The sequence below is a fragment of the Erigeron canadensis genome, chromosome 6 (genome assembly GCF_010389155.1).
Source record: "Erigeron canadensis isolate Cc75 chromosome 6, C_canadensis_v1, whole genome shotgun sequence".
Taxonomy (NCBI): domain Eukaryota; kingdom Viridiplantae; phylum Streptophyta; class Magnoliopsida; order Asterales; family Asteraceae; genus Erigeron; species Erigeron canadensis.
In genome coordinates, this window is record NC_057766.1 from 28,766,855 (window position 1) to 28,908,420 (window position 141,566).

General features: G+C 33.2%; 19 protein-coding genes, 1 long non-coding RNA gene, 2 other non-coding genes and 1 pseudogene across 25 annotated transcripts; 18 read left to right on the top strand and 5 right to left on the bottom strand.

The window, feature by feature from the left end:
• The first annotated feature begins 11,804 nt into the window (after window positions 1–11,804).
• LOC122605342 lies at window positions 11,805–17,733 on the top strand. The gene is made up of 6 exons (XM_043778268.1): window positions 11,805–11,927; window positions 12,024–12,237; window positions 13,810–14,319; window positions 14,526–14,654; window positions 15,899–16,890; window positions 16,997–17,733. Exons 2-6 carry the CDS (start codon window positions 12,024–12,026, stop codon window positions 17,627–17,629), a joined length of 2,478 nt encoding a protein of 825 aa, XP_043634203.1. The 5' UTR covers window positions 11,805–11,927; the 3' UTR covers window positions 17,630–17,733.
• An 18,927-nt stretch (window positions 17,734–36,660) lies between these two features.
• On the top strand, window positions 36,661–39,620 carry LOC122604634. Its single transcript, XM_043777508.1, has 5 exons — window positions 36,661–36,715; window positions 36,939–37,442; window positions 37,627–37,758; window positions 37,866–38,761; window positions 38,871–39,620. Exons 1-5 carry the CDS (start codon window positions 36,661–36,663, stop codon window positions 39,507–39,509), a joined length of 2,226 nt encoding a protein of 741 aa, XP_043633443.1. The 3' UTR covers window positions 39,510–39,620.
• Window positions 39,621–41,381: 1,761 nt separating this feature from the next.
• On the top strand, window positions 41,382–46,753 carry LOC122603964. Of its 2 annotated transcripts, none has more exons than XM_043776833.1 (6): window positions 41,382–41,542; window positions 41,686–41,911; window positions 43,683–44,192; window positions 44,395–44,523; window positions 45,005–45,912; window positions 46,011–46,753. In XM_043776833.1, the coding sequence occupies exons 2-6, from the start codon at window positions 41,686–41,688 to the stop codon at window positions 46,641–46,643; spliced, it is 2,406 nt and encodes an 801-aa protein (XP_043632768.1). In that variant the 5' UTR covers window positions 41,382–41,542; the 3' UTR covers window positions 46,644–46,753. The 2 variants fall into 2 exon arrangements, with proteins under 2 accessions (XP_043632768.1, XP_043632769.1); XM_043776834.1 differs by having other exon boundaries at window positions 41,698–41,911.
• An 8,883-nt stretch (window positions 46,754–55,636) lies between these two features.
• Window positions 55,637–56,089, top strand: LOC122604635. The gene has a single exon (XM_043777509.1). The coding sequence runs from the start codon at window positions 55,637–55,639 to the stop codon at window positions 56,087–56,089; it is 453 nt and encodes a 150-aa protein (XP_043633444.1).
• Window positions 56,090–56,622: 533 nt separating this feature from the next.
• On the bottom strand, window positions 56,623–60,781 carry LOC122604636. Its single transcript, XM_043777510.1, has 3 exons — window positions 60,721–60,781; window positions 60,234–60,538; window positions 56,623–57,210 (listed from the first exon to the last, which is right to left on the bottom strand). Exons 1-3 carry the CDS (start codon window positions 60,779–60,781, stop codon window positions 56,623–56,625), a joined length of 954 nt encoding a protein of 317 aa, XP_043633445.1.
• Window positions 60,782–66,916: 6,135 nt separating this feature from the next.
• On the top strand, window positions 66,917–70,234 carry LOC122605539 (IST1-like protein). Its single transcript, XM_043778496.1, has 7 exons — window positions 66,917–67,076; window positions 67,383–67,515; window positions 68,339–68,442; window positions 68,537–68,708; window positions 68,830–68,970; window positions 69,079–69,170; window positions 69,363–70,234. Exons 1-7 carry the CDS (start codon window positions 66,988–66,990, stop codon window positions 69,973–69,975), a joined length of 1,344 nt encoding a protein of 447 aa, XP_043634431.1. The 5' UTR covers window positions 66,917–66,987; the 3' UTR covers window positions 69,976–70,234.
• Window positions 70,235–72,277: 2,043 nt separating this feature from the next.
• On the top strand, window positions 72,278–78,452 carry LOC122603272 (ribonuclease E/G-like protein, chloroplastic). 3 transcript variants are annotated; one of them, XR_006324439.1, is made up of 15 exons: window positions 72,278–72,359; window positions 72,732–72,861; window positions 73,006–73,180; window positions 73,267–74,462; window positions 74,565–74,882; window positions 74,947–74,988; window positions 75,083–75,207; window positions 75,547–75,694; window positions 76,059–76,131; window positions 76,278–76,390; window positions 76,684–76,803; window positions 76,912–77,064; window positions 77,389–77,593; window positions 78,158–78,283; window positions 78,405–78,452. XR_006324439.1 is itself a non-coding variant. In XM_043775940.1 (14 exons), exons 2-13 carry the CDS (start codon window positions 72,811–72,813, stop codon window positions 77,581–77,583), a joined length of 2,709 nt encoding a protein of 902 aa, XP_043631875.1. In that variant the 5' UTR covers window positions 72,278–72,359; window positions 72,732–72,810; the 3' UTR covers window positions 77,584–77,593; window positions 78,158–78,452. The 3 variants fall into 3 exon arrangements, 2 of the variants coding, with proteins under 2 accessions (XP_043631875.1, XP_043631874.1); XM_043775940.1 differs by having other exon boundaries at window positions 78,158–78,452; XM_043775939.1 differs by lacking the exons at window positions 78,158–78,283; window positions 78,405–78,452 and having other exon boundaries at window positions 77,389–78,021.
• Window positions 78,453–79,358: 906 nt separating this feature from the next.
• On the top strand, window positions 79,359–82,581 carry LOC122604637 (cation/H(+) antiporter 1-like). The gene is made up of 4 exons (XM_043777512.1): window positions 79,359–79,523; window positions 79,767–80,765; window positions 80,854–81,770; window positions 82,326–82,581. The coding sequence occupies exons 1-4, from the start codon at window positions 79,359–79,361 to the stop codon at window positions 82,579–82,581; spliced, it is 2,337 nt and encodes a 778-aa protein (XP_043633447.1).
• Window positions 82,582–83,829: 1,248 nt separating this feature from the next.
• LOC122606292 (GDSL esterase/lipase At2g23540-like) lies at window positions 83,830–86,308 on the top strand. The gene is made up of 5 exons (XM_043779252.1): window positions 83,830–83,962; window positions 84,422–84,570; window positions 85,032–85,253; window positions 85,524–85,764; window positions 86,085–86,308. Exons 1-5 carry the CDS (start codon window positions 83,830–83,832, stop codon window positions 86,306–86,308), a joined length of 969 nt encoding a protein of 322 aa, XP_043635187.1.
• A 98-nt stretch (window positions 86,309–86,406) lies between these two features.
• Window positions 86,407–88,838, bottom strand: LOC122606291 (UPF0548 protein At2g17695). The gene is made up of 4 exons (XM_043779251.1): window positions 88,611–88,838; window positions 88,298–88,477; window positions 87,324–87,522; window positions 86,407–86,653 (listed from the first exon to the last, which is right to left on the bottom strand). Exons 1-4 carry the CDS (start codon window positions 88,667–88,669, stop codon window positions 86,471–86,473), a joined length of 621 nt encoding a protein of 206 aa, XP_043635186.1. The 5' UTR covers window positions 88,670–88,838; the 3' UTR covers window positions 86,407–86,470.
• Window positions 88,839–91,435: 2,597 nt separating this feature from the next.
• On the bottom strand, window positions 91,436–92,903 carry LOC122603616 (protein GDAP2 homolog). The gene is made up of 3 exons (XM_043776367.1): window positions 92,630–92,903; window positions 92,181–92,442; window positions 91,436–91,892 (listed from the first exon to the last, which is right to left on the bottom strand). The coding sequence occupies exons 1-3, from the start codon at window positions 92,760–92,762 to the stop codon at window positions 91,673–91,675; spliced, it is 615 nt and encodes a 204-aa protein (XP_043632302.1). The 5' UTR covers window positions 92,763–92,903; the 3' UTR covers window positions 91,436–91,672.
• A 7,941-nt stretch (window positions 92,904–100,844) lies between these two features.
• On the top strand, window positions 100,845–101,003 carry LOC122606349. The gene has a single exon (XR_006324866.1). It is a non-coding gene; the product is annotated as a U4 spliceosomal RNA (small nuclear RNA).
• A 6,128-nt stretch (window positions 101,004–107,131) lies between these two features.
• On the top strand, window positions 107,132–107,286 carry LOC122606347. Its single transcript, XR_006324864.1, has one exon. It is a non-coding gene; the product is annotated as a U4 spliceosomal RNA (small nuclear RNA).
• Window positions 107,287–107,593: 307 nt separating this feature from the next.
• On the bottom strand, window positions 107,594–112,882 carry LOC122603424 (thiol-disulfide oxidoreductase LTO1). The gene is made up of 7 exons (XM_043776121.1): window positions 112,672–112,882; window positions 112,250–112,556; window positions 110,402–110,658; window positions 109,715–109,827; window positions 109,367–109,514; window positions 108,471–108,608; window positions 107,594–108,050 (listed from the first exon to the last, which is right to left on the bottom strand). The coding sequence occupies exons 1-7, from the start codon at window positions 112,756–112,758 to the stop codon at window positions 107,922–107,924; spliced, it is 1,179 nt and encodes a 392-aa protein (XP_043632056.1). The 5' UTR covers window positions 112,759–112,882; the 3' UTR covers window positions 107,594–107,921.
• A 1,722-nt stretch (window positions 112,883–114,604) lies between these two features.
• LOC122603244 (serine/arginine-rich splicing factor SR45a) lies at window positions 114,605–117,954 on the top strand. The gene is made up of 7 exons (XM_043775902.1): window positions 114,605–114,694; window positions 114,787–114,806; window positions 115,353–115,487; window positions 115,584–115,686; window positions 116,298–116,447; window positions 117,030–117,099; window positions 117,495–117,954. Exons 1-7 carry the CDS (start codon window positions 114,692–114,694, stop codon window positions 117,776–117,778), a joined length of 765 nt encoding a protein of 254 aa, XP_043631837.1. The 5' UTR covers window positions 114,605–114,691; the 3' UTR covers window positions 117,779–117,954.
• A 1,087-nt stretch (window positions 117,955–119,041) lies between these two features.
• On the top strand, window positions 119,042–120,220 carry LOC122606261 (pentatricopeptide repeat-containing protein At3g46790, chloroplastic-like). The gene has a single exon (XM_043779223.1). The coding sequence runs from the start codon at window positions 119,070–119,072 to the stop codon at window positions 120,009–120,011; it is 942 nt and encodes a 313-aa protein (XP_043635158.1). The 5' UTR covers window positions 119,042–119,069; the 3' UTR covers window positions 120,012–120,220.
• Window positions 120,221–120,777: 557 nt separating this feature from the next.
• Window positions 120,778–125,616, bottom strand: LOC122603792 (phospholipase D delta). Its single transcript, XM_043776601.1, has 11 exons — window positions 125,333–125,616; window positions 124,623–125,250; window positions 124,407–124,523; window positions 124,124–124,318; window positions 123,657–123,965; window positions 123,028–123,096; window positions 122,785–122,929; window positions 122,465–122,613; window positions 122,146–122,298; window positions 121,816–122,016; window positions 120,778–121,375 (listed from the first exon to the last, which is right to left on the bottom strand). Exons 1-11 carry the CDS (start codon window positions 125,614–125,616, stop codon window positions 121,079–121,081), a joined length of 2,547 nt encoding a protein of 848 aa, XP_043632536.1. The 3' UTR covers window positions 120,778–121,078.
• LOC122603793 lies at window positions 123,090–124,594 on the top strand. The gene is made up of 5 exons (XR_006324498.1): window positions 123,090–123,121; window positions 123,622–123,782; window positions 123,860–123,925; window positions 124,058–124,191; window positions 124,422–124,594. It is a non-coding gene; the product is annotated as an uncharacterized LOC122603793 (long non-coding RNA).
• A 1,454-nt stretch (window positions 125,617–127,070) lies between the features above and the next one.
• Window positions 127,071–127,672, top strand: LOC122605748 (uncharacterized protein At4g08330, chloroplastic). The gene has a single exon (XM_043778704.1). The coding sequence runs from the start codon at window positions 127,226–127,228 to the stop codon at window positions 127,604–127,606; it is 381 nt and encodes a 126-aa protein (XP_043634639.1). The 5' UTR covers window positions 127,071–127,225; the 3' UTR covers window positions 127,607–127,672.
• Window positions 127,673–127,918: 246 nt separating this feature from the next.
• Window positions 127,919–130,253, top strand: LOC122605613 (probable prolyl 4-hydroxylase 10). The gene is made up of 7 exons (XM_043778574.1): window positions 127,919–128,191; window positions 128,304–128,379; window positions 128,584–128,681; window positions 128,800–128,897; window positions 128,990–129,119; window positions 129,200–129,387; window positions 129,552–130,253. Exons 1-7 carry the CDS (start codon window positions 127,968–127,970, stop codon window positions 129,623–129,625), a joined length of 888 nt encoding a protein of 295 aa, XP_043634509.1. The 5' UTR covers window positions 127,919–127,967; the 3' UTR covers window positions 129,626–130,253.
• A 114-nt stretch (window positions 130,254–130,367) lies between these two features.
• Window positions 130,368–133,165, top strand: LOC122605677 (probable prolyl 4-hydroxylase 10). The gene is made up of 7 exons (XM_043778630.1): window positions 130,368–131,198; window positions 131,459–131,559; window positions 131,874–131,971; window positions 132,231–132,360; window positions 132,432–132,619; window positions 132,750–132,844; window positions 132,959–133,165. The coding sequence occupies exons 2-6, from the start codon at window positions 131,504–131,506 to the stop codon at window positions 132,821–132,823; spliced, it is 546 nt and encodes a 181-aa protein (XP_043634565.1). The 5' UTR covers window positions 130,368–131,198; window positions 131,459–131,503; the 3' UTR covers window positions 132,824–132,844; window positions 132,959–133,165.
• Window positions 133,166–134,238: 1,073 nt separating this feature from the next.
• On the top strand, window positions 134,239–135,859 carry LOC122604638 (annotated as a pseudogene).
• A 1,134-nt stretch (window positions 135,860–136,993) lies between these two features.
• On the top strand, window positions 136,994–139,195 carry LOC122604639 (probable prolyl 4-hydroxylase 10). The gene is made up of 8 exons (XM_043777513.1): window positions 136,994–137,118; window positions 137,210–137,294; window positions 137,524–137,624; window positions 137,748–137,845; window positions 138,228–138,357; window positions 138,448–138,638; window positions 138,796–138,886; window positions 139,020–139,195. The coding sequence occupies exons 1-7, from the start codon at window positions 136,994–136,996 to the stop codon at window positions 138,870–138,872; spliced, it is 807 nt and encodes a 268-aa protein (XP_043633448.1). The 3' UTR covers window positions 138,873–138,886; window positions 139,020–139,195.
• Window positions 139,196–141,566: the final 2,371 nt, after the last annotated feature.

The following is a 141,566-nucleotide window of genomic DNA, read 5'->3' on the forward strand; positions in this document are numbered from 1 at the left end:
AAATCCCCTCGTTGATTGAGGATGAGGACAGGTATGTGGATGAAATTCTATTCCCAGATGGGGATGGGAAACTGTAATTCACCAATCCGCATATCCGAACCTGAAAACATTATATATGACATTAGATTCACTTTAAGTTTTTTTTTATCTCTACTACTTTATAAATTATTTACTCTTTTTTTCTCAAAAAAGAACTTGATGTACCTATTTTGCCCCTCTTTTATCCATTAGTTTGAATATCATCACCTAATATACTTATAATACCCTTAAATCTCAACCACTCATTTTCCTCTCTCTTTACAAATCTCAAGCACTCATTTTTCCTCTCTCCTGCATTAATCATTTTATTGCTCTAATTCATTCAAAATCTTTTATCTCAAAAATCGTACATCGATAAATCATAAAAATTATATGTGTGTTCTTAAAATTTCATGATATATCATTAGAGATGTCGTTCGATATACTTTCGACGAATTTTTAAATCCGAGGACGGAGCCCGTACGGTTAAGGCATTTGGCCATCACATTCTATGACCCATCACCCCCATCATCTCACCGCCGCAAAGCGCGGGTACTTTCACTCGTATATATTAGAATCATTTTTAAGTTTAGAACTTTTGTTTAATACTTTTTGTGTTATACTTTATTAATTATTTACCTAACATATATATTACTTTATACATTAAAAGAAAATGTCCGAAATATACATACTCCTACTTGTCTTCTACTACCATAAGTTTATGTTTGTCTAAAAAAGAAATCCCCGATACCCTACGGGAATCCTCAATACCCGATGAGGACGGATATGGAGATGTAATTTAATTCCCTGACGGGGATGGGGATGGGGACCGGGACGGGGATGGGGATTACAAATGGAAACCGGGTATCGGGATGGAGATTGAGATCCCCAACAATACCCGCCTCATTGTCATTCCTAGATCAGGAGGGAGTGGTGGTGAGAGTCATGCCCGCTCTTACCCTCACCATTAGTGGCAGATCTTGAGAGAAGTTATGTTGAGAGTCGTAAGTCACAGGAACCAAAAATAATACTAAGAAAATACGGATAAAATAACATTAAAAAAAACGGAAAAGGTCACAGCTCCTGCGGATCCTAATAAGATCCGTCCATACTCACCACTCACCAATTATATTTTGTCACCTCAATTATGCATTTATGCCCTCATACCCTTATTTCATTTTTTTAAGGAGTGTGGTAATTAAAGTTGAGCAAGCCGACTAGCCGAGGGACATAAGACGGTAAAATTATCGTTGGAATATGATGAAGAGCAAGGGTAGTCACTGGCTTGTAAACCGTGCGTGGCCTTCAAACTTTGATCCAGCCGCGGCGGGTGGCAGCAGTGTAGCTGTGTGGCTATGCCAAACCGCACCCAAACTATGCCACACACCTTCCTTCCAAATTAGTAGTAGAAAATATTTAATATCTAGAACTAAAATAAATTTGCATATAAAATTCACAGCAACATGATCACATATTACATTAAAAAAACCTATAATAACTTTACGATTTCTTCCATATTCACAGTTGCAAAATGCCAAATGACACGTTACCAATTCTGTTAGCTTCATATTAGCATATATATTTTAGTAGCATAATTAATAGGTGATCATTATAACTGCATGCATAAGACGACGACCATTAGTTGGCATAATGACATACAATACATAGTCAACCTGAATATATAACCATGGTGGCACGTTAAGACCACATTTCTTCAAGGCATTTTAATAAGGGTAAGTGAATATAAGTATATACGGGTTAGTTATTCTAAAACAAATATTAAAGTAAAATAAATAAGACAAGATCTTGATCTTTGTATCATGATATAATTGATGCATGGAGATTCACATATATATTGATGCACGATGATTTTCATGATGCACAGTGATTTCTGATGAATGAAAATTTATTGTTTTACATGTTTATTTTAATACCTGTCTTATTTTACCTAAAACCGAACTATATAAGGTTGTGTCATATCAAAGCTTAGTTATGAAACCTCTTACATATCATTTTTTTAAACTATAAAAATCATGAGATCATCATGTAATTTATATATTCAACAACAAATATTAAAGAGTTCGTGAGTATTTCATACTTAAGCTTATGGGACAACCTTATATTCACTTTTTCCTTTTAATAATCATAATGATTATTTTAATAATAATTTAATATAAATGAGATAATAGTTTACCTCTTTTCGATAACATTAATATTACAACAAATAAAGAATTTACTTAACAAATTTAAATCAATGGAGATAACTTGTTAACATTTTTTTCTTTTTTATTCCTAATGTGGTCGTCCATGTAGGCAACCACACCTTCTCGGATGAGATGTTTAGACTATGAGGAGCAGGGCTTTCTCTTAAAGCCCTTCACGGGGGCATCTCATGTCATATAACATATTAGTCATCATGAGGCATTTCCTCTTATTTTCTTAGAGCAAAGCTTTAAAAATATAAGCCCCCCTTATTTTATCATTTTATATTTGACTTATTCTTTTTTAAAGTTTGATATGTGGTAGTGGCAGGTGGGGTCCACAAATGTAACACCCTAATTATTTTAAGGTAAAAGAAATTAACCCCTTTTTATAGTTTTGACATTTAATTAATTTCCTAGTATTTTGTTTTTAGTTATGGGGTTAATTTAGTTGGAACTTTAGCAGATAGCGGGTAAAATACCCACAAAAAGGTGGGATGGGTCGTGGCATCCCCTGAAAGTGTCAGCCATCCATATGACTTATGAGTCATATTCCACTTCTCTTCATCTCTACTTCTTCATGCAATTTCACCCCTTTCCCTCAAAATCAAAAGCTTAATTCTCTCTAATTCAAAAAAGGAAATCATCGTACTAAACATCACCATCATATAATCTTCATTCAAGAAATTGAAAAGCTAGGGTTGTGGGTTTTGAGTGGTGGTGGCCGAAAATTTCGAAGAAGATGGGGAAAGGAGGATTTTCAATTTAAGTCTTGAATTAGCTCATTGAGTCTTGAGGTATTGAATTCCCTTAAATTAGTTTTTTTTTTATCTTTTTTGGAAAATTAGGGTTCATGGATGAACCAATTTGGGGGTTTTTGCTAGAAATTGAATTATGGTTAGTTTTCTCAAATTCCTTAGTTAACCTAGTTGTCATTGAGTTATATGATGCATTTGATTATGAAATTTATAAGGTTATGTGATAATTTGAGTTTTGAGAAAATATGAGTTTTTGCTAGTTAATGAAATATGGATGAAAATGGTAGGTTGAACTACCTAATGCTAATCTTAAGGTTGGAAGTAACTCAATGACAAATGGATTGGGTTTTGGGTTTAGAAAAGGCTAGTGATTGAGTATAACTAGGTTGAGCTAGTCATAGTTGTGAATGTAAGCTTATGCATTTTACGATATGATCATAGGTTGAAGATTCTTGTGCTTGTTCATTTAGCGTTATTATCTTTGTTGCGGAGGAGGTGAGTATATTTGCATACCCTTATGTTTACGTTGGGTCAATTACCATGAGATGTGAATGTTCCAAGCATGGTAATTGATTTGGCAAGAAGCCCATGTGGGGCATTGTTTATGAGGCCTAAGAACCTCCGGGGCCTAAGAATCCCGATAGTTGATGTGATATGAGGCCTAAGAACCTCCGGGGCCTAAAAATCCCGATAGATATGATTGTTATGATTGTTTAGCTTATATGGATCCATATATGTATTGTTTGTGTGCAAGGTGAATATGTAAATGTGACATGACGATGCCATAGGTTACATGTGAAAGTCCTTGTACTATGCCCTCCTTCGTATTCGTAAATGTATGCAAGTATATTCACTAAGCCTTTGCTTATATTTTAGTTGTTTACACTCTTATAGGTAGTTCCGGAAGAAGGAACTAGTGTTGTTGATTTGAAGAAAATTGAATTAGAGCTTGAAGTAACCCTTGGAAGTTCTTGAAGGTATTTAGGTCATCCTTGGATGGATGACAATCTTTTGGTGTAGATACCTAGTTGTCCCTCTCCTTTGGCTCATGGTTCATTTTGTTTTGGAGTCATGTTTCGGTAACATTTCTGTAAATGTCCAAGTTGTAAAGTCTTTGAAAAATGGTATTGTTGTTTATGGGCGAAAATGTTGCCAAAACGGGTAAATGACCCGTTTGGGTTGTTCTTGGATTTGTGAAACAAGTTATGTTGTATTTATGTTTGTAATGCGTCTACTTTGCTGTTGGAAACCTTTGAAAAGTGTTTTGAGAAGTTCGCTTTGAAATTTGAAGTTTGTAAGTTGGATCAAGTGTTAAAATGAGTTTTAGGGTTGTTGTCAGGTGGTCCACTGCGGCGCAGTGGGGTGACTTTGCCCATTGCGGCGCAGTGGAATCCCACGGAAACAATGTTGGTTCTTCCCACTGTGGCGCAGTGGGAGATGTAACGAACCCACTGCGGCGCAGTGGGACATATTCCAGTTCTGGCCGAGGATATCCACTGCGGCGCAGTGGGACTCCTCGACCCACTGCGACGCAGTGGGGTGTATAAAAAAAAAAACTTCTTATGTTTTCGGTTTTTCGAGTCTGGTCCTTTCAACAAAGAGTAGAGTAGAAAGAGGCATCCATTTCTTCACGCCATCTCTCATTTCTCTCTCCAGAACGCCCATTGGGACAATCTACGGGGCCTTCCGAGGCTTCCCTGGGCGTTTTCAAGCAAAAAAAGTGAAAAGGAGCGCCTTGCTCCATATAACCTTAGACAACTTGCAACTCATGTAGGCCCCATGTAGTTATTTACTATAATTAATATTTGTCCTATAAGGCTATAATTAAAAAAAAAAGTTGGGTATATTAATATTAATATATATACTATAAGACAGTTGAACTAATGACTAATTAACCAATTCCACCGTTCGATTTCATCAAATTAACTTGTGATGATGTCATCATTTAGATAAACTACAAATTAAAAATCCTAATAATCATTATCCAAATATATTGTTGTATTAATATTTATATTAATTTGTAGAAAAAGTCTCATTAGTTTAAACTTTTTTGTTTTCCATCAATAATTTACACTTTTTAACCCTGAATACTTCATTTGTATTTATTTTTAGTCATCAACTTGAGAAATTTAAAATCATTTAATTAAATAAAAAAAAAATTTAACATATGAAATATTTTCTACAAAAAATAATTTGAAAACCTAATGACTTATTAACAAATATTAGAAGTGTCCTAATTGTTATCAAAGAATATAAAAACAATCCTAATTGTTATCATACTATCATAGAACAAGCGATTGAAAATAAACATATGCGTGTTATGAACGTGCATCATGATTAAATACATATGTACTTGAATGTCAAGTACAAGATCACAAATATATTTATATTTTAATTCTTAGTTATTTTTCCTAATAATATCACATTATGAGTACATCTGTTTCAAAATATTCTATAATGGAGATATCATTATATATAGCATGTGCCTTGTGGAATGACTACGGTAAACAATTCCATCAATATGTCTAGGCTAATAATGACAGTGAGGAACCTATGATTATTGTACTACAACTTACAAAATATAACACTTAAAACCGTGTTTTTTTAAAAATTATAAACTTTTATGACTTAAATGTATGAAAATCTAATATTGTAAATCCCGTGTCCAGTGTTGGACACGGGTCTAAAATCTAGTATATATCCTAAAAGCACTTTTTGAACCTAAATTTTTTTTCAAATTATTCTAGAGTGTTTTTTTTTTCTCTTTTAGATTTTTATTTACTTATTAAATAAATGGAAAATGATTAATCAACCTACCTCATATGCCTAAAAATCAACCTAAAACCTTAAAAATTTGACATGTGGACTCCACTAATTCTCTTTCTTAATCTTACCCCTGATTTTTTCACATGTCATCATCTTACTATTAGACATATCTTTAGGCACACCAATTAAGTTGATTTATCATTATCCTAAATAAATAATTATATTCAAAATTCTATTATAAATCTTATTCTATCGAAACATATATTAAAAAAAGTTGGGTATATATATTAAAAGCTCTTTTTGAACCTAATTTTTTTTTCAAGTTATTCTAGAGTTTTTTTTTTCTCTTTTAGATTTTTACTATTTTTTATTTACTTATTAAATAAATAATTATATTCAAAATTCTATTATAAATCTTATTCTATCGAAACATATCTTATAAAACTTGACCAAAATCAATATACAATAATTAAACTATTTAATGAAACCCGGGTTTTTAAATTTAAATTAGTTCTAATCGTAACATTTTTCGTTAATATCGAGAAAAAAATTTGGATCAATAAAAAAAAAACTTGAAAAATTCAAAATTTTAATAAAAAAAAGGTTTAATGTGAATGTTGATGACTATTCATTTATTATTATTATTATTATTATTATTATTATTATTATTATTATTAATATTATTATTATTATTATATATATATATATATATATATATTAAGAATTATTTATATGGAGATAGAGAAAAGGATGAAAGTTTGAAATATTTAAAGAAGGTAAACATTGAATTTAGGGTAAAAAAGAAATAAGAAAATAAAAATACAAAAAATTATGATGTCATATTTTTTTAAAAATTGTGCTAGCAAAAGATGAGGACTTGTCATTTCATTCTTTTTCTAAAAATAGCTTTTGAAAATAATTTTGTTTTGTTAATATAAGAGATTGTATTAACAAACCGAAGCAAATCCTGTACAAACTTCTTAAAGCAATTCAAAGTTTGAATTTAAAAAAAAAAAAGAAAAAACTAACGAAATATGAAGTCTATTAAAATGTACACTAGTAAAATGTTTGTTAATGCGATACTAATTAAAGTTCTATAGGGGAGAAATCTAGATAAGTAAATTTATTGAACTCTCAAACCCAGCTTAGAGTACAAACTAAGCAAGGTAAACCAAACAAATCCAGCAACCCAATCAAGATCTTATGCAGTAATTACATTACCTAACATGAAACACCGCCAAGATTAAAGCATGTAGTACCACTGAACTCAATTTGGATCGATGAATTGATACATAACCAAAGTATTAAATTCTATTAAATTAATACTTTTAGCAAATGCAGCTAAACAAACAATCACACATATAAATATTTCATTCCAATTTTATCAAGAAATATTAATTATTTATTAAAGCAATTCCTCTATTTATTTGTATTTTTCATTATATTTTAATGGTTGAGCATCAACTTTACATATTGGAGGTCTCGAGTTTGAGACATAGAAAAAACATTTAAAGTAGTTTCACAAATAAGTCTTCTAGTGAAACATGTTTGAGTCATGCACAGAGGGCAAGGTTATATCTCAATTGATGTCATGTCTTTGGACGGTTTAGTTGAGAGTTTCTCCTCCTATTAGGTATTGAGAGTGAGGAGGCTCTCTAGCGCGGACCCATTTAAAACAATCAAAGATAGATCCTCTGTAGCAAACAAATTGATTGTACACCAAACCGAGATTAGGTTTATAAGAGGGGATGACGGGTGTTTTTGGTTGTTTGTTGGCGATTCCCCGAAGGTAGAGTTTTGATCTCTTTACGCCAATCAATTATGGTTTGATTGTTAGCTGATTGAGATCATGTTATTGTGTTTTAGATCTGTTCAACCATGTTTAGCACGCTCATGAAAGGATATTATCATATCCGATATTCAAGGATGGTTTTGCCTAATCATCGTAGGTTATGGAAGCTTCAGGACAGAGAGTCACTGTTCCGCAGCACATTGTTGATATTGTTGTAGGGTGTTGGAGCATCTCTTAGAGAGAAGAGGACGTTCATATCTGTGTGTATGTGTGTGGTTTTTTTTTTTTTTTTTTTTTTTTTGAGAGGAGGAGAATGAATATTTAGGTTTAGACTCATTCATATACATGGGGATGGAAATCTTAGAAAATAAATTTAGGATTTAAGGAATATTCTTAATAATATGTGAAGTCTGAATATTTAATATGGTCAGATGTGATAAAAACATTTTGGTTGATATGGTTTGTAGCCCTTCGTATGAAATTTTTGTAAAATGTTATCTTAGTACTTTTGGTTGATATGGTTGACCGGTCAATAACTAGATAACTTACAAAAAGTCTCTTTTAAGAGAAAAACAAAGTTACGTCTTTTAATTAAAAAATATAAAGAATAGAACCTTGATTAAAAAATGGTTAAAATTTCGGTGTCTGTTTTGTGCTATTTACCTAACATTTATGCAGCTGAATAGTTTTTTACATCCGTAATTCTTTGGAAATTTTTATATCCGTAAATTACTAATTAGTTCAATAGTTGGCCTTAGTTGGGCTTAGCTGGGTTTTTCAATGTTAAAAATGTTCTTGTCACATCATATTCTTATAAATCTTTAAAATCTTTCCACATCCTTAAAATCATTTATTTATTTTTATCTTGAATCATACAAATATCTTTACATATTCTTATATCTATATACAAACAAAAAATAGTATTGAAGATAGCCTAAAGGCATGTATTTAGAACTTCTCCAATGATGGGTTTATAAAAGCTTTTTTTGTAAAAAATGTTGTAAGAATGTGATAGTACAGAAAATTGTTATTTTATTTATTTTTAAGGTTTAAAAGTTTGTTAACATTGCGTGAAAAGCTTCTTTTTTTTTTTTGTCAATCTCTTACATACTCTTACATATTTTTTAATTAATTTTTTTTTTCAAAAATGACCGTTGTGGATATTTTTAAGTAAGGATATATAAAAAAATCTTTAGTTTTAAACAATTTTTATTGAAAAAAAATCGCACTTTAAAGATAGTCTTATGGTTACTTGCACAATGCTACTCCATGATAACAGTACAGCCGTACAGGGCAGTGTAGGCAATTATTTTCTCTTTAATTTTAGTAGATTGTAAAAACGTTTTTATTTCAAGAGTATAATTGCAATTTTAAATATATATACAAAGTATAAAACTAATTAGTAATTAACATTCTAAATCTGTCCTATATAACTAAATTATATTACGGAGTATGTTATATCGGTTTCTGAGAGAAATAATTTGTAAAAGAAATATGCAAATCAGTAGACAAGCACAAGTTGCATTATCTCGCAGACACTTGAAAAGAAAATAAAAGGCCAGCCCATAATATTTGTGATCTGTCAGCTAGCTGTAAAAAACGTGCAGACCAGAACCATTGATATTTATTGTTTATTGTAGAGATCCAACCATACGATTACGACCGAACTTTAATTTCTTTAAAAAAAATGCCAACGCCCGTCACTAAATAAAACACATGCAAGAAAGCAATAGGCTTATGTATTCCAGCCCATATTGTTAGACGAAACTTATACATGGTACTAGAGATGAGGATAAAAATACGAAGTCTGGATCTCGTTATATTTATTTTAATGTCATGTACTCGTACATGTTAAATAACAAAAGATACTTATGTACGTTGTAATTTTGTAATATTTTTGTATAAATTATAATTCGTTGATTTGACATTGTTCACTAGTACTATTTTTATAGCTAAACGTTATCTTTATAGTTATTTTAATATATACAATGTGCTAAATAATAAATAATAATTGTGGATACTTTTATACGTTGTTATTTTATTTTGATTGTTATGTTAATGTCAGTTTATGATCATGGTAAGTAAATGATACACAAGTAAATGATTGATCATTAAAAATAAACTATTATTAGATGTTATAATAGAGTTATAACAAAGATTTATTGTTGATTGTTTATTTGCAGGGTAAACTATTATCCACACAATATAATTTATTGTTAAAAAAATTGAACATGAAATAATTAGCCCCAGAGATTAATTTTTTTAGTTAATTGTTCAACTTTCCTTTTCTGTTTCCAGTAGTAGCCAATGATATATAGCCTAGCTGGTCATAAGCATTCCCGGTTTATCTAAAGTCTTGAGTTCGATCTTTAAGAATGACAAATCTTAAGGTTATTTCTCTCTGAATACTTGTAATGGCTTATAATCAATATCTCACTGTCTAGAGTACGTGCAAGACTTCACTATTATACCGTCATGAGGTTTCCTTAATTCCGTATAACGACTGTTCAGGAAAATAAGTTTGCAATAGTGATATAATTCTTTAACATAGGAATTCAGGTGTTATTGAGAAAAATTCAACTCTAACAGATGACGTACACATGCTTACACATATGAATGCACTCAATAATATGCATGTAATCGCTTTCCTGACCAATTAAGTAATCATTAGAAAACGCTATCAATTAGTTGGCATGCCTACATTGTCAACGCACATAACTAATAAGGAATTCATACAAAGTACACGTTCTCATCTAACTAAAGTCAATGTATTAAGGTGGAGGATTGAGCTAGATAGGTTGTTGCTTATTCTCTTGGCTCTTGCAAAACGGAATGTTCAACTAAATCATTAACATGTTGTTTATGTGACGAGGCTGATGAAATTAAGTAATTAATTAACCATATGGAGTCATGGAGATATCCCTTCGGTGTCGTCTTCTAAGCACGAACTGTCCTAGTGGTGATCATGGCTGCTTGTTGGGACATATGGCGAGCTAGGAATAGATTCATACTTGAAAACAAGACACCCTAGCTTATTGGGGAAACTAATAGAAGAGAAAAAAAAAACCATCTTTTGTAGTTATGTTAAAAACCGATCTAAGTCTAGTTCAACTACATAGGAAAAATCGTGCATGTTTAGTTTTTGATGTAATCTGTTAATTTATTTTGCTTTGGTGGTATGTTTTGAAGTAATTATTGGTGGTATTATTTTCTGATATTTTTGAAAAAGAAAAATTTATACTCAAAAGGTTGAGATTTCTTGACTTATTAATAAACCGACTCATCTAACTCAATGATATAAACTCTTACTAAAGATTTTTCTTTTTTCTTAAAAAATAAATATTTCATCAACACAAGTGCAATTATAAATGGGGAATTGAATATGAGGATGTTACATATCTAAATTTGGGTTAAAAAAAACTCCCACATACTAATTTTTAATATATAAAAAAAATAGAGGCTCAACCATTTTTTAAAGGGTAATAATCAATTCTTCTAAATTATTAGCCTAAAATCCCTCATAATTAATAGGATTATGACATGTGAAAAATCAGGGGGTGAGATTAGGAAAGAGGATTAGTGGATTCTATGTGTTAACAAGTGGATACATTAAGAGGATTTTTAGGAGAATTGGTTAGAAAGATTTATCATTTTTCTTTTTTAAAATATTAAAAATTTAATATATGAAAGATTTATCAAAATTAAATAGTTAACAACCTCATATTCATTTTTTCATTATTTTATAATCCATTAATCCTCTATGTTCATCATATCATTCATTCTTTCAAATATGTGATTACTGTACTAAAATGTAACAAAATTCACTAGATATTTTTAGTGTGGAATAACTAAGGTTGTGTTCATTGTATGTAATCATTTTTAAAGTATGTCTATTGTATGTAAAAAGTCATACGTGACAGCAATATATATCTGTCAATTGTTAGTTTTTTAATGGTTGGATAACTTTTTTTTATATATGATAGGCATAATTTAAAGATATGCAATAAACATAACTTTTATTTTTTTACATTATAGACATTATTTCAAAGTTTGTCACATTTTAAGATATTTATCCCTCCAAATATTATTATCTAAAGGATTATTGGAAAGATTTTTAGAAAAAACCTTATTTGAAAAATAACAATTAAATACTACTCAAGTTTCTCCCTCCGACTCAAGTTGCTACATAAAATGAAATTTGATTATTTTAAAGGATTAAATATAATATATGTAATTGTTTATTCACAGATGTCTCGTAATAAGGAAGAAGAAGAGACATATTACCACATTACTAGCCGTTGACGTTGATTTAAGAACTTTATTATAAAAAAAAAAACAGGGCATCCATTTTCAATTAATCACATCTCAAGCTGTTCTTTTCAATTTACTCAGGTATCCATCCATCATCATAATTCATAAGTTTACAGTATCTTAATGAAGTATGTATCGAGTATTTGTTAATAGTAACAATGGTATATGACTGTGCAGATGTCGACCGAGGAAATAACAACCCCAGCTCCAGGTACTCTACCTCCAGCTCCATCAACGTCACACTTACTCCAGTCAAATGTTAATAAAGTCTTAAAGACCCCCAAAGTTCCATCAGATAATTCGACCCAACTGCCACAATCGCAGCAGCAGCAGAAGCAGGATAACAAGAAAGTGGTTCATCAGAATCTACCTTGTCGAGTTTTACTTGAAGGTAGATCCATATTATATTACACACACACACACACACACACATATATATATATATATATTACTTGAAGGAAATTCGATACGTTAGTATTCCTTTTCTAGATTTGGTATGAGCTCCTCCCTTAATGATATTAATAAAGAATAGCTTGTGGGGTAATAAGTTGGGAATCAGTGATAGAGTGATTTATCTGGTGGGCTCCACCCTTACTACTGGTATTGATAAAGAATAGCTGGTGGGAGTAATAAGTTGGGGATCGGTGATAGAGTGATCTATCTGATGGGCTCTGCCGAGATAAGCTGTATAACTAAGATGTACTATACATTACGAGTAGTATTTAGTAATAGTAACCAAACATATATCTTAGTTACCACTAAATAAATAGTGTTGAATGGAAAAGAAATGTGTGGCTCAAAATCATTAGTAACTAAGATGTATGTTAATATTAGTGTTTCACACATTTCGCACTTCAAAACACTTCTATATATGTACACGCACATATATTTAGTCCATAATATAAACACATTTAGGTTTAGGTTAAAAGGATTAGTTTCCTGGAATGTAACTATCTTTGACCGAATGTCTATAGTAGGAAAAAACTAAAGTTATGTGTATTGTATGTAAGCAACTTGAAAAAATGTTTATTGTATGTAAGAAAACATATGTGGCAATCATATACAGGTGCCACTTGTCAGATTTTAATTGGTTGAAACGAAATTCTTATATACAATAAACATTATTTCAAAGTTGTTTACATATAATACACACAACTTTAGTTATTTCCTACTATAGACATTCGTTCAAAGTTTCTTACATTCGATAAAATTAATCCCTAGGTTAAAATAGAAAGGTTGACATATTTATGATTATTTTTTTAGTCAAGAATCGGTTTCAACCATTTGTTTCCTAAAATTGATAGAGTCCACTACTTTTGCTAAATGAACGAATTTAATCTGTGCGCACACACACTTACATAGACATAAAGATTTAGGCGCCATAACAAACTATTGTCACCGTCGTCGCTATGCGCAAGTAGCCTGCTAGTATTTGTGTGTGTGTGTATATATGTTCATTTTACTCCTCTTTAGAGTGCCATATCACATTTAGGAGTCTAACATTATCTTATGAAAGTTACTACAGTACATATTGTCATAATGGATGGGAGGTGATAAACTTACATGAGTTTTTATCATTCCAGGAGAATTGTTACATCATATAGTTGTACTGTTATTATAGTTCATATGACGGTTGTCATAATCCAAAATCGGGGTAGGCCCCATAAATTCTTTATACCCCTTGCATACTCTGTAAGTATTATGACATTATAACAAGATTGATTTCATTATATGATCGGAATCTTTATATTGATTCAGAGTTGAATATGGTAAGCTTAAGTATTCTCCAAGTATGGGCCAATAGAAAATCCAGATTTCTGTTTAGAAAGATGGTTTGCCAAATTAAAAAGAAAAAAAAAAAAAACCAGGAAATTTCTTTGGGATCAGTAGGTGATAATTAAAAATCATCCTTCTTGGTCTTAAGATGAATAAGACACTAACTGTTTTCATTGAAATTACTTAGAAAAATCTAGAGAAGATTACCTCAAGATTGGTGTGCCTTTATATGAAGCATCGATTAAGTGTGATTGGAAAGCTGCTAAAGCTATTCTTGACAAGCATGAAGAACCGTTAGTAAGGTATTGCATCACTGAAAATGGGGAAACTGCACTTCATGTTGCTGCATCTGCAAAAGTTCCCCAAAAGGGAGAAGTTTTTGTGAAAAATCTTGTGGATAGGATGACTGAAGAAGACTTGGCTCTTGAAAATGAAAATTACAACACTGCCCTGTATTTGGCTGCTGCTGCTGGAAACCTTGAAACGGTTAAAATTATGGTAAAAAAGAACAGAGACTTGCTAAAGATCCCTGGTGCTCAAAAACAAATGTTGCCACTGTATGCAGCTGCCTTGTTTGGAAAGTATGATGTGGTCAAGTACCTTTTTAAAGAGTCGAATAACTTGTGCGATGAAGATGGTTGGAATCATGGGAATCGTGGCTGGCTTGTTGAAAAATGTGTCGAGAATGACATGTTCGGTAGGCATTTTAACATCTAGTTACTGCACTTACAATTTTATTAGTAAATTTTACAAAAGAAAAAGCACTTGAAAAGTGATTTTAAGATATGTCCATTATCTATTGTAAAAGAAAAGTCTTTATGCAATTCATGTTTCGTGGTTCATTGTTGAATTTCGTTCCTCTTATATTTTCCCTCACAGAGTGACTGTTTAAATCTTTTTCAGATGTTGCATTACAGATAGTGGAAAAGTATCCAAAAGTTGGTAGGGGAAGTGTGCTTCAAGTTTTGGCTGGAAAGCCTAAAGCATTTCCTGACACAAAAACTAATATCATTGGGAAAGCCATTAAGCCAGGTGAACACCTCTACTTACACATCAATGCACTCGTAAAATCAGTAGTCTAGTGAATGTACCTAGAAGATATTAGTCAAAACATATACAATGTGAAAGTTATATATGAAGGATCAATGAGAACAAAAAATATAAATTGAAAACTGTTAGAATATGAGCATATAAACATATAACAATTCACGAGTACGCAGCGGAAAAGAAACGTATATGCAATCAAATTAATTAACAAAGAAAGAATCGAAACGTGTACCTTTGCGCAAAGCTTCCAATAATATTATTAATAATAAGATTATTATTAGTTTAGGATTTAAAGCAAAACCCCTCTACGATCGCACACTAGACACCCCTATACCGTATGCTAGTACCCCGATCACGAACCAAACAACCCTTTGTTTATCTCCCTTTAATTCGAAATCCCTTTAAACCAAAACCTATTGTTGCCGTAAACAATGTTGAACCACAATTAATGCTAAGCATTAAGCATTAATTTGTATAAGGGATTTATGAGAATTGTTGGATGTAACAAAACCGAATTCCCTTAAAGGTTCGGTCGAATGATACAAAAGAGAAAAGAGAAGAATTTTAATTATGTGAATGAATGAATGAAAAACCTAGGGAATTAGCCCTTGTATTTATAGGGTAATTTTAGGTTATCAATAACTTGGAAACTAAGCAACATCAAGGCTATGGAAAGCCTTGATGAAAAGTGTCCCATGTCATGGACCTAGGTCCAAGCCCACTTTCCAATTTTCACATTTTAATCCTCCTTTTTAATTAATTAAATATAATTAATCCTTTAATTATGTTTAATTAATTATTTCGTGATCAAACTAATTAATATATTACTTTAATATATCAATTGTTATTATCGAGTTACCGTGTCATTTCGTGTGACCCCGTAGGCTTAAATTATTCCCGGACATGCAATTTATAATAATATGATCATATGCCAACAAAAACCACAGAAGTTGATTTTTAATTCACATGTGATTGGATTTGTTCAAATTGTCTCTTATATTAGTTTTCATTTGAACCTCAATCACCTTACATATATCACATTCATATATGAATGCATTCAACCATATGTGAATTAACATGTAACTTTGTCGCTCTCCGTAGTTTCTGTAACTTTGCTTCATATGTTTTCAATCAAGTTACATGATCCTACTGTAAATTGTACACTGGACATAAAAAAGTTACTGCTCATGCATACTTATTAGCTTCTTTTATTTGGTTATTGCGTTCAGTTTTGACATTCATCCGTTCAAAGCTGGGATATTGTGAAAAGGAAAATAAAGCATTACCATTACTAAGATTCGTATGGAATGACATTGTAAAGCTGCCCAAGAAGGAAATTGATAGAATACTCAGAGGTCAACCAGATCCAATTAAGCAAGACAACTCGGCTTCTGGAAGGACTGTTCAAGTTATTCAAATACAAAATCTCATTTCTGAACATCTTGATAAAATGCTTGCTATATCCGAAGACACAATTAAAGGGTTGTCGGGTTCAACAAAGCAAGATACCAAGCCAGTTTCTGGAAAGGAAATTGATCAAGCTCAGCAACTACAAAAACTCATTTCTGCACAACTTGTGAGCATGCATGTTGCCACCCAGAAGATAATCAAAGGGACTCCGGATTCAATAGCCCTGGAACTAGAAAAGGTCATTTCCGGATTTTTTGTGAAACTAAATGAGAACACCATGGATATAAGCAAAGGAACCCCAGATCCGTTAGCTCTGGAACTGGAAAAGCTCATTTCTATACAGATTGTGGAACTAAATGGGAACATCCAGAAGATTATCAGCAGAATAAGTGATAAAAAAAATCAAGCTCAAAGAATACAAAGGGCCATATATGACCATGTTATCAACATGGATAAAGAAAGAAAGAAAATAATCAATAAGCCTGCAAAGGATGCATACTCTAAGCGGGTATTGTTTATTGCTGCAGAAACAGGCAATACCAACTTCTTAGTTGAGCTTATCCGTCTATATCCTGATCTTATATGGAAGGTAAATGATAACAATCAAACTATATTTCACATTGCTGTCAAACATCGTCATGAGGGTATATACAACCTATTGTATGAAATAGGCTCAATGAAAGATATGATAACTCCTCTCCGAGACCCAAATGATAATAATATGTTGCACTTAGTCGGGACAAGTGATGAGGATCTTGAAGATGCATCAGGAGTTGCATTACGGATGCAACGAGAGTTATTATGGTTCGAGGTACATACATTAATTTTCTTTCCAAGCTTTCAAGGCTTTTGTTTTCTTTAATGATTAGCATACAATAAAGTAGTCTTTTAACTATTATAGTTTGCTTGTGTTATAGGAAGTGAAACAAATGATCCCTCCTTCTTATAGAGAAAGGAAAAATAAAGATGGTCTAAAGCCACATGAGTTATTCACAACCAAACACAAAGATCTAGTCACACAGAGTGGGCAGTGGATGAAGGATACTGCTAGTCAGTGTATGGTTGTTGCAGCACTTATTGCAACCATAGTCTTTGCTGCAGCATTTACGATTCCAGGTGGATATGACGGGGACAGTGGTCTGCCTATGTTTCAGTCAAAAGCAACCCTTATCGTTTTTGTTGTCGCAGATGCCATTTCTCTATTCTCCTCTTCAGCTTCAATTCTCATATTCTTAGCTATCCTCACATCTCGTTATGCTGAACGTGATTTCTTGGAATCATTACCCAAAAAGCTAATGTTTGGTTTAGCAACTCTTTTCCTATCTATAGCAACCATGACAGTTGTTTTTGCGGTCAGCTTCTTCGTTCTTTACCATAAGGGTTTGTTATGGATTCCAATCCTAATCAGTGCAATTGCTGTGATTCCAGTCCTCTTATATGTTAAGCTGCAATATTCTTTGTTTATCGATGTAATTCGGGCTTCTTATGGTTCTAAGTACATCTTTAAGCCCACGAAACATGTTCTGTACTATGAAACCCCCAAAGTGTAACCACCGTCTTTCTGGACCGGTTTCTGTTTCATATGTCATATGTAACATTTTTTAACATTACATGTAAACAATTATATATTCCGAATATGAGTATGTTTTCCTAACGTGATTGTTCTTTATGCTACTAAAATGTAGATTCATTAAACTTTTCTTTTAGCCTGTTTCCCTACCTGTTGTACTCTTTGGCCCAATTGTACTATGAATTGGGGCATACTTGGAGATCTTATATTGCGTTATAAAAAATAAAGTGATACAGATCTTAATTCAATCAGTACTTGAACACATTGTGATTGTAGGGTAACTATAGGATAGGGTGGTAATCTACCAAACACTTTATAATGTCGTACAATACAACGCTGTAAAACACATTTGATAGTGTACATCCAAAAATTGATAGGTATACTGTTCGCTTCCAATAATATAGGTATTAGATTCTGAATGAACCTTACATGTGCAACACCCATTTCAAATGATACGATTATCCGAATATGTATGTGTTTTGATTTAGAAATGAGAAGTTATCCAGAGGACTAAGAACTCCCAATGGTGATGTCATATCATTTTTAAAACTTTTCTAGTGACACATCATTAGCTGCAATAACTTATCACTTCATATATTATACTAGATTATTAACCCGCATAATACATGCATACGCGTAATACACGCATACACGCGAGGAACACATAAAACTGATATAAACTATATCAATGTGACATCGGGACCCATCATATTTCAATAGAAGTGCATGCGTAATACGCGGGGAACCAATTTGAGTTCATAAATATGCACTTGTTTTTAATATGAAACATATTATATGTATTTAATTTATTTAACTATGATGCTTATACTTTTAATAATAAAATACGATTTCATTTAGCTTCATTTTATACAACAAATTAAACAAAAGGAATGTATTGTTTCATTAGCAATACTCCAAAAAGTGAAAAAAAGGTTATTGTTGACTTGAGTTTATATACTTACCAATCTATGACATAAATTAAGTTTAAAATTAAATCAGCTTAGTCTGATGGTGGTGACGACGAGTAGTGTGAGCTATTATGTAAATCTAATTAATATAATGGTTAGTATAGTTATTTTAAAGGTTGAGGGACTAATGGTGTTTTTGTTTCATTTAGAGTGGGGTTGTATCGTATTTATGAGGTATTGTTTTAATGGAGGGCAGTTCTGACATTTTCCCCCTTGTAACTTTCAACAAGGGGTCTATTCTTTTTAATAAGGAGTATAGATATTACCAATTATTTAAAATATATCCATCAACCATTTACATTAATTACTTTCACATCAATTATCTACAACATTTTATATTTTTATAAAATTTTCGTTTTTAATGGCTTATTTTTTGGTATCAAATTTCTTTCACTCATTAATAGTTAAATTAGTATATATATATCTTATAACAGTTGTGCCTCTTTATTATCCAAGTATTTATTAAGATCAAATATTAAGAAAAGATATTTAACTAAATTTTTTTTTTTTTGAACTAAATTTTATTTTTTAAGATCAAATATTATTTATTAAGATCAAATATTATTATTTTTTTTATTGTTCAAAAAAAAACCACATTCTATCCCTACTCTTAGTCCTTAAATGACACGTATGCCTGGAAACCAGGACTTTCGAAAAACCCCTATTAATCCACCCCACAATTATGGGAAGTGGGATTCAAACCCAGGTAGATCCTCTCAAGGTCAAAAACCTTACCAATGGGCTACCAACCCCATTGGCTATTTAACTAAATATTAATCATATCAACAAAAATAGTAATTGTTAAATTTAAGTTCATTTTTAGATGCGATAATGTACAATAATGAAAGATATATAAGTTGTTACAATATTTTTGAACCACAAGCTTTTAAAAATTATACCAACATAGATAGAAAAAATTTAATTTGATAAATAAGGGTTAATCATTTAATGATAAATTATAAACGTTGGAAGGAAAAGATTAACTTAATAAAATCGGAGTGACTCACCATTGATTCAATGAACCATTGTAAAAAAAAATCTTAGAGAATGCAAGGTTTACTCTCATTAATCGCCGTGCTATTTGACGGATTAATAGAAGGTTTTCCTCCCTCCGTACTTTCCTGTAAACTCGAATGGCATCCTGCCTGAAGGATGTAGGGGCCGATAAGTGAGACGAATGAGCTCTGAACATTCGAACGTTAAAAAACAAAAATCTCTAATTCGATTATATTAATCGAAATTTTTTACACCTTGGCATTCAATGTGTGTGTTTGATATGGGCTTTCAAAAGACTTTTAAAATTATAAAACTTCATGCTTTTGAAAAAAAATTTATATTGAGTATGTAGTCGTAGTGAATGTAATATTTGAAAAACATATCTCAAACTTTAAAGAAAACTTAAACATTTAATGGTTTTTATACTAAACCTCTCTAGAAAAAAAAGTTTAGAAAAATGTCTCAATTTAAAAGGAATGTAATTGAAAGAAATTTAGTAATTTAGTAAATTTAGTAAATAAATATATAAAAGGTAAATGAGGTAAGAAAATAGATCTAAAGGCTAGATTTCAACCTTGCTTTTTATCCAAGGGTTATGGTTTTTTTAAAAATGATTTTAGGTTGTTGTTTTATAATTATTGGAGATTGGAGATATATATAGGATGAGAATATAAGGTTGTTAGGTACCTAAGCTTAGGTGTGGAATACTCACATGTTGTTTTTTTAATCCATAAAATTCAGGGGGCCCAAGCATTTATTCATTAATCAAGAAATATTAAAAAATTTGTATGTAAAAGGTTCCACACCTAAGCTTAGGTGTCAGAAAACCTTATATTCACTTTTTCATATATATATATATATATATATATATATATATATATATATATATATATATAGGTTTTAGGTAAAATAAAATAAGTATTAAAGTAAAACAAATAAAACGATAAGTTTCTTTTCACTGAAAATCATCGTGTATCATGAAAATGATCGTGCATCAATTGCTTCGTGTATTTTCGTGCATCAACTTAACCATGATCTAATGGTCAAGATTTTGTCCTATTTGTTAACTTTAATACTTGTTTTACAATACTCAACCCCTATATATATAACCAGTTATATATATATATATATGATAACGATCAAATGAGAAGCTACCTTAAGTAAAGAAAAGTGAGAAACTTCGTTTTTAATTTTTTTAACTTGTTTTTTTTCAACTTAATTTTTCTTTCTTTCTTTAATTAACTTATTTCATATAAAAATTTTAAAAATATTTTTTTTTCAAAAGGGCGTAGCCCGTAAGCGGCGAAGCCTCTTAACTTATGGCGGAGCCATAATAACTAAGGGCAAAGCCCGTTAGGTGAATAACTCCATCATCGATCACCCCCTATGACATATTACTCTCACCAACTACCCCTTATTAAAATCCTTAAGGGCGAAACCCGTACCGTACCCTTATATGTATAACTCAGTAACTCGGGTTAGAATTTTTTTTTAATTATTTTTTAAATTTTTTTATGGATTGAATTAATTGAAAAAAGAATGAAAAAAGTCAAAAAAAAGAAAAAAAAGTAAAAAAAAACGAACCTTCTCTCCCTTCTTTCCTTAAAAACCTTCTCTCTATATATATTAAAAGAGTAGTTAACCAAGCTTTTTAAAGCCCTCTACAAAATTAAACCTATATTAAAACATCGTCATGTAGAATTTTATCTCACGTGGCATCCTTTTATTTTTTTTCATATTATTTATCTTATTTGTCTAAATAAATAAATATGAATAATATATATATATATATATATATATATATATATATATATATATATAAGGAAATTCTTTAAATAAATTTTAAATTCGACAAGTCTTTGCATAATATATGCCAAAAACATATGGTTTCATATATATTCTATCACCAACATAATGTTTATCTAAACATTAAATTAATATCAAATTAATTAAATATAACACAATAAATTTTAGATCTCCCCTCCCATTTTTTTTTTACTCTTATATTATCTTAAAATTGTTATCGCTTCTTATAGTATAGGTTTGCGAATTTGTCAATTGTTTGATTTTCTTTCAGTTAGTTTTGTATGAAAAAAAAAAGCCATGAACACGGAAGACTGTGTCAGTTTATATATTTCTTAGGGGGGGAGTGCTTAATTGGGTAGCCATCAGGTACCATTTACCCGATCGGTAATACCGTTTCAACTCTCCGGGTACCAATCGGGTAACACAAATCGGGTAGCCATTTGAGCTTTGAAGCCGAGGAGCGGGTAAGCTAGTGGGCCCCTTTCCTTTTTAATGTTGCAGCCCTTAAAAAAAATAAATTTTTACCCCTTTATTTATCTGAACAACAACATATTTAACACACAACTTTATTCATTTTTACCATCTTCTTCCATCTTTTTCAACGCATCTTCTTACACACATCTTCTTCATATTCACACACAACTTACTACAATGAACCTTCGGGATTGTAAAATGGCGATCCAAACCCACCTGAATTATGACTCCAAACACCGCTCTGATGTGAATAAAGTCATTCAGGGCGTTTTTGAGAACAAAGCGGCTTACCAAGCCGTAATCAACCGACTTACTGCCCCGGGTTATGCTCGTAACACCGCGGAAAGTGAGCACCTTGTATATCTTCGACATAAGATCAACTGGCTGAATCAAGTTATTTTTCAGCTAAGCGCCGCTTCTTCAACGTTGACTGCAACGCTAGACCATGGGGTATTCTCGCAAGCCAGTGTGGGTGGTGGTCAGGATGTACCTTACTACTCTGATCTGGGGGAGGAGTACGTTTCTCCTCAACTAGGCGACGCGACCGGGTCTCCCGAGCCCTACCACTACATTCACCACAGCGACGGTGACAACACTGTTGACTCAGACTATTCCGAGCGTTAGTTATCTATTTTAGTAGTTTATGAAATGTTTTTATCATGTGTTTTTAGTATTATTTATATATTATGTGTATTTTAGTATTATTTATGTATTGTGTTTTATTTTATTTTAATGGAATTATGTTTTATGTTTTATGTTTATATGATTTTTAATTATTGGTGTAATAAAAAAATGAAAAAGAAAATGAAATTAGGAAAGTTTAATGAATTGGGTATGTATTGCAAGTGATTTGGCTAAGAATTAGGTAATTGTGAGTTGGAAGGTATTGATTAGATAAAGAATTGAGTAAGTTAACCAACTTTACAACCATTCCCTCCCCCCTTAAGGGTTTCGGTTTGTTGGTTTTACAGTTTGTTTTGGGTCGGTTTCGGTTTTATTTTAGGTTTTTTTTATATAATTTTTATCTTATTAATATAGATATAAAAATATTACGAAGTTGATGAACATGGCTGTTGTTATAGCTTATAAGTATGAGCAGTTCATTTCTATCATAAAACTACTTTGACATCATAAAAACAATGCCCGAGCTTCAAACCATCATATGACTACTTTTACAAATTAAGGTCCACCTGCCATATATTCAGGGACGGAGCAGGGTTTTTTTTAAAAAGAGAAAAATCTAAAAGTCATATATTAAATTTATTAGCATCGTTACTACAAACTAAAAAAAAATAATATTCAGAATGAGCCTCGAAAATAGAAAATTGGTCCTACAAAACTTTTGTTCCTCGCATACACAATTTACTTAGAAATTTGGTACTCTTACCTTAACTTTCACAAATCCAACTTATGCACACATATCAATATGAGGATGATAATATAAGGCTGTTAGGTACTTAAGCTTAGGTGTGAAAAACTCACATATTTTTTTTTTAAATCCATAAAATTCATAAGGGCCATGTGATTTATTTAAAATTCAACAAATAAAAAAATTAGTATGTGAGTAGTTTCACACTTAAACTTAGATATCGAACAGTCTTATATTTACTTTTTCCTATCAATATATATATTCGTAGTTTTACTAAAAAGGAAAAAAATAAAAGGAAAAATACATTAAAACTTGAACCTATGAAAAGTGTGTGCAAATTCACCTCACCATTTAGTATAAATTGAGGTCAAATTAGTAAATAATCACTTCATCCTTCCCAATACAATCTCAACTTATGTGCAAATTCAACAAATCTACGTATCTTCCCTTTCAACCAGTGACGGCGCCACCACAACAACCACGAGATCCACCAGTGCCACCAGTCCACCACCGCAACAACCACCATCACCATCAACATCCGCAAAATCTACGTCCAAACACTCTAAATCCTAAACACAAACCCTTTACACTTCATCACCCATTCACCCTATCTATAATCTACATCCAAACACTCCGTAGATGAACCTTTGAAATGAAGACGATGATGATCAGGATGAAGACGGAGAGCTAAATACACAATATTATTGTCCAGTTGACAAGGTAATAAAGAAGAGACTTATGAGTTATGGCAAAGAAAGAAAGAATTTTGTATGAATTCTCGAAAATATATTTATGAAAAATTGAATCAAAATTGGATGACCACTGCCCCATGCTAAAACCGTCCCTGCATATATTTATACGTCATGTAGTATAAAAAATGCCCGAGCTTTGAACCAGCATATGACTACTGGATATTCTATAAATGAATCGTAATGTTGATGAATATAAAAATTGAAAGGATATAAATATACAATAAATTAAAATATATATGGTTTTCGGTTCGGGTCGGTATTATTGGTCGGTTTTTACATATAAAACCGAAATCTGAACCGATTTATTCGTTTTTTAGAGAACTAAAACCAAACCAATCGGTTTGGTTCGGTGTTCGGTTTGTTCAGTTCGGTTTTTCAGTTTTTTTCGGATTCGGTTTTCCGGTTCGGTTTTTGCTCCGCTAACTGATGGTATAGTTGACAGTCTTATGAGATACAGTAAAAACTCTATAAATTAATAATGCCGGGACCATGGTATTTTATCAATTTAGCGAGATATTATTATATCGATAAATTAATAAATTATCAATTTATAGAAATTCATGTATGACGAGCTTAAGGATGATTCGGTAGCTTTGAATCGGTCATTTGGAAAGAAGCGTTGCAAGCGGCAACAACACTTAACAACTTTTTGTTACAATACGAAAAGATAATGCTCAACTTTTAAGTGAAATAGGAAGATTAAAAAAAAAACTCATTATAGATAATTTAAAGTTAAAAAAGAAAACAAATGACTATAACTTTATTTTTAATAGACAATTTTAAAATATTTTAGGCATTATTAGTTTATAGTCTCGTTGGACCAATATATTAATTTATAGTTTCATTGGGACCAATATACTTATATTAGGATTTCAAAAAAGTTATTATCTTATTATATTATTGATTGAGATCCAATTTTGTACTAGTCCAAAGTTGGGACCGAACAAATTATTAGTTTTATCAAGGTTATTAATTTATTGAGGTTTTACTGTATATGTTTCTCTTTTAATCTATGTAAATATTTGTGATAAAATGTAATGCATTGTGATTCAATACTAATATTTATCCGGAAATAGACTATGAACTATAATATTTCGATTTATACATAAGAAACTTATAAAATAATTTATAAATGCGTTAAACAGTTATATATTTTTTTCATAAAAACCTTTTATATGTATGTATTAAACAATTTTTTACTTACCGCACATCGTTGTATGGATATACTAGCTAAGTATCCCGGGTTTAACCCGGGAATAGTAATAAATGTTTTGTAAAAACATATATTTGATATTTAAATTGTGACAGTCTAGCGGTACTCATAACCTCGTAATACTATATCTTATGTTTCAAATAAATTTAATTAGTTTATTAACCTGTATGATATGCCAAAAGTTTAAAATTATGTTATCATAAAATTACTTATATGATGAAAATATAAAGTTCCATGTATAAAATATTAGATTTTTCAAAAGAAAATAAATAAATAAATAAGACATCAAAAATAATGAAATAAACTTTAATTAGGAATGTGTTTTTGACATCATAAATAAATTAAATAAAAAAGAACTAATTTTAAAAAAAAATTTGGAGGTGACAAATTAGTTATTTTTGTAAAATGTGATGTCATAACAATTTTATTTTATTTAATATAAAGATTTGGTCATTATTGAAAAACTTATCAATTTAAAAAAAAATTTATGAAATAAATGAATGACTTGTATGAATTGGATATGCTTTTAGTAGTTCAATAAAAAATAGTTAGGAAACTCACACGTCATAATCTTCTCTCTCATGTGCTCGTCTCTACCAGATCACCTATCCGAATCAATAAAATTGATTTGCAAAGTTAAAGTTCTACTTATAACGAAGCCATTGAGAGCCCTCTTATAATAGATATCAATATCAACTAAATTTTTATTTTGAGAACTGATTTTAATAATTCATTTACTCGTTTAATAAAGGAACAAGTAAAAAAAAACACACTATATCCTTAAAAAAAAAAAAATTAAAAAAAAAAATCCTTTTATGCCAACACAAATGCACACTTACTGGCTTAAGATCGGAATATAATTAAATATCATAAACACAAACTTGTATTTTTTAGCAGTGAATCTAACGAGAATCTGAATCGTAACATAAGGTAGGATAATAATCGTCGTATTACATGTGATTGGATATGCCAAACAAATATATGTTTTAAATTATTGTTACTGCTTTCATTTTTAGTATTCAGACTAAACTGGTGTAACATCCCAAACTTTTCAAGTTTGACTATTTGACTATTCCGTTAGTTGACGTCAATTCATTTAGTTTATGTGCCCTAAATTGGGATTATGTGATTAAATGCTTATATGTTTCATATGTGATGATTAATGAAAATTGAATGAAAGTAATTAAAAGTAATATGAAAGTCAAGTGCTTGTTAGATTGATAAGTATCCCGGTTAGTAGATTAACCTTAAAATGTGATGTTTGAGAAGTTGAGAGACTTAAGGTGACGAAAGGAAATTGATGGCCAGGGGTTTAAGGGTTAATTAGGCTTCCCTAATTCTTATTATTCAAATCTACGTGTGTGTGAAACCCTTCAGGCGCTCCCTCTCTCTTCCAAAGCAAATTCCGTCCAAAACCCTACGCTTCTTGGTGTTTGATTGAAGTTTGATCAAGATCTTTCGTCCTTGTGATTATATAAAGGTAATATAGATGATTTTTCTTTGATTGTTGATGGTATGAGTCAAGCAAATAGACTAGAATCTGGTCTTAGGGATTTGGGTTGGTTTAATTACAATCCATTAATTGATTTCGCGTCATTCGGGTGATTAATCGATTGTATAACGATGGTAAATGATTCAAGGATTAATTGGTGTTTTCAATGAGTAATTTTGGTCTTATTTTAAGTGTATTTGATGTTCATAAGACCTGGAGATGTGTTAAAGTCGTTTGGGATGTGTTTGGTTAAGTTTTGGGGTTGTTTTTCACGACTGGTCGTCGTAACTCCCGTTACGGTTTTGTAACTCCCGTTAGCTGGATAATGGTGATAACACCTCCACTATAACTCCCGTTACAGATTTCGTAACTCCCGTTAGGGACTGATTTTGTTAACATTTCTAAACGACCATAACTTTTGAACCGTAACTCCGTTTTTGACGAATAAGCTATGCACGGAATCGTGAGAGAGTCTATTTTCTAATGGTAATGCTTTTAAAAGATGAAGATGATGTCAAGTTTTCAGAAAGGTTAATTTAGTGAGTGAATGTCGAGTTCCGTCGAGTTATGTAAGCTCTAAAACATTAATCGAACCTCTGATGCATCAAGCTTTGTCATGGGTTATGTTTATAGGTATCTAGACCTGAGTTATGACCATAAGTAAGTGGATATTTAATTATCTCATTATGTCGTTTAATGATTATAGGTAAGCCGGGAATAATTGCAAAGCTCGATAACTTACATTAGCATTTATTGTGCTCTTAATGTGCTCTTCAACAAGGTAAGATACATAACTTTTCTCATGCTGGAGGCACAACAAAAGTATTTTTCTCTAATTAACCTCTTAATCGGATTATCTTATGTGTGTCGGGTTATCCGGGTCATGCGGGAGGTTATATGGGAACATATGCATGTTGAACTAGTTAATTATGTAGTGATGACGTTTAAAGTTGAAGTAATTATATGCATATGTAGCGTGATGATTACAATGATGTTTCCATGAAGTGTATATGATATGTGTTGTTGAAATGATTTATGTTGATACGTTGACATTTAAAGTAAAAGTAAGTATGTGCATATGAAAAGATGATGATTATACGGACGTCATCATGTTATGTTTATGATATGTGATGTGATGTTGATAATGTCGTTGATATGCCTTAATGTTGATATGTGATGGCCTGTATGTGAGACTTAAGTATGACATGTCTAGTTCACTAGATACACGTGTGAATTGCTATGAGTTGTGCACGTTAGTGGGAGTAAACGTTAAAGTAGATGTGGGATTAATTAGGTAATGAATACCTAATGTTAAAGTAAAGTGTGAAATGTGGGAAATCGTTCTAGTCTTAGTGTTAGTGCGTAAAAGTAAGAAAGATAAATACGTGGGAAATGCTATAGCTAAATACGTGAGATTGACGTGGTAAGTGTTAAGCTTAACCCGTACTAGATGTAATGCTAGTGCGTAAGACGTGGGAAATTGTACTAGATGTAATGCTAGTGCGTAAGACGTGGGAAATCGTGCTAGATGTAATGCTAGTGCGTAAGACGTGAGAAATCGTGCTAGATGTAATGCTAGTGCGTAAGACGTGAGGAATCGTACTAGTTGTAATGCTAGTGCGTAAGACGTGGGAAATCGTACTAGTTGTAAAGCTAGTGCGTAATATGTAAAGATGTAAGACGTGAGAATAAGTCGATTAAGATATATATATGAATATGTGAGAAAGATGTACATGTAATTTAAGACGTGGGATTACAAGGTGACGTGGGATTTAATAAGATGTGTTGAGACGTGTGATAAGAACGATGCATAGGCACAATTAGGAGTATATGTCCTACATGTGCTATGCATATATGTGCGATATGTTTATGTGTGATATGTAAGATGTAAGATGAAGTCGATTAAGCTGATTAAGATGATAATAAGATATGTGTGGAAGAAGTATATGTGCTTTACGTTGTGAGACCACCATGTGACGTGAGACTATATGCTAATATGAATACGTGTGACAAGTTTATGCGTGATATGCCAAGATATGATATGAATTTACGTTTAAGTGGTAAGTCTATGTTAATATGATATAAGATACTCATTAAGATGTGGGTATATGATAATAAGATGTATATGTTGATATGAAATGAAATGTGATGCAATGTGGGAAAAGGGAAGTATGGGTTGATCTATGATAATTGTGAATGAAGTGTAATGCGATCATGTTTTGATAAGTAAGATATGACGAAGTTTTATGAAAGTAAAATGAAGAACGTTTTATCAAAATGTGTGTATCTTACTTAGCTAATTTTATTAGCTAACACTTGCTTTTATGAAAATGTTGTGTCCTTCAGGATAAGCAGGTTTGAGCTAGGAAAGTATTAGCTCAGTGAGATGGGTAGATGCAATAAAGAAGACTAACATAATTTGTTGAATGCTTAGACTTCCCCTTTTAGCCTTATGTCTTGGCTACTTTCATTCATGATTTATGAACATGTATTAATGATGACATTTATGTTGGTGCCATAACTTGGATTTCATTTATATTGTTTTGATGATGCACGTTAATAACACCATTTTATAAAGGTACCATCCGGTTACGGATGGAGCAGTTTTAAAGTGATCCTTTTCCGCTACTTTTTAAAAGCCGTTTGGCAAAGTTTTTGTTACCTTCCTTATACTTTATTGTTTTTAGTAGTTTAATAAGGAAAGCGTGACAATCAACAACTACTAAAATTAGACAGTTTATTAGACTAGGTTTTGTAAGTGTCCATGCGACTGATCCTGTACTTATCACTAGCTATACTACACATGATCGGGTCCACTGCCCGTTATTGTATTTTTAGTTTGAGGTAATTACTTGTACAACACTTTAAAAATTTAAAACTTGTGTTATTTTTCAATTTAAAAATCATTTTTGTTTTTCTTAAACTCAAAACACAACGAACATGAGTCACCGCATCCAACTTGATTAGTTTTTCTCCGTTAACTTTCCCACTTGCTTAAATTTTCTCCGTTAACTTTCCCACGTTTGTTTGGTTTTTTAAAAAATTTTTTTTTGTCATTTCCATCAATTCCATGATTAAAATTGATAATCGGCTCAACTCCAGGTATTAGGATTAGTGAAAATACATATACATTTATTGTGTTTTGAAACATTCCTTTTTTAGTTTACAATTTACTACTTTAATGGTTATAAAGTAGTTAGGGTTTTGTTGATAAATGTCGTTCATTTTTTTTCTATTTTAGTTTTTTTTAATAAAAATATTTTGAAGATTATTTTCAAATTTGTTTGTTCTTGATACTTTTTAAAATAGTTTGAATATGTTTTCATAGTGATAATATTTTATGAAAAAATTGTATTTTTCTTAAAACAACGAAGAAATAGTTGTTAGTTGAAAGTTCATAAAGTTTAAACTTTTTAGTGATGGTGTTTGATTGTATAAAAACATTAAGTTGATCTTTTTTGTTATATATTAAGATAGATGTTATGAGGTTGATGTTGATGAAAATGACGACGACGACGATGATGATGATGACGACGATGATGATGATGATAATAATGATGATGATGATGAATACAAAAAGTTATGCGGTGCTAGTTCCATCGTATCACTTTAAATGTCTAAGTTTGATTTTTTTAGTTTTCTTTTGTCAACTTTGATCGTAAGTGTTTTTGTTTGTTATATATAAATTTGTTATAAGATATATGAATGGATTGAACTTTTAAATGTAATTTTCATTGATATAATTTACACCAACTACTATACAATACAAATAGAAATTTTATGATCAAAGTTAAAAATAAAATACCGGAAAAATTAAAATAGGATTATTAAAAAGTTAGGTAAATTACACTTTTCGTTCTTGAACTTGGACCAATTATCACTTTATATTATGGATTCAATGGGAAGGACGAAAAGTGAAAAAGACTAACAAATGTGGACAATTTAGAAAGAAACACCTAACGAAGTTAGACGGGGTAACAAAAACTACTACTAGTAGGGGTGTTCATCAAACCGTCAAACCATAAAAACCGGACCAATCCGGGATGTATGGATTGGTTTGGTCAGATTGAGTTACTAAAGTCTGGTCTGACAATTCAAGTTTTGAAAAACCAGGTTCATCGGTTCGGTTACAGTTTCAACAAAGAAAAAACCGCCATAAACCGGACCGGACCAAAGGTATATATGTATATGACTTTTGATGATATCTAGCCATTAATAAAAGGAATCATATACATATACATGTATTTTTATGATAATGTGTTGGTACTACAATGGATATAATATACATTATGTCAATACTTTGTTTCGACCTTGTATGTTTTTAAAGAAATTAAACTTTCTCATGAATATTAAATGATGTGGAATCTATATGAAAATATTATATGATTGAATGTTTTTTGATTGTTGACTCAAACATATATTATGTTTTAATAGTTTCATAAATGTTCTAATTTTTAGTGTTTGTTATGACTCTTTGTCACAAATATACACAAAAATTATATGGAAATAGAAGAAAGGGAAATAAGAATTTAAAACGACCAAACCGGACCGGCTCACATGGTCTAGTCTGGTTCGGTTTGACAACATAGTTGGTCTGACTTGGTTTAATGTATATTAAAACCGGAAATACCGGTTTGGTTTGAGATTTAGTCAAAACTGGACCAAACCGGTCCGTGAACACCCTTAACAAAAAGTGAAAAAGGTGAAAAGTTTAATATTTCTTTGTAATTATTTGAGTCCGGTGATTAAAAGTATAAAATGCGTCAATTTCAAAGACAAAAACTATAATTTATACTCAATTCTGTAAGTAGTAGAAATTCAGGTGTTATTGAGGAGAATTTAACTCTAACAGATGACGTACACATGCTTACACATATGAATGCACGTACTCAATAATATGTAATCGCTTTCCTGACCATTTAAGTAATCATTAGAAAACGCTATCAATTAGTTGGCATGCCGACATTGTCAACGCACATAACTAATAAAGTAATAAGGAATTTATACACAGTCACGTTCACATCTAAAGTCAATCTAGCTATTCGGGTGGATCCGGTGGAGGATTGAACTGGATAGGTTGCTTACTCTCTCGGCTCTTGCAAAACCGAATGTGTAGCTAAATTGTTATCATGTTGTTTATGTGGCGAGACCACTCATAAAATCAACCATGGAGCAGATTTTAACATCCTTTTATATATCGCACATTTTGATATGATGTTATCAATTTGTTTATTCCGTTTAGTGGTATGTTTTGGAGTAACCATTGGACCATTGGTGTTGTATTTTCTGATTGTCTAGCTCATTAGCTGCTTGATTTTAAGAACGAACAATTGGATCAAGTCGTCTGATTTTATACTTTTGTCTTTGAATATAGAGATTAACGTTTTTATCCTTATTCTTTAACTTGTAAGGCCGGAGGTCTTTTTTATTTTAGATAGAACTTGAAAGCAATCTCTTTATGTTAAGGTTGTTTATATCTTAACCTCTCTCATACATAATCATAATATTGAACCTATAGAAGACGAGAATGGGTGCTAGTTAGTTACTTAATTGCTTTTTTAGCTACTTGTTGTAAAGGTGTTTTGGATTGCGTTGGGAACTGCATTTAAAAAATAATATTTACTTATAAAAACTGGTTTTGAAAACAAAAATAATCAATTTTTGCTAAATACTCTTTTCATTATTTATTTAATTCATAAGTAATTATGAGATAATTACTTCAAAACAAACTTATCTATACTATCTAATTAAACAAACCATTTTTTTTCCGCTTAAACTTTCTGTCTTTGAAAACCAAAAATACTCTTTTCTTTTATTCACCAATTTAAACACCTCCATCTAATATACCTAAAATACCTTTAAAGAAATAACTTAAAGTATAGATCCCCCAACACTTAAAATAACTACAATAACACCTTTAACATCAATTACTTTTACATTTACCACCATCGTTGCCCACAACACCGTCTCTATTGCCGTCCTCACTATCACCCCCACCCACGTCACCACCACCACCTCCGTCATCGCTACCCCACCGCTATCGCATTGCGCAGGCATAAGTCTAGTTTAAATTGAAGATCCCCTTACTCATCTATTTAAGAAAAAAACCATAACAATCCCCATACAAAATATTTTATACCACAACAATCCCGCCTCTATATTTATCTCATCCTTTTAATTTTTTTAAAAAATATTAATATTATATCATTATCTATACTCATCCTTTTAATTTTTTCAAAAATATTAATATTATCTCATAATCTATATTATCTTATAAAAAAAAATAAAAAAATAGACTCATATTAAAAGTTAGTATAGAAGCATATGTCTGAATAGCCTCGTGTTAGAAGTTAGTTTAAAAGCATACGTTTAAAATACCCTTAAGAATTATATTACATTATTAGTTCTTTATCTTTTAAAATATATCTACACCTCTTGACGCCACTTCTACCACAGATAATCCCCCTACCACCATATCTTCGTCGTCACAAACACCGTCGCATTGCGCGGATATCATGCTAGTAACCTAAAGGATTATCGAAAAGATTTTAAAAGAAACTTTATTTGAAAATAAATACTCCGTAACTAATCCTAGTCAAGTTGCTCCACTCAAGTTGCTACAAAACACATGATCATTAATTATTTGAAGGGTTAATGTAATTGTTTATTCACAGATCTCTCGTAATAAAGGAAGAAGAAGAGACATAATTTAAATTACTTGCCGTTGACGATGACTTAAAAAACTTGACCAGACGCTATAAAAAGCACATCATCCATTTTTAGATGATCACATTTGAAGCTGCCCTTGTCAATTTACAGAGGTATGGTATCCATCCATCATCATAAGTTTACATACAGTATTCTAATTAAGAATTGAAATTGCATGCATTCACATTTTTGATAAGTTAATCATCAATCATTTTTGTATAAGTTACGTAATTACTACAGCAAAAATGTCTTTTGTCCATGTATACTTCTTCACATTTTTAATAAAGTGTGAAAAAATTTATTAATCTATTCGCATTTTAGATTTTGTAAATAAATTCATATTTTGAAGTGTAAAGAATTTCAAAAATCATAATTTTTACACACTTATAAATTTATTAACAAAATGTTTACACGCTTAAAAGTGTTAAATACATGTAATTTGTAACACTTAATTTCTTCGCGCTTTTTCTCGCGTGAAAAAATTTAATGTTACAATTTGACTTTTCACATTTTTAATATGAATAATTAATATATATTTACACACGTGGAAATGTGGACAATTACATAATTATCGTAGTGAAATATTAATAGTGGTATGATGATCCTGTGCAGATGTCAACCAAGGAAACCACCCCAGATAAAACTCTACCCCGAGCCCCATCTCCATCAGCTTCACACTTACAATCAAATACTACTGAAGTATTAGGCCCCAAAGTTCCGGCAAGTAATGATAATTCGAACCTACAGCTGCAAGCGCAACTGCCGAAGCAGAATATCAAGGCTAATCTACCTTGTCAAGATTTACTTACTGGTAAATCTATACTATATATCTTACCTGTTTATATATATAACTAGTCTAAATACCCGTACGATATATGCATACAATTTCTTTTCTTCTCCTTTCCTGTCGAATCTTATCATTTCTTTTCTTTTAAATTTAAAGTACACTAACAAATCAAAGATATATTGTAATTCTAATTCCAATTGTAGTTTTATAATATACTAGCTAATTAACCCGATTCAATCCGGACATACTAATAAAAAATTTTAAAAAATGTATTTTTACCAATAAAGTTGATTGATAAAATTATTAGAGTTTTCAAAAAATATAAAAACATTTTTTATACAAAAATTACATCATAAATAACAGAGATAAAAATAAAAAAAATTTAAGACGAAAACTATTTATGACATCATAAGTAAGTCAAACAAAAAAAGAATTAATCTTTAAGAAAAAACTGTAGAGGTGACACATATACTATTTTTGTTAAATGTTTATGTCATAACAATCTTCTTTTATTGTATATAAAGATAAAGATATGAACATAATCATATAAATTCTAATATAGATAAAAATAATATTTGATTTACTTATCTACTTCAATGAAAGAAAATACATGTATATTTATTATATAAAAAAAAGACACGTATAAAAGTTATGCCACATGTTGCTTTAGAAAATTTACAATCCTGTTTTAGTTTATTGTTAAATAACTTATTTAATTATTTTATTTAAATAACTATAATAATAATATCTAAATTCGTAAATATGTAACTAAATAATTTCAAATTCAAATAGGTTGTAGAATGGGTTGTTCTCGAATAAGCTCTTCGAAAGATAACTGAATGCATTTAACTTATTATTTATGGTAATCTTTGTAGATATGAATACGAATCCCGTATGCATTCATGCTACTGCTAATAGAACCTTACTACAATTGCAATTTATTACATAATCCGAGTTCAACCTGGGACACTTAATTAAAAATTTAAAACAAACAAAAATATATAGAAATATGTATATAATTTTTTGTCAATACATTATAATTTAATACGAAGATAGCAACATATTTGTAAAGATGAGCAAACCGATTAGAGTGATAAAATTTTAAAAAGTAACTATCATAAGCTAATGGTAGATATGAAACTAAAATTAAAAAGTTAAGATATTTTTCATATTAATTAAAAAAAGTTAAGGTTAAAACAATAATATGAAAGAAAAAAAATTACATATTGCCTAATATATAAAATAGTTTTTGATAAAAAAAAATTTATTATGACATCATATATTTTTAAAAATAGTTTAAGAAAAAATGATGGCATATCACATAAGTAAAAAACTTTTAGAAACAATTGTTTTATTTATATAAGAGATTGTTTATAATCATATCTAAACATATATACGTAATATTTTCTCTTACAATTTTGTTTACAGTCAAATATATGATGAATCAAATTCTTACATTATTTATCTATGTATGCTTATTATTAGATTAGATATTAGACTATGCCTCTAGCAAATATACCGGTTCGTTTATTATATTTTAAGATAAGTTAAATCGTTAAATATTTAAATTAGAATGTAAAATATGTATGGAAAATCAAATTATAAGATTATAGTTTAATAGTTAATTGCAAAATTGGTCCCTGTGGTTTATTAAAAAGAAAACAGAAAATTTGTTTGAATAATCTAAATGTCATACATGGTATTTTAGTTAACGATTTTCAAGTCAAATACACAGAAAGTCAACAACACTTTTTGAAATAAAATAAATAAAATACACAGAAAGTCAACAACATTTTCTTTGTACTTTACTCGAGAATAGATAACTAAAATACCATATATAAACAGATTTGCTTTTTTGTTTTTAATAAATATCAAATTCCTAACATACAATCTTTTATTTATTTAAGCTTATAATAACAAAAGTTTATATATAAATCAATTTTCTAAAACAAAAGTATTTATATAGGGAAATGATATTCGTACTACGACTTTTGATGGATGCATCACAACGTACAAGTTTTACAACTGACTGTACAAACCAGTATTGCACAGTTGTGGTAAATCTATCAAAATAAGTGGTACTAATATCACTTCCCATTTATATAAGGTATATTTCTATTATTAAAATTCTAAAGTGCACATAAATTTACTATTAAAGACCTAATGAGCAGATAATTGTATGTTACAATATTTTAAATTAAATCAAAAAAATATCAAGGTCTTAGTTGCAAGATTGGTCCCTGTCGGTTTTTCCGTTTTAACAATGGGGTCCATATTGTATGAATTATAGCAGATAATTATATGCTCATTATTTTTACAAAAATTCATCACATCGCCGACCGCAATGAAATTATTTTTACGTTAATAACCACACATTCACCGTCTCACCGCCACTGCATTGTGCGGGCATCAATCTAGTCTAATCGAAGGTACTGCAACTGTCATAATGGAAATGGTTAAGACGTTAAGTTTACTAATTCTAGTAAACATATTTTGTCAGGGTTAGTCATACTATTTTTCCAGGTAATACACATTGTCATAATGCAATTAAAGGCCTCATTTTTAAATTTCAGTTTAGGTCCCATAAATTTCAGGTAATACACATTGATATCTGATCGAAAATATTATAATCATCCTAGCTTGTGTAGGAGTAGAACTGATACTAATAGTCAGAAGATTGATACTTATAGGACCCTAACTATTTTCATTGGAATTACTTAAAAGGATCTAGAGATGATTACCTCAAGATCGGTGTCCCTTTATACGAAGCTTCGGTTAAGTGTGATTGGGATGCTGCTAAAGTCATTCTTAAAAAGAGACCTGAGCTTGTAAGGTTTAGCATCACTGAAAATGGGGAAACTGCACTTCATGTTGCTGCATCTGCAAAAGGTCCTAAACATATGGAAGAGTTTGTGAAACATCTGGTGGGTTTGATGAATCCAGAAGACTTGACTCTTGAAAATGCAAATTCCAACACTGCCCTCTATTTGGCAGCTGCTGCTGGAAACCTTGAAACGGTTAAAATTATGGTAAAACAGAACAAGGTCTTGCTAACAATCCCTGGTGCTGGACGACAAATGTTACCACTCTATGCGGCTGCCTTGTTTGGAAACTATGAAGTGGTCAAGTATCTTTTTTTAATGTCCAATAACTTGGGTGATGAAGAGGGTTGGACGCCTCAGAATCGTGGTTGGCTTGTTGACAAGTGTGCCGAGAATGACATGTTTGGTAAGCATTTTAGCATCGAGTTATTGCACATTGTTAAAACTTATACGCACTTGAAAAGTTAACTTAAGATATGTCCATTGTGAAATGAAAGATCTTGATGGATTCATTTTTCTAGGTTCATTGTTGAATCACAGTTGATCTTGTTATATTTTCTCTCACAAAGTGACTATCAAATCTTTTTCAGAGATTGCATTACAGATAGTGGAACGTTATCCAGAAGTTGGTAGGAATAGTAACGTGCTTCAAATTTTGGCCGGAAAGCCTGAAGCATTTCCTGAAACGAAATCAAATATCTTTGGGAGAACCATAAAGCCAGGTAAACACCTCTACTTACAAGCACCTGAAAAATCAGTAGTCTAGTGAATCTACCTGCAAGGTATAATTAATTTCATTTGGCTTCTTTTTTCTGGTTATTGCGTTTAGTTTGGACATTCATCCGTTCAAAGCTGCTGGGAATATTATGTGAAAAGGAAAAGAATGCATTACCATTACTAAAAGCCGTATGGAATGACATTGTAAAACTTCCCAAGAAGGATATTGATAGGATACTCAGAGGGCCACCAGACTCCATTAAGCAAGACAAGTCGGCTTCGGGAAGGGATATTCAAGCTATACAACTACAAAATCTCATTTCTAAACATGTTGCTGAAATGCTTGCTATTTCCACAAATCCACTCAGAGTGTTGTCGGCTTCGATAAAGCAAGATACCAAGCCAGGTTCTGGAAAGGAGATTGATCAAGCTCTGGAACTGCAAAATCTCATTTCTGAACAGCTTGTAAGCTTGCATGTTCACACCCAGAACATAATCAAAGAGACCCCAGATTCATTATCCCCCGAACTAGAAAAGCTCATTTTAGAACATATTGTTAAAGTAAATGAGAACACTCGGAAGATTATCAAGACACCTCCGAAGGAAAATCAAGCTCAAATTCTACGAAAAGCCATTTACAAACAAGCTTGCAAAATGGATGAAGAAAAAAAGAGAATAATCAACACGGATGCGCATTCTAATCGGGTATTGTTTATTGCTGCAGAAAAGGGAAATACCAACTTTTTAGTTGAGCTTATCCGTCTATATCCCGATCTGATATGGAAGGTAAATGATGAAGGCTTAAGTATATTTCACATTGCTGTCAAAAATCGTCATGAGGGTATATACAACCTGTTGTACGAGATAGGCTCAATGAAAGATATGATAACTCCTCTCAAAGATTCACATGATAACAATATGTTGCACTTAGTTGGGACAAGTGCGGAGGATCTCGATGATACATCAGGAGTTGCATTGCGGATGCAACGAGAGTTATTATGGTTCCGGGTACATTCCTATATTCCTCTCCAAGCTTCCGAGGTTCTGTTTTTTTTATTTAATGATTAGCGTACAATAAAGTAGTCTTTTAACTATTATAATTTGTTTGTGGTAATAGGAAGTGAAGCAAATGATCCCTCCTTCTTATAGAGAAAAGCAAAATAAAGATGGTCTCACGCCACATGAGTTATTCACAACCAAACACAAAGATCTAGTCGCACAGAGTGGCCAGTGGATGAAAGATACCGCTAGTCAATGTATGGTTGTTGCAGCACTCATTGCAACAATAGTATTTGCTGCAGCTTTTACAATTCCGGGTGGATATGACGGGGACAGCGGTCTGCCTATGTTTCAGTCAAAAGCAACCCTTATCGTTTTTGTGGTCGCAGATGCCATTTCTCTATTCTCCTCTTCAGCTTCAATTCTCGTATTCTTAGCTATCCTCACATCTCGTTATGCTGAACGTGATTTCTTGGAATCATTACCCAAAAAGCTAATGTTCGGTTTAGTAACTCTTTTCCTGTCCATAGCGACCATGACAGTTGTTTTTGCGGTCAGCTTCTTCGTTCTTTACCATAAGGGTTTGTTATGGATTCCAATCCTAATCGGTGTAATTGCTGTGATTCCAGTCCTCCTATATGTTAGGCTGCAATATTCTTTGTTTGTCGATGTAATTCGGGCTTCTTATGGCTCTAAGTACATCTTTAAGCCCACGAAACATGTTCTGTATCTGTACTATGAAACCCCCAAAGTGTAACCACTGTCTGTCTGATTGCAGACCCATTTCTGTTTCATATGTCATATGTTACATTTTTTTTACATTACATGTAAACAATTATATATTACAAAGATGAGTATGTTTTGCTAACGTGGTTGTTCTTTATATATTACATGTAAAAATATAGATCTTGGGTGGATGGATAGATTGATGATGATGGTGTAATTATATATATTTTTTTGAAAGCTGAATTTTGCTTGAAACTTTGTGTCTCGATTTAATAACGAGAGGTTTAGCACACGTTGTCTTAATCGGGTCCGCGTTAGAGAGCTCCCTCGAAGTGGAATGCCTATTTCAAATACCCAATGGGAAAAAACCCCTACTAATCCGCCTGAAGGCCCGACGATCAATAGGGTAAACCCTACCCTCTCAGACTTGAACCTGAGTATACCCAAACCAAACCCTCATTGATGGTGTAATTATATAGTGTATATAATAATAAAGATATTATAAGTTTGGAGAGAGAAGCAAATATAATCATGAGAAAGAAGCAAGAAGAAGGTAACCTATTATTATTAGTTATTGGGTCAGCAATTGGTGAACCATGTAAAAAAACTGAAAAATATATGGGTATTACTCATCAATAATCCAGTTCAATGGACAACTATGTAAATAAGGAAAAGTACATTATTCATCCAATGATTAAACCTTTATAAATAATACAGATCTTAATTGAATCAGTACTTGAACACATTGTGATTGTAGAGTTACTAGTATAGTATAAGGGTGGTGATCTCTATCAGATTTTAATAATACATCACTAAACGTGCTTTATGATATTGTATAATATAACATTGTAAAACACCGTATAATATAACATTGTAAAACACATTTGGCTGTGCATTCAAAAATGGGTGGTATACAGTTAGCTTTCCATTGTATAAGTATTAGATTCAGAATGAACCTCACATGTGCAACACGGATTTCAAATGATACAATTATCCGAAAATGTATGTATTTTGATTTTGAAATGAGAAATTATCCAGTGGAGTGGACTAAGAACTCCCAATGGTGATGTCATATCATTTTTAAAACTTTTCTAGTGACACATCATTAGCTACAACTTATCACTTCATATTTTTCTTTTGTCATTATTGAAAAATTTATCATAACTGGAAAAAAATAAAGGAAATAGATGAATGACTTGTATCACTTGTATGAATTGGTATAACTTTCACTTTGCAAACGGACGAAGCCATTGAGAGCCCTCTTATTATAGATATCAGTATCAACTAAATTTTCATTTTGTGAACTGATTTTGATGATCCATTTACACATTTATTAAAAGAAAAAGTAAAAAAATAAAACACTATATTCTCAGAAAAATTCCTTTTATACCAACACAAATACAATTATCAAACATTTATAATCCAACCATCCTCTATATTCATCACAATCTTCGATTCTTCAAAATACTATTATCTCATATCTACTCCAAAAAAATTATTGGAAAGATGTTCAAAAAAAACCTTATTCAAAAGGGATTATTATTAATGGATGTAACTGACCAAATGTCTATGTTATGTAAAGATCATGTATAATGTCTATGTTTTTCAAATCCGGATTATTGGATGTACATCACCAATCAAAAACTTACACGTGTCAGCTTATATGTTTGCCACATATATCCGAGTACATCCAATAACCAAGAATTGAAAGTTCCTTACATTACATAGACATTTTACAAAATCTTCACATAATATAGACATTTTATTATAAGTTACATTCATATGTAATAATCCATATTAAAAAAAGTAATAGTTAAATACTACTCAAGTTGCTACGTATATAACATGTGACTAATTATTTCAATTAAAGTATCAATATTAATATAGTATATGTTATTTTTATTCATAGATGTCTTGTAAATAAGACATAAGATTCATAATTACAAAACTACTCGTACTAGCTAGCCAGTGACGTTGACTTACGAACTTGATCAGAATCTAGAGAAAACATGGCATGCATTTTCAAGTGATCACTTACCAAGCAGTTTTCGTCAATTTACAGAGGTATCCATCCAATCATCATAAGTTAATTTACAGTATTTTAACTAAAAAAGAAAGAAAGAAATTTCGCCCGTTTAGAATTAATGATAAGTATGTATCAATCAATCATTTTTAGTGAGTATATAATATAATAATAATAATGGTAGATGACTGTGCAGATGTCGACCAAGGAAACAACCACCCCAGCTGAAAGTACTCTACCTTCAGCTCCATCGGCATCAACTTCACACATACTCCAGTCAAATATTAATAAAGTCTTAAACAGCCCCAAAGTTCCGGCAGATAATTCTACTCAACAGCCGCAATCGCAGCAGAAGCAGGATAACAAGAATGTGGTTCTACAGAATCTACCTTGTCGAGCTTTACTTAAAGGTATATCAATATTATATTCCTTTATAAAGTTTTACTTCTTAAAGTCTCCAAAATCTAAAGTCAAGATATTGATTTCAACCATTCATTTCCTAAAGTTAATGTAGACCTTAATTTTTTCAGGGATTAGTATAGGGTTTGGTATATGTGAATAAAACTACCGTTGTGTTCATTATAGTAATAAATTTTCAAATCTTGTGCATTGTATTTATCCGACCAATTAAAAGCTGACAAGTGGCAGCTTATATGGTTGTCGGGTTAAGTATCTGGAAATGTAAGTAACTTTTACATTTTTTCTATTGTGTGAATGTAACTTTCATTTGGTTCATTGTATGTAACTAACCCGTTAAATTTGAACGATTAATGTAAAATTTTTATGTTGACCAATCAAAACCTTCAACGTGGCAGCTCATATGGTGTGTCATGTATACACTTTTACATTAATCGTTCAATTTAGCAAGTTAGTTACATATAATGAACCAAATGAAAGTTACATTCACACAATAGGAAAAGTGTAAAAGTTACTTACACCCCAGATACTAAACCCTATGGTTGCCATATATACATGAATACATACAATGCACAAGATTCGAGAGTTCATTACATATAAATAACACAACTTTAGTTTTTTCCACACTATATACATCTGGCTATAGCTAATTACATTCACATAGTATACTGAGATGAAAGTAATTATGGTTGAATGTTCATAATAGGAATGAACCTAAATCTTATTCATTGTATGTAAGTAACATGTTAATTTGTCCTATTCATGTAACAGATTAAAACTGAATAGTTAATCGGTTACCAATTGTTTTTGTTAATAGTTTTCCTTGTGTTTAGTGTCCCAAAATATAAGAAACTATGTACAAATGTGCATTGTGGGTAACAAACTATACACATATGTTCATTGTATCTCATAGCAACCGGGATAAGTACCCCAAAATATAACTAACTATGATCAAATGTATCTAGTAGGAGCGAACTAAGGCTTTCGACATTGTATGTTAACAACTTGGTAAATTGTCCAAATCATGTAACATGGTATACGTGGCAACCCATATGAGTTGCCACGTGCAAGTTTCTGATTGTTCGGTTACATGATCTGAACATGCTTACCAAATTGTCCACATACAATGTCCAAAACTTTAGTTTGTTCCTACTACATTTGGTCATAGTTAGTTACACTCTGGGGTACTTATCTCAATAGCAACTGGATTCAGCCAGTTTATTACATGAATTGTACAAATTAACTAGTTACTTACATACAATGAACATGATTTAAGTTCATTCCTACTATAAACATTCAATCATAGTTACTTACATTTCAAGATACTAATCCCTATTTTACCCAATAAAACTACTTTCAATTCATTTATCACTTTCACTAATTTCCCTTTCTAGCTTCCCTCCTCTTCCATCTCCTTGACCCCCATCTCTCTTCCGCATCTTCCAAAAAACACCATCCGTGCACGCACAAACTTACATACCCGCAAAGATTCGGATGCCATAACAAACTATTGTCGATGTCGATGGTATGAGCAATTAACCTGCTCTTGTGTGTGTATACACACATTATATAAATATACTTTAAAGCATATTCACAAATTATGGGCTAATAAAAAATCCAGATCTCTTTTATAGAAAAATGGTTTGCAAAAGGAAATTTCTAAGGGGTCACTAGGTGTTAATTAAAATCGTATACTTAGTCTTAATGGAAAAGAAGATTGAGATGAATAAGACACTAATTATATTCGTTGGAATTACTTAAAAGGACCTAGAAAAGATTACCTCAAGATCGGTGTCCCTTTATATGAAGCATCTATTAAGTGTGATTGGAAAGCTGCTAAAGCTATTCTTGACAAGAATGAAGAAGAGTTAGTAAGGTATAGCATCACTGAAAACGGAGAAACTGCACTTCATGTTGCTGCATCAGCAAAAGTTCCCCAAAAAAAGGGGGAAGTGTTTGTCAAAAATCTGGTGGGTATGATGAAAAAAGAAGACTTGGCTCTTGAAAATGAAAGTTTCAACACTGCCCTCTATTTGGCAGCTGCTGCTGGAAACCTTGAAACGGTTAAAATTATGGTAGAAAAGAACAGGGACTTGGTGAAAATCCCCGGTGCTGGAAGACAAATGTTGCCACTATATGCGGCTGCCTTGTTTGGATATTATAAGGTAGTGGAGTATCTTTATGGAAAGTCCAGTGACTTGTGTGATGCTGATGGTTGGAATGATACAAATCGTGGCTGGCTTCTTGAGAAATGCGTAGAGAATGACATGTTCGGTAAGCATTTTAACATCTAGTTATTGCTTATAAAATTTTAATTAATAATTTTTAAACTAAAAAACACACATTGATATAAAAACTTCATTAAGATATGTGAAAGAAAAATCTTCATGTATTCAAGTTTCTGAGTTCATTAATGTTTAATTTCGTTGATCTTGTTATATTTTCCCTCACGAAGTGTGACTTGAATCTTTTTTAGATGTTGCATTACAGATAGTGAAAAAGTATCCAAATGTTGGTAGGGGAGCTGTGCTTCGAATTTTGGCTGGAAAGCCCGAAGCATTTTCTGGAAAAAAATCTAATATCTTTCAGAGAACCATAAAGCCAGGTAAACGCCTCTACTTACACATCAATGGTTTTAAAACAAACATTTATAAAATCAGCAGACTAGTGAATGTACTATACCTGCAAATGTGAAACTTATGAAGGTCAATCAGAACAAAATATATGAATCGGAAATCATGAACTTGCTTTTTAATTCACATGTGATTGAAATTGTTCACATTTTACTGATCTTTTGTTCATTCTAATTTGAACCTCCATCACCTTACATATATCATCTATGATTGGACTCAACCATATTTGTATTAACATGTTACTTTATCATTCTCGTAGTCTTTGTAACATTCCTTTATATGCTGTCAATCATGCTACATAGTCCAACTTCATATACTGTAAATTGCAGTGAACAGAAGTACACAAGAAAGTTACTGCTCGTGCATACTAGGAAGTCACTTATTAACATCAATTTTCATTTATTTTAAATACTTGATATAATCAACTTTGGCTTCTCCGTTTATTGCGTGCAGTTTTGGCATTCATCCGTTCAAAGGTGGGAAATTGTGAAAAGGAAAATAAAGCATTACCATTATTAAAAGCCGTCTGGAATGACATTGCAGAACTGCCCAAGAATGACATAGATAGAATACTCAGAGGACCACCAGATCCCATTAAGCAAGACAAGTTGGCTTCTGGAAAGGCTGTTGAAGCTATACAACTACAAAACCTCATTATTGAACATCTTGAGAAAATGCTTGCTATATCCAAAAACACACTTGTAATGCAAGAAACCAAGCCAGTTTCTGGAAAGGAAATTGCTCAAGCTCTGCAACTACAAAAACTCATTTCTGCACAACTCGCGAGCATGCATGTTGAGACCCAAAACATAATCAAAGGGACCCCAGATTCGTTAGCTCTGGAGCTGGAAAAGCTCATTTTTGAACATATTGTGAAACTAAATGAGAACACCCAGAAGATTATTAAGATGGTTATAATTACGAAAGAAAATCAAGCTCAAAGTCTACAAAAGGCAGCTCAAAGTCTACACAAGGCTATAATTGAACATATTTACAGCATGGATAAAGAAAGACAGAGAATAATCAAAAAGCCTGCAAAGGATGCATACTCTAACCGGGTATTGTTTATTGCTGCAGAAATGGGCAATACCAACTTTTTAATTGAGCTTATCCGTCTATATCCCGATCTGATATGGAAGGTAAATGATGACAACCTAACTATATTTCACATTGCTGTCAAAAATCGTCATGAGGGTATCTACAACCTATTGTACGAGATAGGCTCAATGAAAGATATGATAACTCCTCTCAAAGACCCAAATGATAACAATATGCTGCACTTAGTCGGGACTAGTGCGGAGGATCTAGATGATGCATCAGGAGTTGCATTACGGATGCAAAGAGAGTTATTATGGTTCCAGGTACATACATATATCCCTTTCCCAGCTTCCACTTTTCTTTTCTTTAACGATTAGCATACAATAAAGTAGTCTTTTAACTGTTATAGTTTGTGGTATAGGAAGTGAAGCAAATGATCCCTCCTTCTTATAGAGAAAGGAAAAATAAAGATGGCCTAACGCCACATGAGTTATTTACAGTTAAACACAAAGATCTAGTTACAGAAAGTGGGCAGTGGATGAAAGAAACGGCTAATCAATGTATGGTTGTCGCAGCACTTATTGCAACCATAGTGTTTGCTGCAGCCTTTACAATTCCGGGTGGATATGACCAGAACACTGGTCTGCCTATGTTTCAGTCAAAAGCAACCCTTATAGTTTTCGTTGTCGCAGATGCCATTTCTCTATTCTCCTCTTCAGCTTCAATTCTCATATTCTTAGCTATCCTCACGTCTCGTTATGCTGAACGTGACTTCCAGGAATCATTACCCAAAAAGCTAATGTTTGGTATTGCTACTCTTTTCCTGTCTATAACAACCATGACAGTCGTTTTTGGGGTTAGTTTCTTCGTACTTTACCATAGGGGGTTGTTATGGATTCCAATCCTAATCGGTGTACTTGCTGTGATGCCAGTCCTCCTATATGTTAGGCTGCAATATTCTTTGTTCATCGATGTAATTCGGGCTACTTATGGTTCTAAGTACCTCTTTAATCCCACAAAACATGTTATGTACTATGAAAACCCCAAAGTGTAACCATCGTCTATCTGATTGCAGACAGACTTCTGTTTGATATGTCATATGTAACATTTTTCCACATCACATGTAAACAATTATGTATTCAAAAGATGATTATGTTTTGCTAACTTGGTTGGTTCTTTATGCTACTAAAATGCAACCTTTTCTTTTAGCGTGTTTACACATTACACTCTATGGCCCAATTTTCTCTTCAGTTGGGGGCATCTACAGTTCTACACTTTACCCATGAGGCGGGGGTCCAGTAATCCGTTTGACCTTTGTGGGGTTTTTCTTAGAATAGAGCTATATGAGGATTTAAATAAGGGTAATGAATCTTGTTTAGCTTAAAAATTCTCCAATTAATAGGATTGTGACATGGAGAAAATCAGGGGTGAAATTATAAAAGATAATTAGTAGATTACATGTATTAACAAGTGGATATATTAGTAGGATTGGTTAGAAGGATTTATCATTTTCCTATAAATAAAGGACGCCAAAGGGGTTATAACTTATAAAAGGGTAGCTAGATGAATGTCAAATATATTTGACGGGACATTGAATCTCGATAAATTTTGGTTTTGATATTAAGGTGTTAATACCCGTATACTCCGTATATTTTAAAGATTACAAAAATGGTACCCGTGCATTGCGGCGGTGATGGAGGTGATAACGGGGTGGTGATGTAATGGCGGCGGTGGTGGTGATGGGGTGATCTACCTGACGGGTTCCGCCCTCGGATTTAAAAATTTGTCAAAAGTATATCGAATGACCACTCTAAAGAAATAGCATGAAATTTTAAGAACACCCATATAATTTTTATAATTTATCAATGTACGATTTTTGAGATAAAAGCTTTTAAATGAATTATAATGATAAAATGATTTATAGAGAAGCAAGAAAAAAAAATTGATTAGTTGAGACTTGAAGATAGAGAATGGGTATTATAGCTATCTAAAGCTATCTTATAAAGTATTTTGCCTTTTTTTAAGAAAAGATGATTTGAACTACCCAAAATACTCTTATTTTTTGTTCACTAATTTAAACATTTCCCCCTAATATATCTATAATAACTTTAAATCTCAACCATTCATTTTTTTCCCCTCCTCAAATCTTAACCATTCATTTTTTCCTATCTATAAATCATTTTATTCCTCTAATTCATTCAAAATCTTTTATCTCAAAAACCGTATATCGATAAATTATAAAAATTGTATAGGTGTTCTTAAACTTTAATGCTCTTTTATTAGAGATGTCATTCGATATACTTTCGACGAATTTTTAAATCCGAGGACGGAGCCCGTACGGCTAAGGCATTTGGCTATCATACTCTATGACTTGACCTATCACCCCCACCATCTCACCGCCGCAACGCGCGGATACTATCTCTCGTTTTAGGTAAATATAAAATAGATGGGAGGGGTATTTTGGGAAAGTACTTAAAATCAATATTGAAAATTTAAGTTCAATGTTAAAAATCTAAAGAAAATTTGCTTTATAATATAATATAAATGTATAACTAGTTAATGTTCTCGGGCGTTGCCCGAGAGACCTTGCTTTCCGAAACCTTATAAAAGTTGTTTCATATTTAAACGTGTGTTTGGAAATGTGTTGTCGTGTACAAATGTAAGATATAATAATTATTTACATAATCAATTTTCTGGATAGTTGAAGGAATAAATAATCTTAATTATGGAGCAATTATATATGATTAATTAAAAATAAAAAATGTGATAACGGAAAAAAATGAAAGCACACAGAATATATACAATTACTTTTACAAAGTAAATGACAAATAAAAACAACCACTATATAATAAATAGTCAAAGCAAAAAAAAATGTACAAAAACAATGACTACCTATTTAAAAGCATAAGTTAATTTGAAAAAAGTCTCCAATGTCAAAAAAGAGTAGAATGACATAAGTATACGAACCACACAAACCATTCTTGTAAAGTTGTATAAAATATAAAGACATTTCATGAAACTAAAAATAAAAAGGATGTACGCACTCCCAAATTTCAAAATTATATATATATATATATATATATATATATATATATATATATATATATATAGTAATGAAGAATGTCCAAAGATGTCAAATCTGTATTTCGGAATGAATTCAAAATATTTGAAATTTTATATATCATCATTTGGAACGAACATTATTTTAAGGGGAAAATGAGATACAGGTTAGAGATCTTTTAAAATAAAAAGCTTTGGGACCTTAAATATGGGATTATATGAAAATTTAAATTACGGGTGTTACACAAACAATGGTCCTAAATACCATTTTTGGATCGGGACCAATATTCGTTTTCGGCAATTTTTAATGTAGTATCGGGGCCGGGAAAGTCATCACTTCTCAAAACCAATGGTTTTCTCACTTTCGTTTTTGGGTTTATACAAATTTAGGTCAAAAGCATTTAGCTCGAGCCTGGCCCGGTTTAGACTAACTATTTTTACCCGATAGGTTAAATCGTCGGGCTTGGTTTTGATTTTCTAGAATTTTCTGGTTGGGGCCAAACGGGTTCAGGTCAGATGATGTTTTAATCCGCTAATTCACAACCTTTTTCTTTAATAAAGTAGTAATATGTTAATCTAGGGATGAGAAAAAAAAACCGAAATCTGAAACCCGACCCGAATCGACCTGCCCGAAGGGCTAACGGGTCAGGTTGCGGGTCCAGCATTTGTTGTATTTTTCGGGTCACGGGTTGCGCGAATTGGGCCTGGCCGGGCCAAGCCAAAAACCAAAAAAAGGTGAAGGAAACCCGTGACCCGTCCACGACCTCCCGAACCCGACCCAAACCGAACCATCATGGGCCGGGTCACGGTTCCGATTTTCGTGTACTTGCGGATCACGGGTTGGGCCGGATCGGGCCATTTACACATCCCTATTTTAATCTTCTTATATAAACTTCAAATAAATACACCATTGAAAAGGAGAATAATGTTTAAATCTGAGTTAAATTAGTTTTGTTTTGTAAGATAGTTTAATTTTTTTTTTATTGATTGAATTTTATTCTAATACGAACAATTAGACAGTGAAATAGTAATAACACATTTCATCTCATGTTAATTTCATTCTTTATTCTAAAAGGCAACATCCATTTCAAATGATACGCAAATGTATTTATATTGATTTTGAAATGAGAGTTATCTATATTATATCAATATCAATTAACTTTTCATACGACTTATTTATTTCATGCGCATCGTTAAGGCCTTAAGGGGGCTTAATGTGGTACTAGGGACACATGATGTCCTTTTTAACTCTTTTTTTTTTTTTGGTTAACTAAAAATAGTTTCTTTGATTGTCATATCGTATCGAATGTTTAGAAAAGGTAACAAAAACTGACTTTTTTTTAGTACATATATTTTTAATTTATTTTCTAGCGAAAACTTTTACAACGAGACTTTAAAAAAGTATAGTTATATTAACTAAACTAGATTATTTTTTCACGTAATACGCGAGATAAACATATTAAATTTGCATTATAACATAATCAAGTACTTATGGATAAAACATGTTAAGATTTTATGATATTATCGTTTAAAAAATGTTTTTTATATCAAAAATGGTTAGTAGGGTTTTTATGCTATATCTTTATAACACGATACCCAATTACCCATGTAATGCGGAAATGGCGTTGGCGACAGGTGATAATGGCGGTTAATATTGGTGGTGGTGACATACACAAATGGAATGTTTTAAATTTCTATGTTTATGGGAATTTGATGGAATGTTTTAAATTCCATCAAATATGAAATGGAAGGAATTTGAATTCCAATTTCAATGAATTCCATGGAATCCCTTCCAACCAAACACTCCCTAAAAGGAAAGTACTATTAGGTAGTGTTTGGTAATGTCTTAATTAAAAGTCATGACTTAATATTAATTTCCTTAATTTATTAAGTCAATCAAATATGTTCTTTGTTGACTTAATAAACAAAATCTATTGTACAATTATCACTTCTATTTCTATAAGGATGGGGTGTTTCAATTTTGATAAAGAAAAAGAGATTTAATAACGTTGTAGTTAAATGTAGTGAGTACCTGCTTGTAACATCTCAAAATTTAAAAGTTATTATTTATATATATAGATTATTATTTATATATTATTATTATTATGTTTGAAAATTATACTAATTTATTAGTTATAAAAGATAAATTTTGTAAATTTACTAATGAAAATCTCTAAGGTTATAATTTAAAAAAGGGATGTGTATTTATAGTTTCATTTATTTATTCGATTTAGATATTTAAAAATATTTGGGCTTTTAAGATTGAAAAATCTAAGTTTTAAGCTCGTCAAATATATTACTTGCTAAATAGATTTATGTGTTACTATATTAAGTCGGAAGTTTATTTAATTTATGACATCAGTTTATTCCTCAAAAAGATATAAATAAAAGGATATAAATATATCGAAGAATAAATGACCTGGCGGTGTAGTGGCGATGGCTGATAGTGGTGGTGGCGACGTCAACAGTGACAGTTGGTGGCAGTGACGATAGGTGGTGGTGGTAGTGCCGGTGACGACAGTAATGTTGTAATTATTGTAACTGATGTAAAAGGAGGTGATGTAGTTATCTTAAGAGTTGATTGATATATGTTACAAAATTTTCATTAAATGCATTATTATAGATATATATTAAGTAAATATATTTAAATTAGTTAAATGAAAGAAATAGTATGGGTAGGTCAATATGTTTTTTTTGAAAAAAAAAAATAGAGGTTAGATTCTCGATTAATAAAACCACTTGGTCTTTAATCAAATGACCAGTTGAGGCCCTCTTTGGAGAAATTGGCGGAAATGATGTTGGCTTGGAGGCCCAAGAGTGAATATTGATTTCCGGTGGTTTTTAATTAGGCATTTGCCTCTGAGCCTGCGAGCGTAGGTGTTATCATTCACGTTCTACAAGAGTGCATTAGTTCCAACTTTCAACATACTACCCAACTTGAATGTCACTGCTAGAATTCCAAACACTTATATGATACATGTTTTTCACAACTTACATATAATCTTGATACAAAAATATTATTTATGAAATAATTTTAATCAATTATTTTTCATGAGATCAATTATTTTTTAGTATGAGTGTTTGACATCAATTTATTTTAAATATGTTTAATCTGAATTATAAAGATGCGATCATACCAAATAATACAGTTTCAAAAGTTTATTTGATAAAAATTAACATTACTATATTGGACAAAATATATTGCAATTGATATTACAAATATTTATAGACAAAAACGGTGGTGGACGTAAATAACAGATTGTTTTATCACTATCAATTCATACGGGTCTTTTAAAAACTCAAATATAAAATTGAATATAAATCACATATAGATACTAAACATGTTACGCTAGTTGTATATTAGGAATAAATCATAATTTTGTAAATTTATCAAAACTAAAATATATATGTAAGAGAGGTATATTTTGTCAAATCATACAAAACATAAGTATTAATATTGTCATTAAACAAAGATAAAATAATTAAATTTGATCTAACGGTTCTAAATCAAAAATTGAAGTCATATAAGGATTCTTATTTGTTTAGGAATGAATTTAAGACCTTATTATATATATATATATATATATATATATATATATATATATATATATATAAAAGTAGTAGTATTGTAGATATTGAAGTGAAAATCAGAGAAGGAGCCAAGATTGGGGCTGACGGACCGTAATACATATACATATCATATATAAAAAACTTAAAAGGGGGTCGTAATACATAGAAGTAAAGCCTGAATGTTAACATAAGAAGATCGTTTTTTATTATAAAGATAGAAATTTCATATTTACACAACATAGATTAATATTAGAGATAAGTATCCTGAAATGTTACAAACTTTGAACGAATGTCTATAGTGTGAAATAACTAAAGTTGTGTTCATTGTATATAATCATCTTTAAATTATGTGTATTGTATGTAAGAATGCATACGTGACAACCATATATAGTTTCCACTTGTTAGTTTTTGATTGGTTGGATATATTTTCTTACATAAAATACACATAATGTAAAGATGATTATATACAATGAGCACAACTTTAATTATTTCGACATTCGTCTAAAGTTTGTTACATTTCAAGATACTAATCCCTTAATATTATATCTACACCTCAATCTAAAACTAATAATATGAGTTTAGCTTTTATTACTTTTAACAAAATAATGACAATAATTAGTTTTCTTGTTAATTTGCTTCTAACTATAGTATAAGAGTATTATTACAATTAATTCAACACATCTATTTTACCGTAGATACGAATTCTAAAATTTAGTAGGATCGAACTATACTCACTTTACACATCTATTTTACCGTAGATACGAATTCTTAAATTGAGTAGGATCGAACTATACTCACTCTATCGTTGCATGTAAAAATTGGCCTCCCTATAGAGTTAATTAGAACTCCTTACGATTTTTAGTGCATATACTAGATTTAAACCCGTGTCAAATAGACGGATGGTTTATGACATATTGAAGATGAAGTTAAATATATGTAATGTTAAAAAAACTGTAGAAAAACAAACCAATGAATTCAAGAATGTAACTAAAGTTATGAAACAACAAAACGATAAATTCAAATATAAATAATGTAAAATTAAAGTATCGGAATGTAAAACCGGAACATTGACGAAACAATTATCTTGTTTGTCTATCAACGTCATATTAAAGCTTATTATTGTAACAGTTTTTCAACAATACTTTAAAAGAAACTTCTTATAGTTTAAGAGATCTATTATAATTAACAATTAACAATGATATAAATCTTATAAACAAAAGAATGAAGTTGAAGTTGTATTAGAGAATCAACATGCTAATTTCATTATACCTCTTACTCATATGTAATTATTATGGTTCAGCATACAAACTCAATCCCGAACAAACCCGAGTGTCAGTACCGCATATCATCATTGAATAACTTCAAAAGCATCTGTATTACAGATCGAACGATTGTAGTTTTAGTAAATTAAAATCAACATACACTTTAAAATTGGAAGAAAAAAAAAATATTAAAGCTATTGCAACTATAAAGAACATAATACTTATGAAGAAACCAAACATCTATATAAAAGAAATTGATCACTTTTTCAAAGAAAAAAGAAAAGGATTTTGTGAGAACATGATATTTTTCTTGCATACGTTTGGAATGTATTATGATTTTTATATCTTGTATATATATCCACTAATTTAGATAGTTATATCAGGTGATTTTTACTTAAATAATATATATCCTCATTCGTAGCATATGATAGATATAAATTTATAGTTACAATCTTAATTATTTAGTCACATGTTGAAATTCTTAATTTAAAGAAATCGGAGATTGTGATTGGTTAATTTAATTTAGATTAGTTGTCTTTTATTTAGTATATATAAAAATAAGAATATTATGTGCTTAATTTTTAAAGTTTTTTTTTGTAAAGCTTAATCAGGGTGTATAAGAATAAATACATCATTATGTTGTTCTAATAAATATTATAAATCCGAACATGATATATCGATTTAATAATAATAAATATAAATAATAATAGGGTTTAGTATCTGGGGATATAAGTAACTTTTACATATTTTCTATTGTGTGAATGTAACTTTCATTTGGTTAATTGTATGTTATAAACCCGTCAAATTGAACGATTAATGTAAAAGTGTATACGTGGCACACCATATGAGCTGCCACGTGGAAGTTTTTGATTGGTCAACCTTAAAATTTTACATTCGTTCAAATTTAGCAGGTCAGTTGCATACAATGAACCAAATGAAAGTTACGTTCACACAATAAAAAAAATGTACAAGTTATTTACACTTCCAGATACTTAACCCATAATAATAATAACAACAACAATAATAATAATATACTCTATATTAAAAATGAAATTATCACACTTTCGCATGTTATTGCAATATAATGAATATGAAAGAGAAGTAAATATATTGAAATTTTTTTTAATAACAAAGAACTGTTAATTATCAAACAAGTAAACAACCAAAGAGGGATTTTTTCCTATTGATCACTTGGGACTGAAAATTGGGGGAAATATGAATAAAGTTGTAAACTGGAACTTCATCTTTGATATTTTCGAGAATAGGTTGGCTATGTGGAAGTCGAGTTGTCTCTCGCTAGCTGGAAGAATTGTTTTGGCTAAAGCTGTCCTTGAATGTTTGCCAACCTATTACTTCTCGTTATTTAAAGTTCCCGAAACAGTGATCAACGGCTTAGAAGCTATCATTAGAAGATTTATTTGGGGAGGTACAAATGACGCAAAGAAAATGCATTGGGTTGCCTGGGACCGAGTCGCTTCACCAGTCAATTTAGGTGGCCTCGGTTTAGGAAAGCTAAAGGATTCAAACACGGCCTTATTATCCAAATGGTTGTGGAGATACCGTAATGAGGAAAAAGCTTTATGGAGGAGGGTCATTGATTCAGTTCACAACACAAAGAGATGTTGGGAACCCCTGCCTATTAACCGGGCAGTAACAGGTGTATGGAAATCTATTGTTAACGAAATTGGCAGAGTCAAAGTCCAAGATACGAGTATAAACCAATTATTCAAGGGTGAGGTTGGAAATGGGACGATGATTAGATTCTGGATTGACATATGGGCATGTAACATCACGCTGAAGGAGAAATTCCCATTGCTATTCAAGTTGGAGAAAAATAAAAAGTGTTGGATCAAGGATCGTTTCTGCAACAACAATGGGACCAGTGCTACTAGCTTTAACTGGTACAGGGAACTAAGCACAGCTAAGGAAATAACAGAATGGCAGGAGCTGTCAAATTTGTTGGTTGGGATCGAATTAAAAAACTCACCAGATAGATGGAGATGGATTGGGGGTGGGGGGGGGGGAGGAAATGTCATTCTCAGTTAAAGGAGTCAAAGATTTCCTTAGAAATGGGAAAGATTTTAGCGATCGTTTTATCTTTGATTGGCCGAAATGGATAACCAAGGACTGTTACATTTTCATGTGGAGGGCATCCATGGATCGGTTACCAACCATGGCTGCCCTTAAGAACAGGAACGTGAGCTTTGATAGGGTCGGCTACGTATCTTGCGATGCTACTAAAGAAACCTTGGAACATATTCTATGCTCTTGCGACTTGGCGATGGCTGTTTGGTACAAGATTGGTGTTTGGTGCAAAGTAAGACCAATCTTCTTTTTCTCAGTGAAAGATATATTTGAAATCGAAGAACACTTGGGTCTTAGAGGGAACACAAAAGAGGTCTTCAAAGGCATTGTTTTTGTGACTTGTTGGTGCCTATGCCGTGCAAGGAATAATAAAAGATTCAATAATGAGGAGACGAATGGTGACAAGGTATTTCAAGAAATAAAGGCGACTAGTTTCTTTTGGTATAAGAATCGATCAAGATGTTGTACAATTAGTTTGGATAGTTGGAATCGGTTTGAAGTTGTAAACAATGTAGCCATGTAATACTTGTTTCCGGCCCACGATTTGTGTGTTCGGATGTTTGTGAATAAAAGTTTACTTTTCAAAAGAAAAAGTGAACAACCAAAGGAAATTCTCGTTTTTTGTTGTCATCATTTGCTATTACTTTAGTCCTGGGTGAATTATATTGAGGGGGGCTAACTGATTATTTTGTTCCATATATAAGGGGGGAGGGAGTGGTCACCCATCCTCCCCCAACACTAACAAATTAGATTTTGCCACCTCAATTTTCCTTACTCTTCCCCCATCTTCCCCAAATCACTGGCGGCAGTTTCCCTCATCTCCACCTCATCATTTCTTTTTCATTTATTTTTAATACTATTTCATTTCTTTTTCATTTATTTTTAATACTATATAAATTTAAAAACTATATAAAATAACAACATTAAGCTTTCATTAAAAGGTAAAACAAATAACATTAAAATAGAAAAACACACATTTCCTACAAATTAAATAGAAAAAACCGGAAAAAAAAGTTACCGAAAAAAAAAACTAAAAGTTACCGAAACAAAAAACAACTAAAAGTTACATTTCCATCCGTACTTTTCGGCGATTTCACGTTTCTCTTGAAGAATGAGTTTGAGTTGATACGGATCGGTGATGTGAGCATGAAAGTCGGTAAAAAACTTCAAATTCCTTTGTCGAGACTTCGACTTCGTGGCATCGATTTGTGTAGCCCAAAAATCTTTCGCCAATTGATCCTTTTCGCGCTTAAGTACCAAATAATCACGCTTTTCGTGCGTGTAGGCGCTAATATCATCGGCTACAATATCATGAGAGGAGGAAGTTGCGGTTTGCTTTTTTCTTGACTTGGAGGAAGAAACAAAGGGAGATGGGTCTTCGTTCATGTCGGGAAGGATGTTCTCGTTGCTAGCCGAATCATACTCCGTCGAATTTCTTTTTGAAGAAGAACTAGCCGCCTTATTTGTGATTCCCGCGGCCGCCAAAATATCGGCAAAACACTCTTGATCTTTCCATTTGTCGTGAGTATTCACGACCTTCCATGCTTCCATATGACCAAAATCTTTTTTGGTTCGCTTCTTGTACAATCTCATCGCCTCATTTTGAATGTCCAAATCGTTGCATCCACTACCCTTGGCTCGTTTCTACAAAAGACATATAAAGACTATTACGTAAGTATATATATCTATATATAATTAAGTATTACGTAAGTATATTGTAACAACCGTCAAGTTTAATTTCAAGGTTAGACTTGAACATTTTAGTGTTTTATACGAGACTAGTACTTTAGAACCTAGCACACGTCATTTTTAGTCCTGTAATGCCTAGACTGTCATATGTTTTACAAAATGCCATCATCAAATATTAATAAGTAATTATGAACTTAAGACTTATAATTAAATACATTAATAACCTTTATATTTATTTAAGTATAATATTTATACACTTAAACTTACATTAGAAGTCTATTAGTATTTAATTAACATTTTAATTATAGTTTAAACATAAATTAGTGTTATAAATAGGCTATTAGTGTTATGGGGTGTCATTAGACACATATCTACTTATAAGACATGTGTCTCCCTATGACTAATTCTAGTCGTTGATCATCAAATTAAGTTAACACCTGTCAAATGGAGAAAAAAAAAAAAATCTTGTTAAAATTTAGTCATCAATTTAACTAACTACGTTAGTTAGCAGATCATGTTCCATTGCAAAAAGAAACACATACAAAGTTCTATCACCTTCTTCTATTTTCTAAGCTAAAACAGAATCATGGCCAAATTGAAACCCCTTTAATGATCATGCATATTATTATGATTTGGTAACAAAGAATTTTCACTCTAGTTTTGATTGTCACCAATACTAATAATAATAATAATCATCATAATAACTAATAACCAATGATTTTCCATTCTGGTTTAGACATTAGTAAAGGGAGATAATAACTTATTACTTGCTACTAGATATTTGAAGATCATCTCGTTCTACAATCACGCACCGTTTTTGTCATAAACAAAACTAGATTTCAGCCCATCTTTGGTCTTGAAGTTTACAGCCGATTGGTAAGATTGATAACATTCTAAGTTCATCTTTTACTTCACATTATTTTAATCACCAGATATGTTGTATCATTATTATGATAGAATTTAATTAGTACAGGAGCCTTATACTTATAATATTATTAGCACTCTTAAATTTAAATGAACAAAAGATGGAGTCAATCACTATACTATTATCATTTTAGTTCTTGCACTCACATAATACATCATGAATTTAGTAGGCTAAATAACAAGTGAGTTCCAAATACTGACTTTAAATGGACTATTGCAGATTAAACTTAACTTTTGTAGGCAATAACTATATAGTTTGTAAATACTTAATAAGCCATTTCAAGCTTTAATTAAATCTGAAATCTCAGAAGACACTAATAGATATCTAAATATGTGTGAATTCATGTCGTTATTTCTACCTTAAGTTGGTCTCATTATAGTCTCCGTAACCTCGACAAGGAGCTGATGGAGATAACATCAGTAAGCTAGTGATGTCCAATATATTCGAGTTGATCAGGTATAGTAGAGTCGTTCAAAACTAGTGATGACCAACTTCATAGTATCGCAACAGCCCCTAAGTAGTATCGTCTGGTCTAAGTAATATTGTTAAGACAGTAAGCGGATTCTTATCACTCGACACTAAGCAAGACAGAGTCGCATAAGAATCTGTCCAAATATTGTACAGAGAAGTTGTGCAAGTAATTAGTGTTAACAAAAAGCTTTTGAGTCTAGCTCAATGTCGTAACTATTCTGCTTCAATATACAACTATATTCCGAGTCAAGCTCGATTTAACATTTTGATCTTACTCGTTATGAGTTCATGATGTACGTTAAATATATCCTATCTGGAGTCTCATGTCCATGAGTTCGAGATATGTATTCTATTTAAGGGCAAAGTAATGTGATAGCTAGCCTAATGAACGTGTGATATGTGACATAAAACATGGCAGTTGCTATACAACACTATCAATCCATATACAGCATTATCAAGTCAATTAAATTGTTTATTATATGTTAACATAAGACTTGAAAAGATAATCATATAATAAACACATCATGGCATTTAGAAAAGACATAATTTCTAGGCACAGGACTTTAGCGTGAGACTTAGTTCTCATTTGTATATTTTTGTGCGTAGGATTAGACGTTCGTGGACAGTAACCTCTCGTTTACTCGTGCTTTATCCGTTAGAAGTTTATCTAAGGTGAGTTCATATCCCCTTTTAATTTACAGCTTTCTAAATTCGGGGTGAAAGGCATGATTTATTTAATTAAATCTTGGTTGATCATAATTGTATATATTTAATATTTTTAGACTTATCTATATTTTTGTTGAACTCATAGACATATTTTAAGCTTTTGAGCTTGTCATACACTTTTAGACATATTTGTATACTTGTACGTTATTGCATGAGTTCTAACACTTTAAGTCCCTGAGACATTCACATTACTATTAACTTTATGCCGTAGATATTATGGGATAGCGCTATCTAGGGTCAGACCAGCCCTCATCCACACTGCTCAGTGGGTGCATGGTATCTTTAGATCCTATTCATACGATGTTAGAGTATGAATCCTCATAGGGCACAGTCGGTCAAGCGGTTTAGTAATGGCCTCATTGCAATTGACAGCTCAAGAATACTAAATGTCTTAGACTTAATCAACCAATTATATTAATTAAGTACATTGACTAAGCATATTCTTTTAAACAAGTTGACATGGAACCTGAAAACCTATGGACTCACTCAACTATTTTTAGTTGATTCCGTTTTTATTTGCGTGCCTTTCAGGAAATCGTTAGTAAGGTCAACTCTCGAGAAGACGTTTCAGACTCGTACCTCGTCAAGATACATTGTTCTCTAGATCATTGTATAGTCTTTTGGTATGTTTCAGATCATGTATCTTGTCTATTTTAGTCTTTTGTTATGGGACTTTCTGGTACAATGTAATCCTCCTTTTGTACTTCTTGTAATATAATGGCATGTTATGATCTATTGACTTGTGCTATGTACTATACATCTGTTGCATCCTATATTCCGCCTTAGCGGGGTGTCACATATATATAAAAAGTATATACTAAAAACTATTACGTAAGTATATATAAAAAGTATATACCACTTGGATGTGAATACCGTTGTAGAGAACCATAGCCGCATTCATCGTTTTCCACTTTGGCAAAATACCATGGACGGTTCGTGTAGTGCCGCCCATTTGACTAGCATAATGCTCGAGAACCCGCTTCCAAAAACCTTCCGCTTTTTGCTCATTCCCAAATTTTTTACATTCTGAAATTTGGATCCAAGCTTCAGCCAACGCAACCTCTTGTTCGTCATTCCAACTCTCACGTTTTTTCGGGCCCTCCTTTTTCTTTCCACGCGCATCAACTTCTTGAACCTCTTCATTTTCATCTTCATCTTGGTCTTGATTAACATCTTGTATATATATAAAAGTAAACATATAAATAAAATGTGTATGTATATATATAAAAGTTAACATATAAATAAAATGTGTATATATATAAATAGAATGTATATATATATAAGTAAACATATAAATTTGTGCAAAAAGTATATAAAAGATATGAGGAAAAGTATATGTTTACCATTTGGTTCTTGAGTTTCGGGTATAATGTCCTCGAGAATGCGCCTTGGTCGAGCCCCCATGGCGTGAAGTTTCTAGCATCCTTTGGTGGAGGTGGAGCCATATTAAACGCGTAATTAGGAGAAGCGGGTTGTGGGATGTAAGAAGAAGAAGAAGATTGAGAAATTTGTTGAAAAATATTGTGAGATTGAGAGTATGGTTGATTTTGTTGAGAATATTGTTGATTAAGAATAGGTTGAGAAAAGTGTAGATTTGGAAGGGGTTGATTTTGAATAGGTTGATTTGGGAGAGGTTGAGGGTAATTAAACAAACGATTTCGATTGTTTTTAGGAAAGAGACTTTTTCTAGTTTTATTTGGATCCATTTTTTATAAAAGTGGTGAAGAAATAAGAAGAATAAGAAGAGAAATGATAGAATGTTGTGTGTTTTGTGTTAAAAAAGATTGTATATATATAGTGAAAAGGTAAAGGTTTTAAAAAAATAAAAAGAAATTTTTTTTTTTTTAATAACGGTTGTGAGACCCGTTAATGGGGGGTCCCACGATTTTTGACCAACCAATAAACACCTTTCTCTTTCCTCTCTCTCCCCTCTTTCTTCTTTTTCCCCGCAACGGGTTACTTCCCCCAATTCCCTTCTCTCTCTCCTGCGGTAAAACACCGGCGGTGGTGTGCCCGCCCGGTGCCGCGACCCCGCGACCAGTTCCCCGCTTCCACTCCCTCCCCTCTAAGGGGCTAAACTAATGTGTATTAATTAAATTGGGATTATTATGTTCCAAATATAAGGCGCTAAACCAATGTGTATTAATTAAATTGGGATTCATGGAGGGGGTTTGGGCGCTTCGCACCCACCAGCCACCTCCCACCCTCCGCCACTGGTGAAAATGGTATGTAGAATTTCTATTTTGATCAAAGTTATTTTAAAAAAACATATATTACATTACATATATTAACTCTTGAAAGGTTATCCAACATGTGTTGGATTTCGAGTATGATATTCGATTTGAATTATGAATCCGACTAACCTTTGATATTTAGTTTGAGAAAATCAATATATATTCAAGTTTTCGGTTTTTAGTGCAACTGTATGGTATCGAAATAAAAAAAAATCTAAAATATTAAAACCAAGGTCAGTACCAGATACTATTAACGTTTTTCATTTGGTTGTTTAAATTTGAGATCTATTCAACAAGAGGGTACCCAATGGTGAGGACTCATCCACCAAAGACTAGTCCCTGTTAGCGCCACATCAGCAAAAAACACTCCAAGAACTAATTCCCCAAAAATGCACCCAATGGACTCATCCCTCAAGGACTAGTCTTGGACCCATCAATTATTTAATTCTACCCATTTACCCAAACTTTACACATTTAACCCTTTAAAATTATAACAAACTAAAACATACACAAATTAAAAACACTTCATTAAAAATATAAACATTACACAATTTATTTTTAAAAACACGCCAAAAAAAACACACATTACAATACTTCAAATAAAGAAAACACACATTAAAATAAAAACATTAACAATAGTTTATTCTAAAAAACATACATTAAGCCAGGAGGAGCCATATATGCTCCATAAGATCATGACGAAGAACATGATGCACAGTGCGATCTCGAAGCTTCTTGTCAGTACGTTGGTGAAGTACAATCCTTTCCTCGAACGTACGCTCCGGTAAGACGATTGGATCAATGCCGTCTCCATCCTCCAGTGAGCTTATGGCGTACCCTGCGTCTTCAACCTTCATGTTATGCAATATAACACAGGTGTACATTGTTCGAGTGATCCGATTCACGCTTTTTGATCTTGCTGGTTGGGTTAGAATGTGCCATGAGTTTTGAAGCCCTCCAAAGGCACGCTCGACATCCTTCCGGGCACTTTCTTGAAACTTTTTAAATTTCTTCCGCTTCTCATCTTGAGGGCATGAATACGACTTTACAAAAGTCGACCATTCGGGATAAATGTCGTCTGCGAGATAGTTACCCTTTTTGTAGTGGGTGCCATTAACAGTGAACGAGCTATCAGGTGCACGGTCTTCAATGAATTTTCCCTAAATAAAGGCGACTGGTTCAGAACATTTATATCGTTGTACGAACCAGCTATGCTGAAAAAAGCATGCCAGATCCACCTATCGTATGAAGCTACTGCTTCAAGCATGATGGTTGGATGACCGTGATCACCACGCGTAAACTGACCTTGCCATGCCTTGGGACAGTTCTTCCAAGGCTAGTGCATGCAATCAATGCTTCCAAGCATGCCTGGGAAGCCATGAAGCTCTTCATGTCGAGCGCACAAGCGTTGTATGTCCTCCGGTGTAGGTCTACGCAAGTATTCATCCCTGTAAAGTTCGAACACACACTTACAGTGATAGTCTAGATAACACCTTGTTGTTTCTTCTCCCATCTGTAGACACTCGTCAAGTGAGTAAGGATTGTAGCCATACGCCAATTGACATATGGCGCATAAACACTTTTGGATGCTGCTGAAACCAGGCTTTCCTCGGGCATCAAGCTGCTTGTCTTGCATTCTTTTAAAATGCAAAGGCACAGGACCTGGATTGCGAGATGAGTATGATATTATGCCGTTCACAATGTGCATGAACATAGGTCTAGACATACGGAATCGTCGCCTAAAGCTCTTCAACGAATACTTTGGGTTTTCGTTAAAGTAAGCTGCCATTAGGCGCTCGTGAGTACCATATCGATCTCTTTCGACGACCATACGAGGTTTGTATGGTCTTGATGATTCACCTTGTTCAAGCAAATCAACACATTCGGCCATGATGCCAAAAAGCTCCTCATCATCGTCTGTAGTAGAAAACAAATCGGGTCTCGTGTACGTTGATAAACTTGAATGAAACTGGTTGTTCATGATGATTTATGTATACGAAAGTGTGTTTTGGTATAATATAGCTGAATATATGCAAGAGTGGTGTCAAATGGTGGTTCACTTGAAGTGTATATATAGCCATTTTAAAAAACTAGCCGTTAAGGACTAAAGTTGTCACTTTTTTGAACCTGTTTTGAACTATATAGCCGTTTAGGGGCTAAACTTGCCAAATGGTGAAACTTATTTTTGTCTTCTTCCTTTTGAATTCATACCTGTTGCATTAAAAAAATAATAAAAAGTACAAACGTAAAGACTAGTCCCTGCAGGGACGAACGAGGCGGACGAGCGAGGAACGAGTTCCACCCAACGGTGTTGACTCGTCCCTGTAAGTCGAACGAGGTCAAGGACGAACCATTGGCTACTCTTAGGAGGCTCTCGTACGAAACCAACTAGACATTTTGATATTCCCAAAAAATTATTTCTAAAGGACAAAAAACAAGTAAAAATTACTTAAATATTCTAAACTTAACTGGAATATATTAGTATAGACACCAATAAATTTTTTTTTTTATCAATTTGGTCAACTAATTCTTACTACCTAATAATTTTCATAAGAAAGAATATCACCCAATCAAATCATCCCAAGTGTTAATAGTTCCAAATACCAAATTAATAATTTTGCATCTCTTGCTTATAAATGAGTAAATTACACTTTTTGTCCTTCAAGTTGGCTAGTTTTTCACTTTTCATCCTTAAAGTTTAAAAATTACAATTTTGACCTTAAACTTGGCAGATTTTTGCAATCGACATCCCTTGGCCAGACGGTGTTAAAAAAAGGCCGTTAACGAGCGATCGTGCGTCGCACGTGAGGGCAGTTCCGTCTTTTCGCTTTTTAAAGTTCTAATATACTGAGTAAGTTACATTTTTCGTCCCAGATATTGTTACGATTTTCATTTTCAATCCTTTTCAAAAAAAACCCAGATGTATTATTGTATTATATCTTTTTTAAATATAAATCTTATCACATTTATCCTAACACTCATATAAAAGGGAAAAGATATAATACTGAGTAAAAATTCATTCATTCATTCATTTTTTACACACACAAACACAACCACCAGCCACCACCATCGACTCCACCTCCTCCCATATCAATCACTAGCAATCACTAACAGTTATCATCACCACTCCTCCTCCGCCGCCGGAACGTCATATCGAAAAAAGAACCGACATACCATATGTATTTTGTTGCCTCAAAAACGCGTTTGGGTCGCCATTGAATCGTCGTTTTAGCTTCAAAAAAGGTGTTCGAGACTTTCAGACTACCACCCATAGTTGGAGATGAAAAACTGACTTAGGAATCCACCAGATCTGGTCCCTTTCCGTCGGCACCACCATATCTTTGTGGTAGTGGTTTGCGGTGGTCAACAAAGGGTTTTAAAATCACTTTGCGTTGATGAAGACGAGGAAGAAGAAAAAAAACCTTAACTTTATCATCACAATCTCAACTCAATCTTTTCCAATCATCAGATTTGTAAAATCATCGTCATGCAAATCTGTAAATCCGTCGGATACACCGCCGCTCAAACCATGCGGTGATTAACAAAGTGTTACCAGATTTTCCGGTAGTTAGTGAAAAAGAAAAAAAAAGCAACGGTGGCTGACTTGGAAAATGAGGGTAAGTGTTTATTATTTAATTGGATGTGTTTCAATATACATATATATATATATATATATATCTTATTAAATTACATTTTTCCGATCAAGTGAATTGTGATGTTGATGATGATGATGATCATCTTGATGATGATTATTTGAATTTATTATATATGAATGTATTCTTATTTGATTACATTTTTTTGATCTGGTGATGATGATCATTTGATGATGATGATGATGATATGGGTTGTAATTTAAGAGTAAATTACATTTGCAATCTGATTTTTCTGTTGATGATTTGCTATCTGGGTTATATGATGATGATGATGATGATTTGATGAATGATGATAATTAATAGAGGAAATTGTAATTTTTGTCTTTGAAATTGGTAGGTTTTGCAATTTCAGTCCCTCAGTGTAAAGGGGAAAAAACGGAACTGCCCTCACGTGATTGGCACGAGCGGGCATTAACGGCCTTTTTTTTAACTTAGTGTGGCCAAAGGATGTCGATTGCAAAAATCTGTCAAGTTTAAGGTCAAAATTGTAATTTTTTCACTTTAGTGATCAAAAGTAAAAAACGTGTCAACTTCAAGGACAAAAAGTGTAATTTACTCCTTATAAATTATAATCGAATTTATTTTTGGTTGATATACCTTCAAAGTTCCAAATTCCAAACTAGGATCGGAGAAAATGATTGACTACAATATTTTACAAACATTTTTTGTACCAGTCAGATTCAAGTAAGTTACATGTTTCTCTTTCTTGAATTTATTAAAAAATTATTTTGCATGATATGCTTGAATGGTTTAATTTCTTATTAAAAGATTAAGTGGTAAATATTCATTAACTAAAAAAATATACCTCCATTATAGCTGAATGGTTGAGTATCAACTTTTCATGCTAGAGGTCTTGAGTTCGAAACATGGAAAGGACATTTTAAGGTATTTCACAAATAAAGTTTTTTAGTGAAGCATGTTTGAGTCTTCCAGAGGGGCATGGTTTTATCCCAATTAAATGTCGTGTCTTCGGGCTGTTTAATTTGAGATTTCGTCTCCTACTAGGTATCGAGGGTGAGGGGGCTCTCTAGCGCGGACTCGATTAAGATAACATAAGCTAGATCCCCTATTACGAACAAATGATCTGCATCTTTTAAAAAAAATTATAGGTGTCTAAAGTTTAATATACCACTTCAATTTAGACCATTTAGGTAAATGCTTCCCGTACTTCCACATGCAGTGCAGTGGTTGTACATAAGGCAATAATCTCTTTGTGATGGATGAAATCTCAGAATCAAACATTGAAGAAAGAGCAGGGTTTTATTCATAATTAGTGTCGTGTTTTTAAGCGGTTAATTAAGAGTTTTTTTTCTTCTACTAGGTATTGGACGGTAAGAAGCTCTGTAAACTTATGCGTCCCAAAGTCAATTTAGACCATTTGGATACGGATACGGACATACGGTTTAGTTATTCATTAATTTCGCGCATCCCAAAGGCTTCCTTTTGGACTAAGAAAAAAAAAACAAGTCGGTTTCCTTTCCATAAATTGCTGTCAAATTTTACATGGAGTGTGTGGGACCTCAGTCACACCACGCCAGCTTCTTTCTTTTTTAAAAAACAATAAATTTATTTCCGACCGTTACACAGACCAAAAAAAATTAAAATTAAAATAAAAAACCCCCACTGACCACTCTCTAAAACAAACACACACACAAAAACACTTACAACAACAAAGGGAATTCACATTCACAGAGAATAATAAAAATAAAAATAAATCAGAAAAATGAGCAGCAGCGCAGCGAAAAGACACTGGAAGAAAGCAGCTAATGTAACACGCGCTCTCTTTTTCAATCGTTTCAACACCTCCAAATGGTAATTATATTATTCCTAATCTTATCTTATCTGTGTATATATATATATATAATATCTATATGTGTGTGTTGTTGAATTTGATTGTAAAAATGATTTTGAGGCCTGGTTTTTTGTGTAATATAATAATGTGAATATATGTATTTTATTATTCCTAATCTTATTGTATGTGTGTGTATATATATGTGTGTGTGTGTGTGTTGTTTAATTTGAATGGAAGTAGATTTTGAGGCCTGATTTTGTGTGTGATATATAATGTGAATATATATATATATATATATATATATATGTATATGTATGTGAATGTAGTAAGACGGCGGCGAAGCTGGGGGTAGCTAGGATAAAGCTGCTGAGGAATAAGAGACAGGTGGTGGTTAGACAAATGAGACGTGATATCGCATTGTTACTTCAGTCTGGTCAAGACGCTACTGCTCGTATTCGGGTATTCCTTCATTCTCTCTTTCTTTTTACTTTACATTCTGATTTTTACTTTGTTAAGTTATCGTGGCTAGCTACTTATAGTTATTTTAGATATAAGGTAGATATGATTAAGCTGTAATTTAGTACTGTGATTACTGGTGAAATAGGAAACTTGGTGAATTGTGTTGGAAGTGGATATATTGTTAAGCATTTATGCCTGCTAGATGTCCAGCTGAATTTTGTTCGTATTTTTCTTGATTTTAATGGAAATGAATAAGAACATATATCATAGTTGTGTGTTTTATGAACTCTATTAATTCTTTATGCAACTAGCGCCTTAAAGAATGTCATGAATAGTTCAGTGGAAAAAGGCTGTCTAACATGTTACTGTGAGGTTGTGTATGGACTTCAATCCTTAAATTTAAGTTAAGCAGAGTATTTCCCTGAAGGTATATTGATACAATATTAAGGTTTTATTACATGGAGTTAAATCTTTGAGTACTACTGTTTAACGTATTCCTTCGTTCGTTTAATTAGTATACATCATCTCTTGAAAACTGAAGTTGAATTATGGCTATTGTACATAGTGTCATAGTGTACTCTGTTTGTTCACATATCAAAAGGTAAAAGACCAAAAGGTTAAATGTAAAAGGGACTTCTAAATGTCTTATACCATTGTATGACTTCATTGTAACATTAGAATGTACTAGAAACTATGTTTCCGAAAAATACTGATGGTGAATGACGGAAAGTAATTGAATCTATTCAGAATGAGAAACATTTAATTCGACTTTTAAGAACCAAATTCTCCTCATTAGTTGACCTGAAGTTTTTTGCGTATGAAGGTTGAGCATGTGATGAGAGAACAGAATATCCTGGCAGCTAACGAGTTTATTGAGCTCTTCTGTGAACTAATTGTGCAAAGACTTACAATTATTGCAAAACAAAGGTATATTACGAGCAAACTAGTATAAAGTCTACCATTTACTTGTAACATACCATTTCAACAAAACCTCCTCTCACACTGTTTTAATTTGTTTCAGGGAGTGCCCAGCAGATTTGAAAGAAGGGATATCGAGTTTGATTTTTGCAGCTCCCAGATGTTCTGAGATTCCAGAATTGGTTGCACTTAGGGATATTTTTGAGAAGAAATATGGCAAAGATTTTGTTAGTGCAGCTACTGATCTACGACCTGATTGTGGGGTTAATCGAATGGTGATTATTTTGTTGTTAGTCCTGCATTTGTGATTCATATGATTATGCTTTTGTTCACTGCCTTTCTGATCACTGCCTTTCTGAAGATGTTAGATGATTGAGGCTTATTGAACTTTTGCAGCTTATCGACAAGCTCTCTGTTAGAACCCCTGCTGGTGAAGTGAAATTGAAAATCCTAAAGGAAATAGCCAAAGAATATCAAATCGAATGGGACACAACAGAATCTGAAACAGAACTTCTCAAGCCAGCTGAAAAGCTTATTGTACGTCTTTATCTCTTCATATCTATGTGTATGATATTCTGCACATATTAACACACAATGTATAATCAAATTTGTGTCTTTAAATGATAGTGTCATCTTTTTCTGCAGGACGGGCCACAGGCCTTTGTGAGTGCTTCTACCATGCCTGTCAAGCCTACACCGCAGCAATATGTTCAACCAGACAACCCACCATCACGCAGGTAACATATGATCCTCTTATGTATCCTAATCACTCTGACCATGATTACTAAGTTGACATAGAGGTTGTTGGATCAACATGTTACACATGTGTGTGAATTTTACGACCACAAAGATATTTATTGTCAAAGGTAGAGGGAAATAATATAAATTAATGGCATTTAAATATTCAATCTCTTCTTTTGTTATGTTAGATATTCGAGCAATAGTCAACACGTGATGCATTTTGATGACACAAAGTCAGCTGCTGAAGCTGCTGCTGAGTCAGCTAAGATGGCAATTGCTGCCGCAGAAGCTGCTGCATACTTGGCAAGCAAAGACTTGAATCAGTCAACTCAACCACATGAGTCTATAAATAATTCCAGAAATACCACCAACTATGACTCAATTTCTAGCAATCCTTCCATCCAAAAGAATTCTGGTGGGTCACATATCTCATCAGACAGTGCAAAGGCTCAAAGGAGATACAGTTACAATGCATCTGGTGTCAAGTTTGATGACTCTGATTGTGATGAGGAACCCGAGATTGATTATAACAAGATGTGTCAAGAGCCTACAAGAAGACACACATACGGTGCACCTCCTCCAGTTTCATCTGTAAAGTTTGATGAATCTGAGTCTGACTATGATGAAGAGATTGAGATGGATCATGACTACGACCGTTCTAGTGGAATGAACCATGGTCCACCAAACCGGCCTGCACCCCCTGCACCTTCTGTGAAACAAAGTCAGCGAGTTCATCCAAAACTGCCAGATTATGACACCCTTGCTGCTCGTTTTGAAGCTCTCAAGCATCACAAATCGTAGTCCAAGAAGATAGTCAATGGTGAACTTTTTGGTCAATATTATGTTAGTATGATGTCAAATCTGGGTATATGGGTCGGTAAAGCTTGTTGTTCGAAGTGCATACTACGTTATGGCAACTTCTTTTGATACTCATCATTCGTTTATTCATAATAGCCTCAGGTTGGCAAAATAGGTAAACTTGTCGGTATATGTTCTCATTTTCTGCCACATATTTTTGTATAAATGGAGTTATCGATCACATATTATATTGTTATAATCATAGTAGTCGCATACCAAGTCTTTTATATTTGCATTTGCATCTATTTGTTATTCTTTCTAACTGTACCATTTTGACCGCATTTTCAGAAATATTTACATAATAACCACAAGTATAAAGCAATACTTTGGTTCAAATACAAAGGGTTAAATATGTGTTAATAATAATGTCTTTTGAATATACAGTATACAATATTAGGCCGGTGCTTATAAGAGTCTTGAAGGTGCGTCCAAGACTGTGAAGACGCAAGACTCTTATTGACACCGAGCTTCCAAACTTCTGCGTCCTTCAAAATTGTCTTCACCAAGAAGTCGGAAGACGCCGGACTTGTGGGACCAATGATTGTTTTCTTCTATTTTTCTTTTTCTTTCTTGCTTTATATGCTATGTATATGTATGTGGTATATAGATTTATTTTTGTGTATGTGTTTGTCTGAGTATCTCACAGTGTGTGTGAGTGCATTAATGGTGGATCGAAGAAGATAACAGTCAAACATATGCGTATATTATTGTTAAACAATTTTCAATTCTACCCCTATAGTATAATATATGTATGAAATATTTTTTAAATTTTGCAAATTATCAATTTAGCCCCTAAATTCAATTTATTATTTCTATTTTATACTTTTTAGATTTTATTAATCAATTTGTATTTTTTAATGTTAATATATATAGTTATTTAAGTTAATGTTTAACTTAATGTGTTTTTTCAAATTAATGTGTCTGGTTTAATGTTAAATAAATATGTTGGTTAAATATATATAGTTATAAAAAATGTTAAAAGAATTGAGAATGTGATGAAGAAGTTCTGAAGAAGTTGTCCTTATAGGCAGTGAGTATCCTGAGGAGAGTCCTGAGTAATATGATGCTGACGTGATAGGCAAGAAGTCTCGAGTACTCCCTGCCTATAAGTACATATGACCTAAGAAAAATACATGCCATTTGTCCTACCAAGAAATATAACATCTAAAAAGTATAACATGCGTGATATATAACATCTAAAAAATCTAGATATAAGGTCATGTCATCATTTTAAAAAATCAACCGATTAAGAACAATATCTTTCTATCTTGTGAACTCGAATCTTGGTCTAGCTTGATTTTCTTATTTACAAAACGATAACTAATTTCACCATAACTTGCATGATATGTCCCTTTCGTTGAACACTGATAAAAAAAAAAAACTAAATTTTTTTTTTAGAAAAGTTTCTTGTCAAATGATCATTGAGCTAATACTTTTTTAACTTTTATGACAATGTTTATGTCAAGCCATGTTACATTCCACAATGCTATATATATGTGTAGTTCACATATGTCGGAATCGTGTCTTAAATGATAAACACCTGTTTTAACATTGTCTTTCTTATTAACATTCCAACTCATAAATTTTTTTTTAATATTGGTTGATATAATAAGAGGTTGTTGTATGTAACCTACAAATTAGTCGATGTGACCAAATCTACCCATTATATATATTTTTTTGTTCACTTACGACTTAACTAATCGACCGATTGAGTAACGGTTGTTCAACACCTCAACCTTTTCAAATTGACTCAATTTGCAATGGGATAAGTACCTGTAAAATATAATGAATTATGCATGAATGTTAATGTTATGTAATGAACTACTTAAATGTTTATTGTATGTAATGAACTTTCAAATTCTGGTTATTGGATGTATCTGAGTATATATGACAATTATATAAGCCGTCACTTGTAAGTTTTAATTGGTTGGATACATCCAATAACCTGGATTTGAAAGTTTATTATATACAATAAACATCAAAGTAGTTTACTACACAACATAAACATTAATGCATAATTCATTACATTCTCAAATACTTATTCTATTTACAATTTACTTAAAATCAAAATGGGCGTATGCTGCTAAAAGCAACATAATTCCATGAAATTTTAGATGGAATGATTTTGTATTTCCACTAGGGAGATTGTGATCGGAAATATTAGTTTTTCCCAAATCAAAATATACATGAAAGAAAGATAGAAAGACCATATTGACCTCCTTCCCTTCCCTGTTACCTTCCTTATCTTTTGCAGACGAAACTGAATGTAACTTAAAAGCTATATATCAATTGTAAACATTTCATTTTCCCGTAACTCCATATTTCTCGTACGCTTACTCATTCATTCCATTTAATTCCTACTTTTATTTATTTATTATTATGTCCCTCTGTGTGTAATTTAAGTTATAATAATGCTTTACTTTATCAATTTTTACTTTTTATGCAATAAATTGTTGATATTAATATATCCTTTGTTGTTAATATATGTTGTTAAGTCTCTTCTATTTCATCAATGGGTTGAACTGGGTGATGTTTAACAGCATTTGCACACCAACTGTTTGTTAAAATGTCTAGCTCAACTTCAAAACCCACCCTTGTTTATTTTAAAAACACGGGTTATTCGGAACTTAGTATCGTCGTAGAATTAGTTTTGTAGCCTATGATGGCTGATGAACTCTGCACATTTTGATCTTTTATAGGAACCATTTATATTTTGCAATCAATTACTAAAGTTTCGCGGAGAGAGATATCTTTTCGTCTGATGATCTTAGGGTGGTCATGTTCAGTTTTGCTACGAATAATCCGAAGTTATTTAATGTGAAAGCAAAGGTAATTGCCATAACTCTTTTATAGAATACCACCCGTAGATTAATGAGATTGTAAAGTGGAGATGAGTTGATAAATTTTTGAACTTTTTAAATATTTTTCCATGCCTCCTGGATTTTGAGTGTTGAAATGTCTTGATTTGTGCAGATACACGGTCGGGAAAGTTCTATGCAAGCTTTGTGTGACGTCTCTTGGGGATTTAGACCTGAATATTCTTTTCTACAACAACTTGGTGAGAAAAGTAGCCGGAAAGTATTGTTGATTAGGCCGAGGATTAGATCATTTAGCAGAAGCCCTGGAAAGTCTTTAGCTCGAGCTAGAGGTATCAATCCGCGTGAAAATGATTGTTAGTTTTCTGTTGTTGGTCGAATGTTACTGAAAACTCAAATTTCTGTAGTGATTTTCCAGGTGAAGGAAAAATTTTGGAAGCTAATGGAAGTGACCTTTTGGTTTCAAAGCAGTTAATTTGGAATTATGACTTTGAGAATAAATTTGACTCTGAAGAGATTAATGCACCATTTAGCGAAAGTTACTATCCTGTGGAGGAGCCGTGGATCCATGGATCTTCTCCTCCATTCCAGTCTGTTAGACCAGAAGATGCTTCAAGTGGTCTGACAAAAACAGACAAGATCTCAGTTGACCTCAAAGTCAACTCTTTGACTCTCTCCACAGGTGACGAAGAAAATACGACGAGTGTTCTTGATAAGAGGAGCTTGGAACCACATGTCTCTGAATGCGAGTACCCTGTCGAAGAGCCTTGGCTATGTCAATCGTCTCTTGGGAATATAGAGAGTTCTGAGAATGAAAGGCCACAACATCAGCACCCAGAAATTGCAGAGTTGTTGACTTTTGGTGACGTGATTTTGAATTCTATTGGAAATAATACAGACAATGAAGATACGACTGAAACTCCAAAGGAGCTCTCTTTAGATAATGAGAGTAGGGTAGATGTGCAGGAATCCGTCAAAAAAGTTATATTGATAAACTCTTCTTTATGTACCATGCAAAGGATTGCTGTTATGGAGGATGATAAATTGGTTGAAATATTACTGGAACCTGTTAAAGATAATGTGCAAGCCGATAGTGTATATTTAGGAACAGTCACAAAGTTTGTTCCACACATGGGTGGTGCATTTGTAAATATTGGGTGTGCTAGGCCTTCACTTATGGATACAAATCATAACTGGGAGCCCTTCATATTTCCTCCATTTCGCCGCCACCGCATAAAGCAAAGAAAAAAGCAAACAAAAATTGTAGACAACTCTGAGGATCATGATGTTATTGAAAATTCAGTTAAAGCAATGCTTGATTATCATCATGAACATGAAATAGATGATGAGTTTAAAGATGAATTCAATGGCAAGAGACTTATCCATCAGTCATTAGAAGGTGCTCATGAGGCACAGCATCAAACCATGACCGACCTTAGTGTTGACGCTAAAAGTTCTAGAGATGCAGAAGGTAGCAAAGGTCCTCAGACTGATGAAGATAAATGGGCCTTAGTTCAGAAAGGCACTAAAATTATTGTACAAGTTGTCAAAGAGGGATTGGGTAATAAAAGCCCTACACTTACTGCCTACCCAAAGTTAAGGAGCAGATTCTGGGTATACCCTATCATACTTTGGTGCCAATACATGCTCTGTTTATCAGGACTTGAATTCAATGTTTAAAATTTTTCTGAATATTATATATTATGTGATATGCAGGTCTTGATGACTCGTTTGAATAGTATTCATATTTCCAAGAAAATATATGGACTGGAAAGGACTCGGTTGCGAGTCATCGCAAAAACTTTGCAGCCACCAGGTTTTGGTTTGACAGTAAGGACAGTTGCTGCCGGTCGTACATTGGAAGAATTGCAGAAGGACTTGGATGGGCTACTTTCAACATGGAAAGATATTACTGAGAAAGCAAAGTCTGCAGCTGTTGCAGCAGATGAAGGTGTGGAGGGTGCCATGCCTGTCATGTTACATGGGGCCATGGGCCAGACACACTCTGTTGTTCAGGATCTTTTTAATGATAAGGTAAAATCTATTTAACATTTTATACTCAAACATCCAAATTGCTTATATATGTTGGTTATTTCAGGTCAAGAGAATGGTAGTTGATTCACCAGCGACGTATCATGAGGTAACATGGAGTAAATAAAAGTAATGCATTATGACTTCTTATTCGATTGTTTTACATTTGATGAATTTTCATACTTTCTGTGATTTATGTTTAGGTTACAAATTATCTTCAGGAAATTGCTCCCGATTTGTGTGACCGAGTTGAGTTATATAGCAAAAAGAATCCACTGTTTGATGAATATAACATTGAAGGGGAGTTAAACAACATGCTTAGTAAAAGGTGAAAAGCTATTAGTATAAGACTGTCGTTTGTTGCCATTTACGTGAGGCATTTCATGTGTATGTCTCCCCTCTTATACTCATGCAATGCTAACTTACCTATAAAAGACCCTTTTTAGTCATGTGTCATACACATGGCCTTTGTTAACGGCCAAAATGATTTTGTTTTTCCCCTTGCACCTTCTCCATCTTGAATGCGAAAGACCCGAAACTCGTTATCATAAAGAATCTTAAATCAAACCTTAATGTTATTACACCGCAAGAAACTCTCACTGTTTATCACTTTAATATTAGATTCTGATACCATTAAAACTGCTTAACTACATGTTTTGTTTTGTAGAGTGCCTCTCTCCAATGGAGGTTATCTAGTATTAGAACAAACTGAGGCTTTAGTCTCTGTTGATGTAAATGGAGGGCAGTGCATGCTTGGTCATGGGACGTCACAGGATAAGGCTATCTTAGATGTTAATCTTGCAGCTGCTAAACAAGTATGTTATAGCCAAATTCTGGAGGTAGCAAAATGGGCGGGGCAGATGAATGGTCAAAACAGTTCAGGTCGTTTGTAGTATATGTTATAACAGGCTGGGTTGTTTTGACTTGTGAAACATTTATTGTAAAATGTGATTACAGAAATTTTGCTATTACGATAATATCTGCATTTTTTGTGTAGAGGTAAACCATAACCCGAATCAGCCCATAGATAACTGAATGGATAAAAATTGCCACCTCTACCAAATTCCATCACCCTTTCAAACTGAGAAAAAGAAATATACATTATACATGAATGCGTATGTATCACATAGACATCCTCATGGTGGATTTTATTAATTCAAAGGTATCAACTGATTTCAGATTGCTAGGGAAATACGACTGAGAGACATTGGTGGCATTATCGTGGTGGATTTCATTGATATGCATGATGACTGTAAGTCTTTCTTTATGTGTTGGGAAGAGTTTATAAGAAAGTGTTTCGTTTTTATGATTCCTAATGATGACAGTTGTACCTTCTTACACTGCAACTTTTAACATTATGCCAGTTTCATATTATTATATCATGATATCTTTCTTCAGCAAATAAGCGATTGGTCTATGAAGAAGTTAAAAAGGCAGTTAGCAGAGATCGGTCAATGGTGAAAGTATCTGAACTTTCTAGGCATGGGCTGATGGAGATCACAAGAAAGAGGGTATGAACTTCAATTTGAGGCAATCACTAAGCTTTTGTTTAAGCTCATCTAAAGAAATATGGTATTAAAATTCATAGGAAATAAGATGGCAGTGAGACTTGCTAAAATTATATTTCAAAGCCGGACAAAAAAAGGTGCATGGGTCATTGTGGGGGAAAAGGGACTGGATGTCTCGGGCTAACCTAAAACGGAAATGACACGGCATTGTGGCTTTAAAAAGTCCATTGGTTATATCTGCTATATTACAGTGGCTATCTGAAGTGACCTAATAAATCCTTTTGGACTCTTGACAGGTACGACCTAGTGTGACATTTATGATAAGTGAACCATGTTCCTGTTGTCATGCTACTGGGAGAGTCGAAGCACTGGAAACCTCATATTCTAAAATCGAGCATGAAATTTGTCGATTACTTGTGAGTAGCTTATAAAACTATGTTTTGTATGCTAGTTCCTTTTAATTTGAATCATAGTGATCAATCCATATGGATTTGATTGTTAATACGTGTAAACTTGTTTTGCAGGCGTCGATGGATAGAGCAGATCCGGGAAGGCCCAAATCTTGGCCTAAGTTCATTTTGAGGGTTGACAGGTACATGTGTAGCTACTTGACATCGGGTAAGAGGACAAGACTAGCAATCCTCAGCAGTTCCCTTAAAGTATGGATTTTGCTAAAGGTATGCTTCAGCACCAAGTAGATATTCCAAATTATACAGATTTTAAAAGCAATAGTATTAAAGTAAGTTGTCTACTTGTTTTTAAAAACTGATCTAGGGGGGTAATAACTTGCAAGTATATGAAAACACTTTGGCTGACTTTCGGCTCGTATGACCCTGTCAACCAATTTCACCCATTTCTAGTTAGCCGGAATTCAAGAAATATCCCTATTTAACCGGTTGTATATAAAATACTATCCATGACAACCCTTTTTTAGGCAAATGGGGCGAAATGTGGGTGATGTTATATGAGTAATTGCTACTCAGACTACTCTGATGCAACAGGTTGCCAGAGGTTTAACAAGGGGTGCTTTTGAAATTAAGCCACTAACAAAAGACATGGAGCATGGAAATGATGATGACGATGATGAGGAGGATCAAGTTGCCATGCCCTTGTTACAGCCAACAGCGGCTATGAATACTTCCAAGAGGAAAATTACCATCTTTCCTATCAAGAAGTGGAAGAGTCGTGGAAAATGAGCAATATGTGGTAATTACAATCTTTTTTTCATCTATGTGCACACATCGAAGAGTCCTGCAAGTGCTTTTATCGTTCTATTGCCATCCTTATCAATTTTTACCATGTTAGAGTCGAGTGTACAGTTTGATGTGAACCTTCAGCATAGATGAGCACACCCGATGTTGTATTTAAGCAGAAGCTACTAAATCAGCAAAAGGAAAAAAAAAAAAGGATCGTCTTTCTTTTTGTTTTCAATTTAGAAACATTACATTCTGAAATCCAATTGTAGCCTCTTGATTTCTAACACAGATAATGAGGGCAGAGTCCCATTCATCTCGAGTTTTAGAGAATGTCGTAATTTATGTGTTAGTCGAATTAGAAAGAACGAGTACTTTGTAATTACTTTTGTATATTTATGAATCTGAGAGACTAGAGAAAGCATTTCACAGTTCACATAATATCATATATGTCGATAGATGTCATTATTAAAACATTTTACACTTTTGCTAAAGGGATAATACCCATCCTGGACTTGATGTGCACATTGATTCAAAAGATAGATGGGCAACATATATTAATAGATCAATGTCTTAGGTTCAAATCCTGGTGCGAGTGAGAATGGAGGCAGAGGTTTTCCCAGCATGAGTTACCTCTGTAATTGGAGTTGGACATATTAAGAGGCATGTCGCTAAGCCCAAATTTCCCGTTGAAAAAAGAAAAGTAACCAACATCTTTTTCATATTATCTTTGTTTTCCATTTCTAATAATGTGTTTCAACCTTTCTCTTCTTGATCATTAAACTTATTAGCGTTTCATGTTTAACTATTTGGCTTTTTATCAGTTAACCCAGCGCGAAGCAGGGGCAATAAAAGCTTGTGGAATTAATCAATTTGTAAACTCAAGCATGTGTATAGCTTCTGTTACAACTTACAAGTATATCACCACTAATCATAACAGATTCTTTATCTTGTAATCAAAGTAGAAAGCCTGGAAATTGAATTCTTACTTTTTTGGCATCTGATCAAAGATGAATTGAAGTTGAGAAAAATTAGGAAGATAGCATTATAACAATGGCATGCACAAATTTAACATCTGAATACACTAAATTCTTATGATTACAGTGTAACTGCTAAGGTTTGACTAAACAGACTGTGTCAATGTACATTACTGTTTCAAGACTTAATACTACGAGAATGTCATTGATTATAATCATATCAATCAACCCGAAAGGAATGAAAAACACCTAACAAAGTAACAATCAAGCTCCAAATTAAGATTTATATGAAAATATCGACTTCACGAATTAAGCATTAAAAGCTACACTTCTATCTCTCTATCTCCTCTCTTTTGTTACTTTTTCTAGAGGTTGCAAAATAGGCAGGCGAGTTGGGTAACGGGTCAAAACAAGTAATTATAGTTTTGGAACAAATCAAGTTGGATTGACCCGAACATTTTTGTCTAAAAGTATAAAACTAGTGTACTTTCTAAAATACTTACTTAGGTGTCAATAATATGATTAATATAATAAAAATAAATTTTAAAACTGTTCAAATATTAAACTGTGACCCTTAATTTCTAATGCTTAAATTAAAATTCTAGACCTGTCACGAATTAGCTAAGACTCATTATTATTCTCCAAAAATACAGACACCTGCAACGAAAAAAATGGGAAATTTGTAGGATGATCTCTCTTCCCTTTCACTCTCTTTCCAAATTCATTTTTGTTCAAAATCTGTAAACACCATTTCACCTTTGTTTCTTCATTGTTTCTGGCAACAAAACCGATCTTTAAAACATGGCAAGCACGGATGAAACAACGGAGTTATCATGTCCTGATAACGACATGATGAACCCCGCCTTGACAATGACAACGCAGGTCTCTGCCATTTTGGTTTTGTCCCATGTTTTTCAGATTTTCCTCAAGCCTTTGGGCCAACCTGCCCCTCTTGCTCAGATCCTCGTAAGTATGTCACGTTATCTTCCATCTCGTATTCTTTCATTGTTATACGATTTTCTGCACATTTTGATTCTATCTCTTTTTTTCTTTTTCTTTGTTTTGTAATGTATGCATGGGAATATATTTATCAAAATAACATTGCATGGCACCGAAATATCAAATCTGTTTTGTTGATATGAAATCATGCAAAAGTAACTTGAATAATATTTGTAAAATCACAAGTGTCATTTTTTTTTGGTACCACAGGCAGGGTTCGTGCTAGGTCCGTCGGGCTTATCCAGATCACCATCAATTCACTTCTTCTTCTTTCAGAATTTCGCTATAGATTTCTACGAAAGTATGGCATTATACTGCAGAATTAGTATCATGTTTCTTATGGGTCTTGAGATGGACATTCCATATCTAATGCGAAACATACGTCCTGCAAGTATAATCGCGTGTGGTGGTTGCCTAATGTGCACAATATTTGCAGCCGCAATTTCTTTCTTCGTGTATGAAGAAACAGGATCTCGTGGATCACGTTTCACAGTGGCTTTAGTAATCACAGTGATTTTAGCCAACACTGCATCACCAATCGTGTTTCGGTTGGCTGCTGATTTGAAGTTTGCAACATCTGATATAGGAAGATTAGCTGTATCTGCTTCATTGATTGGAGACATGTATGCTGTATTTATATTGGTCATAATCTCGGGTGAGAAAAATAAACGAACGGTCAATGGTTGGGCACTTATGGCATTTTTTTCGCTTTTACTACTCGTGGTTATTATTTATTTCACAACACATTTAGTTAACTGGCTAAATAAAAGAAACAGAAATGAAAAAAATCTTCAAGCTGTAGAAGTAATGTTACTCTGTTCTGTCATTCTTGTTGCTGCCATGACTTTAGAAACTATGGGATTTAGCAGCATTATAGCTTGTTTCTTGATGGGGTCCACATTCCCTCGGGGAGGGAAATCAGCAAGAACCTTGTTAGCTATTCTCACATATACGGTTCACAACTTCATCTTCCCTATCTACTTTGGTTACACCGGGTTCAAAGCAGATACGAGTTACTTAAACGAGTTGAAAAGGGTTATTATTGTTCTTATGGTAATTGTGTTGAGTATTGGTGGCAAGATTTTCGGGACACTTGCTGCTTGTCGTTATTTGAAAACACCGTTAAACGAAGGGGTTCTTCTTGCTGTTTTAATGAACATGAAGGGGCACGTCGATATTTTGACCTTGACAACAGCTATGCAGAACAAAGTAAGTTCAATGTATGTAGTTGCAGTAGGTTTCTAACTCTTATTGACTATATTAACGACTTGAAAGTTAAGTTTTTATGTTAATACAGGTGTTGAACAGCTCAATATTCTACAACTTAATGGTTTCAGCTGTAGTGATTAGTTCCCTAATCTCGGCTGCACTAATTGGTTTCTTGGTAAGGAGAGAAAGCTACACAATCGGTCTGAAACACATACCGATGGAGTTTCACAGACCTGAGAAGGAACTAAAACTGCTCGCGTGTGTTCACAGTCGACATCCTGTCAATTCTATGGTAAGGCTCATTGTGTCACTAAGAGGGTCCGATAACATTCCTATTTGTCCATACTTAATGCATTTGATTGAGCTTCCTGAGAAAACAAAGAAAAGTTCTGCATTTTATGAACAAGAAGATGATGAAAACAGTGATGATGAAGATGATAGTAGTAATGATGTGGTGGAAATAAATGAGGCTGTTGATATGTTCACTGAAGAAACACAAATGATGATTCATCAAGTTCAAACAGTAGCACCGTTTACGAGCATGTGTCAAGATGTTTGTGACTTTGCTGATGACATTCGGGCTTCATTTATAGTTCTTCCTTTTCATAAGCATCAAAGGATAGATGGGAAATTCGAGAATGATAAAGACGGTATAAGGACTACTAATCAAAAAGTGTTGAGAAATTCTCAATGCTCGGTGGCTATTCTTGTGGACCGTGGACATACTACTACAGGTACACAAGCTGCAGGTTCTGAATCTTTGCAGCAAATTGCAACTTTGTTTTTTGGTGGGCCAGATGACCGTGAGGCATTGGGGTTTAGTAAACGTCTTAGTACACATCATCATTCTAGCGTTACTGTAATTAGGTTTCTCCCAACGTCAGCAAAAGATCCTAACTCAGGGATTAATGTTTCCCAAAAGGAGGATGATGTTTTAGTTGCTATAGATAACGAAACAGAGATCGACGAGGCTGACAGTTCAGCCTTGGCAAATTTCTATCACAGGTATGAAAAAAACAAATTACATGAATTTGAGTAAAGGTTGCAAAATGGGCAGGTTGGGTAATGGGTCAAACAACTAAATTTTTGATCAGCTATTGTTGAGCCAGCAGAATATTTGCCTAAAAGTTGGATGGACTAGGTCAAGGTAGAAATTTCGACCCAATTAACTAGTATGAAGCAGTAGATTTAGGTTATGTTCCATCCCTAGCGGGTCAACTTAAAATGAAATGTTCAAAAAGCAAACACATAATTTATGTCAAAAGTCTCTAAAGTGTAGTGTTGATGCATAAAACCTCCTACATCACAATTTTCTTATATCATAATATTAGACTATTACTGTAATAACAGTGTTTTTAACATATTGAAAGTATATATCATTTAAATCTATTAAATATTCACAGAAACACTTTGACTCAACCGGCCCATTTTGACCTGTACCAGTTGTCCAGTTTTACCTGACCCTACTGCACCACCCATTTTGCCACCTATAGCACTAGGAATAGGTGGTCTTGTGGACGCACCAAATTGTTAAAAACTACTTGTTCGTTGTATATTCAGGTACGTTACGTCAGGGAAAGTGAGATTTGTTGAAAAGTATGTGGACAACGGGGCGCAAACAGGAATGATATTGAGAGACATGGCAGAGACCTACTCAATGTTTATAGTAGGGAAAGGTGGTAGGGGAGACTCCATTTTAACTACTGGAATTAGTGACTGGGAAGAGTGCCCCGAGCTTGGCGTAGTAGGTGATTTCTTGGCTTCTAGTGAATTTGATATTAGTGGTTCAGTTTTAGTTGTTCAACAACATAGATGACTTTGATTATAAGAGTAATAGATAGACATATAAATGGTCTCTTCAAAACGCTCAGTGTTAAGTCTCCGAACCCTTGTGTTGAAAAGGGTTGATAGCATTTCATCCTGCACAAGAGTCACATATGGGCTAAAAAAGAGAGCCTTTTGGGCATGCCATGATTAGTAGACACGAACAGCAGATGGATGTCATGATTAATGTTATATAGCTTTGGTGTCACATTTACTTGCCCAGGAAGAGGTATATTGGTCTGTTGAGAATGGTGTAGTTGAGTGTATAATCTTATGTAGATGTAGGTATTCAATTTGAAGGTACAAAAATGTTATTGACAGATTGATTTTGTACTGTTACAAACATTTATACAGACCCTGGTGTCCCTCAATTGATATGGATGTTGCATCATTGTTCCAAACAAACTAGGTCTATAATGAAGTGGTCAATGTCACGGTTACAAAGACAATTTCACTTCCGCTAAAAATTAGTGTAATAAACTGAAACTTTACACAACTATTGATCACAGACCCACAAGGCCACAACTAACATGATGTGTGGGGGAAACACAGTTTTGCATGATCTGTTACAAGGAACACATCTGTATATATTTGATATCATTTACGCAAATAAAATCGATGCACTTGTGTCATAAAAGGTCAAAAAAAATTCTTGCAATTTCTGCTTGGAAGTTTATGTCAAAGCCGTTTAACAGCTAGGGAATAAACATTGTCAAAGCCATTTTTGATGCAATCTAACATGTAAGTGTGTTAGATTTATCCCACCATTTGTTTGCTTAATGGGGTAGAACAATATGATATGCTAAATATAACTATTCAGAATATTATAACCCTTTTAATGTTTCAACTTGAAGGCAAACCAAATTGTTCACATAAAAGAAACAAACTTGAAGGCAGAGTTAGAGATCAACTGAAACAAACTCGATTACTATTACTCATACATAGTAAATTTGGTCATAAACTAGGATGTATCTAGCAATTGATATTAACTAAGCTTATATATTTACCAATAATTTTAACCTTTTTCCCTTGTACTATCTAGATCCAAAAGGCTGTATCTACTACAAGTAACTGCTTTATTGTCTCGTAAAATTACCAACTAGATATGGATATGGCATTGAGAGCTCGACAACTCGTGCTACTGGTGATATGTCTAGCCATTTTTAATGTTTTGACAACAGCCACAAAGAAGGAACTGAGTCACACCAATGAACCTATATTTGTATTTGGTGATTCAACGATGGATGTGGGCACAAACAACTACGTCGAAAACTGCACTGCAAGGGTCAATCACAAATACTACGGAATAGATTATCCAGGGTCCGAAGCAACAGGGAGGTTCAGCAATGGCTTCAACACTGCTGACACTATCGGTTGGTGATATGTAAATGAGAATTTCAAATTATTTAGTTGTAAATGGGCCAATTCAGAGGTCATATAGCTGATATCAAAACAAGAGAGCTAGAAAGGAAACAGTTCAAAGAGTCAAAAGCTGCCCCGCCTGACCCATTTCGATAAACATCATACGTATTTAATTTGAAGAAAAAAAAAATCAAGCATATATTGAAACACAACTAATATATAAAAATTCAGTAATATCCAGATTATTGCCATGTTAGTATATTTTGACACACTAACTAAACTTTGAAGAAAAAGTGTTTTGAGTCAAACCCGACCGACCCGACCCGACCCAATTTGATCTCTCCCAAAAAACCAGCCGCTTTCATATGTTACCTCAACCTGCCCATTACCACCTTTGAAAATTAATTCGTCTTTACAGCTTATCTATGCATGTGTGTTCAACATAAATAGCTAGCTACATGAATGTGCAGTCCAACAATTGGGTGGCTATGACCGCAGTCCACTGCCATATCTTGCACTCGTTAATTCTAGTACGAACTTTTCGGGAGATGTACTTCGCGGGGTTAACTTTGCTTCTGGGGGTGCTGGCCTTGCTACACAAATTGGGCAAAGTTTTTATGTAAGTCTCTTTCTTCATTAAATAGCATGTAGCAGCTCAGGTTTATTAATTTGAAGATTTTTCCTTGATGTTGCACCATGACAACAAAGAAAACCCTCCCACTATGAAGTATAGACCCCGCTGGTCTTCGGAACGAGTATGCCAAAACCTAGCTTTTACCTCATATGGGTGATGGGTTGCAGGTCTGAAGTATGGCCATGAAGAAATTGGCTAAGTCGAGCCAAGGCCAATACTACTACAGGTTTGGTGCCATACATACAGACTAGAAAAGTAAGGACTATCAGCCCGGGGCCGGGAGGGTCCATTCTAACCTGTGCAATGACCAATCGTTTCACAAAACTTGGCTAGGAAAATGTCAATCCCGGCTGGATTGCTACAAAACATTGAGTTATCTGACAATGTTTACAGCTCCTCTTTGAACCTCGTAACAAAATTTATGACATTTAACAAAATTCTTGTAGGGGAAAGTGATATCTATGGAAGAGCAAGTCCAGCAGTTCGGGACAGTTAGGGGAAACATAACAGCATTACTCGGTGAATCTAAAGGTGACCTTTTGCTTCAAAATTCAATGTACATCATCAGCATTGGAAGCAACGATGTCATGACCTACATATTCATGCGTCAAATGACTCCTGAGCAGTTTATCATCAACATAACAGAAACCTATGCCATCCATCTAAAGGTTCATTTTGCTTTTTAATAGGTCAATTTGTAAAAACTAAATTACTACCGTAGTATATATATATATATATATATATTAATTAAACTTTACAATATTAATATCATTTAAATCAAATACTATAGAGTATACACTATACACAACAAAGTTTTTGATTTAACCCAAACTGATCTTGTCTGGTTGAGCTATACCAAATATTAAATATTTTGATCCACTAACCAATTCCTATTTACTCTTCTGCTATAATAATTGAGCACTATGTGAAATTCGCAGAACTTATATAGTCTGGGGGCAAGAAAGTTTGGAATTTTAAGTATTCCACCAATTGGGTGTTGTCCACTTGCCCGTTCATTCAACGGTGGTAATTGTACTGATGATACAAACAACTTGGCTGCAGCATTGTACAAACCGTTTGAATCCCTTTTGCAAAACTTAAGCTCTACACTAGAAGGGTTCAAGTACTCGCTTGGGAACACATACAATATGACAATGAATGTCATTACCAAACAAATTGGTAACAATAACTTTTCTTTTCACGCGCAAAATACAATGTACATCTACATCACATGTAGAAATGAATTAACACATAAAATAGATTAAATAGTTTATGTAACTCATAAAAAACAATTATATTTAGTGGAAATAGATTAGATGTTAGCTAACAGGCCTTAGGGACTAGACGTACAGGCCTAACCAGGAACAACTCCTAGGACAGGGCTTCACCAAGGACTGCACTAAACTGGGCTTTCCGATTAATGTTAAAACTGATATGCAAGCTTTAGAACCAATATACTTTCAGGATTAATGTTTTACGTCGGAGTGACACTTTTTCAGGGTTCAAAGATGTCAAATCAGCCTGTTGTGGGACTGTGACACAGCAGGGATTAGGAGACTGCAAGGAAGGAGCGCACCTTTGCACAAATCGTGATGATTTATTGTTCTGGGATGCATTTCATCCGACTCAAAAAGGCTCTCAACTGGCTGCTAGTGCATTGGTTTTCAGCCAAGATCCAGAAGTCGTGACTCCCATCAATTTTGGCAGTCTAAGAAATGCTTAAGATCATAAGTGTATCATGTGCACATCTGTACTCAAAATATTTTTCCTGAATAAACTCGAGCAGGAGATGATTGTGACCGCTATCATAGATTTAATCCATAAAAAGGAAACGAAAAAATAATTAAGTATATAAAATTACAATAGCAGAATTTTGTGGGAGTAGTTAATCAGAGGACACAAATTTTCTAACTGCATCGGTAGACTTGTGAGCAAAATACTTTTGCCTAAGACATACATATGGATACCCAATTATAGCAAGAGGATGTGCTGGTTTAGAAAAGGAAAGTATTTCATACCAAACTTGTTTGTCTCCATCCATCTCAACTGAAAAGCGCTCTTCTCCAGACTGCTTAGTTATGTCAAAAAATCAGAAAAACAATTCTAAATAGGAAAAAAGGAGATTCACAAACAGAATATACAAATTAAGATCATTACTGGCATGATTCTATAGTCGATGCAAACCCTACAGATTCTTAGAAAAAATTTAAGAATCAATGTTTCTGCTACAAAACTTGAACCAGTTTACGAAATGAAAAATAGAAAGAAAATATTAAAAAACCAAGACTTCTACTTGGTGACTTTGATGAACATAACAATGTATGCATCCTTTGATAGACCCTGTAATAGACTGTTTCAGCTTCAAATCGGTCAAATGATTATAAACGATCCTAATAGGAAATTTATACACTGAAACAGTCATGTAATTCTACAATTTGTGAATTCTCATCCCAATAATTTTATCTAAGGGCCTGCCGCACACTAGCAAAATTAAGTATCCGGCATATTCGCGGGTCAAATGGATACAATTCTAACATTTAAGTTCAACATAATGGGAAGAACCTCAGCCTCTGAATCTCCTATGTCGAAGACTAGCTATGGTATGTTCTAAATAACTCACATGGTTAGGTTCTCTGAACACTAACAATACACTTGTTCACATGTAATGTATGAAAACTACAGATTTTTTATAAAAAACCAAAATGAAAAACATTTGACGCAAAAGAGGAAACACTAACCAGCAAGTGTCCTCTGAGTGTGCCACCACCAAAACCAAAAGACGCAATATTGGTCTTATTGTTTTTAGTCTCATTAACATAAACAACCTGCAAAGGCATCCTGAGCCATGGAACAAACTCCTTCACGCAAACACAAAACTTCACCCCATTCTCGATCGGTGTCTTTGGATCAACAAATGCCCAACTCAATCCGAAATGCCTAACAAAAATCCATAACAGCAAGTCAACAAGCCTCACCTTGATGTCATTATAACCAAACATTAAAGTCAGAGTATCTGACAGTATTCTCAAATACAGCAAACTGAACAACAATATAACCAGATTTCACCAAACTGTCATTCTATGTAACGAACTCGTGATAATTTTGATGTAAAATATGCTTATTTGTGCTTTAGGCCCTTAACTATAAAAGGGCCTATGCTTATTTTAAGGGTCTCAATTTTTTTCATTTTTGAGGCTAATTGCAAGCAAATAAGCCAAAAGTGTAACTAATCTTTAGTATAGTTGAGTATTCCCTAAGTACATATAAACTTTAATCGATAAAGTCACATTTCATAGGTTCGCTTAAGGCCCCGGAAACGGTTAAGACACCCTGCTATAACAAGCCATTTAGATCAAAAGGTAAGAAAACCAAAGTTCATTACATCAAATGGTATGTTTAAAAGTTGATTACTTTAATTATCGTTATTGTATATTCAAAAAATATGTAGTTTCAAATGTCCTAGAGTCCAGATTGTTTATACAGCTTTTATTTAATTATTGTTATTGTATATGTATATATTCGGTAGTATAAATAAATATACAACCGGATACATACGATAATTATATATAAAGGTTTAGATACACACGATAAAAGCGTTTTAACTTATAATAAAGCATGATAGTTACATATAACAGACATTGGATTCCATTTCAATTCAATAATAATTTACTAAGTTACAATAATGTTTGAAAAAACAAACAAACAAACAAACCTCCAAGTTTGAAGAGCAGTTTTTCCTTTTGAAAAAGCATCTGGGCCTGAGCCCACCAACATTTTAGAATGATTGATTACAAATCCATCTTTTTCAAGTTGTTGTTTATTAATATCTTCTGATAATTGTAGTTTTGCAGTAGCTCCGATGTATTTTTCATCATAATTGAATGTACCTGCCCTAATGCACAAATTACAACAACAACAAAAAACAGATGAAATTAGGAGAAAATGTGTTTTTTGAGAACTGAACTGAACTGAAATATATAAATCATATGATAAAACAGAATGTAATGTAATGAAATAATTATTACTTGTTGAGGCAATCTTTCTGTTGTTTGGGTGAAGGACGAGTCCAAGACAAAAACACCATTTTGTTTCTTTTTTTTTTTTTTTTTGGCAAACAAGCTGGTGGTAATCCTTTTAAGTATCGGATATGGCGCGTGTCGTCCGGCGGCTCCAAAATGACTGACTTTGTTATAAACGGACTATATTATCGAATTTTACACGACCCGAAACGAAAACTGAATTTGAATTCAAGTATTTCCTGATTTAAAAATTTGCTACGATAAGATTCTTTTATACGGTAATAGTTTTTGTAGAAAGGTTAAGGAAAGCATGCAATACTATTTTAAGGAAAACAGGGAGTAGGGATGGCAATGGGGCGGGGATTGTCGGGGACCTCAATCCCTATCCTCATACCCGATTTTCACTTGTAGTCTCCATCCCCGTCGGAGAATTAAATTACATCCTCATACATGTCCCCATCGGGTATCGGAGATATTTTTTTTGAATTAACATGAATTTATTATAGATTATATGTAGGAGAATGTATATTTCGACATCTTATTTTTATGTATAAACTAATATATATGTTAAGTAAATAATTAATAAAGTATAATACATGAAAAGTATTAAACAAAAGCTTTAAACATAAAATTGATTCTAGAATATAGATAAGAACTTAAAGTGATTGTAATAAATATATATATATAGTATTTTCGGGTATAGGGATCGGGGATTGACGGTTTCTCATCCCCGTCTCCATCCCCATCAGGGATTAGATTTGCATCCCCATACCCGTCCTCATCCCCGGTCAACTCGGGATTCCCCGGTCAAATCGGGTGCGGGTGTCGGATTCCCCATCGGGTACGGGTATTTTTGTCATCTCTAGCAGGAGGGATTATATAAATTTTAGGGGAGGATATGTAAAATTCAGGGAGGCTATGTATGTTTATCAAATTCAAAGGTTTAATTTGTAACTTTTTTCAAAGGGACAGTACTTAAACTTAGGTAAAGTCTACAGTACAGATCATTTTCCCATAATTTTTTTACCTTTTTCCAAAATCTCAAAAATTAAATTGATATACTTAAAATACTTCTTCTTTTTATTCATTAATTTAAACATTTTCACATCATATAACTATAATATTTCCAATAAAATAATTTACAACATAAATTTCTAAATCCTTAAAATAACTACACTTTCGCTTTCAACATCAATCAATTTTACATTCACCAACATTACCAACCCTGTTACCCATCACCGCCACTATTGCCAACACTACCGCTGTCTCGCGCTGCTACCATCATCGTCGTTGCATTGTACGAGCGTATGACTAGTTAAATTGAACTTAGATATTTAAATTGGAACTTTCTAATCTAAAAATAATGTTTACAATCTATTAAACTTAATTTATACGAAATATTTATAAGTTATAGTTAATATAGATACGCACAACTTATGTATATCTGGCCTTATCTAAAACTATTTCAAGTTTATTTTAGATTTGAAACTTTTTAAAAGCAAATGATTTATCTTGTTAAAAATACTTACAAAACCATCAAAACATGACATATGGATTATTGGATTCAGCCAATTCTTTTTCTTACTCTCATTTTTTATTTTGACACATAATCTTATAATTAGAAAAAAAATTATGAAGTTTAGTTAAGACAATACATCATTTCTCTTTTATAAACTTACAAAGTGTCGATAGCCATAGGTGTCTAAATTATGAGTTTAACATTAAAAGTAGTTTATTTTGGTGTTAACTTAGTTGTACGTATACAGTGTATATGGATTAAAATTAGCCAACTTAAACCGAGATTGTGATGTTGTGTTTCATTTTTTTTTTAGATTGCGATATATTTTCATGTGGTATTCCTACCATGATTTATATTGTTGATATTTACTCGGAAAAATCTTAAATTGGCCTTCCATATATCGATTCGAGGATCTATTCATTCATGGCCAAGTAGATGTAAAGAAGTCCATAAATGAAAAGTGAAAAGTAATAAAGTTCATGAATGTGGATAAAAAGAAGAAAAAAGTGGTGGTCTCGACCACTATCTTTTAAAAATATTCAATTAATTTTACACCGCAAAAACTAGTATATCAATTGCAACTTTTACTTTAGCATAACTAGTAGTTCATTTTACATGTTGTACGCTAGGTTAAGCTAAGAAATATTGTACACTTTCAATTATTTAAAAATAATTTTATGAAGTCGATATACAACCTAATTGATTGGACACATACATGTGAACTCCTTTTGAGTTTTATCGTATCAAATAATCGAAACAAAATTCAACAAAAGAAGAAAATTAAATAATACTACAAAACAATATTTGCATCATGTAGGTTATTTGTGTCTTTGAACATATGTTGTGACATTTAAAGATTTCTAAATTATGTAATTATTAATTTTATCTTTCTCAGCAAAAGATATACAGTATTGATTAAATAAACTTTTCACAGAACACCAAAAGTAAGATGAAAAAGAAAAAGTTCGAGACGGGGTTCATACAATCATACCCGTGACCTGCTATTACAAAATACAGAGTAATAATTAATGAACATTAGATACATTTATTTTACGTTTATCTAGAATATATTGAGTTCGTTAAATATACCATAACTCGTGTCTGGGCACAAATTAAAACGCGCACATATATGTAATCAACACAAAAACCGGTTGCCGTTGGCAATAGTCTAAAAAAAAACCAAATAGTCAAGAACACCTATCAAAATCAAGAGTCAAGAACAACGCCTATCAAAATCAATGTTTTTGTGAGATAATAATCACACCAGATATTTGCTGAACATTTAGGTATATCTATAATCTTAAAACCAAACTAAGCAATATAATCACAATATAAATTAACACCCATAAATATATACATATAACATTCATAAGTGAAAATTTCCACTTATTAAGATGTCACTCAATCTTCGATTACTTTCATCTCAATTTACAACACTTAGCAAGCAAAAACTAATTAAGGAGAGCTTGCACTTTGGATTACTAGCAACACACTTTTTTGATTACTAGAAACACAACACACAATGTATCTTCATCACATTTGATGAGTACTAGGAAATACACCTTGTGGAATACATCGCCACAGAGGAATCAACCACGGGCGCATCATAAACTCTAGGATGATCACTTTCTATACCATAATCCATCATCGGACGATACTCCAAATCCTCGTCGTGGTCATAAACGAATTCCGGAATCTCTATTGCATTCCTTCTAACATGTTCCCATAAATACGCTAATCGGCTCACATACTTTAACTTCGCATATAACCTACACCACCATCACACACAAAATCACTTGAGGTTATTAAGCTGCTGAATGTATAAATAATGTCGGTATATATTAAGTAAAAAATAGGTAATTAACAATTATTTTTGTTTATCAAGTAAAAGAAACATGAAACCAAACCTAACGCCTGTTTTAATCCCTTCTTTTTTATGCACAAAATTTTTAAAAAATACATAGTTACTTTGTCATTTATAAAAAAATTAATTTGTTTATAAATTTGAATTTGTTAAAACCAAAACCAAAGTATGTAAAAAAGACATGATGACATACCCGCCAGTAAAGATGAAACGGCCGAATGTGGCTAGAAAGAGTCTAGACTGCAGATCAGGGTGAACGAAATAAACCGTCTCTAGAAACTGTTTGACGGTAATCGGAATAGCATCGTAAACGGACCGGAGAGCTGAGATTCCGGGGAAATTATCGCTCTTATTGACGTCGGTGTGAATATAAACGATCACAAAAGGCCTTTCTAGTTTAGGGAATATTTTCACTTCTAAATACTTTTTCAATAAGTCAACTGTTAAATCCTTGGCTGTATAACAACAAAAACATATACAAATTAATATTTATTTTTCTGAATTTTATCATATATAAATATATAATAAATTCACATAATCACATCTATATTTATGTGTATGTATGTATAACAACAACAACAAAAATATAAAAGTAAATAAATAAAAAACAAAACAAAAAAACATGTATATTTATATATATACCTGGAAAGTGTTTTCCGATGATACGTAAGATCTTGCGACCACGTTTGTCTCTGCCTTTGATTTTGAAAAGGTTAAGTTTATGAATTAGTTTGATTTGATCTACAGGAGGAGGAGCTTCTTCTTCATCAGCCATGGCGATATATGTATCTTCTATATCTATATGTTTGTATGTATGTATATTTATATATCAAAGATAGGATAAGATTGAATGAGATTGATTAACATTTGTATTTATATTTATATATTGTATTATATAATTGGGATGGGTGTTGGGATGGGATTGGGAAAGGTTGAAAAAAAGAAGATAGAAGAATAGGATTTTTTTAAGGGATTGGAAACAACAAGATGAGATGGAATATAATCTGACGGCTGATATGAGAATGGAATATTCGAATTCTGACCGAGTCGGATGGGTGTGGCTGGGTGTGTGCGCGGCCGGTGAATCATACGGGATCGAGTATCTACAGTTTCCATATATTGTTTCTCGTTCTCGAGATGTGGTTGGTTACATGGTTGGTAAATCTGGACCGTTAGTTTTAGGTTGGGTAATGTATTGTAGGCCTACGAATGAATGGACTCTGATGAGTTGGTGTACTTTGTATTTATGTAGTAGTAATAGACTAATAGTTTGGCCCATGGTTTTCAATCTGAAAACATAATGTCTTCTCCATGTCCCAAGTTGGACCAAGTAAAAACTTTGAATTTTCTATAATATTTTAAGGGATTAAATAATTAATCACGGGATACTTAAAGTACTTTTCTGTTTGTACATAGTTACCAATTATATTTTTTTTATTGATATATGTTACCCACAAACTTATAAAATTTGTACATGGTTGACCATTATCTTCATACTTGTTTCTCTCTCATGTACATTTCTTCATGTTTGGTTCTCTCTCTATATAAAAAACCCAGATCTTAAAAAAATAAATAAATAAACTCGAAGACAAAACGAAAATATATATTTGCTTGATGTTTAAACTAATAACTCAACTACTAACATATCTACAAGAAAGAAGCTTATACAAAGGTTTTTGAAAAGAAATAGAAGATGAAGCGAATTGATCTCACCATTAAAATAGGTCAATAGCAAGTTCTAGATATTTTTTGTTTATCCCACCATAAAGCCCCTTTTATAAATCAAGGAACATCTGTTCATTCTCCCACCAGCAGAGCAAAAATCTTGTTTATGATTTTGCAAAAATTCAGATTCGGCGGAGCACCGGAGCATCACCACCAAGGGCGACAGCTAGAACCAAGAAAAAAAGGTCAACCACAAAATATAGATCTTAAGAAACAAAAAAGAAAAACAACAACCACCGTAGATCCATTCGCCGGATCCCTAATTCAACCACCATAGCCGCCGTCAATACTTCCGGTGACGATGAAGATGAAAGAGAAGAAAAGAAAGCTAAGTTTGTTGTTGATCAATAAAATGGGGAATATTCGAGATCTGTTTTGGATTGGATGTATGTATGGTGCATAATCAAGATCTGGGTAATAACTCACTTTTTTTGTTTTTTGTTTTGTTGAAAATCTTGTCTTTTTTTAGAGAGAGCCAGATATGAAGAAATGTAGATGAGACAGAAGCAGGTATGAAGATAATGGTCAACTATATATAAATTTTATAAGTTTGTGGGTAATATATATCAATAAAAAAAACTATAATGGGCAACCATGTATAAATGAAAAAGTACGTTAGGTATCCCGTGATTAATCCCATATTTTAATTAATGAAGAAATTACGTTTTCTAAAGAGGAGAAAGATTAAACGTAGTGCACGAAAACTAACTAGACCTTTTTCATCTTCATTTGTCTACTTTATAAATAATTCACGAACAAAGATAACATTGTACTCATATCCATTTAATAAAAAATTGGTTTGTTCATGTTCGTTCGTTTGTTTACATAAACGAATATTGATCATGGACATAGACAAATTAAACAAATCACTTATATTGCTACAATTGAAAATCAGTGGTATAAAATATTCATTCCTTAAAGTTATTTACCAAACATTCTTAATTATGATTTTAATATTAAACAAAAAAAAGTATTTTTTTTTTGAAAAGCAGAGCGGATAAATGACTAATACCCCCAATTTTGATATGCTCACGCCGGGTTCGAATCTTGGCAATGCCCTAAAGATTTTGCTCTCCCATGTGTAGATAGGTATAACATTGTTAAGGCCCCTCACCACATTTGCATGTGGCAAGATTTGAACCCATGACCTCCTATGAAGAAACCACAAAGTGGAAATTTAGGTAACAAAAATTTGCTACTTGTACATCTTAACTAGTAAGTCGTGGGATTCACTGTTTTTCGCGGATGACACACATACACAAAATACGTGACACACATTAAAATATATTGTTGTTCAAGTCTAAGAAGTTTCAGGTCACGACTTATGTCTCATCACCTCTTTAATTACGCCTAATTAACGTGTACCACAAAAAGATACATTCAAAATAATGGCTACCGACCCGAGGCGCCGATCGGGAAAGTCATAAAGGGACGTTGAACGCAATTCGTAAGGGTGTTACCTTGATGATTTCCAAAAGTTACTTGGCTACACTGGGTAAAAAATGTTCCTAGAAAAGTCAATATTCACGTGTGGAGAAAGTTGAAGGATAGACTCCCGAATCGATTTAACTTGTGGTTTCGTGGTATAACATTAATTGATTGGATTAAAAATCCTAGTTTGTTTGTTTAAGAAGCATTTGTTTGATGATTTGGTGCCTGAGAACCATGCTCTTCAAAGTTCAAATGGATAAGGTTATTCTCTTAGAGGAAAGATAATTATAGTACAAGGGTAAAAAAAAGTACAAAAGTACAATCTCCAGTCGTTGGATCAAAGCTTTGGACGGCTTAGATCTTCCTTCTTCCTCCTTCTCCTTCTCCGGCGAGACTGTCGCCGCCAGCCACCACCTTCTTCTTCTTCGGCGAGACAACCATCGCCACCACCATCATCTCCGACCACCCCAACCACGGCGCCGACGCTGGCAGCAAGGGCTTCGCCCGTACCGTAGCAAACCGTCACCTTCCCTTGGATCGTCACCCATCAAATCCATATGATTCCCATATGCGTCCCTTGACGATTAGCTTAGAATAGATAAGGGCCATTGGCCCGTACCATATCCACCGGAAAACGAACCTGATTATCGTCGGCGATGTCGTCGGAGGTGGTGGCGGTAGTTGATCGCCGGAAAAGAAGGAAGAAGGAGGAGGTGTGGCAGTCGCCGGAGAAGAAGGAAGAAGGTTGTACTTTTTCCCCCCTTATACTACAAATAACCCACCCCTATTCTCTTATATATATATATACGAGCATGGTACACGCGCAATGCGGCGGCGAGTCGACGATGACGGTGGTGGCGACATCTATTGGTGTAAGTAAAAGTATTTGATTTAAAGTGGTAGTAGAGATATTTTCTAATATAATAAACTAATGGTGTAATTTAATATTAAGGGTTGATGGTGATTTAATTCATTAAGGGTATTTTGGTCAATTCGTATGTCCCATTTATGTAAACTTTCAACATAGGGGTTATAACTTTTATATAGTAGTATATATATATATGAAAAAGTTAAATTAGGGACTCCTTATTTTAGGGACTGTTAGGGACTCCTTCTACCCCCTTCTCCGGCCACCACCACCATCATCTCTGACCACCACCACCACCATGATCCTCCGGCGACGGCGACCATCTCCGGCAAGACTTACACATGTTTAAGTAACTTACACATGTTTTAAATACAAATTTTTTTTAGGTAGATCACCCATCACCGGTCACCCCCTATGACCTATCACCCTCTATGACCTATCACCCTCAATGACCTATCACCCCCACCAGCTTTGGTTTATGAATATCCTTAAGGGCGAAGCCCGCTCCAAATCATAATTTTTATTCAACTTACATACTTACACATGCGTAAGTCTCGCCGGAGATGTCGTCGGAGATGATCAGTGGTGATTAGATCTAATGAAAATGGACGGTCTAGATCGAGTCCCTAACAATCCCTAAAATAAGGAGTCCCTAATCTAATCCACTCCTATATATATATATATATATATATATAGGGTAAAGTTATTTTGAGAACCTTTTTTCTTGCGAGAACCTTTGAGAACTTTTCAAATTAAGCCCAACCGATGATTGTTCTTTACATGAAAATTGTTTTTTGATTGTTTTCTGAATAACTTATATGTAATTTTGAAGTTTATAATTGTGTGGAGCATGGATTATCATCCGTTATACAATTATGTGGAGATTTGGATTCTTGATCACATGTGCACGAATATTGCTATGATTACATGTATGCAAGTTAATCACATGTAATCATAGCAATATTCGTGCACATGTGATCAATAATCCAAATCTCCACATCTATACTACCTGTATAAACAAACTATCCCTCCCTCATTCAACTCTCTACCTTTTAATTACCTAATATACCCTCTACATTTAAACCACCTCCACACACCTTATCCCTGAAATTCCGAGATTACCCTTAATAAAAAAAAAACCCTACAATTACCTAAAACCCCTATTGTTATATGATTGTGTATAGGTATCACGAGATTAAAGATAACGTTAAGACCACCGGACAATAGCAATTAAAGAAGAACTGATCAGAAGACAAGTATAGTCGAGACATCAAATAGCTCGAGTTATGACATACACAAATCTTAAATACCCTGTCTCTAAGACTCGAGATACAAAGGGCAGGCATGAGATTGCAAAAGCATGAGATATAACAAGACCTAATGCTCGAGATAGAATACTCGAAATATATATATATATATATATATATTTTTGAATTAAAAAGCTAGACTTACAAGGATATATGCTCGAGATATGAACGAAGGGAGGAAGAGCTCGAATTAGAAAGGCATGAGATATAACATGGAGAGCCGCTCGAGATATCGAAATATATGTATATACATATTTAGTTTTAAATTGGAGACTATAATCTGATAGGCTCGATGTATGCCCGAGATGTGGAGGGCTCGAGATGTGACAAGGAAGGAGGAGCTCGAGATCTAGCAAGATGTGACAAGGAAGGAGGAGCTCGAGATATAGTAAGTGGCTCGAGATATGACAATGTTGCTTGAATAAATGTAAGACTCGAGATATGGCCTCTTGCTCGAGATCTAGTAATAGTAGCAGCCATGTCACATTTAACCTAATGGGCTAGAATTTCGTGGGCTAGAGATACCTTCTCAAAAGCCTTGCTCGTAATATATGGATGTGGACATGATCGAGATATGACAATTCCAGATAGATGACAATAAAAGCATGAGCAATGCTCCCTACATAAATATATGTTGCTCGAGTGGGTATCTAACCTAATGGGCCGATCTAATTCCTTTGTGGGCTGAAGTATCGAGTTAGTTATAGGACCAAAGTATTCGTCTGGTGCTTTGAGTATATATACATATTCATGCCCACGAATTCAATTCTTGCAAAGGTTTAATTCGCATATATTGTGTCACCTTAATATAACATCTTGGCATGACAATATAAGAATGCCTTCTACAGAAATTATACATATGACATATAAAAGTAAATATTCATATGGATAATCAATGCACGTCAAGCTACAGTCTTTACAAGGAAAAGGAAATTGACAATATACTAATCCCAGAAAGTACTTGTCTGCCTTCCAAATATACTTCATATAAAATCTCAATTCAATGTTTGTCAACGGACACATTCAATCACATTCAATACTTACAGTCAATCAAGAATCAATCATATCAAATTCATCACACAATCACTGTCACCTTAGACTCGCTAAAAGTTTGTTAGCTTCACAATGATTTATCAGGAGTCATAGTGATTGTGCCCTAATCTTATTCATCACTGAGCCCAATTAATTTAGGGTCAAACATTATCAAAACCCCCATTAACTCTAAAAATATTGCTGAACGTATTGCTACAGATAAGAAAAAATTTATAACTCATGAAATTACGAACCAATTATGTCCTTTGTATATTCGTATTAAATTTTAATCTTTGACTATTTATTTTTTAATTGCCTTAGTCTCCTCCCCTACAATTGTAAGTGGTTATTTTTCACGGTTAATGTTTGCACTTCATTATTTTTTGCACCTAATCCGCGACTTATTTTTAGAATGATATATACGGTTAGATCCTGCATTGACGCATCTCATGAAAGTAAACTGAACGATATAAACCGTTACGGTGTCTAAAGCGTTATAGACCGTCGCCGCTGCAACGCGCGGGCACCACTCTAGTAATTATATAACGGATGAGAATCCATGCTTCCACACAATTTATAAACTTCAAAATTACACATAAGTTATTCAGAAAACAATCAAAAAACAATTTTCATGTAAAGAATAATCATCGGTTGAGCTTGATTTGAAAAGTTATCAAAAGTTCTCGCAAAGAAAAAGGTTCTCAAAATAATTTTTCACTATATATATATATATATATATGGGAAAGATAAAATAAGTCCAACTTATTTTAAGTAAAAAAAAAGTCCATTGATTTTCTTACATCTCCTCCAATTCCAACCACCTCCTACCACCACCACCATCATCTCCGACCTTCACCATGATCCTCCGGCGACGGCGACGGCGACCATCTCCGGCGAGACTTACACATGTGTAAGTACAACTTTTTTAGCATTTTAGGGTTTAAAATTTCTAGGTTTTTTCCTTCGCGAGACAACCACTACCGGCCACCATCATCTTCGACCACCCCAACCACACCGCCGGCATCAAGGGCTTCTCCCGTACCATAGCAAACCTTCATTATCTCTTGGATCACCGCCCATCAAATCCATACGATTCCCATATGCGTCCCTTGACAGTCAGCTTAGAACGAATGAGGGCCTCTGGCCCGTACTGTATCCATCCGAAAACGAACTTGATTCTCGTCGGAAAGTTAACTTACACATGTGTAGTTGTACTTACACGTGTGTAAGTCTCGCCGGAGATGGTCGCCGTCACCGGAGGATCATAGTGGTGGCCAGAGATGATGATGGTGGTGGTGGTGGTGGTCGGAGTTAACTTACAGATGTGTAAGTTACATGGATTTTTTTTTGACTCAAATTAGCTATACTCAATTTATCCCACCCACATATATATATATATATACGAACTATTTTGATCGACAATACAGAGCAGGAGCAATAACAATAATTTTGGTCTTTCGTACAAAAGTGTACGGTTGCGCTTTCTTGCATTACAAGGTTGTCATTGTTAATGTAATGAGGTTTCAGGCATGTAGCGTAGCCTCGAGACTTATTTGGGATTGCACCAAAAACATTACGGGGTAAAAACGGGTGGGCATGGTCAATGTTGCATTTCTCATTCTCATTTGACGGGAATCGATATAAGCGTTTTCAAACCTTTTTACGGTCCTAACAATTAAAGTCTAAAGAAGAATTTAGATTTTTTTTGAAGTTGACCTCTAGTAACTTGCTAATTGATCTATTTATGTTATTAATAAAATTTCCGCCGTTCACAGAATAAAGAATTTTACATACCACTCATGTTGAAGCATGTAACGAAAGTTCAGATTAGACCTCACAAGTCCTCATGTAATAAACTATATGTATAGTTGTATACCAGCTAAGCTTTGATAATAAGTTCTACTGGTCCCATATTCAACTTGGTATGATATCTCATATTCGATTCCTGATGTTTGTTCTTAAATGAGACTAATCAAATTGCCAAAAGTGTAGAATATGTTTGGTTTAAAATTAAGAGACTCAAAGGACTCCGTTTGAGTGATCAGGCATCGTTCGAGAGCAAATTAAATAGTTGTGAGATGACCAACATAATATTTAAACTCTATTTATGAAACCAACAATATCGGGATTAGTCAGTAAATCATTTGTGTAATTTATTCTATTTATATTATAGATGACTAAGATATATAAAATAACAATAATATGATGGTGAAGACTTCAGATGGCTTACAAAGACTAGGCAAGCCACATGTACTAAATGTTTGGACATGAATTTATCTAAACTAGACCACATACCTACCAACATATATAAGAGACTAGTGTTACAAATGAAAGACACATACACGCAATCTCAAAAAGATGAAAAGGTTGTTGAGCCACCTTTGAACGAAAATCCGTAAAATTATTCCCATATCGGTGGATGACAAAAGAAAGAGGGGGCAGGCATTATATAAATAACGTATATGAAAAACTTAGTGTCGTATGGTGAAAACCATCCTGTGCGCTTAGGGCAATGATGTAGCTAATGAGGTAATAACCGAAGCGTGTCGATTGCTCTGGTTGAAAACTATTTCCAAACCCCCTCTTTGGCTAAGGCGCTCCGCTTTAGCCGTTGAAAATTTTCGGAAAGACTCCCTTTTTGAAGGGTTAAGTCTTACAATTCTCCCAAGTCTAATGGTTTTTAATTAAAGAACAAATAGCGTTATGCTAAAATTATGTGACCTAAGTACCTTGGGTAATAAAGCTGACCTCCTTATATAAAGAGTGATTACAAATTAGATAAACCCTTATATAAACTCGTACTTTGTGAATATATGTTCCCATCATTAATTTCATATTACTAGTCATATATCAAATTGGTGTGGAGTAAAAATTAGTGTCGTTACACAGATTAATGTTCATAAAAAACTGCAAGTAACGCATGAATTAATGCACTGCAACATGCAAATTAGTAAATGTTTTAACTCTGAATATATGAACACTTAAAAGTTGCACAGGACTACACGAGTCTAGTCAATCATGTATCTTTGTTTTAATTAGCTTTACATGAGCCACATATCTTTTAGCTTTACCGTGTGCCGTGTAGGGTTTGTAAACAAACTGAACGAACACGAAGAGATCTTGGTTCATTTGTGTTCATGGAATTCTTCGGTCTTCCTAATTCCTATACATCTTATCTTTTGTCTTGGACTTATAGATTAACGTCCGTTCTATGCCACTAGTTAGATATAGCTAAATTTAACAATCTTCAACATTGCCAATTGCTAGCCAAGAAGCACACATTCAATTCATGAACCAGGCGGCCAGCATATTGATTAATTGAGTGTTGGCATTTGCTATACATTCCCACTAATTAAATCGTACGTTGCATTTTTTATAATCATTAAACTAGCTATTTTGTCAGTCCATCAAATCTATAAATGTAGTTCTACATAGGGAAAATTCCATAAAAAAATAACTTATTTACATGAAATTCCTTTAAAAGGTAACCTATTTTGTTTTCGTCTATTTAAAGGATCTTATTTTCAAAAAATTCTTAATAAAGGGTATATCGTTAGTTTTTGACAGATGGAGCTCGTTAAGTGCCGCGTCACCGATGCCACTTCATCAGTTTTGATGACGTGACACTTGACTTTGACCGACTTATATATATATATCGAAATTAGGCCAGTCAAAGTCAAGTGCCACGTCATCAAAACTGATGACGTGACATCAGTGACGTAGCACTTAACGAGCTCCGTCTGTCAAAAACTAACGATATACCCTTTATTAGGAATTTTTTGAAAATATGATCCTTTAAATAGACAAAAACAAAATAAGCCAGTCAAAGTCAAGTGCCACGTCATCAAAACTGATGACGTGACATCAGTGACGTGGCACTTAACGAGCTCCGTCTGTCAAAAACTAACGATATATCCTTTATTAGGAATTTTTTGAAAATATGATCCTTTAAATAGACAAAAACAAAATAGGTTACCTTTAATAGGAATTTTGTGTAAATAGGTTATTTTTTTTGGAATAAACCCTTTTACATAATGACAAATTATGATCACAATCATATACCTTTGGAAAATAGAGTAATTAAAAGCAAGATGGATTGAACATATTGTGAAAATTAATATAAGGATGTAAAACGTTGTGTGATTGATCCACATCCCACATTGATGGATGTGCACAAAAGATAGAGGGGCTGAGATTCATAAATAGAAAGGGGGTAACGGGAGCTGAAAAACTATCTTTACACTTGAGGCAATGATGCTGCTAATGAGGTAATATCTGAGGCGTGTCAATTGTCTTTCAAGAATTTTTGGAAACCCGCTACCGGCCCTTTTAAAAGGGTCGAGTCCTACAACGATCAGTTCCAACTTTAATCACACACAGATTTTAACAAAAGAAAAAAACAAGAAGTTCCTTGACCTACCTACAAATTATGTAACAGAAGCTAATTTTCTAGCTGGACAAAAGCTACAAACAAAATAATTGTCCACAGAATAGAATAAACAATATGTGAAGTTGTATACCAGCTAAGCATTAATAATAAGGTTTTTTTTTTCTAAAAGATTAATTTTGCTGGAAATTTCGTGTCGCGTATATGTTATCTTAACCAGTTTCGCGCTAGATAACTTCCTCTAACTAGAAATGTCTTTTTCAAAGACAAGATACGACGATTAATAAAGGTAACATATACGCGACACGAAATTTCTAGTTAGCTATGATTTTATTAATAAACAGGTATTTGAAATAGACATTTCTAGTTAGACACTATGTGTCGCGTATATGTTATGTTATTAATAAACAGGTATTTTATTAATAAAGGGGGGGGGGGGGGGGGTGTTGGGGGGGGGGGGGGTTTCCCTACTGAATACACGCCCAAAGACACGACGATTAATAAAGGTAAACGTTCCCTTCAGACTTGAACCCGAATATACGCAAGCCAGGTCCTCGTAAAGGGACTTCCTATGTCCTCCCAAGACTTGAACATAAGACCTTTTAAATGAAGGAATGACCTTTCAACCATTGAGCTAATGCTCAAAGAAATTAATAATAAGTTGTACTTGTCCCATATTCAACTTGGCATGATATCTCATATTCGATTCGTAATAATTGTTCTTAACTTAGACTAATCATGCATATGGCCAAAATTGTAAAATATGTTTGCCTGTTTGGTTTAAAAGAGACTTATGAATATCTCGTATATGAACACACGAGTAGTGTAATGTAACGCTTTATGATGTATTGAAAGACTAATTGGAACTCTTAGGAGATAGATTTCGTTGTTTGAGTACTTGATTTTATGCCCGTATTTAATACACAGGTTTAAAAAAAATATACTAGATTTTAAGTTATTAAAAGTTTAAAATTGAATATACTATTATGAGTAATAATAAATTAATCTATATATCAACATTTTGAGTTTTATATTAAAATATTTTTTAATAAATATGTTAATCGAAGTTGTTTACTGTAACATGTTTAGCGATATTTGAATATCACAAAATATGAGATGTCCATCAATGTTTGTAAATTGTGACATACTTGATATTTAAATATTAAAAAATCATAATAAGTCACTATCATTTTATTTGATTTATTGCTACACATAGTGTATTACATTTTATTTGTGTATATTAGCTATGATTATTTATTATATTATAACTATTGATTAAAAAGTGTAAATTTGTGATGTAAAAAAAGTATAAATTAAAATTAAAACTGAAAATAAAAATCAACTTTAAGAAATCATGAGTTGTGATTGGCTGATAAGTTACTAGAGCAACTATGTTTTAATATAATAAAAGATAGCCTACTATGTTTTACATGTGAATACGTAATTTCGTGAGACAAATTCTTATTTGTTGCTTTTTGTAATGTACTAGATTTTAAACCCGTGTCAAATACACGGGTTATACAATATTATCAATATAAGAATTAACATATGAAAAAAAAAAATTATTTATACGTTAAAATGTAAAAATATATTTAAAAAGAAATTGAGATGTTCAAATATAAATACTGAATGCTAAATCATATCAAGAATGGATGATAGTAGAATTCGGAGGACATATAGTTTATCAAAATCGGTCGATTTATTTAGAATTTTAGTCATTCCAAATTTGTGAACACAATCTTAATTTAATCATTGTTGAAATTTTTAATTTAAAAAAATAAATAAATTTATAATACTGTATGAAACAATATGTATGAGATATATTTTGATTATAAATTTATAATGATAATACGTATATTGAATAAGTTCAATTATAATCCGTTAGGTTTCTTATATATTTATATATTATTATTTTTTTAATAACATAATGTCGATTAATCTATAAAAATAATATAAAATAAAGTATTTATATAAATATTAATTCGTATTAATCCAAATCTTGTAACCTCTCTAATTTTTAGCTATATATTTTGTTATTAGATAGACATTCTGTGATAAAGTATTAATTATTTTTAAATTAATCAAAAAGTGTAAATTAAAATCAAAATTGAAAAACAAAAGTCAACTTGGGGAGAACAATAATAATAGAATTACTTTATAATCTTAAATATATTTACATTGAATTTTATTTATTGAATTTTATTTATTTTTAACTGATTAATTCGTATTTATAAGATAGAATGGACTATTAGGATATATATTAACTATTACTCAATTAGATATACATTAGCTACTCCCTGCGGCCCATTTTAATTGTCTTATTTTGATCGGTCAAGTCTTTTTCTTTCGACTTTGACCATAAATATCTTTGTTTGAGTTATATATTTGTTGATTAAAGTTATATCAATGAAAAGTACAATTAAAACTCAATCAATCCATATATGTTATATCAAGTGTTATATAACACAAACAAAAATATTGATGGTCAAAGTTGAAAGAAAAAAACTCAAACAGTCAAATTTGGACACTTAAAATGGGATGGATGTAGTATTATTTTTGATTTATTATATTAGAATTATTGGTTAAAAATGTAACTAAAAGGTGTAAATTGGCGATTAAAAAAACATGTATATTAAAGTTAAATTTGAAAACGAAAGTCAACTTAATAGAATTGAGAGCCGATAAATTCTTAGGGCAACTTTTTTTTTTAGTATGTTAAAAGAAATTTAGTTCTATGCCAGTTTTGTACCCAATGAATAATTTGGTGTTTTGTAACCGTTAATAAAAATATATTCGTTAATGAAATATTTGTTTTTTATTTTAGTCATCTTAAATATTAAAGAGTTATGTTACAATGAATTTAAGTGATGAAATATTACTAACTTGATTTCATGAAAAAATATGACGACGTAAATTAACAATTAATTTGTTGAAGATTATATGCTCATAGAGTCATAGTATAATAATTTCAAGTTATTTATATCTATCTATTTGGGATGGATATGTTTTGGAAATTAAGCTATATACTATCCCGGGTGGATATGTATTGAAAATTCAGCTATATACGGTATACCTCCTGTAACACAAAGACGACACACTTTTTATTATAAAGTTAGTTTAATTAATTATAATTAAAGATTAAATAAATTGTAAAGGTTTAAATTGTAAATATAAAAGTGACATCATCAAAATTTAATTTTATCAAATTGACTTTTGTGATTGGTTAATAAGCAATTAGGTCAGTTGTCTTTTAGTATATATAAAGATAGTGTTGGTTACATGTATTTTGTGTACGTGCCGCTTGTATTGAATGAATATTAATACATATTTATGGTTAATTACATAGTTATGCTTATATTTCGGGTTAATTACATGGTTACTGTGAGTTTAAGTATGTACTCTCTTTAATATGAACTCTCCACTTTCAATTTTAGATACGTAATATTTTTTTTTTTTGGTTAAAGGGTAGTATTTTAGAAAATAAAAAAATAAGATCATCTATGTTCAACCTCAATTTAATGTATTTATTAAGATTTTAAGCGTAATTTTTAATATAAACAAAGTAACTGATTGTTCACTAAAAAAATAAAACATCATGGTTGGTTAAATGAATTTTAGAATAAATATCTTTTATTTACTTTTTATTGAAAAATTAAGATGAATTTCAAAGACAAGACAAGAATTTATCCAAACTATACCACATTATTATCACATACTTGCAAATCTACGGATCTACCAACATATATACATACTAGTGTTCAGGCCCGTCCATTACATGGATAGTCTCAAAATATATTAATCAAATGTAAAAAATTGTAATTTAAATATATTAAATAGATAAAAAAAAAAAATTAAAAAACCTAAAAAGTAAACATAAAATGATTCAAAATATAATGAATCTAGTTTACTTTTTTTCAACTTTAATTAAATATAAAATTTGTAGTTTGTTATATCCAAACTTAAGACAAACAGAAACAACAATATTAATATTAATATAAAATTGGAGCTGCCGTGGAGTAATGCGGAGGAGGTTTTTGGGAGAGTTATAAGATAAAAAGAGTTGTTTTTTTTTAAATCTTTTTAATAGGACATAGGTCGGTTTATAAAATATTAATATTAATATTAATGTAAAAAATATAAAAAAATAAAGGATTAATTAGAAGACAGAATTAGGCTTAAGGAGGGGGATTAGGGGTGTCAAGTGTACCACCAACCCCCTCTTTTAGTTATATTATAGATAGATTCTCAATTGGGGCCGATATGGAATAAAAATGACAAGGTTGTTGGCCCAACTTTAAATGAAAATCCTCTAATATTAGTCCCACATCGATGGATGTGCACAAAAGAAAGAGAGGCAGACATTATAAAAAGAGGGGTATAGGGATGAAGAGGTTATCTTTGCGCTTGGGGCAATGACGCAGCTTATGAGGTAATAACCGAGGCGCGTCAATTGCTGGTTGAAAACTATTTCCAAACCCCCTCCTCGGCTTAGGCTCTGCCTTGGCCGTTGAGAATTTTTGGATGGACTCCCTTTTCAAAGGGTTAAGTCCTACAATCATCAGTTTCAGTTTTAATCCAATTTAGGTATATAATCACTTTGAGCTAAAATTGTGCGTTATTGCTAATGTCAAGCATTGAATCCCTCAATGTGGCTTTCCACTTATAGCTTGATATCCCTCAATGTGGCTTTTCATGTATGGACAAAGGGCCTGGCAAACATCAAAAAAGAGGGCGATGAGATTTTAAGGTGGTGAGGGAATGAACGGGATTAGGTGGAAAAAGTGCCCCACAATAATGCAAATAGTATGCCACCCTTTCCTGTTGATGGAATGATGGTGAGTGAATAAGAGGATATATAGTGTTATAACATTATCTAAACTGTGAATCATAAGGTTATTCAACCAAATGTTTACAGAACATCCTTCAACAAAGTTCGTAAACTGAAAACCTAGTTCTTCGAAGAGATGTCTACAACTAATACATATTATACTATAACAAGCTGAAATATCTCAACTCTCGAGTAATTGTTCTACAATTTTGTAGAGAATACAAATACGAGGTTTTATGAGCATACAACAACAATGCATGAACTCGATGAAACCTTTACATGTATCCGTATACGTGAAATGGAGCTTTCACATTGTATGGGAGGCGAGTAGGCAACATGCTGCTTCTATACATTCATCATGGTTTGATATTGGCCTCGGCTTCAGCAGATTGTTTAGCAAGCTCTGCTAGCTCTCTACTGAATTCACCAGCTTCAAATCCAGATGCTTTAGCAAGTTGTGGGAACTCTTGATATCCCTTCAATACCTACGGTCCAGGAAAAAGTAATGCCTTATAGATGGAAACTACAAAAACTTTTCAAGATGTGAAAAGTTGTAAAATAAATGTTAACTTTGGACCCAAAATATACCTGGTCCATGAGATCCTTAAAATTGGTCGAAAAAAATTGGCATCTTAAACATTGACTAATGTATGACGAGTCAAACATTGCAGTTATAAAAAAAATTCAGCTTGGACGGTGTGTGAATATATAAAGCTTGTTCCAATGATAAGTAACAGGGACTGGGTTTAACATAAGGATTACACAAAGACGATCCACACTTTTGTACTAAACAAAATCTGTCTTGCATTTTCTGTAAAGATACAATTCTTTGGGCAATTTTCAGGTAAACCATTACAACAATGAAAACAGGGTTGCAAGATTATAGTTTATGTAAGCGTCCTCACCTGGCCATTTATCACCCACATTGGAAAACCTTCTATTTTGACCTTCTTACATTCCTGGCTTAATTCAGTTCCATTCTGGAATCCATCTGGGAAGCATTCAACATAGTCCAACAGCTTTGCTGCTTCACGTCCAAACATCTAGACAAGTACCAAAAATCATGTTTAATACTCTGCACGATTAGCGCAAGGGATAAAAGCATGCGACTACAGAGAGGAAAAATCAAAATTTCAAATATAATAAGCTATTAAGCTCAATTTGACGTTTTAGAATGCATGGCAAGCTCTACAACTAAAAATTAGAAGTTATGATTTCCAGTTTGATGGAAGTCTGACGTCCACATACAGTGAGCTAATTCAAGTGCCAGAAAGAATGTGGGGACTGACATTTAATGGATGTTGGTCATTAAAATGATAATCTCAACCGGAACTGTGCAATATTACCTGTCACCCAACCCACCCATTTAGCAATCTTGACTATCCACATATAGGATCTTCTATATTGGAATGAATATTTCAACTTATGCAATAAGATGAGGCATGGAATTGACCTAGTATTAAGTTTCAATGTTGTAAAGAGTTCATACATTTCCAGTTCATAGAGTTTGGTGTCAGAAGACAATACAAATGTGAGGCATGTAATAGGCATACTAACACTGTGGGCATTAAGGACGTAGTAACAGTACTTGCTACAGAAGTAAAGTAGTGAAAAAGACTCTATATAACAAAGCAAATTAAGCATGAATCACAAATAAATGTTCCACAAATTCATGTTTGACATCTTATTTCATCACGTTTGTTGCTAATAAACAATATATGCAGACACATGGAGGATCTAAATAACTAATAGATGATTTAATACACTTGTAATTTGTAAAGCGTCTTCCAGTTTAGTGTACCTGTTTCTGCTCTAAACAATGTGAACACCAGAAAGCTCCATACATTTTAGCTCCAACAGAACGCAAATGCGCTGCAAGTTTAAGAGCTAAAGGACTTGATGGTGCCTTGATCTCGGTTGGAGTGTATGGCATGAATTTCTCTCCAAAGCTGCAGGCAAAAAGGAGAAAAAGGAGAACAGGATAGAGATTATTATACATGAATAGTCCTGATACACAAGTATATGAAAACAGAACAGAATACAGTAGATATAATATCAAACCACAAAATTTCACCTGATCAATGAAAATTAAAAAGAAGAGAGACATAGGAAATTAGGAATACTGTTTTTATAATAACAGTGAAGTTACCGTTCAGGGGGAGGAAGGCTTGCACTATATGAGTTGCTCAAAGCAGCAAAAACCAGACCAGCTATACATAACTGCAGACCCACTTCATCTCGGATCTTTTGCCACCCCAAAATCTGCAAAAAATTAGCTAAATGAAAATGTACACATGCACATAGCTAAGCAATAAGGAAAATAACCAACAAGGAGTTGGCCTAGTGGTTAGGGAAGCACTTGGTGACTTTAAGGTCCCAAGTTCGATCCCTGCTTGGCACCCAAAACAATTCTTTTAAGGTATCCGTTACCTAAGAAGCCTAGACTCCACATGTGAAGTTCTAAAGATGCGGGTTTGATCCTTCGGGGTGCCCAGATCATGTGGGGATTAGAATGGAGGTATTTTACCAGCATCATATGGCTCATAAGGGGTGAGTCAATGGGTTTCCAATTGTGGTACCGGGGCTAGGGATACCTTCATTTACTCTTTTTTAAGCAATAAGGAAAATATGCCATGGTAATTAAGCTTTATCATTAACAACTTTAACAGACCATCAAAGCATAATAACTTGAATATTTAATTACATAGTGTCATAGCCTTTTTATCCATAGTAATATCTATCTTATTTAACATTTGTTTCGCCCAATGCCTGCCCACTCAAACAATGTGGAGAAATGTTTCTGTAAAAGAACTCTGCTTAGAAGTTAAAATTGTACCTTGGAAGTAGCGAAGAACAACGAGAATGACAACAGAACTGACACTAAACAGTAGGGACAAGAAGCTCCTGGAAATTGTGTGTTTAAAATGTATAAAAAGTATGCGCTAGCAGTTGCCATTGAGGTAGTTGTCCCAAGTAAAATTAATCCACCACTACTTTCATCGATCCCAAAAGGTAAGTCCTTTGTAGCCAACTTTAGTGCAAGGAATGCTGCAGCGCCGTATGCAACCATTCCAATCAAGGGTAGAGGAATACCTATAAAACCAGAAAAACCATGTTCAAGGTCCTCTTCAGATAGATCACCCATGACTTTAGCTGCTTACCAGTTTTGTGTATGGCACTTATTTCTTAGTGCAATTATTTGTGATTGAAGAAATGATACGTAACAGAGCAAAATTCATCAAATTATGTTCCTGGGACCATTATTATTTCTTTTGACATGATGGTCAAATGGTGTGTCCTTCACAGAAATGAATGCACCTATAACATCTAACCATCAACAACGGAAGAATAATTGACGGTGGAATTTCTCAGCAGCATTCACATTTTATGAGATATCCTTAAGATAGGAATTCAAAGCTACCTTCTTGAGTCGTTAAAAAGAAACTCCCTTGTAATACTTCTGTTTTTTAATTCCCGGGGTTCTAAAGATTACATCCAATAGAGTTAGCAAATCTTTTTAAGAAGTAACCTTCAATTTTTCCATCTTTACTAATCTAATATTGTTTGGAGTCTTTTCGGCATCTTGCCGACATTTTATCTAATAAAAAGTTGGCAGTTTCAAATAATATTACTTAGTCTTACAAGTATCGGAGTTCTAAATAATTTTTGTGGAGAAATGGGACGTTTCCTAAACATTTCTCGAACCCGGTAGTCAACAAAATGATTTGTACAACCAGTATGCATGCAACCATACTCCCACTTTGTGAATCATGGACTATGTCCCATACTCCTACTATTTGACTACAGGGTTCTACACTTTCTTTTCAAGATGACATGCCTAATTTTTCAGGCCGCATTTCTCAAATTCATAAGGTTACTAAACATGTTTGGAAACATTAATTTGCGTTTGTAGTTATAAGATTGCATAGGGTGGTTATGAACATTGGTATTCAGAAAAACATTAACTGTTTTTGGTAAACTAAATTCGGTTTATAACACTTTGTAGCTTGTAAACAGAGATAACGAATCCACCCCAAAATTTTATGCTTTCATGGTTTATGATACATGGATCAACTATTTGATTTTACAGTATGAGGTTTCCGACCAAATTATGAAATCGATACAAGATTTTGTTATGCTAAATATAGCATTTCACCTTATTTAGCTCAAAAAAACAAACACATGAGTACGTATATTACAGAAAATTCGTAGTCAAAAAACAGGTAGTTACCGAAGAACGCACTAGTTGTAAATGCTGAGTCATGGCTGTCCTAATTTCAGCTCAACCCAATGCACATAACTCATGATAGCAAAAAGAAAATTTCCGTGTCTAATCTTCCAAGTATAAACAGATCATTGTGTTTGTAAAAGTTCCATCCTTTTTCACTTCAATTGCAATGCTAATCCTACTAATAAGTAACCCACTACCAACAAATCCATTGGTAGTCCGTTCCAACCAAAACCGACATTTTCACTATTCACCTCAAACCTACTACCCGTGTAACCTAATTCAAGTTATGATGACGATTTCATACAGTTTGTTCGAAAATCGAAACCCCTAATGCCAACTAGTCTAAATACAAAAAGCATTAGCTAGCCATCACAAAAGCAACTCAATTTAGCCATAAAACCAATCATATTTATAACGAAAGAGTACACATACGAAAGAAAGGAAATATCGTACCGTAAACAAGAGCATAATTGCTGTTAAGGATATCGCCGCAAGACCCACCACCAACGGGACAAAAGGCATCCAAACCAGTGAGTTTAGAGTAGTACAAGTAAGTCGTTTCGAGAAATCCTAACCCGCCGATACCCGCACACCAACTATATGATGAAATGCCACCTCCACCACTAGAAGAAGATAATGAACTACTACTACTAGAAGAAGAAATTTCAGAATCTACTGAATCTCTGTTACTACTACTAGTTGGTTCATTTAAGCATTTTACTTGTAACAATACTAGTCTCCTTTCAAGAAACCTACAATTCTTTTAATAATTACACAAATATATATATGGTCAGATCAAGTCAAAGTGTGTATATATATATATATAATATGATAGATATAGATATGAAAAGTGTGTTTGGGAACTAATAGGATACCTTGTTGAGTTTGACTGAAAATGAAAGAGGATAACGATGGGAGAAAAGGGTGGTGGAAGATGAGAGGTTGGTGGAGAATGTTGCCATGGCTGTACGGTTGACTGCTGCCGTGTCGTTGCCGTGCCGGTTATGTTCTGGCCGGTATCTACAAGTCTACCAGAGTAAGTACTACAGTACTATTTTGTTAAGTTTATTTTTTGGACTTTTTTCTTGGTTGATATTTTGTTTTAGTATTATTTTTCTCGTGAATTTGCGATTTTCACGTGCAATGAGTACATAAAAAGTGGATAACCCAAATCAGAATGACATCGTTATAGATACTAACCTAAACCCACAAATAGTATTTGCTAGAAACGTTTTTAATTGTAGTCATTACATAATCCACTTAAACACAGAAAAATCTTTCATATATTAAAAAAAATTTACAAAAATATCCTTAAATAACAAATACCCACTAAGGCACAATAGTTTTACAAGCGACTTACCCAACTTCTCTAAAAGGAAAGACTCCATATATATATACGGTAGAGAAAATGTCCCGAGTCAATGTTCAAGTAAACCAAACCACTTGAAGAGGAATAAAAGCTCCAAATCGAGTTCTCTTTGAGCATGTTTTAATGTCATGGACAAGTATGAACGCATACATTATAAATATCTTATAGTAAGTTACAAACCCGGTTGGTTTTGCCTCTGTTCGTCCTAAATGCTAAAGTTAATATTTTATACTAGTTAACTTGTCTCACGTGCATACCACGTGAGATTAATTTTATCCATCCTTTTAGTTTTTTCTTCGCTTGTAACACATATCCAACCAAAAATCCAATTCATTCATGTCACTAGCAAACAACCTAAGATATAAGGGGGTGTTTGTTATGATGGAATGGAAAGAGGAGAAAAGGAATGAGAAAGACTTCCTTTGTTTGTTTGCTCAAAAGAAATGGAATGGGAATGGAAAAGGGAGAATTCTATTCTTTACAAATTATATAGAATGAGTGAGAATGAAAAAAAAATGTTATTTTCAATATGTTATATGTATTAAATTTATTATTATTTAAAATTTTATATTATTTTATATATTCATTCTCTGTGGGTACCAAACAACGGAATTCATTCTCTTTCCAGATACATATTCTCTTTCTCACATTTTTCATTCATGATTACATTTCCATTCTCTATGATTCACTCCTACCAAACATCCCCTAAGAACTCCTACAACTAGATATTAATGAGAAAAAACATGATGGAAAGATGAAATGGTCTCATCAATTACATTAGTAAATATATATAAAAAATACTTCCAATGAATAATTAAAAAAAAAAAAAATTCTACTGGTAATCACAATTTTACAAACACAACCTTATTATCATTTTATTATAATACACTGCCACTATCGTCGTCACCGTTACTTCGCCACCACACGCCACCGCCATCACTCACGCATCGCGCGGATATCCTTCTGTTATCTTATAAAACATTTAGCCGTCCTCCCATTTTAAGTTTCAAACTTTGATGTATCTAATTTGCCTTTTTATATTTTTATATCTCTATCAATTCACTAATAATGTACCAGAAACACCACTTTATATTTTTATATCTATCCTAAACAAAAAGATTATTTAAACAAGAACACTATCACACATTATCCACATTCTTTGACACCACCCCTTACCTTGCTACCACCTCCAAACCCTATCAACATTCCACCAAAAACTATTATTTACCCTACTAGCTATTTTACAAAGAAAAAAATTTGGAAAATCTAAAACCTATTTAATATCAAGTTTTTTCTTCAGAATGTAGGAAAGGGCCTCCAATGTCAAATAAAAATAAAATGAGGTGCCTTCTTGTCTTTTAACCAAACTCAACGACTTTACCTTTTTTTTTCCCCATAAAAAAAAAATTTTAATAAATAGCGTCGAAAGTCCTCTTTCTATTTTTCTCTCTGAGACAAAACAAAAACCCTAGAAAAAGATAAAATCGGGATCTAGGGTTCTTCTCTTCAAAACTAAAAAAAAAAAAATGGTTAGCTGTTCTTCCATTTCTATATCTCTCGATCTATACTTACATTTAATTATATATATATATAACATTATATAATTTCCATTATTTTGCAGGCTGATTCTCCTCGTGGAAGGTAAACCCTAGTCTCCCCTAACTTTTATTTTTATTCCATTTTTTCTTTAATTTTCCTTGATTGTTATTATTTTATTATTTATTACTATTTATATGTAGTTTTAGTCGAAATATTTTTGTAGACGAAGTTGATTTTAATTTTTTTTTTATAATTATTATATGAAATTTAATGTTTGATATGTGTGAATTCGAAGATATATATAGTTGTATGTAGCTTGCTTCCAGCTTAAATTGTTGAAATGTATACGGTTTCGATGATCGATAGTATCTAAACATGTAATGAAAGTTCTAGTGAGGGAGATATTAGTATTAAAATGCACTTTGTATTTTGTTTTGTAGCATGATTTGATAAAATATAAATTGTTTGGAGTGTAGTTAATCGATCGGTTAATTCGTTTACTGTTTGTTTTAAGCCGGCGATGTTGAGGTTTTGGCGATGTGAATATGTGTATCTTTATTGCATGCTAGATAACAAGTTAATTCTTGTTATATCATTATGGTGTAGTTGAGATATGATATCGGTCTTGTATTCTGCTGATACATATAGGTATTCACGCTCTCCTAGTCCTCAGTATGAAGCACCGTCCAGGTCAAGGTCAAGGTCTCGTTCTAGATCGAGATCCTGGTCAAGGCCGCCGAGAGGCAGGCCTGCAGCTAGATCTAGGTCCAGAAGTCGTGGAAGGTACTTTTTTAGCTTTGTCTCGGGATAAATTATCATATGCTTATTAAGATTTTAGCCTGATTATGATGATGGATGTTTGTTTTTAAACTTTGGCAGGGAGGACGAGGTTGTAAACCCTGGAAATACACTTTATGTTACAGGCCTATCTACACGTGTTACTCAAGAGCAGCTTGAAGAACATTTTTCAAAGGAGGGAAAGGTTAGTTGATTTCAATGACCCTGTATATGGTTTCTGATGTATAATGATAGGTTGATGTTGTTATTTATATCTTTTAATAAAAAACGGTCATTAGATATTAAGTTTTGGTGGGAATTTTGACTCCAATTATTGAATAGATGTTGAGGTATTCTGTATTTTACGGGTATCATTGTCTTACATAAGCTATCGATGCGATGACAACCTCTGCCATTTTATGTATGGTAAAATGAAAAAAATATTTAAAAGTTATAGGCCTATATCATATTGACACATGGCTCTTTTTGGATGTCCTTTATTGATATAGAAAAGTCTTTCAAAAGCCTTATTTCCCTTTATCATGCAGTGTGTTTTCACTTTTTCACCTGCTATACTCGTCCCGTGCCTTTGTAATTTAAACCAGTGTTAAATTTTATAGTATGTGCAAGGAGGATTTAATAATTTTGTGAAAACGAATATCTTCTTTGTTACTTTGTATAAATCCATATTTAATGTACGTATCTTTATGCCGCCTGCTTAAATAATTATTGCATATTTTGCTTTTACTTCACAATATCCATCTTATGTACTTAACTGCGATGACTAATGAGTAACGACTACTGCTTTTCAATTAGGTGGTAAACTGTTTTCTGGTTGTGGAGCCTCGTTCTCGCATCTCCCGTGGCTTTGCTTTCATAACGATGGATACTCTTGAAGATGCCAATCGCTGCATAAAGCATCTTAATCAGTCGGTTCTTGAACATCGCCAAATAACTGTTGAGAGGGTAAGTCATATTGGCTCTGGTGGTGTTTTAAGCACTGTTTCAGTTTGACTCCAAGGTTTATGTTACTGGCTATATTGGATCAGTTATGTCGGCAGCAATCAAAGTTGATGAGTTCATCAATGCAACTTTTAAACAGCTTGATCAATGGCCAGCTAAAACAGCATCAATCATTTCACATGCATCATCTGATCAACTAAACATATCAAGCTTATTGCTCAACTTTATACAACATCGGCATACATTCAACTATCTACTAATCAACGGTCAAAATCAACAGCAAATTTATTCAACTATCAACTAATCGACGGTCATAATCAACATCTAGCCAAGCTTTAATGGCTGATGGGTACTAGCTGCATGCATTTTCTTTTTATTTTTCTTTCTTGAACCATTTTTATCATCACATTAGTTATAGAGATTTGGTCCAGTCTCTCATTTTTGGGTTTTTTTTGGGGGTTTTAACCTTTGATAATTATGTCTTTCTTTATAGTATGCATGCTGAATAGCTGTTTGTGCATATCTAGTCCATTTTTTTTGGTAGAAAGAATTATTACTTGAGTGCTTTCATTTGTTTGTTTTCAGTCACGAAGGAAACGTGCCAGGACTCCAACACCCGGCCATTACTTAGGCCTGAAAAACACCAGGGACACAGGTAATTTTCCCCCTTTTATCTGCTGAAAGTTCAATGGTTAATTGGTTAGGTTGGTAATGGGTCAATGCAGGAAGCTTTTTTGGTACTGGTGGAAGGGGTGAGGTCGGGTCCATTTGGAAATACACCGTGTCTTTATATTAATGTTATACGGAGTATATTAATAATATTGCTCCTCTTGAATACTTCAATAAATGTTTAAGGTCTTGTGGGTTTTGATTTTTGAAACATACTTGGGCTAATTTAGACCCATTTTCATATAAGCTAGTTTTCTTATTTACCTGGCTAACCTCTAATAGCTATAAAATAACCTGATTTGAGTTCACAAGTACAAGGGGCTGCATTAGCGACCTCTACGTATGGTTTCATCCTGATGGAATTTGGCTCTTATCTTTTAGGCTATCGTGGTGATAGAGGAGGCAGGTATCGTGGTGGCTCTGGACGGGATGACCATGGATACCGGAGATCTCCAAGGAGGTCACCACCACCATATAGAGGTGGTCGTGATTACTCTCCACCTCCAAGGAGGTCCCCACCACCATATAGAGGGGGTGGGCGTGAATATTCACCACCTCCTAGACGCTCGCCTTATCATGGTGGCAGATCAAGGAGGGAGCGAACAAGGTCTCCTCCATATTCTCCTCCTTACAGAAGTCCTGAGAGACACTATACTCGTCGCTAGGCTAGTTTTTTCTCAGGTGCTGCTGAATGCTGAGCCAAAAATATGTTATGAGAGTGGAGTTGTTAAATTGGTAGATGTTTGTCTTTGTTTCTGTAAGACGGTGAATTCGGCAGATATTCATGTTTAACCTATTGTGAACTATACATTGTCAATGAAGTCATATGTTAAGGATTTTATTGGTGGTTTTAGTGGTTACTTCTTTAAGTTATCATGGATTGGCTGCTTGTTGAAGTTTTCATGGTTTGGGTACTTGTTTAATGTTTATACATCATGGTTTGCTACTTAACTATATTATATTCATGGTCGTCTTAGTTCCAGGAAAAATTTTAGATGGGGAAATTCGTTCAGTTTATAATTTTAACTGTGTTGTAATTGCTGGCGTAAGTATTTGAACCTGGTACTCTATATGTCCTACCTCCTATTATGTTTTTTTTGTTTGTCTTTTTTGCATTTGTTGTGTGTTATCGGCTTCCAAGCATACATTGTAATTTGCAGGATTATAAGTTAATACCTTTCAAATGATTGGAATTAACTTGATTTCTTTGGAACATAGATAGTTGACAGGATGACGAGCCATAGTATAATGCTCAGAATATATTACAAAGCTTGATTCTGGCATTTTCTATATCCTACTCTTCCTTCATTTAACAGAATGGTGTTTAGGTATACACAATCTTCTACTTCATTTTACCTTGTTTTTGTGAGAACATTGAAAGTTATGTTTAATGTTTAGTATGACTCTCATTGCTGCCTCAACAGACATGATCACCTTGTGTTTAGTCGAACTCTCATTGCTGCCTCAATAAGCCTCATAATATAACATAACTTGAAAAATAAAATTAAGATATGATTAGTTTATGAAGTTTTCGTTACATCTCGTCAATTTTACCCTCATATTTAATGCATATTTAACTTGAAAAATTGTGATTATGTTAATTAATCAAAGGTATAGCAGGCAAACAAACGAATAGTTAGTGAATTTTTGTAAAAGATGGACAATAAGTTGAAACAAACTTAGATTATAAGGTACATAATTTAATGGGACGGAGAAGTACCATTTTATAACCAAATTTCAAGTTAAACAAGATCAGATCGAAACAAGATCGTAAGATCTTGAATAGAATCGAGTTCTTAACATTCCGTCAAATTCCATTTTTTCAAATTCCAATTCCACTTCCAAAAACATTTCGTGAACCAAAAGCGCCTTTAAAGGTTTTCCAGACAAAGACTGAAAAATGTATTCGTGCCGCAGCCACAATTAAACAGAGTGTATGAACTCCCCGCCATAACAATGGCGACACGACAAGCCACAATGATACCTTTTTTTACAACATTACTAGATTCATGTTTCACAACAAAAAACCTAGAAAAACTCAAACAAATACACGCCAAAACAATCATAACCGGCATTTCCCGCCACGATTTTATTCGCTCAAAACTAATTTCTTCGTATTCATCTTGTTCTCAATTACACCAAGCATCGATTATTTTCTCATACACTAACCGCCAATCCACATTCCTCTTCAATACCCTCATCAGATCGTATTCGAATATCGGATACTTCTCCGATTCGCTTGATCTTTTTCGGAAAATGACCCGAGATGGGAAACGAATAGACCGGCATACGTTACCGGCTGTTTTGAAGGCGTGTGCGGGTATTCCGGCTTTATGGATGGGGGATTGTGTTCATTTGGTTATGATTAGAAGTGGGTTTGATTCAGATGTTGTAAATTTGAATGCTTTAGTGACAATGTATGGGAAATGTGACAAATTGGGGTATGCGCGTAAGGTGTTTGATGAAATGTCTTACAGAAATGTGGTTACTTTTTCGGCTATGATGAATGCTTATGGGATTCATGGGAAGTGTAATGAGGTTTTTGAGGTTTTTGAGAGGATGGTTAATGATGGGGTTGAGCCGGATGAGGTGACGTTTACTGGGGTTTTGACGGCGTGTAGTCATAAGGGGTTTGTTGATAAAGGGGTGGAGTATTTTGTGATGATGACGGAGAGGTTTGGAGTTAAGCCGAGCTTGGAACATTATACGTGTATGGTTGATATGTTGGGGAGGGCTGGGAGGGTTGAGGAGGCTGAGATGATGGTTGAAGAGATGGATGGTGTTCCTGACGAGGTGTTATGGAGTGCGTTATTGGCTGCTTGTAAGAAACATCGGAAGGTGGAAGTGGCCGAGAGGTTGGCAGAAAAGATATATGGTAGACAGTTGGTTTCAACATAGTTTATACGTGAAAGTGATTCTTGAACATTGTGGATAGGTAGTTGATGTATATTGGGTAAGGAAGTTACTTTTTGAGAAATTTTGAGGTATGCTGGTTGATAGTTGAAAGTGTTTATTGAAGTTAGATATTGAATTCTCGCGGCTTAGCTGTTTATGGTTTTTGGATCGATTACTTGCACTATTGAGCATGCAAGTAAGTTTTGAACTCTCTCAGATTATGGATAGTTTTTTTTTTTTTTTTTATGTTTTATATCTTATAATTCTGATACATGGCAAGGGCGTTGAAGTTTGTGAGTTGTTTTATGCATATGAAGACAATTACTCTCCGGATTTTATGCTCTCATAGGTTTGGAATTAAGTAGTGAGTTGTTTTATAGTGTTATGCATATCATAAGTAATAATAATAGATGGAATTATGCTAGTATGTTGCTTTTCTTTTAGTCGCTTGAATATAATATTACAAACGTTTAACTCAAGCATCGCAAGCATAAAATCTAAACTTACAGTAATCTACATCTCTACGTTCCATAACACAATCTAACCTTTCCTAAGCAACTATTTTCAAATTGTATCAAAGTGATACCGTTTGCTATGCATTATTATTGCTTAATTTAACGAAGATAATTCATTAACATCCTAAAGCCTTCTCAACTATTATCAGTGATTTGCTAAATTGCTGGACAACTTAATGAAAGTTATATCATGTTATAGATATACGGAGTAGTTAGTAGGCTTACAGCCTTACGGTCAATATTCTTTAGGTCTATAACTATTGAAAAAATAGAATTGTTACAATAAAGTGAATTGTTATAATGTTTTGATATACAATTTTATAAACTACCCACATATTTTCACAAATTTTCATACTTGCAATCAACCCCGGTCCATCAAAGTTTCTCAACTTTTAAAGGTTGGGGAAGGGAGCAGCTTTCCTTGACTCAAACACATGACCTTTCATGATCCTTACACTCTGTCCCATGTCTTTACCTTATCAATCATTGAACAATCCTAAACCTACTGAACATTTTATTTTCACCCAGTGTCACACATATCAAACATGCCAGCAATCATGTAGTTAAGATATCAGGGAGTGTTGGTGAATGTACTCCCATTACTTTGCCTCCAACATCTGGGAAATTTTCATATCCAGGCAAGGAATTCACATTCCCGTCACCATCCACTTGTAAGGGATACCTTAGAAGATGACCTTGCAATGTTGTGTATTTTTCTACTGTGTATCTCATCCAGTTTTCTTCAGCTATTCGGTTAACTTTAGTCACACATTCCAGAGTTTTGGGATCCTTATATGCATTCTCTAGCGCCCCTAGGTGCTCAGCCCATAATGACATTCTGTAACCATAGACCTGAATCGTGCACACATGCTCTTTGTTAGAATCTGTTCCGAGACATTAGAGGTGGCAAGATGGGTGGAGCGCTCTGGTTGAGTGGCCAGTCAAAAGGGGTCAGGTTGAAGCATGCTGCATGCCAGTTTCTAGTTATGGCTAGACGAACTATCCTATTTTAGTTCTTATCTTTTTCTTTGATCAAGATGAAATGTATGCATCAAAAATAGACTTTTGACGATTTTCAACTTTTTCCCTTTTATTTAAATAGTTTGATTTAACCATTTTGATATAAAAAGTAACCCGAATTGATACATTTATAGATGAATGTGTCAATATCATACCTCATCTATAGTTTAATAGTTTATTAAAAAGAAAGTTATTTCCTATCTGCGATACAGTCAAGTTCTAAAGTTTTGGGAAATCAGTTTAGGTACAGAAAATGGGGTGAGCTGACAAACCTGTCCATTTGGGTGTCGCTTCCTTTTAGCCCACGTGTGATGAGGTTGATACGAACCCATGGCTATTTCTGTGTCCTTTGAACCAGCCAAAGATCTTTGATTAATATTGGCAGATCCCACTATAACATACTCATCGTCCACAATCATTCCTTTCGCGTGCACATAAATCATGAACCTTTTGAACTTTTGTGAATTTGAGACCTATAAAGCAATCCAGTATTAACAATAAAAAATTTGTAAACGACTCTCTACAGATGGTTAATTGGTATCACTCATTTGTTTCAGAAGTATAATTCAGCATTACGATTTTAAATACATAGGTAGAAATACCTTCTCCTCTACAAATGATGGACCCATTTTGAAAGGTATTTCTTCCCGTTTGCCAAGGCAGTAGAAGTTCAAATAGTCTTTAGGGTGCGCATCTAACTGCATGAACTTAATTGCTTCTGCAACAACACTGTACATCATTTGCATTGTCTGACTCTGCAATTACAACATTTGGAAGCCAGATATATACCTCATTTTAATAGATATTGTATTTTATTTTATTTATTTATTTATTGCCGTTTAGGCAATTAGGCCAACCCAACTACTTTACTATAGAAAACCAAAAGGCTTTTATTTCAATAATTTAAAGGCCATAACATACTTGCCAATAGAGAATCTCTTGCACAGTGGCAGTAGTTGGGATGCCCTCTGGCCACATTGGGATGACAACATAAACTGCAAATCTCTCATTGTTTCTGATCTTGCTTGCTATTTTTTGAGCCAACTCCATTGGGATTAGGTTATCAGCTCCTACAAGATTGGCAAGATAGCACACAGTTGCTTCAAAAACATGTTATCATTTACAATGTAGAACATTGTGATTCATTTATGTCGACGAGAATAGAAAATTCTTATCACATGCGCCTTCATTTTAAGGATTTGAGACATTACACACTGTCAATTGAGGATGCAAATATTTACCCGCATTTTCATATGACCACCCATAAGACGATCCAATGAAATATTGATTTTCAATATAAATGAAATGCTGAGCTGATCGGATTGCTTGGATATAGGCTGTCTGAATGCTTTTCTCTATAACCATATTTTTGGCAGTGATAAGATTCTGCAGGAACAGAATATCAACAATGCATACGCATCATCAAAAATGGAGTGCTGAATATCATATCCATACAAGAATGAAAGTTAGCTTTGATTATTTACCTGTGCCTGGGCAACTTCCACAGTTTTGGGGAACCCTTTCAGCGATCCAGAATCTATGGACCTGAAAATCTGCAGAGTACGAAAATCCTGTGAGGTTATCCAAAATAAAAGTTTATCCATTTACTTATCAATCCAGGCAACTTCATCTGCAATTAGTTAAATATTAAGGAATTTAAATATAATGCGCATACCTTTATATTCCATATATCATTGATGTTGCTTGGTTCATATTAACATTAGTTACATACACAATAAATAGATATATTTATTATATAATATAGTTATATTATATATAAATTCATACATTATAGCTTTTTGTAAAGGAAAGTAAAAGAAATATATATATATATATATATATATATATGAATTTTTAGAACTAAAAGCTCCTACATCCTTTTATTCAAAAGCATATATAATTGTTGATAGTGTAGTATCATATTCTATTAGTTAACAAAATTAAGTTTTCAGACAATATTTTGGCTCAACTAACCCGACCGGAAAATTATGTTTAGACTCAAACCTGTTACACATGAAGTGTCCATTTTTCCACTTCCATTGTTGAAGAAAAATAGGTTGTTTTTTTGTTTGTTCAAGGAGGGAGGCAGGGGATGAGGCAATTTGTAACCTACCTGCACATGCCAGTTATCAGGATCATCTTCATTGGACACATACAATAAGGGGTCATCTCCAGGAACCACAGTGTGAACCCCATTTTCTGGAACAGGATATTTAGGACTAGCAATCCATGAGATTCGGTCAATCTTTAACAATGCATCATCTTTCCATTTTGCTATCCTTTTGGCAACTAATGCAAATTCTCTCCATCTTGTAGCTTTTCTCCATCGTTGCTCAAAGTTGAGCAAAACATCATATGCAGCGGGACCTTCAATTTTGCAATGTAAGTCATGCCATGGCTGTCTTGGGGCCTTTGTTCCTTCCTAATTTGGTGAATTGGACTAAATTTAGTGAACTATACATACATACATCCTAGAGTTATGAATCTCACACTAATACTGATGGGAAATTGCAGAATCAGAAAGTTATATAACAGAACAGATTTTACAGAAACGGAAGATGAGATTGTATAGGCACTCACGGGGAATGTAGGTTGGTGAAAATCGTCCTTAAATACACTGTCAAGATCATGAAATAACCTATGTTCAGGTGTGTCATATCTACCATCGCATAAATCAAGACCGCCTATAAAAGCTGTGATCTTTCTGTTATTACCATATCCTTGTGTATCCACAAGTACACATTTCTGATGGTGTGTAAAAGCACCTCCAACAACCTAAAACATAAGATAAGATCATGTAAAGAAATAAGAATAAAAAACGTGTTTAGCATATTTTTTTTTGTTGTTATTTCACACAGCTAACCTGTTGTTTGAACAGGCTAAGTTTACCGCTTCCATAACGAGGTGAGAGCACACACTGCACAGATGAATGCTTGAAAAACTTTCTAGTTTCTTCATCATGAGTTTGCATTACTCCAGGCTGCATCATTTACCCAAATGAAACCTTTAATTTTAACCAGTACGTTTATTTTATGTATAGAAAACCGAACGACGATCAATTAGGAATCATAAACTTTACCGTGTTAACAAAAAACTTGCTGTGTGAAGTTTTATCATCCCAAACCAACAGCAAAACTCTAACCCCCTCTTCAGACTTATACTTGAGCAATTCACCAAGTGTCAAATCCCCTCCCCTGGGCAATGGCCTAGTCGGTTCTCTAATCAATTTAATCTTGTGAAAAATTGACCAACCAACAATGTATATCATATGATGAGCTGATGATATAGCATGACATATATCTTCCCAACATGAATTATGTTCGAAAATCTTACCCCCGTCTAATTTAATCTCAGGCATTTTAGATTCAGCCCTAATATGGGCATCCTGATATAATGTCACCTGAGAACCTTTTCTCACTGGAAAATATGTGTCACGGACACCTCTCTGGTTCGGATCTCCAGCAATCCCGTGCTGGTAAAGTGGATTCTTTTCACAGTGTGTAAACTTCATTTCTAGCCTGAGCATTGAGTCCTTGCGGGAATTCTTTAATGTGAACCAGTCAGAGATCATGTCCCCTGTGGCAATCTGCTCAGCCGGAATCTTTAATGTCCCTAACACGTCAGCTCCAAAAAGGTCATCATCTTTTACTTCAAACTCCAAGTGAGCAAGGTTATGAGCTAATGGAATATTGAACCGCTCGTCCCACCTTGTTATAACATATATAAAACATAAATATATCATTTATACAATACAATAATTTAAGATATATTACATTCTTTCATCTTTACCTCGGGTTTCTGGAGTTCTTTAACACACGTGTACGTGCAACAGCAGCTTGAGGGACCGATACTTTAACATAAGGATCGCTAGCAATGATCTTCCGTCCACCCGAATGCTGTTTTACCTCACTAGATCCGGATTTAGGGGTGTCTTCAGGACACATATCAAAAGGCATACAACGGGCGATGTTTCCGGTGACTACATCCATGTTTGGTAAGTTCTGGGCTTCAATTATTCTGAGATACAAATCACCATGTAGGAACACAACCTTAGCTGAAGAATTATTCGCCATTTTGCAATTTGACAAATGAAATCACCAAATTAGTTCAAAGATGAAAATAACTACAAAACATAGAGAAATTTTTGAATTTTCTAATAGGTTATTTATTTTATAAAGATTTGGGCGCGCCAAAAACAGTTAAATACTGTTGTATTGGAAAAACCTCTCTTTGTTGGGGTTGCATACTTGCATTTATAGGAGCCATAATTATATATATAGCCTAAAGTTTTGTGGTTGCTTTCAAAGTTGTTTTCAAGTTTTAACTATAGATATCTTAATAGTTCTAGTTTTAACATACATTACATTTAAAATGTTTCATTGTAAATTGTGGGAGTAAGTAATCATGCATATATATATGAAGGGAGGTGATATACAAAGATATATTTCATATTGATAATAAATTAATAATGATCCTTACGTAGTTGTATCAGTGTACCATTTATGTATGAAAAGTTTATGTTCTGTTCCTAATAGACTTTTGTTTATTAGTTTAGCGTAGGTAACTTATGACATATTTTTAACCTCTTTGCGTTATTTGATCTATTATCGTGGTAAAACAAAATTTTGATATACTGAGGCTTGTAATAATTAATTGGGCTAACTGTTTTTTATATATGTAGATGCTTGATATGTATAAATTATGAAATATGAAATAATAACATATGAAAAAAGAATCATCTCACTATTTAAAAATTCTCGTAATTGTCTCTACATAAAAGGAACAAATGGATGAAAAAAAAAAAAAATACTTGTAAATGTCGTGTATTACATAATTTGGTATACCACAAACGTGTGCTTATGTCCAAAGGATAACCTTTGGTTCCCCCTTTGGCAGCGCACCACATTAAAAATTAGAATATTCATTCATTGGTTTATTTCTTTTGTGATTATTATTCTTCCTTCCATATAACTTATGCTCACAATTTTAATACTACCACTAGCTACCTTAATAAAGAATAATACTTGTGAAATAACGAAGGCTAAATATTTGTGACGATTGAAGATGGAAGGGAAAATCAGAATTTTAGACTAAATACAGTAACACATACACATTTTAAACCCGTTTCTTTATCTAAAATAAATATATAAAGCTTAGATAATCTTGTTAACGAGAGGTCAGAGGTTCGATTTTTATCTCATTTAGGTAGTACTTAGAAGTAGTCTCTCTACATAGGTAGATGTAAGATCTGACTACATTTTAATCTGCTCATACACCGATATTGAGATTCAAAACCTATGAAAGACGTCAGTGGTGAGCAATTACTTTTCTCTTTTTATAATCTTGTTAACGACATATCAAATCATCATTGTCCGGTCATGAAACATTGATCAACAGTTCAACACTATCTTCATCATTTCCCTTTTTGATTAACAAAATGGTATAAGTCCAAACGATTTGCATTGTTTGACTTGTACAACCCATATTCTAGTAACATGTTAGAAACTCTAGAAACAAGAAAATCAATCCATTTTACAAGCATTAAAACTCTCCTACAAACCGCGTTTCCAAAAAGAAAAACAATAAGTCAAACAAAACCACCTTATACCTTCAAATTCTATATATCTTCATATCCAACCACCTTAAAAATCAAATCAAAAAATTTCCAAAAAAAAATAAAAAATGGCATCGATCTATACATGTAACGAATGTGGCACAAATCTCAATCTCCAAACATCCAACCTTTTCCCACCCGATTTCTACTTCGAAGCAGGCAACAAAAACACACTTTCATTTGCATCTATTGATTCATCAAAGTTCAGATTTGTGAAAGAAGACAAGATCAGACCCTTTTTTGAAACAATCAATTATTGGGGGATCCAAAGAAAAAGAACAAAGATAATATGTAACAGTTGTGGTCGGTTAGTTGGTTATGAATATGATGATGGACCTCCTATGATGACTGGGACTGGTCAGTTTGGGTTTGGGCCTAGCCAGGCTATTCCTAGAGCTCCTAGATATCGGTTTAAACTTAAATCTTTAAGGATTACTTCTGAGACTTAGTTTTTTTTTTTTTTGTTTAAAGTATATTAATGTAAAACATTGTATTGAACTTGTCATGTTTTGTTATTGTATTGCTTTTTTTGTATAAATTTGTTGTTGATTGTTGATGTATATGTATGTGGTTGATTTTCCTGTTTTTTTTTTTTTTCACTAGAAATTGATCACATACGAATTTAAGAAACAAATTAAACATAGCTTTAATATGTCACACCTATTTTTTGTATCATGTTACTTTGATGAACAAAAATATGAATCATAGTCACAAAATTCATAAGATCATATGATATTTTTATGAAAAATCCCATTATGCAATCAGAAATCTGATTTCACAAGAAAATCATTAAAACAAAACAAAAAAAAAATGGTGCCTAGAGGGAGATTACATACTCGTGGTGGTGCATCAAAGAATTCATCATCATCATCAGCAGCACTGATATTTTCATTAATAATTATATGTTTGTTTTTCATTTTAATCCTTCTTGCTCTTGGAATTCTTTCTATTCCAAGAGATTCTGTTAATACTTCTCAAGAAGCTAATGATCTTACCTCTATGGTTCAACGTGTAACCAATGCTGCTGCCACCAGGTCAGTTTTATAAATTTGTTGTTTTGGAATGTGACCCCCCGAATCGGTTTCAGATTATTTACTGCTGGAAATGTATATAAAATGTTTTGGTATTTTGTGTGAATGTATGTAGAAGTGATGGTAAGGTGGAACATTGGGTTGAAGTTATCTCATGGGAGCCTAGAGCTGTTATCTATCACAATTTCCTGGTTAGTTTTCTTTTCTTTTTTTTTCGTTTGATTTTAGATGCATAAATGTTTATATATTCACTCTAGCACTGTGTTTTAGATGACTTATATATGTATTTAACTATAATTGGATCAATGTTTATTGTATGAACAAAGACTGATCAGTTGTGGATTTGTATCATGTGGAAATACACAAAAGTAAAATATTTTCCTCTATTATGACAGTCGAAAGAAGAATGTGAATATCTAATTAATCTTGCTAAACCTCATATGGAGAAGTCAACCATTGTTGATAGTGTGACCGGCAAAAGCAAAGATAGTAGGTATTCAGTTTTGTCCTCTCTCTATTTCTGATTTTTTAAGTACTAATTCCATTCTAAGCACTTTGTCAGGCGTTATTGTTTCTACTTTCTACTAATTTGGCCTTATATCTTTATTCAGGGTACGCACAAGTTCTGGAACATTTTTAAAACGAGGACAAGATGAGACAGTCCGTGCTATTGAGAAAAGGATTGCAGACTTCACCTTCTTACCGGTTGGTAAGGATTTTTAAGCTACTTTAGTGGATTATTCGGATAAACTATTTGCCTATATAACACAAACAGATTTACTGATTTGAATCTCTGTTCAGAACATGGTGAAGGACTCCAAGTTCTGCACTATGAAGTTGGTCAGAAATATGAACCTCACTTTGACTACTTCAATGATGATTATAACACTAAGAAGGGGGGTCAACGAATGGCTACAGTTCTGATGTACCTGTAAGTGATGTGTTCTTATTGTATCTCATGGATATTGTATGATCCCTTCTGATGTGTTTGAGTTAAATATCATTCTAAAGATCAGATGTTGAAGAAGGGGGCGAAACAGTCTTCCCTTCTGCAAAGGGAAACATTAGTGACGTACCTTGGTGGAATGAACTATCTGATTGTGGTAAAGAAGGGTTATCTGTTAAACCGAACATGGGAGATGCGTTACTTTTCTGGAGCTTAAAACCAGATGCAACTCCAGATCCTTCAAGTTTTCATGGTCTGTTATTGACATTTATCGAAGTGATGTATATTTTGTAGTTAGTCTGCAGGCAGCTGTGTAATTTTGTTGTTCATTGAGCTTTTCGTATATCATAATCGGTTTCTACACTTGTTTGAGACATGTTATATGACATTCTATACTTTCTGTTTTTATATTTCAAGGTGGATGCCCAGTTATTAAGGGCAACAAGTGGTCTTCTACAAAATGGATCCGTGTCAATGAGTATCGGACATAATTTTATAAGGTACTGCTATAAAGCTTCAAGCAATCAGTGCACATGTTTTCAGTAGATATCACCATTTGTTTAATTCACAGTTCTTTACATGATGCAGCTATTTCATCGAAGGTATAGGTGATTACTCTTACCATATGTGTAGCTTACATCTCTCAGATAATTAGCCACTTTTATTTTTATTCTCTTTTGCCTTTAGGATTTACTAGTGAACCTGAGTCGGTATTTTTGCAGGTTTTCACCATGCTCTCATTGGTTTGCTCATCTAAAACTGTTGTTTAGAGATAACATGGAAGGTTTACAATCGCGAGAACAAATTTCTTTCAAATCTGATTACACCCCGGCCTCATCCTTTGCTAGAGTTAAATTTGTTTTTCATTTTAGGATATATCACTGATGTTGATGCCCTTTATCACCACTCTAACTATTGGTTTACTTGTCTTGAGGCATGGATAAAGTTAATTGAATCTTGTCAAAAGAGTTACCGTTCATGGATTCAATACAATAATAGTTGATGGATAATATTGGGTCGGTTCAGGACTATCGAGCTGTACAGAGCTTTTTATTTTAAGCCCCAGGGTTGGTCCATTTGTGCACCTCAGCCAGATTGTGTAAATTTTGTGTTAACCATACTGTCTTGGTTTACATAACCTTTTGAATGTGAAATGCATTCACTAGCTATGACTGCTTTGTGTATACAGCAGACCTGCAAACTTTTGATTTTGAAATGCTAATTATATGGAAGCATTTGTTCAAACCAACCTTAGACGTCCTCAATCCTCACAGGTTTGAACTTCACTGGTAGCTTCTTGGGGGAGTCCAGGGAAAGGTTTCAGAAACAGTCACAGGTGTACCTCAGTTAGGCTGTGAAGTTTTGAGTCAAAGACTCCCACTCTCTAGGTAAACCTAACAAGGAAAACCTCTTCTGTTTAATCGTTATATGGAAACACTCGTTCTATTTTATATGTATAGTTCATTGTCTACATTTGTTATTTAGTGTTTGGACCCTTCTTGGCTTTTGATGTGTAGTCCTAAAATGTTAATAATACTTGCTATTTTTATATTCAAACTTGGAAGGATCCGAACCTCCTATGGCTCCCCTTAAATGTTCCACCATTTGTTTGGTTGCTTTTCACTTTGATCTTTTCAATGAAGACTCCCTGTTTATTTTTCATTTTGGTCCTTATTGCTCATGGAATCCATTCGGTATCAACTAATCTTACCGACACTCATGATATTGTTCAACGTGTTGGTAACAACACTGGCAGGTCAGTTTGCATTTAGATTATAAATTGGTTTATTTTATAGTTGGGATTGCAATCTTCTCAAGTTGAAATCCGTCAAGTTGTTCATGTTGAACCAATAAAAAAGTTTAAACATTATAACGGGTCAACCACCTACTAAATTTTTTTTACCAACTTCAACTTTAGAGGATCTTTCCGGATTTATTTTAGATTGGACTCAAACTGCTTTGATCTTTGGTGTGTGAAGAAGTGATGGTTGCGATGGAAGAGTAGATCAATCCATTGAAGTGATCTCATGGGAGCCTAGAGCCACCGTCTATCATAATTTCTTGGTCAGTATTAGTGATTCTTAGCTTTTTATATTCATGTTAATTGGTTTGATTTATTTTTTGAAGTGGATGATTTGGAAAATTGGTAATTAAGTTAATCCTGAACATAATGCAATAATCCATCCTTTTTGTAGAGATAAAAAGTTAGTGTTTAAAAACAAAAAGAAAGCGTTGTGTTTGTGATTGCACAAAGACTAATAAGTTGTGAGTTTGCATTTTGTGGAAACACACGGAACTAAACTATGTTTCCTTTTTAATGACAGACGAAAGAAGAGTGTGAGCATCTAATTGATATTGCTAAACCTCATATGGAGAAGTCCACAGTTTTTGACTTAAGGACCAAGTCGACAGTCATAGATACTAGGTATGCAGTTTATATGACTAAACACCAAGTTACAGTCGATTTACGGGATGCTCTAAACGACTACAACCCCCTCTATAGATGGGGAATTCATATAACTAATCCTAGTTCTACTACCAGCATTATGATTGTACTGCATTTAGATTAGCTTCCTAAACTGCTTTTAACCTTGAGGTTCTTCTTGTCTAACGCTTCCTTCTTGATTATTCTTCAACTCATGATCATCCACTTGTAGCTCTACCTCAAGCTTAACATGTTTGTTCCTGTGTACCTCGTGAAATCCTGCTTCACTCACATGACCAAGTCTCTTATTTCAGGTTCCGTGTATGTTCTATAACATTTCTGGAACGTGGGCAAGATGAAATAGTCCGGGCTATTGAGAAAAGGATAGCAGAGTTCACTTTCTTACCTGTAGGTATGTATATTAGAAAGCACATTCAATGTTTACTCACTTTTAATATTTACATTAATTGATTTCTAGCTGTTTCAACTTTCAAGTAAATAAATTTGGACAACCAAAAAAGTTGAGTTTTGCTTCTAATATTGTTGCTAGGATACTCTACACATACTCCATTTTTCTTTTTCTTTTTTTTTTTTACTTCGTATCTTGTTGAACGCCATTAAAAATCACTATTTAACCTTACACGGATAAACTGAGATTAATTTATGTTCAGAGCATGGTGAAGGACTTCAAGTTCTCCGCTTTGAAGTAGGTCAGAAATTTGGACCTCATTTTGACTTCTATCTGAATGATTATAACATCAGAAATGAGGGTCAGCGGATGGTAACAGTTGTGATGTACCTGTAAGTTACGTTTTTTTTTTCTTCTGCTTTCATGGAGTTCGTTTGGTGTCCTCTGACCTCTTTGATTACAGATCAGATGTTGAAGAAGGCGGTGACACGGTTTTCCCTTCTGCAAAGGGAATCTACAGTGATGTACGTTGGCGTAGTGCATTCTCTGAATGTGGTAAAAGAGGGTTATCTGTTAAACCAAAAACGGGGGACGCATTAGTTTTCTGGAACATAAAACCAGATGGCACTTCCGATGATTCAAGTTTACATGGTCAGTTATCGCGTGTCACAACTTTGTATTCCTGCAGTTATTTGAGCTTTGCATACGCTAAACATCCTTATACTAAGGTTATATAAGACATGTTATGTAACACCAACTTTGACTTTCTCTCTTGGCATAGGCGAGTGCCCTGTTATCAAGGGGACTAAGTGGACCGCTACAAAATGGATTCACGACAAGGAGTACAAGGAATAATTTTGGTTCAAACTTCAAAAGGTACTTCTATAAAGCCTAAGGAAAGTTGGTTCATAATTTGCATATGCATATCAGCACATTTGTTACCCTTATTACATTAGTAGTGGATTGTGAACCTGACTCTTATTTTGGCAGAATTCTAATGTGATCTCATCTGGTTAAAGCTATCGTTACTGCTATTGAATGACGTCAAAGTTCCAAAATCAGAAGTCATTCTATAAGATAATTTTACATATATATAATGTTTGTATTATTATATGGATGCAAAATTTTAACAGAAAGAATGTTGTGTTCCGATTAAACAGAATATGAAATCAACTATCAGGTTGTATTATATGGTCACAGGAAAATATGTTGTGTATATCGTTGAGCCGATTTGATTCTTTTATAAGGTTAGGAAATAGTAGATTACAATAAAAACTAATAAAGTAGGAACCAAAATTAACTCGTTATGTGTAACACTCGTACTGAAGTTGGTGCTATGATGATATATAACCAGTCCGAAATTGCTCATAAAGTCTCTAGATGACTACTCCTCTGAGATTGAACATCCGAAACTGCAATGGTACTTCAGTTGACTTCAGCTGAATGTGCATGTATATTGCTCGATTTTGAGCTAATGAAGCTCCCGATATCTTACTGCAAAATGTCCCCTTGATCTAATTAAGCAGATTACATATGTCATTGAATATATCACAGATATTAGTCTATTACTAGTTGACTCTAGAGACACTGCATACTCCCCGCCCTGGAAACAAAAGTGAAATAAATGTCATAACTACTAGATTACTGCATTGAATCCTTTTCGACAGAGAACCTGCATCATAGTGACATGATCAAACATTGTAAGGTCGAAGTCAACATAAGTATTACAGCAAGTTTAACATCAATAACTTGCAGCTCCATACTCGGGACCAGTCAATGTATTGTACCTCTACTTACACATACATCTGATAATATTTACATATATAGGCAGCCTAATAAGCTTCTTCTTGCTTCCAAATTTGATATGTGTTCTTCAGACATTTTACTCCTTTTGAAACATCCACAGATAATAAAGCATATACAAACCGAGACAAAAAATTTTTTGTCAACGGTGGAAGTTTCAAGGGGCAGGAGGGTGACCCTTCCGAATAGATAAGTTAAAAATGGGAATTACATAGAAGCATTTTTTCGCTAGTGTATGCATTCTTCGATGATTGCAATTGTTGTTTGGCCATTTTAAGAGTACGTGGTCCATCCGTAAGATATGTTTTGTTTTAATCCTTTCCTGATATTTCTATTTAAAAATCAAAGTTTGGAGGGGTGGGAACCCTCTCCATCGCCTTAAATATTCCACCAGAGTTTGGTTGTTTTCATTTTGATCTTTTCAATGCAGACTCTCTGTTTGTTTTTCACTTTGATCCTTCTTGCTCATGGAGTTCATGCGAATCCAAGTAATTCTACGATTGCTCATAACATATGAAGACACATGGTATGTAGTGTTTATCTTTTTGCATACCTACAAGCTTACATACATGTTTAGAGTCTTGATATATTCTAGCATGGGACTTGGCTTTATACCAAACACTTACATATAGTACGCAATTTTATAAAGGTACCATCCGTGCTCTTTAACATTTCTGGAGCGAGGACAAGATGAAACGATCCGGGCTATTGAGAAAAGGATTGCAGACTTCACCTTCTTACCTGTAGGTATGTATATCAGAAAGCGCTACCAATATTATTCCACTTAAGTTCTTTCGGACAACCAGAAGAATTAAATTTTGCTTCTTTCTTTTGTTGGGATACCCATACTCCTGAACGAGTTGAAAACCACTAAAAAACAGCTTTTATGGCCTTATTTTTTGGTACCCATGGCCCATGGGTGTCTCATTCAGTCACTCACTTTGCGAGCAGACTAATCCTAAGAGCTGACTTGCTTTGCGGGCGAGAGTCAAAGCAATCAAACCTCCTTGACACTAGGGTATCTTTTTTTTAAGGAACCAGGGATCGATCCTGTGACCTCCAAGGGTTTCACCCTTTTGAAGACACGTTCCCAACCACTGGACCACCATCCTAGTGGTTAGCTTTTATGGCCTTACATAAACAGATAAACCGATTTTATTTCTGTTCAGAAAATGGTGAAGGACTTCAAGTTATCCACTATGAAGTAGGAGATAATTTCCACGTCATAGTGACTTGCATTTTTATCAAACCACGAAGAGGGGTCAACGGATGGCAACAGTTCTAATGTACCTGTAAGTGATGTCTTTTCTTCTTCTTTTTTTTTTTTCATGGACTTTGTTTCATCTTCTTTGATCTCTTTGAATAATTCTCTCATCATTTACAGATCGGATGCTGAAGATGGGGGTGAGACAGCCTTTCCTTCTGCAATGGGAAAGTATAATGATGCACGTCGGCCGTTTAAATATTCTGAATGTGATAAAAGCGTATTATATGCTAAACCAAAAATCGGGGACGCATTGCTTCTATGGAACGTTAAACCAGATGGCACTTCCGAGTATTCAAGTGAATATGGTGAGTTATTGTTTTTGTATATATTAGGTGATTTATATTGAGTGTCACATCTATGTATTATCCATTCAACATTTCATATGCTACATACCTTTGTACAAAGATTAGCGAGACATTATTTTACACTGAATTTTGCACTTCTCTCGTTATTGCATAGCTGAGTGCCCTGTTATTAAGGGGAATAAGTGGACTGCTACAAAATGGATTCGTTCGAAGGAGCATTATGAGGAATAAATTTGGTTTAAAAGGTACTCTTATAAAGTTTATGTACATGTTTTTGCATCTTGCTTCACAAATGACAGGCATATCAGCACATTGGTTATGGTTACCTTTTGACATTCGTAGCGATTAATGAACCTGACTCATGTATTTTTGGAGGATTCTACTGAGCTGTTATCCAGTTAAAGAACTGCCCCAGAAAATGACATCAAAGTTCTACAATCAGAAAAAATAACTCTATAAGATGATTTTAAATATCTGTAATGTTGTTATTTGTTAAGGATACATTATGCTCCCAAAAAAGATGATCAAATGAAAAAATCTGTTTGTGTTATAATAGCTGAACAATTATGTTAACCATTTGGTGTCATAAGAAAAGGCCTCGGCCCAACATAAAAGCCCAACTAAAACTTTTATTCCAAGTTCATAGTGGACTGAAGTTGGAGCAATGATGATATATAACCAGTCCAAGTTGCTTATAAAATCTATAGATGAGTACTTTTCTGAGATTAAACATCCGAAACTGCAATAGTACTTCAATTCTTAAACTAGAAATCAATCTCCATTATAAATTTATATAGCCCCTCTATACAGTATCATTCCTCACACGCTTAAGGAATTAAAACTCTGAAGCCACCTTCATTTGTCATACATGTTAAGCAGAGACTTCAGCTGAACACGCATGCATGTTGATCGATTTTGGGCTAATGAAGCTCCCGATAACATACTGCAAAATGTCCCCATGTTTTAAGTAAGCAAATTCCACATGTCATTGAAAGTATTATAAATATTATTAATCGACTCTAGAGTCGCTGATACTCCCGGGCCTACTGGAAACAAAGTATTATAAATATTATTACTGCGTTGAATCCTTTTCGATAGAATAATGCATCATATTGCTATGATCAAAAATTTTTAAGGGCTAAGTCAAAACAAGTATAACACAAGTTTAACATCGAAAAGTTGCAGTTCCATACTCAGCACCAGTAAAACTATTGTACCTCTACTTATACATAAATCTGGTAATTTTCACATATATACCAGAACTTGAATTTTTAGGCTAATAAGCTTCTTCTGGATTCCAAATTTGATGTGTTCTTCAGACATTTTACACATTTTGAAGCATATACAAACTGAGACAAAAAAATTTTGTCAACGGTGGAAGTTTCAAGGGGCAGGAGGGTGACCCATCCAAATATATAATTTAAAAATGGGAATTACATAGAAGAATTTGTTTCCTAGTGTATGCATTCTTCGATGATTGCAATTGTTGTTTGGACATTTTAAGAGTACGTGGTCCATCCGCAAGATATGTTTTATTTTAATCCTTTCGTGACATTCCTATTTTTAAATCAAAGTTTTGAAGGGGCAGAACCCGTTCCAGTACCTTAAATATTCCACCAGAGTCTGGCTGTTTTCATTTTGATCTTTTCAATGCAGACTCTCTGTTTGTTTTTCACTTTGATCCTTCTTGCTCACGGAGTTCATCCGATTCCAAGTAAATTTACAACAGATCATGTTCCCAACTCCATCGTTCAAAATGATACTGATGCTGCAAGGTCAGTTTGCATTTAGATTAAAGTTTGTTCTAATTTGATCCGGCTCAATTTTGGATAGGACTTAAACTAATATTCATTATGGGTGAGTTAGAAGTGACGGGTGCAGTGATGGATTAGATCACTCGGTTGAAGTGATCTCATGGGAGCCTAGAGTTGTCATCTATCATAACTTTCTGGTCAGAATTATGTTCTACAAATTTTTTTCTTTATGCATATATTCTTTGTGATTTTGGAAAAGGTTATAGTTGGTTATAAAATCTTTTGCTTAAACAAATCCATCATTTGGGCTTACTAATTAAGTGACTTCATAACGGAAAGTAAGCCTTGTGTTGCTTAAACATATATAGACTTTTTTTTGAATCTGTAGAAACATATGTAACTGAAATAAGTTCTTTTTAATGACAGTCGAAAAAGGAATGTGAATATCTAATTAACGTCGCTAAACCACATATGAGAAGGTCAACTATTACTGATTTGGTAACTCGCGAAACATACGAAGACACATGGTATGTAGTGCATATCTCTTTGCATAGCTATAAGATTGCATACATGTTTAGGGTCTTCATATGTTCTAGCATGAGACTTGGCTTTATACCAAACACTTAGATATCGTACGAGTATTTATTCAGGTTCAGTCCATGCTCTTTAACTATGCTGGACCGAGGACAAGATGAAACAATCCGGGCTATTGAGAAAAAGATTGCAGACTTCACCTTCTTACCTGTAGGTATGTATATTAGAAAGCGCTACCAATGTTCTTTCACTTAAGTTCTTTTGGACAACCAAAAGAACTGGATTTTGCTTCTTTCTTTTCTTAGGATACCCATACTCAATGAGTTGAACACCACTAAAAAACAGCTTTTATGGCCTTATTTTTGGTAACCATGGGTGCCCACTCGCTTTGTGAGCTGACTAATCTGACTCGCTTTGCGAGCCCGGAGTCAAAGCATCTGAAACTTCGTGGCCACTAGGTCATCTTTTTTTATGGAACCAGAGGTTGAACCTGTGACCTCCAGGGAGTTTCACTCTTTTGAAGACACATGCCCAACCTAGTGATTAGCTTTTATGGCCTTACTTAAACAGATAAACCGGTTTTTATTTCTGTTCAGAAAATGGTGAAGGACTTCAAGTTATCCATTATGAAGTAGGAGATAAATATCCACTTCATAATGACTTGTATCTTGATGATTATCAAACCGGGAAGAGAGGTAAACGGATGGCAACAGTTCTAATGTACCTGTAAGTGATGTCTTTTCTTCTTCTTTTTTTTTTCATGGACTTTGTTTCATCTTCTTTGATCTCTTTAAATAATTCTCTCATCATTTACAGATCGGATACTGAAGATGGGGGTGAGACAGCCTTCCCTTCTGCAATGGGAAAGTATGATGATGTACATCGTTGGGCGTTTGAATATTCTGAATGTAACAAAAGCGTCTTATATGCTAAACCAAAAATGGGAGACGCATTGCTTCTATGGAACGTTAAACCAGATGGCACTTCCGAGTATTCAAGTGAATATGGTGAGTTATTGTTTTTGTATATATCAAGTGATTATTATCGAATGTCACATCCATGTATTATCCATTCAACACTTCATATGCTACATACCTTTGCACAAAGGTTACACGAGACATGTTATTTTACACTAAATTTTGCAATTTTCTCATTATTGCATAGCTGAGTGCCCTGTTATCAAGGGAAATAAGTGGACTGCTACAAAATGGATTCGTTCGAAGGAGTATTATGAGAAATGAACTTGGTTCGAAAGGTAGTTCTATGAAGTTTATGTGAATGTTGTTTTATGTTTTGCTTCACAAATTATGTAGGTATATCAGCACAATGGATTTACCCTTTTGGCATTAGTAGCGATTAATGAACCTGACTTATATGTATTTTTGCAGGATTCTACTGCGCTGTTATCCAGTTAAAGCTATGGTTACTGCCCCGGAAAAGGTCATCAAAGTTCTACAATTAGAAAAAATAATTCTATAAGATGATTTTACATATCTGTAATGTTTTTATTTGTTAAGGATACATTATGCTCCCAACAAAGAGAATATCAAATGAAACATCTAAATGAAACATCTGTTTGTATTAAGATGTCCGATCAGCTTCTTTTCGGTTCCAAAATTGACATGGGTTTATTATTTGTCACTTGACAAAAAATAAAACGTGGTTAGGCTATGAGCCCATTATGTATATCTTTTGAAGAGATTTTGGTCATACAAAAAAGGCCTCAGCCCAATATAAAGGCCCAACTAAAACTTTTATTCTAAGTTGATCGTGGACTGTGTATTGAAACATGAGTACTTTTCATTAAATAGATTAACCATTTGTTCATTTTCTCAAAGAACAACGACCATGTTTCAAGTAAAAAAAAGGAAGTCCAACTTGGCCAAGACATACTATTGAAAAAAAATATATATGTATCTCTTCTATATATAAAACTGAAGTCCCATCCTAAAATTTAGCTAAAAATAAGCTTAGTTGGCATATCTAAAACCCTTTCATTCTTTAATTTATTTTAAGAACTATTAATTATGATGTCATAAACAAAAAATTAGATATAAAAACAAATTGGTCAATGGTTTGTTAGTTTCCGCTTAATTGTAGTACTTCCTCTACTGATGCAAACCATATCACATTCAATTTAGTTATTTATAGTATTGTACATCTATTCTTTATATAAATAAATACACTTGAAGACGACTACTGTTATACGAGTATTACTTTACAGATATTCACAAAACTAAGTTATAAACTCATTCATATAACTAACAAAACTACTTAACTAATTTAAAGAAATTGTAATTTGCTAAATTTATGTCATGTTTAAGGCATACTAAGCTTATTTATAAAGGAAAACAACTCTTGCTAAATCTAGTCATTAAATTTATAGTAAAAAGTGCATAAAAATACATAACCAATGAATTAGAGATACATAAATATGCAAAAAAAAACCATAGGTTTATCATTTATTTAAAGGTAAAATCTCAATTAATTACAACACAAACAAAACAAAACATAAAATAACACGTCAAAATGTGTTAATTTTTTCTCTTATTTGATCACATTTTGAATTTATTATCAGTATCATTTTCTGTTTTGAATTTTTATGTATGTGTAATGTGTTTTATGTATTAAAATAAATGTATACGTATTACATCTATGTTGTTAAGTTTCCTCATTTAACATTTACATCAAAACTTTTATAATTATAATAGGTTATACTAATACTACCCGGGTATAACCCGGAATCTTAAGCTAGTATGTATATATATAGGGGATGAGTATTGTAAAACAAATATTAACGTAAAACAAATAAAACAAGATTTTGACCCTTAGATTATGGTTAAATTGATGCACAAAGATTCATGAACCAATTGATGCACGATGATTTTCAGTGAAGAGAAATCTATTATTTTATTTGTTTTACTTTAATACTTGTTTTATTTAACCTAAAATCTATATATACCAAAACCTATATATATAATACATTAATGTATGTCATTTCTTTTTATTGACGAATACTAAATTGACAAAACATCTTTCTTTAAGAAATTTAAAAGACCTGTCACGTTAAAAACTTAAAATATTCATGGGAAGGAGACACAAAAATACAATAGTTTTTTGGATGTTACGTAACCTCATAAATAAGAAAAAAAAAATTAATTTAATTATCTCTGGATCTAATGTATTCTTAAGTCTTGTTTTTTAAGTTTAATAAAATAGGTTCCACTCCACTAGCTACCTTATCTATATAATAATCCATATATGGAAACGTACAACGTTATACTGGACATATTTAGAATGTATAGAAAAAATCAAAAAAATGAGTGTTTCCGGCCTTTATATATATATAAAAAAAAAAATAAAAAAAAAAAAAAAAAAAAAACTATTAAGAAACATACTAGACTTTCAATAACTCATTTTTTTTACTTTATATTTATTTCTTCTTTCAAAAATTGAAACTTCTTGCTTTTTCCAAACTTGCAATTAAACAGGTTTTCTAACTTTTTAATGGTTTTCAAAAAGATAAAATCAACCCTTTTATTTTTCTTGAAAAATTAGAATAAAAAATTATAAAAATTTTGATATAACTAAACGCTACCTTAATATTTCATTAAAGTTTTGTTTATTAAAAACGAAGGTATATACACAAATATGAAATTTAAACTCATAAATATGAAAAAATATAATTTGGCGTATGTGTTTGATTGGCCATAATAGCATATAGACATAACAGCAGCATGGTTGAATCTGTGGTAAACATTCTGGCCTGAAGTCAGGTCATAGATTTGACTCTCATCTCATGCAAAAGTTGGAGGGTTTTTTTTATCATTTAGTTAGAAAATGGAAACAATATCTCTACTTTAATAAAGGTAAGGTCTTACATTTTAACCTCCCTCATACACCGTCAAGATATTATGGCTCAAAACCTAAAAAAA

Bases quoted from the DNA above. Each gene is read 5' to 3' on its own strand.
- LOC122606261 (XM_043779223.1), top strand. From the start codon at position 119,070: ATGGCGACACGACAAGCCACAATGATACCTTTTTTTACAACATTACTA.
- LOC122604635 (XM_043777509.1), top strand. From the start codon at position 55,637: ATGGATCGGTTACCAACCATGGCTGCCCTTAAGAACAGGAACGTGAGC.
- LOC122603424 (XM_043776121.1), bottom strand. From the start codon at position 112,758: ATGGCAACATTCTCCACCAACCTCTCATCTTCCACCACCCTTTTCTCC. The intron at 110,659-112,249 runs GTACGATATTTC...CTGGTTTTATAG, and splicing joins CAATTATGCTCTTGTTTACG to GTATTCCTCTACCCTTGATT. The intron at 109,828-110,401 runs GTACAATTTTAA...AATTTTTTGCAG, and splicing joins TGTTCTTCGCTACTTCCAAG to ATTTTGGGGTGGCAAAAGAT.
- LOC122605613 (XM_043778574.1), top strand. From the start codon at position 127,968: ATGGTGCCTAGAGGGAGATTACATACTCGTGGTGGTGCATCAAAGAAT. The intron at 128,380-128,583 runs GTTAGTTTTCTT...CTATTATGACAG, and splicing joins TTATCTATCACAATTTCCTG to TCGAAAGAAGAATGTGAATA. The intron at 128,898-128,989 runs GTAAGGATTTTT...ATCTCTGTTCAG, and splicing joins CTTCACCTTCTTACCGGTTG to AACATGGTGAAGGACTCCAA.
- LOC122604634 (XM_043777508.1), top strand. From the start codon at position 36,661: ATGGAAATGGTTAAGACGTTAAGTTTACTAATTCTAGTAAACATATTT. The intron at 37,443-37,626 runs GTAAGCATTTTA...AATCTTTTTCAG, and splicing joins TGCCGAGAATGACATGTTTG to AGATTGCATTACAGATAGTG. The intron at 37,759-37,865 runs GTAAACACCTCT...TATTGCGTTTAG, and splicing joins TGGGAGAACCATAAAGCCAG to TTTGGACATTCATCCGTTCA.
- LOC122604639 (XM_043777513.1), top strand. From the start codon at position 136,994: ATGCAGACTCTCTGTTTGTTTTTCACTTTGATCCTTCTTGCTCACGGA. The intron at 137,295-137,523 runs GTCAGAATTATG...TTTTAATGACAG, and splicing joins TCATCTATCATAACTTTCTG to TCGAAAAAGGAATGTGAATA. The intron at 137,625-137,747 runs GTATGTAGTGCA...GTATTTATTCAG, and splicing joins GAAACATACGAAGACACATG to GTTCAGTCCATGCTCTTTAA.
- LOC122605748 (XM_043778704.1), top strand. From the start codon at position 127,226: ATGGCATCGATCTATACATGTAACGAATGTGGCACAAATCTCAATCTC.
- LOC122604637 (XM_043777512.1), top strand. From the start codon at position 79,359: ATGGCAAGCACGGATGAAACAACGGAGTTATCATGTCCTGATAACGAC. The intron at 79,524-79,766 runs GTAAGTATGTCA...TTGGTACCACAG, and splicing joins CCCCTCTTGCTCAGATCCTC to GCAGGGTTCGTGCTAGGTCC. The intron at 80,766-80,853 runs GTAAGTTCAATG...ATGTTAATACAG, and splicing joins CAACAGCTATGCAGAACAAA to GTGTTGAACAGCTCAATATT.
- LOC122605677 (XM_043778630.1), top strand. From the start codon at position 131,504: ATGGAGAAGTCCACAGTTTTTGACTTAAGGACCAAGTCGACAGTCATA. The intron at 132,361-132,431 runs GTAAGTTACGTT...CTTTGATTACAG, and splicing joins GTAACAGTTGTGATGTACCT to ATCAGATGTTGAAGAAGGCG. The intron at 132,620-132,749 runs GTCAGTTATCGC...CTCTTGGCATAG, and splicing joins CGATGATTCAAGTTTACATG to GCGAGTGCCCTGTTATCAAG.
- LOC122603964 (XM_043776833.1), top strand. From the start codon at position 41,686: ATGACTGTGCAGATGTCGACCAAGGAAACAACCACCCCAGCTGAAAGT. The intron at 41,912-43,682 runs GTATATCAATAT...ATTACTTAAAAG, and splicing joins TTGTCGAGCTTTACTTAAAG to GACCTAGAAAAGATTACCTC. The intron at 45,913-46,010 runs GTACATACATAT...TTTGTGGTATAG, and splicing joins GAGAGTTATTATGGTTCCAG to GAAGTGAAGCAAATGATCCC.
- LOC122606292 (XM_043779252.1), top strand. From the start codon at position 83,830: ATGGATGTGGGCACAAACAACTACGTCGAAAACTGCACTGCAAGGGTC. The intron at 84,571-85,031 runs GTAAGTCTCTTT...AAATTCTTGTAG, and splicing joins AAATTGGGCAAAGTTTTTAT to GGGAAAGTGATATCTATGGA. The intron at 85,765-86,084 runs GTAACAATAACT...ACACTTTTTCAG, and splicing joins TGTCATTACCAAACAAATTG to GGTTCAAAGATGTCAAATCA.
- LOC122604636 (XM_043777510.1), bottom strand. From the start codon at position 60,781: ATGGGGGCTCGACCAAGGCGCATTCTCGAGGACATTATACCCGAAACT. The intron at 60,539-60,720 runs GTAAACATATAC...ATGTTAATCAAG, and splicing joins CGAAACTCAAGAACCAAATG to ACCAAGATGAAGATGAAAAT. The intron at 57,211-60,233 runs GTATATACTTTT...TGTCTTTTGTAG, and splicing joins ACGGTATTCACATCCAAGTG to AAACGAGCCAAGGGTAGTGG.
- LOC122606291 (XM_043779251.1), bottom strand. From the start codon at position 88,669: ATGGTGTTTTTGTCTTGGACTCGTCCTTCACCCAAACAACAGAAAGAT. The intron at 87,523-88,297 runs GTTTGTTTGTTT...GATTTTTGTTAG, and splicing joins ACTGCTCTTCAAACTTGGAG to GCATTTCGGATTGAGTTGGG. The intron at 86,654-87,323 runs GTTAGTGTTTCC...ATAACTAAGCAG, and splicing joins CACTCAGAGGACACTTGCTG to TCTGGAGAAGAGCGCTTTTC.
- LOC122603244 (XM_043775902.1), top strand. The intron at 114,807-115,352 runs GTAAACCCTAGT...TGATACATATAG, and splicing joins GCTGATTCTCCTCGTGGAAG to GTATTCACGCTCTCCTAGTC. The intron at 115,687-116,297 runs GTTAGTTGATTT...CTTTTCAATTAG, and splicing joins ATTTTTCAAAGGAGGGAAAG to GTGGTAAACTGTTTTCTGGT.
- LOC122603616 (XM_043776367.1), bottom strand. From the start codon at position 92,762: ATGGCTGATGAAGAAGAAGCTCCTCCTCCTGTAGATCAAATCAAACTA. The intron at 92,443-92,629 runs GTATATATATAA...GTTGTTATACAG, and splicing joins CATCGGAAAACACTTTCCAG to CCAAGGATTTAACAGTTGAC. The intron at 91,893-92,180 runs GTATGTCATCAT...ATGGTGGTGTAG, and splicing joins CGTTTCATCTTTACTGGCGG to GTTATATGCGAAGTTAAAGT.
- LOC122603272 (XM_043775940.1), top strand. From the start codon at position 72,811: ATGTTCAGTTTTGCTACGAATAATCCGAAGTTATTTAATGTGAAAGCA. The intron at 74,463-74,564 runs GTATACCCTATC...TGTGATATGCAG, and splicing joins AGTTAAGGAGCAGATTCTGG to GTCTTGATGACTCGTTTGAA. The intron at 74,883-74,946 runs GTAAAATCTATT...TGGTTATTTCAG, and splicing joins AGGATCTTTTTAATGATAAG to GTCAAGAGAATGGTAGTTGA.
- LOC122605342 (XM_043778268.1), top strand. From the start codon at position 12,024: ATGTCGACCGAGGAAATAACAACCCCAGCTCCAGGTACTCTACCTCCA. The intron at 12,238-13,809 runs GTAGATCCATAT...GAAATTACTTAG, and splicing joins TTGTCGAGTTTTACTTGAAG to AAAAATCTAGAGAAGATTAC. The intron at 14,320-14,525 runs GTAGGCATTTTA...AATCTTTTTCAG, and splicing joins TGTCGAGAATGACATGTTCG to ATGTTGCATTACAGATAGTG.
- LOC122605539 (XM_043778496.1), top strand. From the start codon at position 66,988: ATGAGCAGCAGCGCAGCGAAAAGACACTGGAAGAAAGCAGCTAATGTA. The intron at 68,709-68,829 runs GTGATTATTTTG...GAACTTTTGCAG, and splicing joins ATTGTGGGGTTAATCGAATG to CTTATCGACAAGCTCTCTGT. The intron at 68,971-69,078 runs GTACGTCTTTAT...CTTTTTCTGCAG, and splicing joins AGCCAGCTGAAAAGCTTATT to GACGGGCCACAGGCCTTTGT.
- LOC122603792 (XM_043776601.1), bottom strand. From the start codon at position 125,616: ATGGCGAATAATTCTTCAGCTAAGGTTGTGTTCCTACATGGTGATTTG. The intron at 123,966-124,123 runs GTGAGTGCCTAT...TCACCAAATTAG, and splicing joins TTCACCAACCTACATTCCCC to GAAGGAACAAAGGCCCCAAG. The intron at 122,299-122,464 runs GTATGTTATGGC...TTGTAATTGCAG, and splicing joins AAGAGATTCTCTATTGGCAA to AGTCAGACAATGCAAATGAT.